A 107,576-nucleotide genomic window follows, 5' to 3' on the forward strand; every position below is an offset into this window, starting at 1 on the left:
TTTCACTCTCCTCTTTCACTTTCATCAAGAGACTTTTGAGTTCCTCTTCACTTCCTGCCATAAGGGTGGTATCATCTGCATATCTGAGGTTATTGATATTTCTCCCGGCAATCTTGATTCCAGCTTGTGCTTCTTCCAGCCCAGCGTTCCTCATAATTATATAGATAGCAAGGATGTTACTCCCAGATGATTATCTTGCCCAAGGTTATACAGCTACTTAGTGTCAGAACCAAGACTAGAACCCTTGTAAAACTCCCATTCTTTCCAAGGAACCACCCTGAATGCCATGCTGTCTCCTTTAACATAACCCCCTGCACGCACCAGACCCAGAATTGGCTAAAAATAATCACCAGCTGAGTGGGTGGCAAGAAGGCACAACATTCCTCTAAGCAGAGGGTAGTGGTTCATCGTTTATTAGCTCATGGAAGTTAGACAAGTTGCTTTACTTCTCAAGGCCTCACTCTCCTGCTCTGTTGAAGGAGGTGAAAATGCCTATTTTATAGAGTAGCTGAAAGAATTAAGTGAGATAATAGTATCTAATATGCCCAATAAATACAACGGCTGATTCCTGATAAACATTCCATTTTCATTTATTATTGCAATTATTATTGTCTGTGTGTGTGCTGTGTGCTCAGTCGTGTTTGACTCTCTATGACCCCACAGACTATAGCCCACCAGGCTCTTCTGTTCATAGGATTTCCCAGGCAAGAATACTGGAGTGGGTTGCCATTTCCTCCTCCAGGGGATCTTCCCAACCCAGGGATCGAACCCACATCTCTTCCGTTGGCAGGCAGATTCTTTACCACTAGCGCCACCTGGGAAGACCATTATCATCTAGTTTCTATAATGAAGAAATCAGTGACATTGGAGGGAATTCTGAAATTAGGAATTCCTGATTGTTTTAAAATTCAAAAAACATTTTTTTTTTAAAAAAGCTCGCTTCCTCACAGCTATAGGTAACTAATGAAGGAGAATGTAATGCTTTCTTTATGAACCAGTCAGTATAAAGAAAAGAGAAAAAGAGAACCTGCACCCATTTTTACAACTCGTAGGCAGTTCTCTGCTGATGGAAATAGTTACTCTGGGCTGAAGCCATTCAATCACAGATCAGCCTGTTTGTTGCCACCAGCTTCTTGCCAAGAGTAAAATCTATAAAAAGTGGCCAAACTGAAGAGTCAGATAAATGTAAAGTTAAATGAAGCTGGAGCTTATCAGAGCAGCCACCGCGAGGAAGGCGTATAGTATTCTAGGGGAAGAAGCTATTCTATTCTGGAGTTAAAGCGCTACATCCAAATCTCAAGCAAAACCAAATACCCAAAGAGACGAAGCAACTCATACACTGCATTAAGAAGCTCTGCAGTCATCATTTAGTTGATGGGAGAGAAGAGAAATCTATGTTGGTAGAGTCTCCTGAACAAAAGTCCAAATTCGGCCTATTTGGAGGGATGGTATTGAGGGAAGTTTTTAGGCACAGGCAAAAGGAATTGGTTATATCAATGGAAATCGGTTACTCATATTCACAGTAAGAGGTAATAGTTCTACCACACTCTGAAAATGTTCACTTCTGAAGGCTCTGTATTTTACAAAGATATTGACAGACTAACTGGAATAAATCCAGAAGAGAAGGCTGAAGAAAACGAGGGTCGAGAGTGCCTGTCACATCTATGGATGGGTGTCTGATATTTTATGAATTAATGCTCGTGGGAGGAGGAAAGAAGGGAGCAGGAAAAGCCAGACCACAAAGTCGGGAGGGAGAGCGGGGAAGGGGAGTTTACTGAGACTTCTGGAAGAAGTGACGGCTTGCTGTGAAATGTCAAGCACGTTCAGGGCTCTCAGGTGAAAGGAAAACGGTCCTGGTGTGTGTGATTTTAGAGCAAAGAACTAGGACTGGTGGGTCACCGTTGGATAGAGAAAGATTTTTAACCCGAAATAAGGAATGGTTTCCTAAAAATGAGAAACATTCTAAAAACAGACCGTGCTACCTTGCCAAGCAGTGAGAAGTGTTTCTCTAGAGGTTTTCCAGTTCTATCGGAATTAATGTGAAAATCAAGCATTTCCGACTTTGGCAGCAAAGTTGAATTAGATGCCTGGATTTTTCTCCCCCGTGTTTTGTAAATGAGGTTCATGGCCACAGTACTTGTTGGTGCCAGTGTCCAGGCAAGAACTGGGTCCCTTAACTCGCGTTCCGGTACTTTCTGCCACATGAAGATGATTGCTGACTTTATAGGGAAGCAGTCATCTTTACTAAGTGGGTAAATAAATGCATGGGCATCTCTTTTAAGATGTCCCACTGAACTAGGAAAGCCCCTTCTGGGAGCTTTAGTTAATATGTGTGTAGCACTGAGTTAGTCCTCCATTCTGACACTCTGCTCAGTGCATGCAGGTTACCCTATGAGACTGACATGAATATGTTTTATTCTAAAAGATTTTATCCTAAGCTAAAATAACTATTGAAAGGACTGATGTTGAAGCTGAAACTCCAATACTTTGGCCACCTGATGCGAAGAGCTGACTCATTTGAAAAGACCCTGATGCTGGGAAAGATTGAGGGCAGGAGGAGAAGGGGACGACAGAGGATGAGATGCTTGGATGGCATCACCGACTCAACAGACATGGGTTTGGATAGACTTCAGCAATTGGTGATGGACAGGGAGGCCTGGCATGCTGCGGTTCATGGGGTCACAAAGAGTTGGACATGACTGAGCGGCTGAACTGAACTGAAAATAACCATTGCTGTCATGGAGTTACATAGCTTTGTCTGTGAACATATTTAAGTGACTCTATTAGGAAATTCTTGAGATTGAAGGAATAGCAAGCTAGAATAAGTCCCTGGTAGCTCAGTCAGTGTGGAGAAGGCAATGGGAAGCCACTCCAGTACTCTTGCCTAGAAAATCCCATGGATGGAGGAGCCTGGTAGGCTGCAGTCCATGGGGTCGTTACGAGTCAGACACGACTGAGCGACTTCACTTTCCCTTTTCACTTTCACACATTGGAGAAGGAAATGGCAATCCACTCCAGTGTTCTTGCCTGGAGAATCCCAGGGACGGGGGAGCCTGGTGGGCTTCCGTCTATGGGGTCACACAGAGTCGGACACGACTGAAGTGACTTAGCAGCAGCAGCAGTTCAGTCAGTGAAGAATCTGCCTGCAGTACAGGAGACCCAGGTTCAATCCCTGGGTCGGGAAGATCCCCTGAAGAAGGAAATGAAAAACCACTCCAGTATCCTTGCCTGGAAGATCCCATAGACAGAGGAGCCTGGTGGGCTGCGGTCCATTGGGTCACAGAGAGTCCGGCACGACTGAGCGAATAACATTTAGGCTTATGAACATTTAGGTGAAAATCGGACTCCTCCTCAGTCAGAGGGAAGAGAGAACCGGGGAAAGCGTGTGTGTGTTGTAAGGTTTCCCCTTTGATTGTTAGCAGCTGCTACCTCATGCTGCGTGTCCTGGTGGACTTAAGAGCTCTATTTTAGTGAGACAGTGGACATGAAGAAAATAAACTGCTTCCATTTCCCCACAATTTCTAGCTTGTCTGGTGAAGAAACCAAGGAGACTTGCTATTTAAGAATCAGCTGCTTGGTGGCTATCCCAGAGATCTGTAATATAACACCTAACCCGAGTCCAGGATTAACATGGAAGAGTTGGCTGGTCCCTCGTGTTACAGCCGAGAAGGATTGCGAAGGATTGCGAAGGATTTCCCACCACGTGCTGCGCAGCTGAAGCTCTCAGCCCAGCCGGCGTCTTCTGACCTTTTCGCCCAGCCTGCTGCTGGCTGCAGTGGGGTGGTCTTTCCATTTTCAGCCCCCGGGCTGTTTAAAAGCCATGCAAATTAGTTGGTCAGACTTTCTTTTTCTAAAAAAAAAAAAAAAACCCTGTCTAACATTTCCTCCTTTGACTTTCCACATTTATCTAAATCCAACACCCGTTTTCACACAGTCAGACCGGGGAGCTTTTTCTGTCTCTTAAGTCTCTAGAGACTGAGTTGGGCCACAACTTGAGAAATAACTAGAAACAGCTAGAATCAAGTGAGGTCACTAGTGAAGTGCACGTGCTCACATAATCTTCCTGAAAACTGGGCTGCATCCAGTACCTTGCTAAATAGAACTCTGGAATGTTGCTCACCCCCACTGCTACTGCCCAGAGGTGGTACCTGTTAGCATTACTGAATTTATCTTTTCTCTTTTAAAGACTGGGAGGGAAAACACTGGGAGCCTTTTATAACTGCTTTAGCTGGGTTGGGAAGATCCCCTGGAGAAGAGAAAGGCTACCCACTCCAGTATTCTGGCCTGGAGAATTCCTTGGACTGTACAGTCCATGGGGTCACAAAGAGTCGGACACAACTGAGAGACTTTCACTTCTTCAGGCATGTATTCACTTTAAAATATTTCTTCTACTCTATTAAAAGTTACATGGCAGATAAGCATTCAAAAGACCTTGCTTGCATGAAGTTAAACTAAAAATTATTAAATGAAAATGAGTGAAGTAACCCAGCTTGCGAAAGAAATGACTCAGTGCTCCTCTGAAAGGCTGAGATTCAGTTTCACTGACTTCAGTCCCGTCTGCCCAGTTCATTTCCAACTTACCCGTTGGGCCAACATACGTCAGACACTGGCACCATATATGAAGCTAAAAATATTTTTATTTAGTTATCTAATAAAGTAAATCACTATGTTTTATGTTGATCTCCAGCAGTAGCTTCAGAATTCTTATATAGGCAAAGAAGAGGACAGCTGTCTTAATTGGAAGCAGAGACAGAGGGTGGGGACCACAGAGGAGGGCTTGAAGCATCTGTTGTTTAGCACTTTAAAGAAAATTGAGAAAACACACTGCAAAATGCTTTCTATTCTCCACTGAATAGAAATGACTAATCAATAAGATTAAGGATAGTGAGCCTTCTCTGGTGGTCATGGTTAAGACCTTTCCACTGCAGGGGACTGAGATAGTCTGGGAAATAAAACACCACATGCCATGAGACTAAAAAAAAAAAAGATTAAGGATGGTAATATTTCATAAAAGTGCTCATCTAACAGGATTCAAAACAATAGCTCCGGAAGAACTAGGAGAGACTTGTGATGCAATGCTGTTTAAAAAAATACGGGAGTCAGAGACTTATGTAATTTTCTTTATTTTGACATGGTATCTTGGCAGAGATAATCGGCTTAGCCATGCATGATGTATAGTTGTAATCATTTTATCTTCTGCCTTGTCTCATCTGTCAAATAGGTAATACTTCTCTCTTCTCTCCACACCCCCCCCACCACAGAGTTGTCTTGTTTTTATCCTCAGCCCAGTGTTTTGGGAGACAGTGTTGGGCTGATGATTGGATGTTGATTGGTTAATTAAGGTGACATCCCAGAAGGTGCTCAGAGTAACATGAGGTGCTTAAAATCAGTGTGTAAAATTCTGATGCCATCATAAATGTCAGGTGACCATCAAAAAAAGCCTTTTTTTTTTTTTCTCTTCACATGCAGCTCAGACTGCATTTCGCCTTTCTATGACTTCTTTTCCTCTTGCAGCCTGCTAGTGATGCTCAGTTTGATTTGACACCTGGATTAAAATGTTAAGGAAAAGGTATGATTTTCCTTTACCTTTTAGAAAAGGCTTTACACAGTGAAGTAGGAAGCAACTGTCACTAATACTTGAAACAAAGGGGGTGTGATAAGGCTTTCATTCGACAGGGAGGGATTCTGGACTGCTCCCACTATTGGTTGGTTTTTACAGCTTGAAAGAAGGAGAATATAATATAGTCTATCCATGTGACTCATAGATTGTCTCTTAGGATTAGCAGTACACATCTTTTGATGTTACCATGAATTTACTGAAATGCTGTGGGTGCTGTTTTTAAGGTTTTGGTTTTTTTTTTTTTTTGGATGTGGACCATTTTTAAAGTCTTTATTAAATTTGCTACAGTATTCTTTCTGTTTTAAGTTTTGATTTTTTGGGCCTGAGGCATGTGGGATCTTAACCCCTTGACCAGGGACCAAACCCACACCCCCTGCGTTGGAAGGCAAAGTCTTAACCACTGGACTTCCAGGGAAGTCCCTGTAGACAGACCATATAGAAATAGAATATAGATGTATAAATAGGTAGAAGACAAAGGTGTGATTATCGCTTAAAAATTAGAAATAAAATCTGGCCCATGTCTTTTACAAGAACCCATTAAAAGCTTTGCTTTGTTTCGGAAGGATAGCACTTGTACATGCAGAACAGCCAACCTGCCTCCCCTCTGGTCAGCACTTGATAACCAGAGCACATACAAACAGAATCTCCTTTCATCACTGCTGTTAATCGTGAAAGAGCTTCATTCTTCCCCATGTCCCCAAACACAGAAGCTGGTACGGTTCCAAGGTGTCCTGAATACAACTATCTGGCCTTGGGTTAAATCTCCAAGGAGTTTGGTATTCACTCACAACTTCCTGGGGAAATAGAAGTTGTAGTAATCATTGCAAATATCTTGCATCGCAGCCTTAGCAGCTTTCCTGGCTCCTCACATACCCAGTATTGAATCCCTGAATGGCTGTATTTTCTAACTGTGAGATTGACTCTTTTTCTGTATAGCAGATTTCATTTTATACACTTGGAATTAAGGCATGTTATTTAATAATATCTTTTAATGAGACCAGAATATTATAAAAGAAATAATGTTGGTTCAGTTTTCTTTCCTTATGCTTGGAGAGAAGGCGTAACTTGCAAAATGACTGGCAGGGGAACCTAATTAGGGCACTAATCCGATCATGAAGACCCACCCTCATCAGGTCATCAAAATCTAATTATCTCCCAAAGGCCCTGTCATTGGGGGGAGAGGCTTCAACATACAAATATGAGAGAAACTAACATTCAGTTCTTAACATGCAGACTGTGCCACTTGTTTTAATTAGTAATTTGAATAAAGGTGCCGGCATTTTAAAAGTGACTAAGCCCAAAGGGAAAATATTTGGAGTGTGGATAATCTTCAGAGTACGAGGTGGGGCTGAAAATGAAGATAAATTCAAAAGGGATAGAAGTCTAAATTCCATTCAAGTAAGAAAAATGAGTTGTGTAAGTATAGAATGGGTAAAGCTTGAATTTGATAGCAATTAACATGAAACATAATGGCAACCTACTCTAGTATTCTTGCCTTTAAAATCCCATGGACAGAGGAGCCTGGCGGGCTACAGTCCATAGAGTTGCAAAGAATCGGACACGACTGAGCATGCACACACGCAACTCGAGACGTACCTGGAAATGTTTGTTGACAGTGACTGGTGTGAGTGTGAATGCAGTCTTCTGATACTTTAATTGAAATACAGCATCCTGATCAGAAGGGGCTGCCCGTTTCTCTGCATTCTCCCCTCAGTAGGCCACTTTCAGAATTTTGTATTCAGATACAACAAATAGAAGGAAAAGTGATTTTATTTCTGTTTCCAAGGTGCAGATGCTGTCTAGGGTTTGTGGAGACAGGTAATTACTAACCTGCCTGTGAAATGTATGGTCATGTAACCAGTACACAGTTACACACTCACAGTATACACCGAGTTTGAGTTTCATCGAGTAGAACATGCAGTGAAATACTTGGTGCTGTGCTCAGTCACCTCAGCCGTGTCTGACACTTTGCGACCCCGTGCCTGCCCAGCTCCTCTGTCCGTGGAGATTCTCCAGGCAAGAATACTGGAGTGGGTTCCCGTCCTCCTGCAGGGGATCTTCCCGACCCAGGGATTGAACGCGCATCTCTTACATCTCCTGCATTGACAGGCAGGTCCTTTACCCCGAGCGCCACCTGGGAAGCCTTGATTATAATCAAAGCACCTTTCAAGAGCATGATCATTATAGCATGGAAAATTTTTAGTTGTGTTCAGTGAAAGCTTTAAAAAAAATCTATGATGATGTCCCCAAACCTCCTTTTATACCGTCTTAAAGAGTGGTGCAGTGCTTCAGGCAGAGTGAAAATGAAGGATGATGTAATATCGATGGGTGGTCTCTTAAGGGTCCCACCCCCAGGTGGGGTCCCTCCTGGCAGTAGGACATGGGGCGGGTGCAGGACATCACCCGGGTGACCCCAGCACTGCTCCGGAGGTGGGATGCTGGGGTGTGGGAGGGAATGATGGTGGGGCAGTGGACGTGGTCAGGTGGGCGGAGGTTAGCTGGCTCTGGGTTGAGGCTCTGTGATCAGGTAGAGACATTTCAGATGCTCTTTATTCTTCTCTGCAAATGCTACTTTCCTTATGGAATCATTTCCCACTAGATTGTTTCTCCTAAAGAACAACACCCTTCGCGCACCTTGGGGTGCAGTTCTGCTGCTACCGATTCTCTCACACATGTATATGAAAATGTTCCCTGTTTCCCTCTCATTTTTGAAGGCTATTCTGCTCCTCTCTCCTGCCACCCTGGGCCACCACTGATTTTGTGTCACACAGATAATTTTTTATTTTCTGGAATTTCATGTAAATGGAAGCTGTGTATGTTTTTTTTCAGTCTATCTTCTTTAATGTAATATCATAATTTTGAGATTCATCCACATGTGTTTGCATCAATAGTTCATTCCTTTATGTTGCAGAGTAGTATTTCATTGTAGGCTGTATCACCGTCTATTTATCCATTCATCCGCCTGCGTTTCCACATGCAGGACCCGGAGTGCAGCTGCGGACTTGGTACCCAGGCTCCGCGCTCATCCTTTGCTCAGAGTTCATCCTGGGTAACTAACGCTGCCCCAACTCTGTACTCCGGCTTACCTTTTCCTGACCCAGCGGGAACTCTGATTTGTTCTTCCAATACCATCTCATCCTTGTCTTTTTAGACTGCATCCTCAATAACTGTTCTGAAGAACCCAGAACCAAGAGGTAATTGTTCCCGGGTTTCTGACCTTCCCCGGTTGGCTTTACTTCTGTCTGTCGGAAAGGTCACCAGTGGCCCTGGCCACGAGCATCTCCCAGCTGAGTCGTGTCTCCGTGTGTTTGCTGCTCCTTCCTCTTCGTCTCGACGATGTCCTGGAATCCTTCAAAACTCAACAAAGCAGCAGCTCTTCCTGGAAGACTGTCTTTATAAGAGATTTAAGTGAAATCTAGTATTTTGCCTTTTGTTTCGGGTGTACAGTATAGTGATTTGGTATTTATATATATTGCAAACTGAACACCACAGTAAGTCTAGTTAACATGAACAGTTACCATTTTTTTCTTGTGATGATAACTTTTAAGATCTATTTTCTTAGCAACTTTCAAATATTCAGTACAGCATTGTTATTATTTTGTGAATTGGAGTGCAATTGCTTTACAGTGTTGTGTTAGCTTCTGTCGTGCAGCAGCGTGAATCAGCCATAGTGGGCTGCTGTTGGTTGCTCAGTCATGTCTGACTCTCTGCGACCAGTGGACTGTAGCCTGTCAGGCTCCTCTGTCCACGGGATTCTCCAGCAAGAATACTGGAGTGGGTTTTGCCATTTTCTTCTCTAGGGATCTTCCCCTTCCCAGGGCTCAAACCCATGTCTCCTACATTGCAGGGGGATTCTTTATCATCCGAGCCACCAGGGCAGCGCAGCCACCAGCCATAAGTATATACATCTCCCCTCCCCCCGGCTCCCCCAGCCACTCATCTAGGTCATCACAGAGCACTGAGCTGAGCCTCCTGTGCTATATGACGGCTCCCCACGAGCTGTCTATTTTATACACAGTGATGTCAATACAGTATTGTTAACTAGTCACCATTCTGTACATTGCATCGCTGGGACTTAATTTTTTTTTTAATAACTGAAAGTTTGTGCTTTTTAACCCCCTTCACCATTTCTCCCACCTCCCAGCCCCCATCTCTGGCAACCACCAATCTGTTCTCTGCATCTCAGTTTGGTTTTTTGATTTTGTTTCTTTCAGATTCCGTACATAGTGAGATCATATGGTATTTGCTTTTTCTCTGACTTATTTGTTCACCCAGCATCATGCCCTCAGAGTCCACCTAAGTTGTCACAAATGGCAGGGTTTTTCTTTTTTTTTTAAGCATGTTTATTTTTTTTTTAATTATTTATTTATTTGGCTGTGCTGGGTTTTTGTTGCTGTGCAGGCTTTTCCCTAGACATGGCGAGCGGGGGCGACTCTCTGGTTGCAGTGCGTGGGCTTCTCATTGCGCTGGCTTCTCTCGTTGCAGAGTGTGGGCTCTAGGGCACCTGGGCTTCAGTAGTTGTGGCTCCCTGGGCTCCAGAGCACAGGCTCAGTAGTTGTGGCCCATGGGTTTATTAGTTGCTTTGCAGCATGTGGGATCTTCCTGGACCAGAGATCAAACTCGTGTCTCCTGTCTTGGCAGGTGGATTCTTTACCACCAGGAAAACCCAGGACCTTTTCCCCTCCTTGGGAACAACCTTCTTTCCTTTTTTATTCATGTAATTATGAACAATATACTCAAGGACTTTTTTTATGGCTGGATAGTATGTCCTTTCTCATGGTTCTTACAGCGCATCTCTGTAAACCCTTCCTATCCTACTTAAGAAACTGACCCCTCATTACTGATGACTTGTCTGTTATCCTATGTGACGATAAGGGCCATGCCTCATTTGACTTCCTATGTCAGCATCTCACATGGTGCTGATACATGGTAATGTCCAGAAAATTGGTTAATAAATCAGGAAGTTAATGACTGAAAGAATTCACTCGTGTTTCTTTCATTCTGTTTTCTCTCCTATCTTCTCCTCCTATCTTTTCTTTTGTTTCTGTTTTCCTCCACTGTGACTGAATTTCTGAAAGATAATAGAAGTAATACAAGCCTTGTGACTTTTAGCATTGTATTAGATCTGCTGGCGTTGGAAGATGGATTTTGAACGCTAGCAAACAAACTGGGCAAGTTTAAACATTGTGGGTAGATGTGGCAATGGAGAAGAGTTCGTTGGTGTTTGTCATGAGGGTGGGTACATCAGCGAGGTTAACCTTCTTTGCTTAGGAATGAGAGGCCTCTAGACAGGTCTGCCCTATTTGGACAGCAGCACAAATAAAACCGTTTCACCTTGGGATGTTAGGTAACTGACCTTTCTCCAATCTGGAGGTCTCCCAGGATGTCCCTCATGGAAATCAAAGATAAAAACACTGTTTAAAATATTCCACAGTTAGTTTAGTTTAGATGTTTTTTTTTTTTTCTAACTTATCTATTTATATATTTTTGGCTGTGCTGGGTCTTCACTGCTGCGCGGGCTTGCCTCTAGTTGGGGCGAGCAGGGGCTGCTCTGGAGTCGTGGTGCATGGGCTTCTCACTGAGGCGTCTTCTCGTTGCAGAGCACGGGCTCCAGCCACAGAGCGCAGGCTCAGGTAGCTGTGGCTCACGGGCTCAGTTGCTCCACAGCATGTGGGATCTTCCCGGACCAGGGATCAAACCCATGTCTCCTGCGTTGGCAGGCGGACTCTTTACCACTGAGCCACCAGGGAAGCCCAGTTTAGTCTATATACTTTCCATAGAGATACTGTGAAATATTAAAGGTCCTAATTCACCGGTCAGCAAGTCGTGGGTGCTAATAAATGCTCGTCTTTCATCCCTATCCTCTTCCCCAAGCTGCCTGAGGTTCCCAGAGACCTACGTTTCCTTGAAATTCCCTCCGAATCAAAGTCATGAATGCGGGACAGACGCCGACAGTAAGTCCTGATCACCAACACGTGCACCTTCTTTTCTGATGCCAGCTGGCGACTCCGTTCTCCTCTTTGGCACTTAGATTTTCTTTGAGAATAAAATGCATTTGACTGCACGCCAGCTATTGATTATGGAGAATGTTCTGTGTGAACTTCCTGACAACCATCCAGGAAACTCACTTGCTGTCAGAGACCAGTCCACTCACCTGAAATCCTCGCCAGAGTTCCCTTTCCTAGGAACACTGTACAGTGTTCATCTCTTCCTACCTTTCCTAGAGGAGGTGCTCCAGACCTTAGTAGCAGGGGAAGGGAACACCTGAGCAGGTATTCTGAGCGGTGTGATGGCACTCCAGTGTGAAGAGGAGCCAGCAGCCAGTTTATCAGCCATTAGATGCTTAGCAGAAACTCTCCACTCCCACCCTGAACCCCCTAAGGTGGCGGTGATTAATTTGGGGTACCCCTGTGACACTATCTACTGTACTAGTAAATGGATGCTAATGTACTGAAAACGTTTTGAAAAACAAAACATAAAAACAATGGGAAAAATAGCCATAGGACCTAATTTCCTTCCTTGAAAAACGAGTTGTCTTTGTTGCTTTATGTTTAGCTTTGTGAAATACAGTTCAGCTGAATTTTTCTTTAATATTATGTTGTGTCCTGCGGGTGTAGACTCTCCCTGTGGCTTGCACACAGACATTATGTGCATCCTGCGGGTGTAGACTCTCCCTGTGGCTTGCACACAGACATTATGTGCATCCTGCGGGTGTAGACTGTCCCTGTGGCTTGCACACAGACATTATATTGCGTCCTACAGATGTAGACTCTCCCTGTGGCTTGCAAACAGACGTTACATGTGTCCTGCGGGTGTAGACGCTCCCTGTGGCTTGCACACAGCCATTTCACACATCCTGCAGGTGTACACTCTCTCTGTGGCTTGCCCACAGACATTACGTGCATCCTGCAGGTGTAGAATCTCCTTGTGGCTTGCACACAGACGTTACATGTGTCCTGCGGGTGTAGACTCTCCCTGTGGCTTGCACACAGATGTTACATGTGTCCTGTGGGTGTAGATTCTCCCTGTGGCTTGAACACAGACATTACGTGCATCCTGCGGGTGTACTCTTCCTGTGGCTTGCACACAGACATTTCACACATCCTGCAGGTGTACACTCTGTGGCTTGCACACAGACATTATGTCCGTCCTGCGGGTGTAGACTCTCCCTGTGGCTTGCACACAGACATTATCTGTGTCCTGTGGGTGTAGACTCTCCCTGTGGCTTGCGCACAGACGTTACATGTGTCCTGCGGGTGTAGACTCTCCCTGTGGCTTGCGCACAGACGTTACGTGCGTTCTGCGGGTGTAGATTCTCCCTGTGGCTTGCACACAGGTATTGTGTGTGTCCTGCGGGTGTAGACTTCCATGTGGTTTGCACACAGCCCAGGAACTGCAACGGTAGGAGTTGTTGGTGGAGAAGCTTCTACCTCTCTAAGCATCTTCAAGGGAAATCAGACGGTCAGTCACCCTTCAATGTTTGAAGGTTCCAAACTGTCCTCCAGGATTCCTCTTACCTAAGAAATGGAAAGAGAAACTGTTTCCTTCCCAGTCCTTACAGGCTGGTGATGATGAGGCCGCATCCCTGGTCCACCTCCCCTAAATCTCCGCAGTCAAAAGTCCCCGAGGCCAGGACCCTTGGAAATCCAGTCAACCGTGTGTTGTTGGCAGTGGTTCATTTTGAGAGATTCCAGAAACATCTGCTTAAATCATTTTTCCTTTGTCTTTTCAGGAGCATCTAAAGGCCTTTGATGATGAAGTCAATGCTTTTTTGGACAATATGTTTGGACCTCGGGGTGAGTGAGAACTTGAGAACTCAATGTGGAAGGAACACCGTCTAGTTAGAGAAGAGGATGGAGCCCTTGCCGGTGTCTTATGAACAGTCCGGCGCTGTCCCCTGAGAGACCGGCCCCCCCTCCCCCGGGGCCCCACCCCCTGCCCCTGCAGGGCCCCCGCCTCCTGCTCTCCAGCCTCTCCCAGGGGCAGGAACACAGCATGGTGCCATCCGTGCCTCTGGTCCCTTCGCGGCTGCCATGGCGCCAGCCTGCTGCTTCCTCTCCTCCCGTCCTCCACCCACCTCCCACCTCCTCCCACAGTCTCTCTGCCCCTCCCTGTCCGACAGACTCCCTCTAGACACGCTGGGCTTTCCCTGCCCGGACCCACGGTCTGGGCTCCTCAGCTCCCAGCCATCCTGAGGGTCCTGGTGGTTCCTCCATCACCACCCACTCAGAGCTCACAGGGCCTCCTGACGTGGCTGCCCTTCCTCCCTTCCTCGTTGTCTGCTCAGTGGCAGCTGCAATAAGACTTCAAAAGCCTAAGTCATACTGTGCAGCACTCTAGCTTAAAACCCATCAGGTCTCCCCTGCATCCTTAGGATAAAACCACACAGCCCTGTGCTGCCCGGCCCCAGCTATCCACACACCCCATGCTTTAGACATATTTTCCTTCCTCTGAGCGTAAAATGCGTCCCTAGGCTGCTGCTCCCCAGTGTGGTCAGCTCCTTCTCACACCACCGGGTGTCCGCTCAACTGTCCCCTCCTCAGATAGCCTTTCCCTCAGCAGGACGGCAGAGATCTGCCCTCGAAAGCAGCGACTCTCAAACCTCTCATTATGCTCTGTTTCAGCTTCTGTTTATCTCCTTCAGGTACTTGATTAATAGCTCTTTCTTCCATGAGGACAGGACCCATGACTGGTATCTCCAGGGTGTCTTAACAGCCCTAGGAACCTATTAGACACCATATATTTTGCAAATAAGTGAGGAAAGTCTCAAGAGCATGCTTTGTTTCCCTTGAGCCATGCTGGTTCACAAAGCTGGAGACTTTACAAGTTGTCTCCTCAGCATTAGGGGGTGGGAGGAGAGGGAAATGAGGTTTTCCAGTTTCTCAGAATCTTTAAATAGAATCATGCAGAGACACAGGCTGCGTAAACTATCCCGAGCGAGTGACTACTTATATAGTGTTAGTGAGATGATACTCTGATTGTAGAGAGCTTTAAAATATATACATCTGTGTGACTACTTATATAGTGTTAGTGAGATGATGCTCTGATTGTAGAGAGCTTTAAAATATATACATCTGTGTGACTACTTATATAGTGTTAGTGAGATGATACTCTGATTGTTGAGAGCTTTAAAATATATACATCTGTGTATTCACATTGTCTTTGGTCTTCGTTTTGTTTTCTGTTTTCTCCTTGTGATGATGCTGTGGGGCGGGCAGGGTGGGATACTGGTCGCTCGTAGCCTGCTTTGTGTGACGTGCCCTCTGTGGCACTGCTGTAGCAGGCAGTGTCGAGGGCATGACCCTCCAGCGGGCACGCAGGGCTTCGGGGTGACCAGCCGGCACGTGACGTCTGCACCAGAGGCTTAACAGGCAGTGTCTGAGCCAAGGTCACACTGAGCTTTGGCATCAGTAAGGTCACTGTCACCTGGAATTACCTGGACGGGGAGCAATTAAGGACAGGATTGCAGTTGTTCGCTCAGTTTTGGTCATTTTTATGGAAATTTCCTTTGCTGCGAGGAGACTGTGAGGTTGACAGCTGACCGCTGATCAGGTGATGTCTACAGTGGCCAGAGGCTGAGCCTCCCGGCCGGCAGGCATCCTCCTCTCCCTTGAGAAGTGGCTGGGCTGAAGTCGTGTGACAGGTCCCCTGGGGAACCTACAGGTGTCCCCAAGCCTTTTCCAACTGCACCCATGCCACGTTGGCACCACACAGAGAGATTGTTCTGGGCAAATACCTGACCCCGCTGCAGAGTTAACGTCTCAGGTCCCAAAGATGATGGATTTATAAGTGCTCGGTCCCGTGTTTTGGTTAGAGCAGTTGTGACCCTCCCTAACAACCGTGGCCAGTGTTGACAGGACTGTGACACAAGACAGTGATGGCCTCGAGCACTGTATCCCGTGCTTGACTTGACCTGTCGACGGGCATGCATTTAATGACTGTTGCCTTCACCTCCACACTAAGCAGCTATAAGTTATGAGTGAAACTGAGTAGAAATGCAAAGCAGTCTCACCTCTCGGAGTACGCACTGTGGCTGGAATGTGAAACCAGAACCTCTGAGACAGAAGGCGCGAAAGTCAGCCGTGTGTGTTAGTTTCCAGGGCTGTCGTAGCAAAAATCCCACAGACTGTGCAGCTTAAGACAATAGCAGTTTATTCTCTCCATGTTCTGGAAACACGGTGTCAGCAGAGCCTTGCCCGCCCTGCACTTCCGGGAGCGCTCTGTCCACACCTCCCACTCAGGGCTTTCCGGTGGCCGCCCAGGAGCTCCATCGCCCCTGTCTCTGCCTCCGTCTCCATGTGGCCTTCTCCTTCTGTGCCTCCCCTTCTTATCAGGACACAGGTCCCTGAGCAGGGCCCACCTCATCCAGTACAGCCTCATGTTAGCCGGTTTGTGTCTGCCAAGACCCTATTTCTCAGTAAGACTGCATCTGCAGAGACCAGGAGTTTGGACCTCAACACACCTTTCTGAGGGACACTGTTTAACCCATAATACCATGAGCAGAGGCAGGGTAGAGTTTAGTGCAAGTTATTTAACTGTTTTTACTCAGTTTTTCTGTATTGTAAACCGGAGATAATTCCACCTATAGGATGGATTTATCCATCACCTTCACTGTGGTGTTGGCAGCACAGGGGTTTGTATATGTCCAAACTCATTAGATTGTACACAGGAAAAGTGTGCAGGGTTTTCTGTATGTATCAGTGACACCTCTGTACAGCTGTTCAAAATAAGATCACCTTTATGATTAGATAGTTTTGAGAATTGTAAGGTAACACACATTAAAGGCTTTAGGACTGTGTGTGGCAAGAATCAGCGCTCAGCAAATGCTCATTATGATATCAACTATAGCCATACGGGCTTCCCTGGTGGCTCAGATGGTAAAGAATCTGCCTGCAATGCAGGGACCTGGGTTCAATCCCTGGGTCAAGAAGATCCCCTGGAGAAGGGAACCCACTCTAGTATTCTTGCCTGGGAAATCCCATGAACAAAGGATCCTGCCTGGCAAGCTACAGCCCACGGGGTCACGAAGAGTTGGACAGGACTGAGCGACTGGCACACACACTATCGCCATGATAACATGCAAACTGTTTTGTTACACTGAGGAGCTGTAGTTATGGAGGAGCAGTGGGAAGTGGCTTCCTTCAGAGGCCAGGCCCTTGATGTGGGCCTTGAAGGACACGCAGGCTTTAGATGTGGAGTTGGACATTAGGAAGTGGCATAGTGAGCAGACCTTAGGACAGATGGTTATGAGCCCCTTGTGTGAAAGGTAACACGTTAGTTGCATGAATGCTCCCCTTACCTTTTAGCTCTGTCACAAATGGGAGACGTTCACAGCATCAGTGATGAGACAGAGCTGAGAAGGCACTTGGCTCACAGAAACTGCGCTCTGAAGGACAGGGTGTGGAGAGCCCGGGGGTGGGTGGGGTGGTGGGGAGCAGAAGGGGAACTGGGGCTCTGGAAAGGGAGAATCCAGCTCCGACAGCTCTGTTTACAGAGATCAGAGTCAGCGTGCAGTTCTCATAATTCTGGGCCAAACCATTTTCTCTCTCTAGACAACAACAAAAAGGAGCAGAACAGAGAACAAAAATCACTTTGTGCCTCCAGTTATTTTCTAAGTGCTGACTGTATTATAGTTCTATTGTGTGTGTTTTCTTTAGGTTGTTTTCTTGTAGTGAAAACATATTTGGAATTAGCTAGCTGGACACAGTTTCAGTTCGGCTCAGTCGCTCAACCATGTCTGACTCTCTGCGACTCCAAGGACTGCAGCACGCCAAGCCTCCCTGTCCTTCACCAACTCCCGGAGCTTGCTCAAATTCACGTCCATCCAGTCAGTGATGCCATCCAACCATCTCATCTGATGTCGTCCCCTTCTCCTCCCACCGTCAGTCTTTCCCAGCATCAGGGTCTTTGTTCTTTGCATCAGGTGGCCAGAGAATTGGAGTTTCAGCTTCAGCATCAGTCCTTCCAATGATTTCTCAGGACTGATTTCCTTTAGGATGGACTGGTTGGATCTCCTTGCAGTCCACGGGACTCTCAAGAGTCTTCTGCAACACCACAGTTCAAAAGCATCAATTCTTCGCCACTCAGCTTTCTTTATTACCCAACTCTCAGTTTAGATGATCCCAGTTTTGTTGGCAATATCCAAGCATCATAGTCAGGAGCTGGTCGAACATATGCATTCTTCTCTCCGTCAGGCCTGATCAGGGTGTTGACCTTAGCCACATCAGCATCCTGGAGCTTCTTCACAGCCTGTTGAGTTGCGTGTTTGTTGGCCTTGACATCTGCAGTGGACACCTGTGTGGTGTGGTCTTCTGTCTTCTTCACGGCTGACTCGGTGGTGAGAGGGAGCTTAACGATGGCACAGTGGTCCAGTTTGTTTCTCTCGGGGTCGCTCTTCAAGGATGTTTGAGCTGCCTCCTGAGCCCCAGTGTTCTGGGCCGCTGGAAGGTGGGTGACGTCTGGGTCTTTGTTTGTGGCTGTGGACGCCTTTCAGCATAGCTTTCTTGGCCTCAAAGCCTTTGCTTTGGCTTCGGCTTTAGGAGGGGCCATGGCTTGCTTCTTCGCCTTCCGTGCCATCTTCGTGAAAAGCTTCTTCAGGTTTTTACATGTTCACTCTCCAGAGTAAGGGACACTTGCCTCCTGGCTGTGCGTACTCTTGGTCCACGGTCAGATTTGGGTCCTTGGTTTGTTTCCTGTTCTCCACTCCGAACCCTCAGCTCCAAGGCTCGTTCCAGCCTCTCGCCCTCCTGTAATCCTGCTGCCCCGTTTGGACCAGCTGGACTCTAACCACTCCTGCTTTCTATACAGTGATCCTAAGCTGATTCCAGGGGGTGCGGGTGTTAGGTGCTAGGGGACTTGTGCTCTGACCCGCCTCCCAGAGCTGCTCCGTGGAGGCAGCAGCAAGGTGCAGTGACCCAGGAGCTGGGTGTGGATTCACGTCCTGACTCAGCTGCTAACTTCCCGATGGCCTCCTGCAGGTGCTGGCACTTTCTGAGCCGTTTGTATGGGATGGCACAATATACACGCTTGCTGCTTACTGAGAGTAGACACAGAACTCTGCCGGTTAGACATCCAAGAACTGTTACTTCCCACCTCTCTTTGTCACTGTCACTCAGTGTTCGGCCTAAGCCCTGTTCGCTCCATGGAACCTTCCGTAACTATTTCGGCCCCACTGGTTTCTTCTTCCGAATGGAACCCGAATCCAGCTTGCTCACGCTGCGGCCCACGGTTCCCTGCTGTACCTGTGCGCCGCGCACAGCGCATGAGACGGCGTCTCCTCACTAAGCGCGCAGGGTGCTCCGTGGGACTCTCACCGTGTGTTTCTTTGCAGATCCTCGAGTCAGAGGGTGGTTCATGCTGGACTCCTACCTCCCCACCTTTTCCCTCACTGTCTTATACCTGCTGCTGATACGGCTGGGCAACCAGTGCATGAGGAACAGACCTGCTCTCTCCCTCAGGGGCATGCTCACCTTGTACAATCTTGGAATCACACTTCTCTCCGCATACATGCTGGCAGAGGTAAGTGTCCGCACGGCAGTTACGTCTGGCATTCCAGAACTTTCCACGGTTTCTGCCAGTACTGATCTTTAATATCTCAAGAAGTTGTTCCAGCGTCTGATATTATTCCTTCCAAATGGGTGGAAGTCTTTGTTTCTAACTTGAATTTTTCTTATTGTAATTTAGACCTATCTCTTTAGTCCTTAGTCTTTAGTTGTAATTTAAAGTCACAATTTAGATCTGAATGGGCTTAAAGATCATGGATTATTTTCTCCTTTTATAGATTATGATACTGAGGCTTAGAAAAGTTAAACTGATTTGCCTGAGGATAGACAGCTGTTGAGTAACAGTATTTTTTTAAATTAAACATCAAATACAGTTAGTTTGACTGAAATGCAAACATAACATCCCTTAAAGGATGCTCCTCGCATCTCTGGGCCCCTGTGTGTCCTGAGGACCAACTCCCGGAGGCGTGGGGTGACATCCCAGCTTGGCTCTAGTTGCCTGCATTGCATCATGTCTTCCCTATTCCTTTATAATCTGCCAGACCTGAGAATTTCACAAGAACAAGTAATGATGGCCCTGCCTATACAACCAAAGGCTATTTACTGTAATACAAGAGAAAATCTTAAAGTGTTAAATAAACCTCGAGAGAGAGAGAACTAAAGCATGACAGAATCTTTTTGGAGAAAAATTAGGATAAAATCATTCATATATATTATAAATGGCTAACAATGGCTCACATATAGCTGCCTTCCTGGGGTCCTTGGATTCTGAATGAAAATAAATTCTTGTCTAAAACATAGGCCCTCTCACCCATAGAGTTTTTAATCTGTGTTTAATTAGTCTAATATGCACCATCCTAATAATGGTTAATATCCATCATCTAAAATGACTGTTCTGAAATGCTAATTATGGGATTGGAGGCATCAGAGTGCAGGTGGCAGAATTTGGGATCAGGAAGGCCATCATCCTGACAGCTCTAAACTCATGCCACCTGAGTCTAAAAGGGGAACTTTTATTTTAATTTCCCTCCTGGGTCAATTTTAGTTCACTGGATGAGCTTGCAAGAGAGTAATTTACGGGCTTATTCCTCCCTGTGCAGCAGGGAGAGGCACTCTTCCCGGGGCGGGTCTCAGCGGCCATGCGTCTGCAGGGCCCGCATGGCGGGCTCACTCGGTCAGAGGTGCCAGCCCCGCTGGAGGCGCCAGCGCGGCAGAGGCGGGAGACCCGAGTGCAGTGGCGTCCCTCCGCGGCCTCTGCGGCTCTGGGGGGCTCACTCAGGCTGCTTAGCTGCAAGATGGAGACGCGACGTCCGTCCTGCCTCCCTCCCTCGTGAGCGTCAGGACATCAGTTCTGTTCAGCCGGCTCTCAGCGAGCACCCGCTCAGCGCGGCCCAGGGGCCACAGCGAGGTCAGAGGTGGTTTCTGTGAAGAGCTCTCAGACTCGCGCAAGTGCAGGAGACAGTCAGTCCTGTGAGTCAGGACGGGGTCCACGACAGGCACCGTGGGCAGGAACGAGAAGACAGTCCAGTGCTTGAACTGCCACACACACGTGCGGGAGAAACCCCCGCACAGAGCTCAGTCTCCACTGTGAGCGCCCACTGGTCTGCTGTTTCTCTTCTCATGCTTCTCCATCTCTCAGTTTAAAATCACTGCTGGTGGTTGAGTGCCTCCTAGTCTCCTGACTGTAACCTCTTTCGGGGCTTAAGATCTTCCCCCTTACACTACGGGCTCTATTTGTAGACTAGTCAAGGGGTAGCTTACCTTAACCTTGCTAACCTGTTACACCCAGGCCAGATGTGTGCTTAGGCCAGGAACCTGGCCTGAAATCACTGACACTGTTCCAGCAAACACACCCTGCAGGCCCTGCACGGTGTCAGGTCGAGTCCCAGACCCAAGTCCAAGAGGGAGCATTTGGCCAGGTGGGCCTGGGGAGGCCTCTCTGAGGAGGCGATAGCTGAGCTGCGCCCGGTGATGAGAGCAGGCCAGGCGGGTAAAGATGTGGGGAGGCCTCGAGGCCGCAGCAAGCTCAGGGTGGTATTCGAGGACCACGAGAAGCAGCAGTGTACCCAGGAGAGTGGACGGAAGACCAGTGATGCGAGGCAAGGTGGACGGGGGCAGGTTACCTAGGGCCTCGTCAGGGACTTGGCTGTTTTTTGGAAGAGCCATCGGAGGATGTTAATGGAGGAGTGATGGGATCTTCTACATGGAAATAGACTCAGCGAGTTGGGGCAAGCATGGAAGCAGAGGGTCTGCTTGGGAGACTAGATGGTGCTACAGTTACAGACACCAGTGGCGTGGACTCAGGCAGTGGAGGCGGGGAGTGGATTCTAATCGTATTCTGGAGCGAGTTGGCCCACACCTCCTTAAGGCTGACAGCCCTGTTTGTAAGCCTGGTTTCCTCCTCTTCAACATGCAGATTGGGTGCTTCCTGCAAACCAGTGCACCCAGGGCCTCAGGAGGGGCCTGGGGTGAGGTTCTCCGAGCCTCCCAGACGAGGATATGGAAGATTCACGAAGGTTCTGAAACATTCTCAGTGTTCTTCGAGTTTCTCTCTTTTTCTTGGTGTTCAGTTCATTAACATCCCTCCCTCCCTGCTCTAATAGTCGGTACCTTTATATCTTTTTGATAAGCTACAGAAAATTATAGGCTTTCACATATAATATCGTATGTAAATCAAAGCCAAAGACCGTATAGTCTAGAATTTTAAGTTTCTTAGTAACAGTGGGAAAGAAGGCAGAAAACTCTTATAGAATTTCCCACAACGAAAGTTCATTTCCTTAAGCTGTAGAAGGAACACTAGACAAGGAATTACAAGACCTGAATCCAGTTGTCATTCTGCTACTTACAGTCGTGTGATCACAAGCAAATAGTCACTGAGGACGTTCTCTGTGCCAGGCATTGGACAAGGAATTGTACTTGCAAAAAATGAGCAAAGGAGGCGGCATAGACTTTATGGAGCTTTGTGTTTTGAGCATAAGGGGGAAAACAGATGTACATCAGTTATAATCGCACAAATGACTGATTACTACATGGCATAAATACAATGAAGAAAATGATTTAAGAATGTCTCTGAGCCCCGGCTTTCTCATGGAAAATGGTAATAAATACATAGTTCATAACACTGGGATGATCAAATGACAAATATTTACTAAAATTTTAGTGTCGTTTCTTCATATCTGTTTACATTTAATTTTATGTTTGTAGAGCATATGATTAGATAATTACGGAAAATATTTTGTTACTCAAATGATAGCTAAATTCTGTTTTTGGTGGCTGTGAAGGTTAGAAGTAAATCCTATATTAACCAAGGATTTTAACCACTGATACCAGTTCAGCAGCAAGAAATGAGGTCCTTGGATGTGTGTTTGGGAACAGGATTGAGTAAGGCTCATACTGGGAAGAACTCAAACCTTGAATAGATGCTGATCAGAAACAGGAATAGGAAGTTCAGTCTTCGTCCAAATTTTTGCACTGATTTTTTCCTCTTTGTTTCTTTGGCAGCTTATTCTCTCCAGTTGGGAAGGAGGCTACAACTTACAGTGTCAGGATCTGACCAGTGCAGGGGAGGCCGACATCCGGGTGAGTCAGCTGTCTGTAGCTGTTTCTCACTGAAAAGGAGAGAAAGCTTTCTCCTCCCCGAGACGAGGATGGAGGCCAGGCTTAGATGAGAAGGGGTCTCCGTCCCAGTGGAAGTGCTCACTCGGGGGACAGACGGAACGAACCACGGCACGTCCCTGCAGCAGATCCCTTTGCAAAATGGAATGACGGTGACCTCTGTCCTGATACAGAATCACGTCCAGGATGGAGCTCAGTGAAAACAGCAACACAGACCGTGCTTACAGTACAGGGCCTCATGTGCAGGAAATGATAGGAATGTGTGTGTCTTAGCTTTTAGTTTATTCTGCCATTGTTTCTTTTTAAAACCATAAGCAAACACGATGGTTTCCTTTTAGGGGAGGGACCAGGGCAGAGTAGATAGAGGTGGAAATTGGACTTCTCTCAATGTCCCTTGTCTAATTTTCAGAAACAGTAGGTGTTTTCACATAATTATAAAGCAAATTTAAAAAGAATGCAAGGCAGCCTCTCACTCCACATCTTGGAAGTAAAATAATTATCCGTATATTAAGTTGCTGACATAACCGCACCGGGAATTCTTTCACATGTCTTTAAACAGTGTTTTGACTGCACACCCTGAGCGAGATGACCTCAATGGCATTTGGAAGGGGGGCTGCTCTTATTAATAAAAATATTGGTATTGCTTTTTGTGGGACTATTATAGGTATGCTTAAGATAAAGTACATAATAATGTTAATATCATTACAACTAATATTCAAAACATAGAAAAGAGAAACCAAGACTCAGTAATCATAGATTTAAATTGGAAATATCAAAATGAACATTATTCTTTCTAAAATGTGCTTTTTAGCTCTGTTCACAGGAAAGGCTCTAGTTAGTCTCTGAGAAACCATCAGTGATACCCAGATCATGCTCTCTAAATATAATCCACAAGGAGGGTTTAGTGTTCTTAAAAGAGTTGACCGATTCCTGTTTGTTGGGGGCGGGGGGGCGGAATACATATATGAGAAGAATATAAGACATCATGTGACAGAGCCAGGAAGCTGGGGTCACAACAAGAAGATGTAAGAGCCAGCTTAAAGGGACTCCCACAGCTAAAGTGGGACAGTTTGAGTATCAAAAGGAATATTGACATACTAAATTTATAAAAAATGAGTTTAAAATGACACTAGGAAAAAAACCTCTTTGTTACCTTTTGAAGGTTACTAGGACACCAAGTAATTCTAGAAAAAAAAATTGAAAAGAATCAAACATCTGTCCTGCCATTCACATATAAGTTTCCAAACAGCCAAAGAGGAAGAGCTTCCCTGGTGGCTCAAACAATAAAGAAACTGCCTGCAATGTGGGAGACCCAGGTTTGATCCCCTGGGTCAGGAAGATCCCCTGGAGAAGGGCGTGGCAACCCACTCCAGTATTCTTGCCTGGGAGGTCCCATGGACAGAGGAGCCTGGAGGGCTGTGGTCTATGGGGTCACAGAGTTGGACACGACTGAGTGACTAACATCTCAGCTGCTATGTAAGTTTCCAAATAACTAAAGAGGAAGAGCTATGTCTATAAAGACAAGGACGTGCACCGAAGTTTAAAGAGAATTTGAAAAGCACCATTTTGCAGCTTCTGGTGAAGGCCCAGACAGCAGTCATCTGTAAATGCTGAAACTACTGGGTGAAAGCTGAGTGGAAGCTTCACGATGATTAGGTCAGGCTGTTAACACCTGAACTCTGTTGATTTTAGTGTCAGTGGGACAACCAGAAGTTGGGTACCTCTTGATATGATTCCATAGGAAGTACACAGACCCACACCTGAAGTACAGTTGACCACTAAACCACATGGGTTTAGTGAATCCCATGGGTCCACTTAATACAGACTCTTTTCAGTCTAAAGTGCTGTACAGCCCGACACGGAGGAACCACGCTATGGAGGGCTGGCTATAAGTTATACACAGACTCTGGACTGTGCAGGGGGTCAGTGCCGTGACCATCCCTGCCCCAGTGTTCAAGGGTCAACTGTAATCTTACCCCCAACCTTAAACCTGAATCCAGCTAAGCCTCTGTCATTGCTCTTTACAGAAAATGTGGAGGATAGAGAAATAAGTTTAAACAATAGGAAAAATAAGTCACCCAAATCCATACTATGAGGAATTCTATACAATTGATCAAGTTTAAGAAAAGATAGGAAAGAAAACAGTGGAGCACAGAAAGGGAACAGACGTTTTGGTTCCCCACCCCCCAATATTTTGGAAAGATACAATAATTCCTTCGCTAGAGATGGGACTGGATTGCTGGGAATAAGGAATAGCTGGCAGCAGAGAGGCCAGGTAAGATGGTTCTCGCTGCTCTGGGAGCCGGGCAGGTGAGCCGGTGAAGCATGGCCTGGTGCCCGCGGGGCAGGCGGCCCCAGGTGGCGTCATGGCTCACCCTGTCTCCCCCCACTGTGTTTGCCTTCTCGTACAGGTCGCCAGGGTGTTGTGGTGGTACTACTTCTCCAAATTAATAGAGTTCCTGGACACAATTTTCTTTGTGCTGCGGAAAAAAACCAGCCAGATCACCTTTCTTCATGTCTACCATCACGCCTCCATGTTTAACATCTGGTGGTGCGTCTTGAACTGGATCCCTTGTGGGCAAAGTAAGTATACGTTTGTCAGTTCTGTGTAATGGGTCTCCTGCCCATCACACGGGGAAGCATACATTTGCTGGTGGCCACTTCCTGTCTCATCTTTGATCCTGGCAAAATCTTTGAGTATTAGGATAAATTTTAAAAGTGTCTTCTTTTCCATGCACCATACGTCTGATGGCAGAAGCATGTGCCCCAGCTGGAGCAGGTTAGCCCACGCCCGGGGACGGTAGACACACAGCGCCTTCCAGTCACGACCCCTTGGTTGTGGTACTGCTGCTGCTGCTAAGTTGCTTCGGTCGTGTCCGACTCTGTGCGACCCCATAGACGGCAGCCCACCAGGCTCCCCTGTCCCTGGGAGTCTCCAGGCAAGAACACTGGAGTGGGTTGCCATTTCCTTCTCCAGTGCATGCGAGTGAAAAGTGAAAGTGAAGTCACTTAGTCGTGTCCAGCGACCCCATGGACTGCAGCCCACCAGGCTCCTCCGCCCATGGGATTTTCCACGCAAGAGTGGTACGGATTGAGTCGTTTCAATATCGGGGGCTTGTTTATCCATTCTGTAAAAATCACGTCCCTCTGACTCACCAGAGCAGTGGCTGTCAATTTTTTTTTTCCTGAGACATCAATAAGTATTACATTATATCGCAACCCAGGGCACTCATTGAATGAAACAAATTTCATGAAACAATATTTAGCCTGGCTCTGTGTGATTCACTTTAAAAAAAAAAATTGACCTCACTTTTTCAAAAAGCTAATAACTCTCACTGCACTGACTTTCACAGTTGATGTGTCAGTTCTGTCCTGCAATTTGAGACACACAGCGCTCAAGAGAGAACAGTACTTTTCTATTGGATATTTATTGTTTTATATCCAAGAATTCAAAAGTATTCTATGAAAAATCAGGTAAAACTCAGGTCAGAATGATTTTGTCCTAGGATATAGGAACTTGTAGAGATGATATTAAAAAAAAAAATACAAACCAACCCCCCCGGGGGTATCTGCAGCACATTGATTATGAAGATGTAAACTGAAACTCCAGTGTGCCCTGACCTTGCTGGAGGTGGAGTGGAGAGAAGAGGCCCTTCTCCACCTCTCCTAGACTGATAGACTCTGGTTTGAGTTATTAAGAATATAGCAGACTGATAACGTAACAATACATAGACTAAAATCAATACCAAAGGACAGTTGTCAAGGCTTAGTATCTTTTGTGATTATCAAGTTTCATTTATAAATCGCTAAAGCATCTAAAAGTCAATCTTAAATAACCACTGTGTAAAGACATTGTATTTCCTTCACAGGAATTCTGTGTGTGTGATGGTTTCTGTTTAATCTAGAATACAATGAAAATTATAAGCAGCAACTACTTTTTTAAATTAATTGATGGAAATGAAAACTCAGGTTGGTTAAAAAAAAAAATCACTAATATTGTGCTGCCTGGTACTCTGAAACTATATTTGTACTTTCCTATAAATCCAGTGCCCTGACAAGTTATTCCAGCCAGTGTATGTAAGGACTTGCTAGATTCCTGGTGCTGTTCCTCTTGTCATCTTCACTGATTTGTACTGATCTATCCAGACTGCTAATCCAGGATTGGGAAACCCGGGAGGAGAATTTAAATTAATTAACCCACATATGCACAGTGCCTTTTAGTTTATATAGTATTATCGCATTTAACCCCATCACAGCCTTAAGCGGTAATTACTTATACCAATTTTCCAGATGAGAAACAAAATTTACAAAGTAATGTATCCAAGGGGACAAAGCTATTTGGTGGTCCTCCAGCTACACAGCCCGGCTCCTCTCCCCGGGGCTGGCAGCTCACAGACCAGCCGCGTGGATCCCAAACCGACCCATCGCGCTCACCTGTGCTGCGCCCCGTCCGGAGCCCTTCACGTACCCTGGCATTGTTCTCACACCCTGCTTCCCACTCCTGAGCTTGTGCAGTTCCTCGCCTCTTGCAGCTCAATCCTTTGACCCTTAGTTGACCCAACACAGAACTTAGCCCTCGCTCCTTAGTTTCCTGAAACATGACTCACCCACCTGGGTGACAGCACCTGTCTTGAAGGTGACGGCAGGGGACGGCGGGGTGCCCCAGCACAGCTCAGCAGATACCCAAAAGTGTTAGACACTCCTTGTCCCAGAAGTCCAGGAGGCTTCCCGGCCACTGGGAAAGTCCCCAGCCCACCTCAGCCTCTTCTCATCCTGCAGGACCTTCCCCAATTCACCTTCTGCAGCATCTCCTGGTTCTAGGTCCCTTCCAGGGAGATTCCATTTACCAAACTATGAAGGGCAGTACACTTCCCCTGACTCTCGAGCGCCCTGTTCAGCCATGTACGAAGACTACAATCATAGTCTGTCTACAATCCAAATGGCTGGAAGTTTTAGCGAAAGCAAACACATGCTCTCTCTCAAATTCTGCCTCCTGGTTAGATGGCAGTCATGACAGACTGCATAGCCCTGGCAAAATGGGGAGTAACGTGTACGGTTTTCAGGGTCCCAGCCAGTCCCAGGTGCGTCCCTCTCTAGGTGTCTGGTTGAATCCTGCGATGATGGCGCAGGAATCGGCGTGCGCTCTCTTAGCGCCGTGTTGCTCGTGCCCAGTTATGACGGACAGGAGGGGCAGGGCTTGACCGAAAAGGGCCGGTCCCGCCTCCAGAAGAACGGTAACGCCTCCTGTGCTCTCCTAGGTTTCTTTGGCCCCACCCTCAACAGCTTCATCCACATCCTCATGTACTCCTACTACGGGCTGTCTGTGTTCCCGTCCATGCACAAGTACCTCTGGTGGAAGAAGTACCTGACGCAGGCCCAGCTGGTACGTGCGCCCCCGCCGGCCCTTCTCCGGGGCCACTGCTGTGTGCTCGGGCCCAGCCCCGGAGGCTTTCCTGTGGGGGATGAGGCTGCCTGTCTCTCTCTAAAAAGGGGCTTTTAAGAGTGAAACCCTGTTAAAATGTCTTTCGAGTACGGAATGCATCCCATGCATATGGAATATGCAGCTAGCTCACTCCTTGCTGTGAAATGTAGACGAATACTTTTGAAGTTATTGTCTGCTGAAGCGTTTCTAGCTAAATGGCCTGAGCTGTTTCCCAGAGAAAATTAATGATGGTCAATTTTACACACTTCCTAACTTTCGACCAAATTCGCGGAGAGGAGAGTGGGCCCCTGGGGCGCCTTCGGGTCTGTCTGGCCCCGGAGCTGGCCTGCAGCTGCCTGAGCGCAGAGCGGCCGCCCTTGCCGCCCACAGGTGCAGTTCCTGCTCACCATCACCCACACCATGAGCGCCGTGGTCAGGCCCTGCGGCTTCCCCTTCGGCTGCCTGCTCTTCCAGTCTTCCTACATGATGACGCTGGTCATCCTCTTCTTAAACTTCTACATTCAGGTACGTTTAAGCGCAGTCAACAGCAAAACATGGGACTGAGCCCCTCTGCGTTCGGTTTTCCATTGCACCAGTTAAACGGTACAGGAGCGCAGGCTTGTTGATCAGATAACAGAGGTGCACAGAAGTCCACCCTGGAGCCTGCCTAACTCATCTCCCTGCACCCTCCTCCACAGGATAACTAACCCCTGTTACTGGTCTGGCGGGCATTCTGCCAAATGTTTTTCAGTGCATGCCATGCCTATGAAGTTTTATCAAAAATACTATGCATTTGAATCTTGTATTTGCACCAGGCTGCCAAAGTCTGACCTCTGAAAGTTAAACACTGTATATAGTAACACAGATCCAGGAAATCTCTATGAATGGAGGAAAACATGGACTAAATGAACCTAACAGTGAAAACCTGTTTCCATTAGCTACTGCACGGTTGTAGACTTACTGTTTATTTGAAAACATGCTTTTGAGGTGAACCAGGATGAGAAGGTCACATTGACTTTTCCTTAAGTGTCATTTTCTTTTTAACAATGTAAGTGGAAGGGATTTTCAAAATGCAATTTCAGAGCAACTCTGTTCTAAAGAACTGGTGGCAGTGGTAACAGCACAGGCCTCAGGTGGTGGTCGATTTTAAATTGGTCTCCTCTGTGGGCTGCAGAAATAGAAAGCTTCGTAAGAAAAACGAGAATATACAGTTTATTCAAAACAGTACTTCTGAAATTGTATTGACTGTATTTTCTTCTACAGACAAACAAGTGCTCACTGACTTTAGTTTGGGTTGACTTTGAGCAAATGCATGGTGGTCTTATACAAAATACAGCTGTGGGAACAGAACTTCTGATAGCTTTTCAGCTCTTGTGTTTTGGAAATTGGACTGGCGAGGCTTTGTCTTCTGTGAGATAAACGTTTCCTTTGAGAATTTCTAAAGAAGCAACCATTGATAGAACCAAACAAAGCCACCCCTCTCCTAAAAAAAAAAAAGAACATTGCTGGCAGACCAAGGGAATCCTCTTGGTGTTGAAACTTGAAGGAATCCATAGTCCAGCAGTGGGGAGCAACAGTGCTCAAAGCTATAGTCAAGGTCAGTCCTGACCCTGAGTTGATACTATCACTTTTTTTTAACAAAGTGAGATCATATATTTTGTCTGAATAGGAAGGCTGTGCCAAGACACAAATCAAGCCAAAATCTCAGGTATCAGTACTTTTGAAATAAAGCACTTTTTCACTTGAATTGTATTTTTTAAAATACTTACATCCTTAAGTCATAGTACATACTTGAAAGCTGCTAAGAGACTAGATCTTAAAAGTTCTCATCATAAGAAAAAATTCTTGGGGGATGGTAAATATGGTAAATCCTATATATGGGATGGTAAACTACACAGTGTGACAATTTAACAAGCATTAAATCATTTACAAGCATTAAATCATGTTATACACCTAAACTAATGCACTGAATTTCACTTATACTTTGATTTTTTAAAAAGACTTCAAAAAAAATCATTCCCTCCATGTAAGCAACTAATGCAGAATTTGAAAGGCTAATCCCATAAAACAATATATCAAAGACAGCTTTTCATTAGAATTCATGCATTTGTCTTGTTTTTAATCAGAAGCTTAACAATCGTCATTTAACAAATAAGCATTCTTGCTAGCAAGTCAGTACCCAATGAAATCATGCATTGTTTTAGACCCTAAGTCACATTACAGACAAGGTTCTATTAAATAATCCCTTTCTCCTTTTCTCTTCAACATGTACACATCCCAACAGACATACCGGAAAAAGCCAATGAAGAAAGCCTTGGAAGAGGCAGGGAAAGAAGTCAAGAATGGTTTTTCCAAAGCCTACTTCAGTGCAGCGAATGGAGTAATAAGCAAGAAGGGACAATAAGTGTCGCGTCTGAAAGACAAAGCATATATAATAGCCTAACAGATCCGCTTGTTTTAAAGCAAAGACTGAATTGAAAGTTATATATGTTTTAGCATAAACTAATTTCTTTTGAGTTTATAAATCATTTGTACCTGGAACATATTAATATATTGCTGTTGGGTTGATCTGTTAGCCGAATGCTTTCATCAGCAGTGAGGCGAGAACTCCGCAGAACTCAGAACCGGCGCGCCTTCTCTCCTCCCCCCATTGACCTAGCCCCCCGCCGATCTGGCCTCCTGCCGAGACGCAGTCCCCACCACGCCTTACGCACCTGCGGAGCCAGGACACGGCACTGTTTCTCACAGCAAGTCTGCAAATAAGTTAGTTTTGTTCAGATTAAAATGTTTAAAACAAAATGTTATTATCTTCTAAATACAGGGTATGCACTAATCTATATTCAGCAATAATTGTCAGTACACAGTCGGTCCATTTGTTCCTTTAGGAATCAACCCCAGAAAATATTAAAATGATCACATAGACAGAAAACCCAGCAACCACTTTTCTCTCTCAAGTCTGTCTGTCTCCAGAATCTCAAATTCCCACAATTACTCCTAATTCTCAACTTGGTGACATGGTAATAGTTTTTTATTCCTTTTCTTATTATTATTTTGAAGAAAAATCTTCTCCCAAACCCTCATAGCACAGGGGCTCTGCATAGGCCTAGTTCTTCTGTTTTAACTGGGTTTCCTTATTCATGTATTCCCATCTACATCCTATGTTAAGGTACCCTGGGTTAGGATAACAGACAGTGCTCAGTCTTAAAAGTAGGATCCGAATTTGGTTGCCTATCTCCTCTTTGAACAAGGACTCGAGCCCAGTGATCTGTATCACTGGGCCCTTAGAATGATCTGTCACTGGACTACCTGTAAGTTAGAATTAATAGAGCATCAAGGGCAAAATAGATACTGACCTTGTCAACAATTTCTTATGAGCCTACTTGTGAATATTATCCCCTATTAGCTGCTGTTTGTCTTTACAGGTTAGGTCTTTGAAAATAGGAAGAAAGAGAGGGCTATGGAAAGGTTCCATCCAGCCCTGCCCTGCGGCCTGGGAAGGGCCCGCAGTAAAAAGCACTAGTTTGGCAAACCCAGCACACCCTTGCCCTGCGGGGTAACCCGAGCCCCACAGAGAAGCACACAGAGGAAGGTGAGAGAGAGGGACCACTCCTTTCTCGCCAAGGGCAGGGCGGTCATCCACCATTAAATAGTCCCAAGAATGGAGACAGGGTATTTTCTGAAGATCTGATACAGATTTACACCCTATAATTCCTACCCTGTAAAAACGAGATTTGCCCACTTTGACACTCTATCTGCTTTCTTACCTTACTTTAAGAAGTTTTTAGGTCGTACCGTTGACATCAGAGGCTTAAATGCCCCAACACGTTACAGCACAAAAGGACTTTGTCCTTTAGGGACCATCTCTGTTTTCTGAGCTTCCGTTTGATAAAGAATTTGTTTAATGGGAAAACAAGAACACCCCGACTTTGGTACTGACACGTACACTGACACCATGCTGACACTTCCAGCTTCTGTTTCCTGCAGACGCCTCTCGGGGTTCCGCTGCCCTGAAAGGCAACTGACCCTTTCAGCCTTCACGGCGAGGGCATCGTGCCCTCCAGCCCCTCCTCTGCCAGCGGACCCATTTCTCCGGAACAGACATCTTCCGACGATGCCCACTTTCTCTTGGGTCTTTCTAGTCTCCTAAAGCTGACTTGTTCTAGGGTGCTCAACCCCCTCCTTCCATCACATCATGCCTGCACAGCTATAAGTACCGTGCCCTCCCAGAAACTCACTTTAAAACAAGGGCTCGCTTTGAGTATGACTCTTCCTGCTCCCATAACAAAGTCCATGACGGACTCGGGAGGAAGCCCCTTGGAGGAGCTAGACTCTGGTGCAGTTTTAGGTCTCAGACGGGAGCTAAAATGTTATCAAAACGCACTCACCGCAGGTAAAAATGAGGCTCAGAAGGCAGAGGTCACAGGTCAGCTGTTGTCTCCAGCTTCCCCTCAGTCATCAGGCCCCAGCTCTGCACTCAGCCTTGCAGCTGCAGTTCCGGACGCTCCGGTGGGCTCCATCCCCACCCGGCAAGGACAGAGGCATCCTTCAGCTGAGGCAGACCGCCCAGACAGCTGGAAACCGCTGATCAAAGGGGAAGCTCGGTTAGTTTACACTCTCCAGCTCGATTTGGATAGAGGCTTCAGGATGCTTATTTCCGACTTGATCTGTAATCCTAGGGAAGTTTCATGAAACACTTTATAGCCTTAAACCATACAAGGGCTGATTTAAAAAAATACAGAGTTATGAAGTCTTAGTCACAAAAACTGAATCAGGTAACTATCTTCACCTGTTATTAAGTGTTATAATTTTAAACAAAATGTTTACTTTTAATGTAATTTTCCTAAAGCAAAGCTGTTAAAAAAAAAAAAGATCTGTATAATTTGTTAGAAAAAAAAGGGAAATGTTTTTCCCCCAAATAAATTTCTCCTCATTCATAGGAATGAAAACAGTTATATGAATACGGTAAACATATGTTTATTCCAATTTTTCAAAAAAGAATGTTCAGTTACTGGAATTAAATACAGAAATCTCAACACATCAAAATTACATACTGTTTAAGACATATTGAGGAGAATGCCCCCCCTACACTGGAGAAGTATTTTTAAGGCAAAAGGTTACTGTGATGGTCAGAACTTCACTTTTGTGTAAGAAACCAGTCCAGTTCTTTCCAGTATTTCCATATCATTTTATCTTTCTGGGGACTGCCTTATTTGGAAAATAAGGATAGCATTTTTTTATTTTCCTTGGAAAACACATATCTTAAGAACATAGTATCATGACTGAGGTGGCCAGGGAGGCAGGAAAAGCCATTTTTTCTTTGTAGATAAAAAGCATCTGTATGATTGTTGTATAATAAATTGATTTTTACACTAAACTATATCATGATTCCTTTTATTCGGTTCAAGGAAGTTAAAATGTGTTCTGCATGCTATTCCAAATGACCTATTACTCAGGAATTTTTTTTTTTAACAACAAAGTGATATTTTAGCGATTAATTTTGGAGGTGTAATTCATTTCAGTAAGCAGTGGACTTTTATATAACAATGTCACCTTTATGCAGTATTCATATACTGAGTTAGACTTTCAGAAAATGGTCATAAGGAAAAGTTAAGACTAGCAGAGAGGATATGGTGGTGTCAGTGGTAAAGAGTCCACCTGCCAATGCAGAAGACGTAAGAGATACAGGTTCCACCCCTGGGTCAGGAAGATCCCCTGGAGAAGAGCATGGCAACCCGCTCCAGTACTCTTGCCTGGAAAATTTCACGGACAGAGGAACCTGGTGGGCTCCAGTCACGGGTCACAAAGAGTCGGACACGACTGAAGCAACTTAGCGTACTGCAGAGCGTGCAGAGGATAGAAAAGTTATAACAAAAACAGCTGTACAGAGTGACCCAGGGAGAGCGCAAGACTGGCTGAAGAGTCTGGGCACAGGACAGTGGCCACGCGCTGCGCCCTGGGCCCCCTCGGCAGAGTCAGGTAGGCAGGGGCCGCTGCGGCAGCTCAGGAGTGCGTCTGTGAGCTGAGACTTGAGCACGGTGAAGCCTGAGGCAGACTTAAGGTCGTGGGGTGGATCACGGACCGGCACAGTGTCGATGCAGAGGGTAGAGGTTTAAGGTGATGCTGACAGCAAAACACAGGATCGTACGAGAGCGAGCTCCAAGTCTGCTTAGGAAGCGGCCTAAACTTCTGGGCGGCGACCAGGATGGGGCAGCATATCCTGAAGAGCAGGAGGGCGAGAGAGTGGGAGGTGGCCCTGGAGAGAGGAAACTTCGCCTCCCCTCCCCGAACGGGGGGCCAGAGACCTCCCCATCACCTCCTGGGGTTTCCTTATCTTAAACAGTGGGTGCAACCAGTTCATTAGAGCCTAATAACTTGTTGCAAATTAAAAACTGCTGGTACATGATAAATGTTCACCTAAATAAGTTTCAGTTTCTCAATATAAAGAAAAATTCAATGTGTTTTTATTATTCAATTTATTATTACCACTTAAATTTATTATTTAGGATTTCTTCAAAATCAAATTATATTCACATTAAAGAAGAATTCTAAAAATAAAAAATAAAGGCTCTACTCCAGGGCAAGTTAAAATAATAATCACTCTTAAACCTAAACGACACTCACCTAAAATATCCCTTGACCTTTGGTAACACATGACTTTCAGTCATGGCGGAGGGGGGAGGAGCAAAGCTATCGATCTGTAGGTCACTTTTCTGTCTTGAGAGGCAGCACTGAGGAAACACCAGGATGATGCCAGGAGGACAGTAAGTGTGAAAGTCACACCCTCATTAAGCACTTCGTAAATCATTCAGTTTGGCTCTAAGAAGCAACCCACTGGGAGCCCATTACAACCCTGTGTGTGTGTCCTCAGCTGCTAAGTCACGTCCAACCCTTTGCAACCCCACGGACTGCAGCCCGCCAGGCTCCCCTGTCCATGGGATTCTCCAGGCAAGAATACCACAGTGGGTTGCATTTCCTCCTGCAGGGGATCGAACCCACATCTGCATTGGCAGGCAGCTTCTTTACTCCTGAGCCACCTGGGAAGCCCCATTATGACCCCATCTGAAGCCAAAAACCATCTGACAGTCCAGCCAGGGTGCGGCAGGCACAGCCACCCTCAAGCGCTGGCACCTACCTTGGCATCTGCACACACCAGTCTGACTCTGAGTCGAGGGCTGTGCTCGTGTGTGACCAGTTACCACCACTCATCCTTTAACACCCGGCTTGTTAACCCAGCTGACCCCCAAAGGCATCAGAATTTGTGACACCTGAGCACTGAAGAACAAAAAGAAAAATTCTTCTGCATAGTTTTGCCTAGACTGAGTTCACACATTTCAAGGGAAATGAACTTCACTTTCTTGTTGACTGTGACCCTAATGATAAATATCACAAGTTGCAAATTTCTCTGAAAGATGTAGGCCCTGTCCCAAAGATGGTCCGTGTACAGAGCTAGCCTTTATTTTTTAAGTCCAGTTTAATCCTATGAGCCTTGATAAACTCTGGAAATAGTCATATTCAATTGCAAAACTCATCAAATCTACCTTCCCAGTGCTGTATGTTATTATGGTGATACAGAAGTGACCCAGAAAAAATATTTGCCCTTCCAAGTTCATAGTCTTGTAAAGCAGATGGAGAAACGTTTAAATATAAAATAATAGAAATATGGAAAACCACTTACCAAGAAAATTTTTCCAAAGGAGACAGTGTCTGGGCTTAGTTTTGGTGGGTGAGGAATTTTCCAACAAGACAGGGAGGGAACTTTGTCCGAGCAAATCCCAGAGGTTAAACACCTAGGATTCTACCAGGACTCACCATCCTTCCACAATGATGAGGCACTTCTCCAGTGCCCCCCACCATGGCTGGCATCATACCGGGGCTTTGGAATAAAATAGTAAAGAGATCAAACAGGGTCTCTGCTCAAAGAGCTCAGGTTCAGGGTGGAAGATGGGAGGTTGAAGAGAGAGGGGGGATATGTATACATCTATGGCAGATTCATGCATGTACGGCAGAAACCAATATTGTAAAGCAATTATCCTTCAATTAAAAAAAGAAAGAAAAAAGAGCTCACAACCAGTGAGTACCTCCTAGAGGAAAACCAGGGTTACCGCAAAACAGCAAGAACATGCTGTTGATGCTGTTAAAGGTGTCAGGATTCGGTCTCCCCCCGTCCCGTGGGGAACCAAAGACGAATGCTGAGGCCACTGTTTGTACCTGATTCACCTCCCAACACCATTCTGCGACTCCTGGCTCGAGAAGAGCAACCCAGACAGCTGAAAGGCCATCACCGCATGTGAAGAAGCACACTTTGGGAGTCTATTTGAAGTTTTCCCTTCTTTTGATAACAACTGCACTGTGTATTCGGGTGCAAGCTGAGAAGCAGAACCGCTAGGTGACAGCCACGTGAATCCCCCAGAAGCTGACCTCACAGTGGGAGTGAAGGTGGTGGCTTGGGAAGGCGGCTGTCGGCAGGCGTGATGCGGGGACTGGGTGTGCACACTGCAGACATTCGGGAAGAGAAGATGGACGTGGGGTGGGGAAGACCGAGAATGAGCCTGAGCTGTAGCCCACGCAGACAGTCAGGGGCCTCTGACCTTGGGGGTGACGGCGACCTTGGAAGCCCAGGCCTGTGTCCCAGATCCCTGCACACACTTGGCCCAGGAGGAGGAGCTGACAGTCAGCCGGGGAAGCGGAACAGCTGCAGGGCTAGCACGAGCCTCGGGGAGCCCGCCGACGGGCCACGAGGCGGGCGCACAAAGCAGCAAGCCCAGTCCTCTGCTCACAAGCCTCCCCCTGGACCTCCGCTGTGGCCACTCTCACCAGAAAGGTACAGGGACACAAGTCACCCTGCCCAAGTCAACAGGTCGCAAAGCCACCACGTCCTGTGGTGACAATCGAAAATGCCCGTGCATGTAGAGAAAGACCCAGCGGCCCCAGCCTAGCTTACCTGAATTCCCAGGAAGAGAGGTTTCAGTCAACAGTGGCCAGTCCTCCAGATCCCAGACGGTGTCTGCTTCTGCTTCTCTATTATCTGGTCAGTAGTAACAACCATACCATAAACGGGAGAATCAAACCATTCAAGGACCAGAAACGTAAGCACTCGGCCAAGTACAGCTGGGCCTCGGCCTCAACAGATCCCAGTTCATGTGGAAACAAGTTTCTCTAGCTTTCCTTGACCCAAGGCAAAGCTGAGGCTTTTTGTTTTGTTTTTTTATCTTAATTAGCATACTCATTTTCTAAAAGCATCAGAATGCAGAACTGACACCTATTGTCCATATGCTCTAACCACTCTGACCCCCTTCCACTTTCCTGCCACACACAGACACATTCACAAACAGACATACACACACACATTTCATTCCATAGGCTCCTGGGAGAGGTCTCAACGACACTGGATTGGAGACCTTCTGTATTAGTCAGGATTCTCCAGAGAAAGACAACCAACAGGATACAGATATAACTATCTTGATATACAACTTATATGTGTATACAACATATAAACATATATAACATACACACATATAAATCGTATATAAAGAGAGGGAGGGAGATAGCATTCAACAATCGGCCCCCAAAATTGTGGGAGCTGGCCAGTGTGAAATCTGCAGGGCTGGCTATCAGACGGGAAACTCAGGCAGGGTAATCTTGAAACAGAATCGCTTCTTTCAGCAACCTCAGTCTTGACTCTTAAGGTCTTCAACTGATTAGGCGAGGCCCACCTACTTTATGGCGGGTAATTCACTTTACTCAAAGTCTACTGATTTAAATGTTAAGTGAAAGTGAAGTTGCTCAGTCATGTCAGACTCTTTGTGGCCCCATGGACTGTAGCCCATCAGACTCCTCCATCCATGAAATTTTCCAGGCAAGAGTACTGGAGTGGGTTGCCATTTCCTTCTCCAGGGGATCTTCCTGATCCAGGGATTGAACCCAGGTCTCCCGCCATGCAGGCAGATGCTTTACTGTCTGAACCACCAGGGAAGCCTTTAATTTAAATGTTAATTATATCTTTAAAAAAGAAGCTATTAAATAAATGATCTGATACTCTTATAGCTTCAGTTCAGTTCAGTTCAGTTGCTCAGTCGTGTCCGACTCTTTGCGACCCCATGAATCACAGCATGCCAGGCCTCCCTGTCCATCACCAACTCCTGGAGTTCACTCAAACTCATGTCCATCGAGTCGGTGATGCCATCCAGCCATCTCATTCTCTGTCGTCCCTGTCTCCTCCCACCCCCAATCCCTCCCAGCATCAGACTCTTTTCCAGTGAGTCAACTTGTCGCATGAGGTGGCCAAAGTATTGGGGTTTCAGCTTTAGCATCAGTCCTTCCAATGAACACACAGGATTGATCTCCTTTAGAATGGACTGGTTGGATCTCCTTGCAGTCCAAGGGACTCTCAAGAGTCTTCTCCAGCACCACAGTTCAAAAGCATCGATTCTTCGGCGATCAGCTTTCTTCACAGTCCAACTCTCACATCCATACATGCCCACGGGGAAAACCATAGCCTTGACTAGACGGACCGTGGTTGGCAAAGTAATGTCTCTGCTTTTTAATATGCTATCTAGGTTGGTCATAACTTTCCTTCCAAGGAGTAAGCGTCTTTTAATTTCCTGGATGCAATCAGCATCTGCAGTGATTTTGGAGCCCCCAAAAATAAAGTCTGACACTATTTCCACTGTTTCCCCATCTATTTCCCATGAAGTGATGGGACCAGATGCCATTCTTATAGGTTACAATATACTAAAACATAGCTCATTAAAAAATTAAAGAAAAATGACAAATTGGGGTTATAAAGATTGCTTTAGGCATATTAAACTGTTGATGGACAGGGAGGCCTGGCATGCTGTGATTCATGGGGTCGCAAAGAGTCGGACACGACTGAGTGACTGAACTGAACTGAAAGCTATATTATATAACAATTATACAATGTATAATCTGACCTTCAGTGTACAGTCTTGAACTGCAATAATCCAATCATGTACTTTATAAATGGGCTTAACTTATGTAGGTTTCATTTTTCTAAAATAAACCCAGTTAGCTCTATATACAACTCCATGCATCAGACTTTATTAGAGCATTTAGTAATTATCAAAAATGAATATTTCTCCTCTGCTAAAGCTGGAAGTTTTGTTAAAGTTCCAGAGAAACCAGAATATCTGCCAAACAGAAGAATAATTATTTCAAAATACAACACCATTTTCATCTGAGCTATTTTCATCCCAAAGTAAGCTCTCCCTTAAAGAGACACGCTAAGTAGTATATATATACAGATGCTGAGGTTTCTCTTCTCCAAATAACTTGACACTTCTCAAATAAAAATCAATTTTACTTTTAAAAATTAAAAAAAAAAAGGCAACATCACTCCAAGTTGCTAAACATCCTGAACTTATTTTCTGACCAAATTTAAATACAAAAGGTAAACCTTTGTGAACAAACGGACAAACAACCAATATATTACAGTCTGTCCCGACTTGGCAGGTCTCAGGAATTTCGTTTGCTGTGAATGGGCTCAGAGCACTAAGGCACCGCCCGTGTGGCCGGAGGCTGCTTTATCTCCTTCCCATGGCTCAGGCTGGTGGAAAGGGAACAGGAGAACAGCGGTTAGTGAAGCCTGAACTACCCCCTTCCCAGTCCCTAGAATTCAGGGAGCCAACGTGAATGTCACTCCCTGTCATCGGCTACCTCCCTAACTCAGATAATAACTTAGCTCCACTGGGAGCTAAGGTCACTGCACTGGAGGGAACTGCCCAGGGTCAAAATCACTCTCAAAAATCTCTTAAACATGTGCTGCTTTCAAGACACATTCAAGATTTTTTTTTCCTTTGGTGTTGGAGAAAAGACAGCTATTTCTTGAGGGGAGGACCAGTTAAAGTGGCTGGTCTGGCTTTTGGGGAAATGCCTATTGTTAATAAGCAGGCTGAGTCCAGTTGGAGGCTCACAAAACAAGAGGTGGGTAGGGACCAGATTCTCCCATCCTAAAGTGAACACTAGGGCGCGTGCTCACTGAGAAGAATAGGCAGAATCACCTCTGTGATTTATTTCTCACTATTCTCCTGCATTCAGCACATACAATTTAATTCGGGCATGACAGACATTGCTGGTTACCTACCCAACATCTACACTCCCCTTTCTCCTTATTAACAGAAACCCACTTTGCAGGAAGGAGGACAGTAACAAGCTCAGTTTAAACCTGCAGCCCCAGATTCCCTCTTAACTAACAAGCTTCATGCGATTCGGTTCTGGCCAGTAAGATGGAGACAAAAGCCTACTGATTCGGCTTCCATGAAAACTATTTCCCCAATTTTTAAAAAAGAAGGTAGATTCTACTGGCACACATCTTTTACCAAATCCTTCACCATCTGCCCCTCCCTGCCTGGAGAGCAGATGTGCTTGGGGGTAGAGCTGCTGTTCTGTGACCATGAAGCCCAAAGCCAAAGGAAAGATAACAGAGCAGGAAGCGAAAAGAACCTGTGTCCCTAACTAGCACTTAAAGCTGCCATACCAGCCTTGGATGGTTTCCCGGATGACTCAGCCAGTGAAGAATCTGCCTGCAAGGCAGGAGACACAGGAGATCCAGGTTTGATCCCTGGGTTGGGAAGATCCCCTGGAGAAGGAAACGGCAACCCACTCCAGTATTCTTGCCCTGGAGAATCCCATGGACAGAGGAGCCTGGAGGGCTATAGTCCATGCGGGTCTCAAAGAGGCAGACATGACAGCTCAGCACCAGCCTTGGACAAAACCCCTTGGGGTTACTGCTCACAGGGTTCAAACAAAACCTCTATTTGGTTCAGCTGCTCGAGTCTGATTTCTCTTATACAAGACTGATCGTAACACATACATTTAATTCACAGTAGATGCAATTCCCCACTAGGGCTGGAATTCTAATATACTTAGCCCAGGTTAGGCTTTTATCCATATCCTCTTTCAGTACTATTTTGACTTGGAGATTTTATTATTTTTCTTTTCTCCAAACAAAACAGTAATGTTTCCCTGATACTGAAAGTCATTCAAGATACAGTTACAAGGGTATTCACTAAGATTTATTTGTGATAATTTAAAATAATCTGAATGCTCATCAACAGGAAATCAAATGTGAAAGTATAATAGATCCATAAGCTAGAATAGTTACAGTCATTTTAAAAATTAGCAGATCCTTATTACTGACTTGGAAAGAAATCCTACTTCTGTTACTGAGAGAGCAAAGGAAGAACAATGCACTTAGTATATCATTTATGTTACTTAAAATATACACACTGAAACTTATCAAGACATTTGCGTATATTCTTATGTAAACATAGAAACATAACTGAGCACCGAAGAGTTGATGCTTTTGAACTGTGGTGTTGGAGAAGACTCTTGAGAGTCCCTTGGACTGCAAGGAGATCCAACCAGTCCATTCTAAAGGAGATCAGCCCTGGGTGTTCATTGGAAAGACTGATGCTGAAGCTGAAGCTCCAATACTTTGGCCACCTGATGTGAAGAACTGACTCATTGGAAAAGACCCTGATGCTGGGAAAGATTGAAGGCGGGGGGAAAGGGGACAACAGAGGATGAGATGGTTGGATGGCATCACCGACTTGATGGATGTGAGTTTGAGCAAGTTCTAGGAGTTGGTGATGGACAGGGAAGCCTGGCGTGCTGCAGTTCATGGGTTCACAAAGAGTTAGACACAACTGAGCGACTGAACTGAAACAGAAAAAAATCAAGAAGAATATATACTAAACAGTAAAGAGATAGTTCTCTCTGGATCATCATAAAAGACGGAAGGTTAGGGAGAGAGGAAAATTCACTTACTTGATAAATGTTATGTTGTTTATTACACAAGAGTCATTTATGAAAGTGAAAGTGTTAGTAGCTCAGTTGTGTCCAACTCTTTGCGACCCTATGGACTACAGTCCGCCAGACTACTCCATGGAATTCTCCAGGAAAAAGTACTGGAGTGGGTTGCCATTCCCTGCTCCAGGGGATCTTCCTGACCCAGGGATCAAACCCAGGTCTCCTGCACTGCAGGTGGACTTCTTATCATCTTAGCCACCAGGGAAGCCCAAAGTCGTTTATATCTCGCATTAAATCTAAAAAAGACAGAACAAAAAATAAATAAATAAATAAAAATAAAAAAGAACAGCCTAAGTTAGAAGAGTCAAGCCACCTCAAATGTCACCACACAGAAATAACCCTGGCTGACACTTTGATGAGAATCTCCTGGAATCCAGAGCTCTCGCTGCGTACGAACGTGCACACATCTTCTCATCCTCTGCAACAGCACCCGCTCCGTGCACAGACCTCGTGCCCTCCTCTGCTGGCTGTCTCTCCCTGACCAAGCGTCAGCTCCCGGAGCATCCCGAGAATTCTGTCCTGGAACAACTTCTCCCGGTGACTGGTCCCTAAGTCAACTTCGGTCTTGAATATCTGGTTACACACTTGACAGCTCCATTCAGATGCTGAAACCACAATCTAACGTAAGTCTCACATTCAGCCTTTAAGACCCAGCCACACGCTTCTCCTTCTCCCTCCACCAATAAAAGCAGAACTTTCCCAGTCTATACACACACACACACCCACACACACACACCCCCACACACGCACACAGCACTACCAGCAGTTCCCAAAGTGTGAGCCTTTGGGATGTCTAAGTTTTCAAAGATTTGTGAGGTCAAAACTATTCTGGTAATAGTGATGAAGACTAGCACAAAACTTGCTTCCTTCATTCCTACTCTCTCTACAAACACACAGCAGAGTTTTTCAGAGGCTACCTGATGTGTGGTGTCACGATGGATAGAATTCAGAAGCAGATATAAAGTCCCTTATTAAGGTAGACTGTGTGGATCACAACAAATTGTGGATAATTCTTAAAGAGATGGGAATACCAGACCACCCGACTTGCCTCCTGAGAAATCTGTACACAGATCAAGAAGCAACAGTTAGAACTGGACATGGAACAACAGACTGGTTCCAAATAGGAAAAGGAATACATCAAGACTGTATATTGTCACCCTGCTTATTTAACTTATATGCAGAGTACATCATGAGAAACACTGGGCTGGAGGAAGCAGAAGCTGGAATCAAGATTGCCGGGAGAAATATCAATAACCTCAGATATGCAGATGACACCACCCTTATGGCAGAAAGTGAAGAGGAACTCAAAGGCCTCTTGATGAAAGGGAAAAAGGAGAGTGAAAAAGTGGGCTTAAAGCTCAACATTCAGAAAACTAAGATCATGGCCTCTGGTCCCATCACTTCGTGGCAAATAGATGGGGAAGCAATGGAAACAGTGAGAGACTTTATTTTGGGGGCTCCAAAATCACTGCAGATGACGACTGATGAAATTAAAAGATGTCTGCTCCTTGGAAGAGAAGTTATGACCAACCTAGACAGCATACTAAACAGCAGAGACATTACTTTGCCAACAAGGTCTGTCTAGTCAAGACTATGGTTTTTCCAGTAGTCACATATGGATGTGAGAGTTGGACTATAAAGAAGGCTGAGTGCCGAAGAATTGATGCTTTTGAACTGTGATGTTGAAGAAGACTCTTGAGAGTCCCTTGGACTGCAAGGAGATCCTACCAGTCCATCCTAAAGGAAATCAGCCCTGAATATTCATTGGAAGGACTGATGCTGAAGCTCAAGCTCCAATACTTTGGCCACCTGATGTGAAGAACTGACTCACTGGAAAAGACCCTGATACTGGGAAAGACTGAAAGCAGGAGAAGAAGGGACGACAGAGGATGAGGTGTCTGGATGGCATCACCGACTCAGTGGACATGAGTTTGAGTGAACTCTGGGAATTGGTGATGGACAGGGAGGCCTGGTGTGCTGCTTCCAGTCTATGGGGTTGCAAAGAGTTGGACACGACTGAGCGACTGAACTGATTAAGCCAGACATTAGAGAGATCTGCAAAAGCACAAAACAACACTAATCTTCTCATAGTTCTTGTTTTGAAAAGTCTGGTTATTTTTCATAAAAATATGTTATGTATATCAATATGTAAACATTTATTACTGTTCTTTTAATTTTTTAAGTCTACTTATTTTTAATTGAAGGAAAACTGCTTTACCGTATTGTACTGGTTTCTGCCATATATCAACAATTACTGTTCTTTTTAAATAAACACATTTCAAAAACTGTCTCAGAATATTTCCTACATGACAATAAATATACTATTTTAAAATAAAAAAAAACTCAGCCTCAATTTTTAATGTGGAACATATTCACAGACAGAACTTATAAAGCCAAAGCTTTCTGGGGATCCTCAATAAATTTGAAAAGTGTTTTAAGAGGTCTTAATTCCAACCAGCTTGAGAACCATTCTTAACAACCTTGGGCATTTAGTGAAGAGATTTTAAATGGATATCTACTATCATCATGTATAATGAATGGTACAGGGAGTGAGACATGTGTTTGAAAGAACTTTGAAAATCTAGAGGCTATACTGTCAATGTTATCCCTTATATTAACTGAGAAAACAGTAGGATGGCTAATTCAAACATTGACAGTTTTTGTTCTGATTTGAAATACATGGTATGATCAGAATAATATCCCTTTTGAAACCATATGACAGATTTCTGTGATAAAAGCTGATTCTTAGATGATAGAGAAGGCTTTAGTTAGTATAAATTTACATAGGGATCCCTTTTGATTTGAGAAAGAAAAAACACTAGAATTCCTCCCAGGGCACAAGCACCAGAGTATAGGACTTCACGATCCATTTGCCCGCTTCCTCCCCTCTAGAAAGAGGAAACTATTCCAAATGGATAGAAGCAGCAGCCTCAGAATGGACACGGGCTAACCACAGTGAGAGGAACATGCAACAAGATAAACCTACATGTTGTTTTAAAATGGACACATACATGTTTAAAAATGGGCTTTCCTGGTGGTCCAGTGGGTTAAGAATCCGCCTGCCAAGGCAGGGGATGCAGGTTCGATCCCTGGTCCTGGAAGATCCCACATACCTCGGGGGCATCTGAGTCCATGCACCGCAACGACTGAGCCTACACATGACAACTATGGAGGCCCACACGCCCAGAGCCCCTGCTCTGCAACGAGAAAGCCGTTGCAGTGAGCAGCCTGCACGCCACAACAAAGAGTGGCCTTCCCTCACCACAACCAGAGAAATGGTGCAGCAACAAAGACTCAGCACAGCCAAAAATAAACTACGTAAGTAAAATTAAAAAACAAAAAAGTGTATACGTATACTACATATATAAGGTGTGTCGAATATATTCTATCAAGTACACAGTTCAACTGAAAATCAACTGTTCACTCAGAAACCTTGATTTCTTTTTCAAAATCTATTTTCATTTTAAAAAATCTTGCTTAAAAAGAAAGCAATGTGTATCCCCCCCAAAAAATAAAGTTTGGATGATCCTGTTTATGCTTTTCAAAATGTATACATCTTGATCAGTATCATAAGCCATGCTCTATGCCCAGGGAGTCCCACAGAAGCAGCTGGTTAGAAAAGATGCAGCTAATTAGCTCCCTAAGTAAGGTTTTACCAGCATCAACCACTCATACTTTAGCTAAATACCTCCTACTTCAACGAAGATACTTCTAGAAAAGATACTTGTTTAAAAAAAAACCAAAATACCTCTGGAACTGCAGTTCACAGAATGATTTCAGGTCAGCTGACTGCTTCCCCCAAAATTCCTAAAATTGAACAAGAGGTGGGTTGGTTGAAGCAGTTGACAGTTTTTCTATACCAGAACACATCCTCTTAAGTCACAGAGAATGTTCCAAACAAAAAGAACTTACCAGAACATCATCCTCAAGGTGTTGAAGAACCTCAAAATCCTTGTCAAGATTGCTCAGCTCTTGAAGAACAAAACCGTGAAACTGTTCTAGTTTATTCAGTCTGCGAAAAAAACAAGAGCAACAAACTTCACCGGACTGCTGGATGTGACAAAGACATCTCTAATCTTATTGCAAGGCGATCCAACCAGTCCATCCTAAAGGAAATCAGTCCTGGATGTTCATTGGAAGGACTGATGCTGAAGCTGAAAGTCCAATACTTTGGCCATCTGATGTGAAGAACTGACTCATTGGAAAAGACCCTGATGTTGGAAGGAATTGGGGGCAGGAGGAGAAAGGGACGACAGAGAATGAGATGGCTGGATGGCATCACCGACTCGATGGACATGAGTTTGGGTAAACTCCGGGAGTTGGTGATGGACAGGGAGGCCTGGCGTGCTGCGATTCATGGGGTCGCAAAGAGTCATACACGACTGAGCAACTGAACTGAACTGAATCTTATTGCAGAGATACTCCATATTTTCCTCTAGATGTTTCCTGTCTTAAGAATATACATCTCCTTTCTCTTCTTTCCCCTTGGAAATATTGTTTTGAAGAATCACATTTCCATAAACTTGCGTTGAAACCCAACACTTACCTGTGATGATGTATCTGGTTTAAAAGTTCTATCAGGCAATCTGGTACTTCCTTTGCATTTTTTGAATAAAGCGGGCTCCTTCTGTACCTAAGCTAAACCATAACAACAACAAAATGAGCACATCTGGGTTAAACAGAACTACACAAATTGGATGTAAGCTTCGTATTAAAAAGATGCCGCCCACAGGTAATATTCACTGCAAACATCATCACTAAGCACTGTGCATTTCATGTATTATTATTACCTCAGGTTTGATATCAATAAAGGACAATAAGCTAAAATAGGAAAACTTATATTCATGGCATTGATATACATACTGAATATCACGAACAAATTTCCATTATAAACCAGCTTACATTAGTATTGCAGAAAATAAGACTGGATATCTTTCAAGTTAGTTCAATGAATATACGTGAGGGTGAGACCATAAGTACTTTTCTCAAATGTGCTAACAAAGAATTCCTTAGGGATTTATAAACAGTAGGGAGATGGAGGGGACGCAAATGGTTTCAAAGGCGTCTTGCAGACAAGGTTCTGTGACGGCCTGCGCGTGTGGTCTCTCGCAGATTTGCCCTCGTCAGCTGACCACCCACACCCAGCCCACCTTCCTCTCCGTCCCAGACGCCTCTCTCATCCACGCGGTCCCCGGCCCTCCCTTGTCTATCACTGTGACCAAATCATTGCTTCCCGCTTGTCCCGTTTTCTGAGACTGCAATCAACGAAAACCAAAGCCTTTCCATACAGGTCCATCTGGTCCCATGATAGCAAATGGACAAGGAATAGCTGAGCTGGTTTAAGCTGGAGTTTTGTTTTTGGGTTTTTTTGGGGGAGCCACACAGTGCAGCATGTGGGATCTTAGTTCCCCGACCACGGATCGAACCCATGCCCCCTGCAGCGGAACTTGGATTCTTAACCACTGGACCACCAGGGATGTCCCCAGAACAGATGTCTTATAAATACAAACCACAATTCACAAAGACACTAAATTGAGCAAACACAGCTAGGACAAATGTACCTCCCCAGAGACTCGGGCGCACCTTCACACAGGTAGGACAACAGTGGTATTAATGAATGTGAACCTGTTACTTCAAATGCACAGTGAGCTAGCTTTTCATTTTTACTGGGCCATTACCTCATAGTTTCTTTTCAGTTCTCTAGTGAAGTTTTCAAAAGCAGTGATCATCACAGAACCTTTGAAGTTCTCTGGCGTAACGTTTAAGGATGAAGTTGAAATGCCTTCTGCACAAGAAGAATACAACATTAAGTAAAACTAACAAAGGGCTCAAAGTAGGTGTGCTCAGCCTGCCTGCTGCCCAGAGCATGGAAAGTCCTTTAGAAACTCAGGCATGACCCAGAAAAGACCCGCTGGCTTCTGTGGGTCACGGACTTCATGACCCACAGAAGTTCGTGGCGGCAGCAAGATTGACTCCGACCGTGACTGACCAGACCAACTTAAGCCAAGAGTCCTCAGCCAATGCTTCACACGGCTTCCCACCAAAACTCACTGTCTGGCAAGTGCCCATTTCAACAAACTTTCCCAGCACCTTAAATCAGAGCAACTGATTGCACCTTAAATCAGAGTACGTCTAAGAAGCAGGCTGAGGTGTTGTAAGAGGTCTCCAGGATAACGTGATAGGTAATTCTGCTGCTGCTGCTAAGTCACTTCAGTCGTGTCCAACTCTGTGTGACCCCATAGACAGCAGCCCACCAGGCTCCCCCGTCCCTGGGATTCTCCAGGCAAGAACACTGGAGTGGGTTGCCATTTCCTTCTCCAATGCGTGAAAGTGAAAAGTGAAAGTGAGGTCGCTCAGTCGTGTCCGACTGAGTGACCCCATGGACTGCAGCCTACCAGGCTCCTCCATCCATGGGAGTTTCTAGGCAAGAGTACTGGGGACTGGCATTTAACAGCTTCAGGGTGCCAAGAGGCTTTACAAGGGCTCATGAAGGGTCTGGCACTGTGTGGACCAACTCATTTAATTCTCACAAAATCCAAGTGAAGCAGGCACTGTTCACGTCCACTTTTCATACAGATCACACAACTGGTACGAGCTCACACTGACAGCTCTAGGATCGGAACGCAGGGCTGCCTGGCTCTTACTACCTGCTTCGAGTACCTGGGGGCCTCCAAATTGGCCTTCTTAGAGCCTTTTGTTTCAAAGGATAGGCGTGTCGCTCATCCAGAAGGCCAACCCCACGTACGCAGACATTTCAGATCATTCTCCTTCATCTGTGGAGTGGATATTTCTAACACAAACATTTGGGTTTACTAAAGCAGATATCTGTAAGCTTAAGAACACTTGGGGCCTGGAAATTGCCACAAAGACTTAAGAGGCCGAAATAGAAATGCCAGGAGGAGATAGTGCTTGCTTTTATCTACAGTTTGTGCAACAATTTACTTATGTCTGAAGACAAAGCGCTTCATTTTTACTGCAGCTATGATGATCTGAAAACTCTAGCTGCCTTGTAGTGCACATTGGGACACTCAGTGCTCACACATCTGAAACATTTGGGTGCCCAGCGTTACCTGACAACTCAGCTTCTTCTGCCACCGAGGAAAGGGCCCCTGGTTCACCACCGTCTTCCAACCGTGGCTGTTTCCACTCAGTGACGTGACGGTCGGCTCTGTCTGAAGGCAAGCGGAACACACTGATAATCACACACACATGTCTCCTTGTTCCCAGGTTTATCTTGCTCTCTTTTTGCCAGTGAATATCTAGCCGTGATGAGCAGCAAGTGAAACGTGTTCCCGCCTTGTTACAAATTGCTTATCATTTGGCACGTTGACCAAGGACACGTCTCAAAGCATGAGGTGTGCTGATGCCTGAAAGAGGGCCCGAGCACCCTTTGATGAGCTCAGGGACGTGCAGGAGCACTCTCCTTACAAGAATACGGGCTGGCTTAGATGGAAAGCAGTCATGGTTGGCATCAACCAGGGCTCCCGGCTAAAGGGGCAAGGTAGCAAGGTTTCCAGGCAGACTGGCCCTTGGAAGCTGATCGGATCAGCTCAAGGAGGGCGCCACCTGCTGGTGACATGGAGCCTCAGCACCGGACTGAGGGTTGTCTCAACGAGGGCCTCACTAGTGTAGGTGATCACATTCTCACGCGGAACCTGAAAGAGCTCACATCCAGCTTCTCTCGTCTAAAAAAAAAAAAAACTGAAAAGCATAAGCAATACTCTCAACCTGGAGAGGTACAACTATCTCTTTTCACTGCTTTAAGATTCAGGTGTGTTCCTTTGTTTGAAAAGTATCAGTTCAGTTCAGTTGCTCAGTTGTATCCGACTCCTTGGGACCGCACAGACTGCAGGACACCAGGCTTCCCTGTCCATCACCAATTCCCAGAGCTTGCTCAAACTCACGTCCTTCGAGTCGGATGGGTATTTGCTAGGGAGTTGCATTGTTTCAAGGCTAAATGATCTTTTAAAATCCAGGAAAGAATCCAGACACAACCCAGGCCTCTTCCAGCCTCAGAACAAACAGCACTCAGGCTTAAATCTCACATGGTGCCTACACCCTGGTCAAGACCCAAAGAAACCACTTAGAAAGAATTCTAGCTAGCCCCAGTTAGGTACTCATGAATAACTACTATGTTTCTTTACATTTTTCTCCTTTCTGCCCCTTTTGCCTCTTCTGGGTTTTTTTTCCCCCTCTCCTGACATTTGTAGCAATAGCTCAAAGCATGGCCTTGAATGTTCATGCCCCACCCATGGATAAACAAAGCATCTACTGGCATAGATGATATAATAGTTACCTCCAATGGAGAGAGGAATCCAGGAACACTGTGTAAATAACGTGATGGTTCCCTGAACAAGCTGCTTGGAATCTGTGAACCTACTAAATGGGGATCATCCCAGACGGCCCACTTCAGCAACATGGAAATAATCTGGTACAGAAAACCCTTTGGAAGGGGCCATCTTGTAAATTACTTTACCTGAAATAGAGGAGCGACTCTCCAGAGAGAACAAGCCTCCTCTAGGGAAACCAGCGCACTCCTTAAAGCAGGTCCTAAGTGATGCAGCTGACTCAGCTTTGTTTCCATGGCAACTGCTGCTGCTGCTAAGTCACTTCAGTCGTGTCCGACTCTGTGAGACCCCATAGACGGAAGCCCACCAGGCTCCCCCGTCCCTGGGATTCTCCAGGCAAGAACACCGGAGTGGGTTGCCATTTCCTTCTCCAATGTGTGAAAGTGAAAAGTGAAAGTGAAGTCGCTCAGTCGTGTCTGACCCTCAGCGACCCCACGGACTGCAGCCCACCAGGCTCCTCCATCCATGGGATTTTCTAGGCAAGAGTACTGGAGTGGCTTGCCATTGCCTTCTCCGATGGCAACTGCATGCCTCTTTAAACCAAGACTTTTGGACATTCTCATAAAGGGGCTAAAACTATGTACACGCAACACTTAAAAAATGAACACAGGCAGTAAACACACGGTGGCCGAAACTAAGGTGATCTCGAATGAATGCTGGTTCTCGGTGGCTGCTAAAGAAGTGGCCACTTGCTTTCGGACACAGGTGCCTTCATCGCTGTGAAAGGTGAGGGCTTTTGCAATCTGAGGAGCTTCCGAACTTATTTTGGGCACAGGTTGTATGTAGTGAATAATTTGGTGTCCATATTGCATTTATTTACTCATATTTCTGATGAAAACAATTTTTAGTGCCACACAGAACCCTATGATGAATAGCCAAGTTCTCCCAAGTTGAGGCATTAAAAAAAATCTTACTCTGAAGGGACACCATGTGGCCATAAATGATAAAGGTCAAGAGCCTTCACTGGGACAAGAAAAGTCTTTTTTATCAAAATGCCCTTCCTATGGAGGTACCTTCCTAATGCCAATTCCTCTGTTTATTCTACCAGTGTGTACTAGGCTAAGAATCTGAAAAGTTAAAGACAATCTTTATTGTTGAATTTATCAGTGTGATGGAGACCATTGAAAAATCTTTTGTCTGGATTAATGCATTTCACTTGCCAATGCAGGAGACTCAAGAGATGCAGGTTTGATCCCTGGGTTGGGAAGATCCCCTGCAGGAGGACATGGCAACCCACTCCAGTACTCTTGCCTGGGAAATCCCGCGGACAGAGGAACCTGGTGGGCTGTAGTCCATGAGGTCGCAAAGAGTCAGACACAACTGAGAACACACACACAAACCAATTAATAAGAAACACTGATTTGTGAGTATGTATAGATGATTATTCAAACACGGAATTCTGCAGAGGTTCATCACTACGTGATAGCATTTTCTAAGTTTCTTATTCATTTTCGAAATTTCTTATTCTTATTTTCTAAGTTGTGTTGTTGCTGTTTAGTCGCTAAGTTGTGCGTGACTCTTTGTGACCTCATGGACTGTAGCCTGCCAGGCTCCTCTGTCCATGTGATTTTCCAGGCAAGAATACTGGAATGGGTTGCTATTTTCTTCTCCAGGGGATCTTCCCGACGCAGGGATCAAACCCGGGTCTCCCACATTGCAGACAGTTTCTTCACTACTGAGCCCCCGGAAGCCCCTTTCAAAGAAAGTACACGATGAGGGCAGAATGCAGAATCATCAGTGATTAGTCATCCTGTCTGTCCACAGCTCTGGGAGCCCAGCACATTCAAAGTTCCAGGGCAAAGATTAAAACAGCAGCCCACGAGCAAAAGAGCCAAACAGCGGTTTCCTACTGTCTTCCCCAAAGGACACCAGGTTTTGAAAATCACCTGACAAAAGGGACTTTGTGGAAGTCTGAGAGTCCAGTGTGAAGACCTGCACATTGTTGGACAAGGAAAAATATCTGACTGGACGCATCCGAGAGGATAACAAGGACCGTCTCACTTGAGCCACATCAGCGCATGCTCAGGGCAGCCCAGCTCAGGCCCAAGAGAAACCCTCTGAGCTCAAGCTTTCTCCCTCAGGGGAAGGCAAGAGCGTCTGGGTGAGTGCTCAGTTACCCCAGGCAAAGAAGACAATTTCTTTCTTGCTCCATCCAGAATCCTGAGGTACATTACATGGCCTGGGGTGGGGAGGGGCTTGGAGAACAGCATCCAGGGTTCTCAGGGAGCATTGAAGGGACGCAGATCCTACTACCTGCCTCGGGGGCCCCATAAGGAAGCCTTCAGTCACCCCATAAGGAAGCTTTTTCAAGAGCTGCTGGGCACGCATCACCTGCGGGATCATCCCGCAGCTGGTCCATGGACACCACAAACAATCTGGATGCCTCGCCCACACACAAGCCCACCCTGGAGCTGGCTCATTTTGCACACTCCCAAGAGCCCTCCAGGATTCCTGGAGGGGACGACCGAGGATGAGATGGCTGGATGGCACCACCGACTCTGTGGACTTGAGTTTGAGTGAACTCCGGGAGTTGGTGCTGGACAGGGAGGCCTGGCGTGCTGTGATTCATGGGGTTGCGGAGAGTCGGACACGACTGAGCGACTGAACTGAACTGATGTCATACACTTGAAATTAACATGCTACCTGTCAATGATAACCCAATTTTTTAAAAAAGGAAACAATCTATACTTTTTCGGAGCCCCAGAGGGAGCAAAGAGGGAAAAGGAGCAGAAAGCTATTTAAGAAAATAATGTCAGGCTTCCTGGGTGGCTCAGTTGGTAAAGAGTCTGCCTGCCAACGCAGGAGACGTGGATTCGATCTCTGGCCTAGGAAGATCCCACATGCTGCAGAGCAACCAAGCCCGTGCGCTGCAACTACTGAGCCTGTGCTTCAGAGCCTGGGAACCACAACTACTGAACCCACGTGCCTCAACTACAAAAGCCTGCGCACCCCAGCGAGAGAAGCCACCACAATGTGTACTGTGTACTGCAACGAAAAGCAACCCCTGTGTACTGCAACGAAAAGCAACCCCTGTGTACTGCAACGAAAAGCAACCCCTGTGTACTGCAACGAAAAGCAACCCCTGTGTACTGCAACGAAGAGCAACCCCTGTGTACTGCAACGAAGAGCAACCCCTGTGTACGCAACCCCTGTGTACTGCAACGAAAAGCAACCCCTGTGTACTGCAGCGAAAAGCAACCCCTGTGTACTGCAACGAAAAGCAACCCCTGCTCACCGCAACTCCAGAAAAGCCCATGCGGCAGCGAAGACCCAGGTACAGCCAAAAATAAACAAATAAAATTTAAGAAAATAATAATGGCTGAGAACTTGCAAAATCTGGTGAGATATTTGGACATCCCAGTTCAGGAAGTTCATAAACTCCCCAAAGATTCCCTCACAAAGATCTTCTCTAAGATACACTATAACAAAACTGTCTAAAATCAAACACACAGAGAGAATTTCAAAAGCAGTGGAAAAGAATTCCTCATATACCAGGGGACCCTTAGTTTAGTTCCTAAGTCATGTCTGACTCTTTGTGACCCCCTGTAGCCCACCAGGCTCCTCTGTCCATGGGATTCTCCAGGCACGTATACTGGAGTGAGTTGCCATTTCCTTCTTCAGGGGATCTTCCCTGCCCAGGGATCAAACCTGGCTCTCCTGCACTGCAGGTGGATTCTTTACCAACTGAGCCACCAGGGGAGCCCCGTCCACTTGCATAGAATACCCTTTTCCATTCTTTCACTTTGAGCCTTTGTGCATCCTTAAAGCTGAGTCTCTGCAGGCAGCATATAGCTGGGTCTTATTATTTTTATCCATGAAGCCACTCTCTGTCATTTGATTGGACAGTTTAATCTCTTTACACTTAAAGTAGTCACTGATTTTTAAGGACTCACTAACGCCTCTGTGTCACTTGCTTTTGTGGTCCCTCTCTTGCTGTTTCCTTTTGCCATCCATTTTCTACAGCAGTATGTTTTGTTTCTCTTTCCTTTATTTTTTATGTATCTACTGTAGATTATCAGAAAAATGGACTTTAGGTTAAAAAAAGTAACGCGAAAAGAGGGTCATTACATAACGACAAATGGATCGATTCATACAAAGAAGGTAAAAACTGTAAATATATAGGCACCCGATATCGCAGTACCTATTTTACGCAAACGTTAACAGATCTGAAGCGAGAAAGCAACAATGCTCTAACAGTGCAGGACTTCAATACCTCCCCTGGGGGCAGAGAGGAGGCCTGCTCAGTGACAGGACTCGGATCCCAGGCCATGTGCTTCCTGACACAGACCTCCCTGTTTCAGGAGTGAAACCCCTGCTCCTCCCGTACCAGCTTACCACTCAGAGCAGGGAAGCAGACTCACAGCCCTCTCCAAGGTCTGGCAACTGTCACTCTGTATAGTGATTATATCTGCCTCAATTTGAGTAACAGCCCTATCAGCCAAATTCAGATTAATTTTGCTTAATTCCACAGAAAATAAAAAAGTTTAGAATTCTCTCACCTCTGTCTTCCATGTTTTGCAGTTTATGTTTGAAACTAGTACTTTTCATCAATGACTCTGGGGCCACAGTCTTAAAAAAAAAATAAAGAGGTGGTCAGAAATACATGTATTTATGTCAAAATAAGCAATTCACGGTATTACATCATCCCTTAGGAAGGAATAAGCCAGTACATTAAGTATAATATCAATTCTGGAAAGCCAGATAAATAACCAACAATTAAACAGTACCTTAGATACATTTTCTTCAACACCTGAGCGCTCCAAGGAAGAGAAATCACTCAGTGGGCTGGGACTGTGAAGTTCTGAGTATTGGAGAGAATGAATAGTTATAAGAGAATAAACACACGAAGAAGCAAATGAGGAAATCTGCTTCTATCTATAAATTAAATTTATATCTATCAATCTATAAATTAAATTTCAACATACCCTGCCCCCTGTAAGGGATACAGTTATAAAAAAAGAAAAAGAAAAAAACTCAAACCAAAAAACACTTTGTATCTTTCAGAGTATACATGGGTATTAGGTTTACAGGTTTGTAGATGAAATGAATAGCCAGTTACCTCCAATAGGTCAGCACCTTTAGTAGCTGCCCATGTGGCTCCAAATACACGGCAAGAATTCTGTGACCTCACTGCTGTAGTTCTCTTTCCTCTCTCAGATCTGTCCCTTTACTCCCCTTGCTCTCTAATGCTGCATTTCCCTCCTTCCTATTTTTCTTTCCCTACTTCTTTTCTTCCAGCGGCAGCCAAATTAAGAGGCTGGCACTCGTGCCTGCTAAGTGCCTGCCAATGTGCTAAGCTGTAGGGTGATAAAGGTGAAGAAAACAATATCCTGACACTCACCAATTTAAAAGATGTCAATTGTTTCAATAAAATACAGTGGGGGCTGAGATAAACCTTATAAGTCAAGGGTCGGCACACCCTGGCCCCTCAGGTCAAATCCTGTCTGCCACTTAGTTTTATAAATAAAGTTTTATGGAAACACAGATACAGCCATTAGTTTACATCTTGTCTGTGACTGATTTGGGACTACGAACGCAGAGTTGAATAGTTGCAACAGAAACTCTAGGGCCAAAAAAGCAAAAAATAAATACTACCTGTTGCTCTACAGAAAAAGTTTCCCAAACCCTGCAATCAACCACCATTTGCATTTGTTGCTATTTTAAAAGCAGATGAACACCAGCAATTCTTACACACAAGGTGATCTCAAATGTTAAATGGAATTAAAACACAAAGTCCTCTGTCTTTTGTTAATCAGGACAAGAAAGAGAAGATTAATCAATCATACCTTCACACTTTCTTCAACAGATATTAAGAGAAACATATTATGCTTTTTTAAACTACCATTTCCAAAATATAATTTTTTCTATGTAAATCAACAGAAAATCACATACCTGTTTTCTGGGCAGAATCTTCAGGAGTTAAAAAGGCAGAACTACTCTGAAATTCGGTTCCAGAAATTTTGGGAGGTGTGACATTATTTTGCTTGGAGGAATCTTTCAATAAGGGTGTTAGAATTTTAACCTAAAACATAGTACTTTTTATAAAGTGCTAACAGTCAAAATCACTCAAAGCAAGTTATCAAAACATTCCAAGACACTTCCAATATCCTTTTTAAATGTTTAAGAATTGGACATGATCTATTTGAAAAAAGAAACAGTAAGACCATAAGATCCCAGGGCGAGAAGCACATTAGGTCATGAATCAATAAACTAACTCAAAGCTGACTAAGTTCTCGAAGTGTGGTCCCAGACCACAGCCTCAGCGGCACCTGAGAACTTGATGGAAATGCAAATTCTTAAGCCCCACTGACAACACACTCAGTTGAAAATTCTGGGGACAGGACCCAGTGATCTGCATTTCTGGTGACCATTCTGGTCATCCTAATGATCACCAAAGTCTGAGAACCACTGCTCTAAACCAGGAGTCAACAAATTACTACAGCTCAATGGGAATGAAGTTTTCATAAATAAAGTTTAATTGGAACACAACACGTCCATGCACTTGAGTACTGCACATGTGGTTGCCCACATGCTACAATGGCAGAGCTGAACAGCTGCCCCAGAAACCACCCGCCCGAAGAGACCAAAATATTTACTACCTGACCCTCCACAGGAAAGGTTTGCCAACCCTTGCTCTAAGTTATTCTCTTAAACTCCAGCACAGAGACGTCAGTGTCAGCTTCCAATGTCTCTATAAAGTCAGCAGTGCCCTCACTGAGACTCACCACAGACTTCCTGGCAGCTGCATATATTAAATTTGCAGATTCTCAAAGCTTTGATGTTTTTTGGCACCTAATTTTTTTTAAAGCTGTATATTGTTAAAAACTGTTCTTTGAGCCTTTTTTTTAAGATTTTTTGATGTGGACTATTTTTTAAGTCTTTATTGAATTTGTTACATATTGCTTCTGTTTTATGTTTTGGTTTTTTGGCTCAGAAATATATGGGATCTTCAACCAGGGATCAAACCTGCACCCTTCGCCCTGGGAAGTCAAGTCTCAATCACTGGACCACCAGGAAGTCCTTCTGTGGTCTGTTTCTGATAACTCCTTATCTCAGGTTGAACTACTCAACAAATATTTAGGTACTTGCTCTGGCTTATAGTTTGAGCTATAAACACTCCCTGTCATTGTAGAACGTAGGAGTCCCCCTGGTCAGATGGAAGAAGGCTGGTAGGGGGAGGGCAGATAACGAGCTATGATTGGAGCGCTGTGCTGTGCTAAGTTGCTTCGGTTGTGTCCGACTCTGTGTGACCCCATGGACTGTGGCCCGCCAGGCTCCTCTGTCCATGGATTTCCCCAGCAAGAATCCTGGAGTGGGTTGCCATTTCCTTCTCCAGGGGATCTTCCCAACCCAGGGATCGAACCCACAGCTTCTGCATTGGCAGGTGGGTTCTTTACCACCAGCACCACGGCCAGATCCCATTAGAGCACTAAACATATTGTATTTGTGTACAGGTGAGCAGGGTGCTGTTGATGTCCTCAGAATCCCAGCGCTGCCTGTAGAAAATCCTTAAACACTTCACACTATATTCTGTAGTATATCTGTGATTTCGTGTGTATATACACATATATATATAATATATATATTTATATATAAGTGTATGTATTCTATATGAATGTACAAATTATAATATACATCACATACTATATACATGTGATTATATATCACATTATATACCATATATAAAATATATTTCATATATACATGATTATATGTTTTATAGTGAAAGTAAAAAGTACAACTAGAAAATTCTTAAACACTCTGCACTAATTCTGTAGTGTATGTGTTTTTGTGTGTCTGCATATACACACACACATATAAAATATGTGTTACATATATACATGATTATATATTATATGTAACAATACATAATCATGTATATATGTATATGTTTTATATGTGGTATATAATCATATACATATAGAATATGATATTTATATACATGATATATAAATATAATCATATACACACACATACTATACTATATACACTACATCTCATTTCATTCAACAAAGGACAAAAGCCAACTGCTGAGAGAGGTAATTCAGCTAAAAACATGGTAAATTAATCTCTGAACTGGTCTGGAGGACACTCATGTCCATGTTCTTAACTACTTTCCTATAAAACAAGTATAACTGAAGGGATTTAAGAAAACTTCGGGGTTCATTCAATATTTATGTAAGCCTGAAGGCATTTCAACCTCTGGCAACATAATTTAAATAATTAAAATCTTTGTGAATAACATGTCCACAAACTGAAAACTAAGAGGAGAATTAAATCAAGAAGTTTAAAATACGAATTCAAAAGAACACATATTTGCAGGAAATCAGAAAAGTCCAGATTTCAAGCATACTTCGTGATAAACATCTTTCAATAAATTTTCAACCAAAAAACAAAACAAAAAGATCCTAAATCTTTGCCCAAGATTCATACTAAATGATTGGAACTCCTTGAAGTGTCTACTGAAAGTGGTTTGTTATTTTTCCATTCCGGAAAGGAGCTGTTTTTAAAATAAAGGTAGTTCAAACCTAAACAGATCAACTTGTTTCAAACTGACACCATAAAGGGCACATGGCAGCACAGAAACAATTTACTTACTTGATCTTTCTCAAGGTCACTGCCACTGCTGGGAGGAAACAGAGGCAAAACTAGAAGGAAAGCAAACAGGAGCCCAATGGGTAAGCTCACTTATGAGAAACACAAAATGCGCTCCAGAAGCAGTCCCCACTCCCACAGCTTGCTGGAATGTCCAGCTCCCTAATCACTCGGCTTTGTTCCTCTCTGGCCAGCGTGAACCTTTGCTCCAGAGGCTGTTTCTGGACGCCCTGCTTATGTTCTTGATGTTGTTCAGTCGCTCAGTCGGGTCCGACTCTTTGCGACCCCCGGACTGCAGCACGCCGGGCTTCCCGTCCTTCACTCTCTCTCGGGGTTTGCTCAAACGCGTGTCCGTCGAGTTGGTGATGCCACCTAACCATCTCGTCCTCTGCCACCCTCCTCCCTTTGGGCTGCCATCTTGCCCAGTGGACCGGCCCAGGTTCTTCTAGTTTTACCTAACCAGAATGCTTTCTCTTCTCCATACGTCTTCAAGTCCTATTCTTTTCCCAAGGATTAGCTGAGGTCCCACCCAGCCTTCCTTGAAGCTTTTCCTGAAGATTTCAGCTTATGTCAGCTTACATCAAACTCCTCTTATCTGAACTCTTTACTCCATTTATCTGTAGTTCATATTTCACAATTATTGGTCGATTCCATATTCTTTAGTACTGTTTCACATATGAACATTTTCCCTCTCCCGTGTAACGGTAGCAGGATCACGTGATCATACCCCTTCCCATCACATCCCGCAAAAAGTAACACCTACTGATTCATTTGAAAAGTGACTGGAAAGAAAACACATACTAGACCCACTTCTTATGTTGCTTCTTCTGGTTCTTGTCTTTTTCCTACTAGGATACGACTTCAAGGATTTCCTTTTTCGGTTACCGGCCCAAGACAGCTCACTGCCACTACTACTTGAATCTTGATTACTCTCCGAGAAAAGGTGCTTCCTATAATCAAACTTTTACAAACACAGGTGACACATGAGAACTGCTGAAAGGATCCCAGTAGCATTTACGGACAATTAAACGCATGACCGTGAAGTTAGGCAAAAGAGAAGTAACTCCTTGTAGAAGACTAGGCTGTCTTACATAATAAAAGGGCACAGGAGCACAAAGAAGGGAGAAAAAGAAGATGATGATATGCTTAGATAGCTGCTGTTGTAGAAGATAACAAAATCCTCTAATCATAATTGTAGAGATTGCAGGTAACTTTCCAAAAGCTGGTGCACCAGCTTTTGTGCTACCACCAACTTCAAAATGCTAGCCCACAGGACTGAGAACTACAGCTAAAAGAAAGCCAGAAGGAACTTTGCTTGTTTGAAATCCATGATCTCAATTTTAGGAACAGAAATCCCATTTATTGTTCACATACAGATTTCTTTTTAATGCAGTGATAATAGATTTAAAGCACTCTGCTTCCAAAGGAAGAGCCACAGAGAGACGGAAGTGGACAGTGTAGGAACAAAACATCACTGACTTAGAGCAGAAAGTTTCTTTTCAATTCATTAACACTTCTGATTCTATTCAGAGTAAATCAGCTGCTAGAAAGTCTTTAACACTTCTCTTTTACTTCACAATCTTTTAAATTTACTTTTCATTTGAAGGATAATTGCTTCACAATGTGGTATTGGTTTCTGCCATACAACAACATGAATCAGCCTTAAGTATACAGATGTCTTTTTTAACAAAGCAAGGACAGACTTTTGGCTCAAAGCCTAATACAAGGAAAAGTATTACAGTTCGATATAACTTTGCTATTCTCCATTGTACTTACTTGGGGGCTTTACCAACTATTTGTTAGAAAAGGCTGATTTTCCACTTGAAAGTGAAATACTTCCTTTTAAAAAGACCTTAAGATAAATTAAACTGAGAAACGTAAAGACGCAGAGCCAAGGCAAAGTTTGAAGATGGTATGCAAATAACTAAAACGGGAAGGACTGCCCAAAACAATGAAAGTGATTCCATTACCGACATCCTTGTTTCTTGCTTTCTATTATCCTCAGAAGCAGAATCTTTCCTGAAAGCAAAATATGTTGAATTAACGGAACTGCGGCACCAACACCTTTGCCCTTCTTTTTTCTGCCATGGGGCCTTTGTCTACTGTGAGCCCAGCACACGGAAAGTACCCCATTCTGTGGCAAACTCCTTGTCTTGCAATCCATTTCCATACACCTTCTGCCTGCCAACAATTCACTATTTAAAACAAAACCTTTGTTGAGCCCATCTCTGTGAGGCATATAAAGACAAGGATGGCAGGACAAAACCAGCAAGGCAGCAGCGCTTCCTCCCCGGTTCTTAGACTCAGCTGGGCGCTACAAAAGCCTTTCTGGATGATTAGTGACGTCGAGCATCTTCTCACACACTTCTTGGCCATTTGTATATCTCCTCGGGAGAAATGTCTGTTGAAAGCCTTTCCCCTCTTTTTTTAATCAGATTTTTTTTTTTTTTTTTTGCTATTGAATGTAGGCATTCCTTATATATTTTGGATATTAACCCCTTTTCAGATAACATGGTTTGCTATTATCTATTTGCTAGCACACAAAAAGAAATTTGATTTTTGTATACTAATCTTTAAGGTTTTTAAAATAACATTCATTTCTTAAAAGTTAACACATGCATAATAGGAAACCAAAAAACACAAGGAGCAAAAACAAAGTGACTCATAATCACAAGTCGTTTACCATTTGGTGTGTCCTTCTAGGTCTCCTGTATCTTTCAATTTTGTTAAATTGGGGAGTTGTTTAATGGGGACAGCATTTCAGACAGGGAAGATGGAAAACGTTCAGGAGATGGACAGAGATGATGACTGTATAACGTGAGCGTACTTAATGCCACGGAACATATACTTACAATGGTGAAGATGGGAAAGTACGTAATGTATATTTTGTCACAATTTTTAAAAAAGTCAGCCCTATGCTAAATGTGATTGTGCACGTGTGTATAGTCTGAAGAGGGCTAGAATAGGATAATCAAAGAGCCAGTTTAAAATCCCACTTGGAGACTACAGGTAGAGGGGGAACTTTAAGGAACTTTGGGAGACCAACGTAAGTTAATGATCACCCCAGAAAGCAACTGGAAAATCATGAAGCAAAGCAGGCTTGCTTAACAATGAAACTAACAACAAAAATAGCCATGAAGTCAATGATGTTTGCATCCTGCCAGTTGAGGTCACTAGGTTAATGATCCCTAGGACATGCTCCTCTGGATACATTGAAAACAAAAATAGAGGGGAAAGGTGACATTCCAAAGTGGAAAACTCTCATCATACTGATTGCTGTTGTTTAGTCACTAAGTTGTGTCCAACTCTTGACGACCCCGTGGACTGTAACTGCCAGGCTCCTCTGTCCACGGAATTCTCCAGGTGAGAATACTGGAGGGGGTTGCCATCTCCTTCTCCAGGCGGATCTTCCCGACCCAGGGATTGAACCCACGTCTCCTGCACTGGCAGGCAGATTCTTTACTGACTGATCCCCTGGGAAGCCCCATTATACTGATACCTGACATGATTTACCATAGTCTAGCACTCATAGCCATTCTTCTGCTGATTTGAATGGTGCCATGATGGTCCCAGTCTGACCATGTAGGGACAAGAAAATTTCCCAGCCTGACATGGAGGAGAAGCCGATGATGGATGCTTAATTCAAAAATAAGGAATATGGTGGTCTTCTCCCTGCTGTTCCTTTGATTATAAAAATGTAACCTGTGAAGCGCTCAAAGCCCTCTCATCTGCCTGCAACTCACACCTTTTTAGCAAGAGCATGCTCAGACGTTTCTGACTGTTTGGGACCCCCCAGACTGTAGCCCTCTATCCATGGAATTTTCCAGGCAAGAACTAATAAACTCTTTCCTTACCTGCCACTCTGCTTCTCACTGAGTTCCTTATGCATTGAGACAGAAAAACCTGTGCTCGTCTGAGCCCTGAATTGCCTTCTGTGGTCTCAGTCTGAATGTAAAAGCAGTTGTACGTGCTGTTTTACTTATTTCAACATGAAAGAGCTAAAAGACTCTGAGCAGTACCCAAGATTGCTTTGCTGTAAAGGCATCTGCCTGCAATGTAGGAGACACCGGTTCGATTCCTGGGTTGGGAAGATCCCCTGGAGCAGGAAACAGCAACCCATGGCAGTATTCATGCCTGGAGAATCCCACGGACAGAGGAGCCTGGCAGGCTATAGTCCATGGGGTTGCAAAGAGTCAGACATGACTGAGCACAAATGCAGATCCTAGAGCTGCATATGTAATTTACAACTTGGAATTTACATGTGTAAATAGTAAACCCTTAAAACAGATACACAACACAGGAAGATATCTAATAATTCAAAGAAGAAGAATGGTGTTTGGGAAGTGGAGCCATAACAATACATAAAAATTAATAAAGTAAATAAAGAAAATTATCACACACTGTGGGACTGTGTGGTTCTGGTAGAAAGATGAAGAAGCAGCCCACATCAGTACTGGATCTGTTCATTTATTCCTTAGTTCATCCATCAATGAAATTATATTACTGAACCTACTGATGAGAAAGTCTAGCAACCAGAACCCTCAAAGACTGACTGTTGGTGGTAACGTAGAATGCTCTAAAGACACTGGAAAACATCTTGGCAGTTTTTTAAAAAGCTAAATATACACCAATTATGATCCAGCTATCCCACTCCTATATATTCACCCAAGAGAAAAGAATACATAAATCTCCATACAGAGGCATTTCCCAGGTGGCTCAGTGGTAAAGAGTCTGCCTGCAGTGCAGGAGACTGGGGTTCAATTCCTGGGTCGGGAAGATCCCCTGGAAAAGGAAACGGCAATCCACTCCAGTATTCTTGCCTGGAGAATCCCATGGACAGAGGAGGCTGGTGGGCTACAGTTCATGAAGCTGCAAAGAGTCAGACATGATTTAGCAGCTAAACCACCTCCACCTCCACACAGAGACTTATATATGAAGCCCAAGGGTTTTACTTGTAACAACAAAAAACCTGGAAATTCAAATGTCCATCAACAGGAGAATGGATAGACAAGTTGTGGTATATCCATACAATGGATCCACTATTCTCCATACCACTCAATAACATAAAAGAACGAACTGCTGATACAACGTGAAGAATATCAAAATACTGGGTTGGCCAAAAGTTTGTTCAGATTTTTCTATAAGTGATGAAAAAACTGAACAAACTTCCTGGCCAATCCCAATAATTACAATGAAGGAAAGATGCTAGGGGAAAAAAAAAGAGTGCCTCCAGTTTGATTCCATTTAAGTAAGATTTTTAAAACTACAAACTCATCTATAGTGGCAAAGCAGATCAGTGACTGCCAAGGGTAGGGTTGGGCATGGAAAAAGAGGGAGGGATTTTCAAGGGGCAGGAAGAAATTCTTGGAGATGATGGATATGGTCCTTATCTTGAGTGCGGTGATGGCTCCTGGATGTAGATATATGTCAAAACTCCAACTGTACACTTTACGTAGGTATATGTTATTTCAATTATATTTCAACAAAGCTGTTAAAAAAAAAGCACATGTATGACCCATTCTTCAGAGGCCTACATAGAAAAGTGGCAAATAAATTAGTGCCAAGTGATACGAATTTTCTGTCTAGGAGTATCCAGTGTTCGCTAGGGAAAACTACATCACCAAAGAGAACACTGGGGCTACAATTTCCTCCCCCAGTGGACCACGCTTTGTCAGAAGTCTCTACCATGACCCGTCTGTCTTGGGGGGCCCTGTACAGCATAGATCATAGCTTCATTGAGTTATGCAGATCCCTTGGCCACGACAAGGCTGTGATCCATGAAAGTGGGGGTAGAAACCCGTAGGACAGAGAACACTCCGGCCCTGCTGAAATTATTCACAGAAAACTGCACACAATGCTCTCTCCTTGTGTGGAGCATGGCCAGATGCAGGAAAGGGGAAAACCCAGACAGTCAAACTGCAATTAACGAGTCACATTAATAACAATCTACGTGGTTTATGACTTCTGAAAATCACTTACCTAGATGCATCACTTAATGTAGGAAACTGAATTGTTGCTGATGATTCTTGTAAATCTACAGAATACTCGAGTTCTGAAGTAACTTTTAAGCATAAAAATGGGAAACAAAAATTGTTAAGCATCTGAAGTATACATTGAAATATACAAGTCTTAAGATAGAAAAAAAATCTGACCTTTTTGGGTATCATCCAGTTTTGATTTTTTGAGTGAGTTATCAGCTGTATTTGTTTGCTGCAGGAAAATGCATATATAAACATCTGCGTAAGTAGGGTGCCTTTGAGACTTTTTGGAATCATTCTACACCTCCAAAGAAAATCATTTGAATACTAAGATATCAGGCTCTTTCTTCATTAAATTTGGCTCCAAGTGACTACTGGATACTTAAAAAAACAAGAAAAAAAGATACCTACCCACAGGAGAAGGTTTACCACATCAAAGATAATCAAGAGTGTCTCACAGTTACTAAGGGAAACATCAAAGGAAGACTTACAAAAATGTCAACAGCATCATAACTTGAGATGTTCAAGTTCAAAGACAATCTATCTGTAGAAATAATCTTTGGTGTATATTTGTTTAAAAAATATGACACTAAATCATCTCACTTCTCTAGAGTCTGTCCATGTGATCACACATAAGAAAATGGAGTGAACATCGATACATGCCAAGCCTTGTATTAGGTGCTTTACATATATTGTGTCTTTAGTCCTAAGAGGGCCACACTATAAACCAGGTATTGCTTTCTTTAGTCACTTAAGTCATGTCCAACTCTTTACGACCCCATGGACTGCAGCCTGCCGGCTCCCCTGCTCACGGGACTCTCCAGGCAAGAATACCAGAGTGGGTTGCCATGTCCCTCTTCATGGGGTCTTCCAGATCCACTGATTGAACCTGCGTCTCCTGCACTGGCAGGTGGATTCTTTATCACTGAGCCACCAGGGAAGCCCAAACCAGCTTTGTTCCACAGATAAGAAGCTCAGTCCCAGTGATGTTACATCATTTCCTCAAGTTCCCACCGTCAGTAACTAAATGACAGGTCTGATTCCAGAAATGATGCCGCTTCTCACAAGCTCAGTCTCCAAATCCCAAATGAGGGAATGAGGCAAAGCCAGCCAAGTCACACATTCCACTGGAGAGCCAAGTTGAGGGAAAGGCAAGGAAAAATAACTACAACTGATGAACCTAATTTAAAGGAGGGGATAGTCAAGAAAAGGCAGCGATGGCTGGCCAGGAGAGACTGGAGAACCAGCCGGGAGACACAGCTTCCACCTGCCAGCACCCCTTGGACACGGTCAGAATTCTGCCCCAAGGTCCTTATACTTACAGCAGGCTCAGACTGGTTAGTTAACGGGAGAGTTATCAGGCAGCGGTCATCTTCAGCCCTGGTCAACTCTGCTGGCTCGGTAGAGTCCTTTGCTTGGTCTATACCCATGAAGAAAAGAGCAATAAAAAAAATGGTAACAATAACCATACAAAATGCTGCATACACCCTGCAAATGCTGTCATGGGATCAACACTGCTGGTACAGCGCCATCTTCTGGTAAGAGCTGGTAATTAGGACCTGCCTCAAACCAAAAACCTAGAGGCCTTTGGGTCTAACTCGCAAGAACTATTTCACCTGTGCCGGGCCAGCTCTGTGGGCAGACAGGCCCCTACCCGCCCCTAGCACTTGCCCCCAGCCACCCCATCATTATCTATCCTTTTTCATTTCCAACTGACCCCCAGGGAGACTGTATCAGGTGGACAAAATAATTCAAGGTTTAATTTGCAACTTTTTGCTCCAAAGGTGTAACACATTAATTACTCTTATATGACCACAGGTTTTCAGTAACCTCTTTCAAGTAACATTTTATCACTGCTTCTACAGCGAATCCAGGTACGAAATTTTGCTGTTTCCCAATATACCTGTCTCTATTTTGTGGCTGCTAGGAATCTCAGCATCTTCTTTCTCTAATTCACCAGAAACGGCTGAGATTTTTGTCTGGTCAGGCATCACCTGAAATGCACACCAAAACCACATGGTTTTTAAAAGCAGTAACTCTTTCATAAATTTAACATTAACATGTATAGAGAGAAATAGACAGCAATATGACAATAGTAAGGGACTTTAAATGGGGGCTTCCCAGGTAGAGCCAGGGGTAAAGAATCCACCTGCCAAGGCAGGAGATGCAAGAGACGTGGGTTCCATCCCTGGGTCGGGAAGATCCCCTGGAGAAGGGAATGGCTACCCACTCCAGTGTTCTTGCCTGGAAAATTCCATGGGCAGAGGAGCCTGGAGGGCTACAGTACATGGGACTGCAAAGAGTCGGATATGACTGAGTGACTGAACACACACAAGCGACTTTAAAACCCCACTTACATCAATGGATACATCATTTAGATGGAAAATTAATGTGAAGACATCAGCCTTAATGTTACATCTTAATGTTAGATCAGATGGACTTGACATACACATAACGTTCTACCCAAAAACAACAGAATACACATTCTTTCAACACACATAGAATCCAGGAAACACTTATATATTAGGTCACAAAACAAGTCTTAATAAATTTAAGACTGAAATCATATTAAGCATCCTTACCGACCACAATGATCTGAAACCAGAAATCAATTACAAGAGAAAAACTGGGAAATTCATGAATATGTGGTGACTAAATGACACACTTCTGAAAAACCAATGGGTCAATGAGAAAAGCAAAAGAGAGTTTAAAAATACCTTTTGGCAAATGAAAATGGAAATAAAACATACCAAACTTATGAGATGCAGCAAAAGCCATTCTAAGAGGAAAATTATAGTGATAAATGTCCACATCAAAAAATAAAGAAGAAAGATCTCAAACAAACAACATATCTTTACACTTCAAGGAACTAGAAAATGAAAATAAATGAATCCAGTTAGTACAATGAAGAAAAAAGAATGGAAATAAACAAAGTAGAGGGGGAAAAAAAAAACAACCCAGAAAAGATCAATGAAACTAAGAGCTATTTCTTTGAAAATATAAACAAAACTGACAAATATTTCTCTGGAGTCACATACGTATTTTATTTAGAATATTATACAGCCATTAAAAAGAAGAAAATTTGCCATTTGCAACAATATGGATGGACTGTGAGGGCCTTATGCAAACTGAGGTAAGTCAGATAGAGAAGGACAAATTCCATATTATCTCACTTGTATGTGCAATCTTAAAAATGACAACAACAAAAATAAGCTCACAGATGCAAACAGCAGATTGGTGATTCCAGAGGAGGGGCTTGAGGGTAAAGGAAATGAGTGAAGGGGGTCAAAAGGTACAAATTTCCTGTTATAAAATGAGTATGTCAAGGGGATTTAATGTACAGCATTGTGACTATAGTTAATACTATATTTGAAGTTGCTAAGAGAGTAAAAGTTTTTGCAAGAAGAAAAAGCTTCTAACAATGGTGATGACTATCAACTAGTCTCCTTATGGCAATTATTTCACAATATATACAAAATGGAATCATTATGATTTATATCTGAAACAAATGTTTTATGTCAATTATATTTCAATTTATAAAACCCAAATATGGAAATGAAACAAACTAAAATACATTCAAATAGTAAAGAAGAATTAAATGTGTCACCTGTTTGTCTTCTCCTAAAGCTTTAATGGAAGCTTGTGATATGTTGAACTGCAATTCAAAATGGATTTCTATTTTCATCACTTCTTTGCTTCTGATAGTAATAGGCTTCTTCAGGTAAATTTTGAGCATCTTCATCTCAGTTTCTAGCAAAAAATAAAGTCAATGTAGATCAACAAACTGAAAGGGGTTGTGTTTTTAAATTTTATAATTTTAAATGACTGGGATATTTGCTCACTGTCCAGACTTTTCTGCAATGAGAAGTTGAAAAGACATTATTTAAATAAAGTTACTCTGAAATTATTTTTATCAAATGCACATGTGTCTTTATATACAAACATTATGTTTAAGTACTTAATCCTGCAGAAACAGAAGTAATTTAGCAGCATAGCAACTGAGATTGGTGTTCTAAAATTCAATCCATTTTTTTAAAGAACATTTGTGAATACAAAGCTATCATCTCTGATGGGTATTTTACTTCTCAATATATTAAGCACAACTTTCATTCTCATTCTTTCTCTTAGATCCCACCCATTTCCACAATTCAAAATAAAATCCACTGTTTCCAATATACAAAGAGAAATAATCCACACTCATCTCAACAGGCTCCACTTAAAGAGAAATGGAAACATCCTCGGAGAGGCCTGCTTCTCAGACAATAGTCTCCTTGAGGATCTCTGATCAGGATACCAGCTCTTTACTGACAAATAGTAGTTGGTTTTTAATAGAGGAACTAGTTCAGACCACAATTTACAGCAAGGCCAAGCGTAAGCCGCAGTGAGTACAAGCTGCATTGGAAGCAGCAGGAACAAACACCCATGGGAGCCAGCAAAGCTCTTTCACAAACTGATGAGAATGGAAAAAGGAAAAAAAGACACGCCCGGGTCCAGATCTGTGGCCCCCGATACTCGAAATACAGCTAGCACAACACGAGATGCATTACCAGCACAAAACCACAGCTGATAAAGCCTAGCTCCAGAGAGAAGGCACAGGATTTCACTAACTGTTCATACTGACTCCATGGTAAACTGTGACTATTTTGGACATCTATGCTGTAGCATGAGCCAGAATTTCCTTTTATTTAAAGGTAAATAACAGTTCACTGTGTGTACAGATTGCATCTCCTTTATCCATTCAATGAACACTTGGGGGTCTTCCATCTCTTGGCTATTGTGAATAAGGCTGCCATGAACATTGGCATGTAGATCTGTTAAGTCCAACTTTCAATTCTTTTGGATATAAATCCAGAAGTGGAACTGCTGGATCCCATGGTGACTCTATTTTCAATTTGTTCCAGAGTTATAGTGATTTTTTACGGTGAGAAAATCAGGCAAGTCACTGAACCCCAAAGTTACAGACTGGGGGAGTCACCAGTCCTTCTCCTGAGCACAGCCCGGCTTCCACCACACTCACCAGCTCCCTCCACCTCAAGTGCAAGCAAAGTTCGCCCTGAATTAACTATGCATACACAGCAACTGTAAACAGAAATAACACTCGGCAGTAAAATGTGGAGTAGTTTAGAATGAACATCTTACCTAGTATGCTGAAATTCATCACTGCTTCCTTCGAAAGTCTTACTGAGTCCCACAGATCACTCTTGGGAAAAAAGAATAAGTGAAATTCGTGAGCACTTAACACACACTTGGATATCAACATTCTCTAAGCACTGAGGTCTAAACAGGAATCAAACATGATTACCTCAGGATTGTTTATATAAAAAGTTACACTCTGACTCCCTAGGTTGAAATCGATCCAAAATTTCTCTAATTTTTCATCTGCAGGTTTTCTCATCTGTAAGATATAATTTCAGCATTAATATGTGAGTCAAATGAAAATTCCACTAAAAACAGAACTTCTTTGCCTAGAACAATCCTACTTTAAGATTACAGGGTCTCCTATTGTCTCTCACTTCTGCAAAACAGGAAGACGGTTTCAATTGTAATAGCTTACCTATTTCTGAAAAAAACTATATACTTATAAAAACACATATAAACTTATAAAAACTCTATACTTAGCAATAGATGTTTAAATGTGTCAGATAACTATCCACACCATCTTTTTTCTAGTGCAAGTCACAGAGGAAACAGTTCTGTATGAAAGCAGTAACAATCCACATGGCATATGGATAGAGACTTCTAGCAAGAAGATACTGTGATCAAATAAAAATGGTGGTTGGCTAACTTGCCACATGTTGGAAGAAGGTTAAGACCTGAAGATTTCACATTATCCTCATTTTCATTGATTACAGTCACTCCTCCGTATCCATGGGTTCATTCAGACAAATGTGGATTGATTCAGAAAGTTCTAAAAAGCAAACCGTGATTTTTGCCACATGCTGGCAATTATTTACATAACATATTGCATTAATATTTACAACTATTTGCATAGCATTTGCATTGTGTTAGGCATTGTAAGTAATCTAGAGATGATTTAAAGTATGTGGGAGAGTGTGTGTTCATTGTATGCAAATACTACGCTATTTTAGATAAGGGACTTGCAGATCCACAGATTCTGGCATCCACAAGGCGTCCTGGGCCTGGCCCCCACTAGGTGCCAAGAAATGATTGTATTACAAAATAAATACATGCTCTTAAAGAAAGGAGGAAGAAGGAAAGAAAGATCGATTAAAACAGCATGGTGCTTATGTGTGTGAATGTGTGTGTCTGGTGCTTATAGAAAGAGTAAATATCTCCTTGTTTGTCCCCCAACTTCACAGAGCTCCCTTTTCACGGGAACCATTAACAATGCCTTTGTTTCTTCCCAGATATGTCAGACACACTCAGCAAGCATATATAAAGTTTCTATTCCTCAGCAAGTGGGACAAACACTAGACTGACTATTCTCCCATTTGCTTCCTCAATAAACAGTATTTCTTGGCCACCATTCCATCAGGCATGTCCACTTATTAGTAATGGCAGCTACAGAGTTGAGCAAAGGTGTCAACACATGTCTGTGGTGTGGAAAGCCAATGGACGGACCCCCTACTGAAGCTGATGGAAATTCAGAAGTCCTAGAAAGAAGCAAGCAAGCAGGGATTGGAGTCCTCAGACAACCAGAAGGAAAAACAGACAGACCTGAGACGCAGGACTCGAAATACCAAAATCAGTTCGCGAGAGGAAGAATTTATCATGTGGTCATGATCTAACAGTTCAGCTCACAGAGGCCAAGAAGGGCACGCTAGACCCAAAACAAAGCAAGGGTTAACTAGGACATTCCAGAGACACGATCCAAGAAACCTCAGCGAAGTCCAGGTTCAGAGACTTTTGAAAATTTTACCCCCCAAAAAACTGAGATGGTACAGGTTGGAGCACTTTTACATGAAGGATCTTGTTCCTCTAGAAGCCAAAGAAGAGGTTGAAAAGAGACCTCACAATTTTGGACTATGAAGTACAAGCTAGAATGATCTAGAGAAAGGCGAGTGATCCCAGTGGCTGCGGACAGAGTGGGAGGCACCTACTGGAAGGAAAGAAGCAAGGGACCTGCCCTGTTCCCTCCAATCCAGGTGTGAACAATGTTGCCCAACAACAGGATAAAGTAAGGCAAGGTTCCTATAACTGACCTTGGGAACAAAGTATATAAACTCAAAAATTCATCTATCAAGCAGTAACAGCAGGGGTCTTAAATAATAAGATTCAGAGTTGAGGCCTCTAAGAAGAAAAGCAAGATTTCTTTAAAAAAAAAAAAATCCTTCTGTGTAGCGAGAGCAGTTTGGCCTGATGTACATATATCTAAGGATCTCACTATATAGCACCCAACTTCACAGCCCCAAAGACAGACATACCTCATGCTCACCAGCAAAAGCAGCAATGCATGGAAATGAATAGACCCTGCAAAACATCTCACAATTAACAAGTGAAATAAAATATGGACATTCTACAAACAAGCATGGATAACTAGGTGTGCTGTTAAGTCCCCTGGTACAAAGTATGGAAGAGGCTCTCAAAGCTGCAAATGGAGATCTGTTACCATGGGCAGAATTCAAATCCCACCTGGCAGGTTACAAGCCAGGTTTTCCAGTACTATATACACCTCAACCCAGCTGCCTGGCAAAATTCCTAATGAAAGGAGTAAATGTAGCCAATATTTTCTCAAAGACTTGACTGTCCATAATACGTCTTTCCCTAGTTATCCTCAGACCTACAGGAAATCATTCTTCATAAAATCTGTCTGGAGGATATGTTACAACTGCTCTAAATCACAAATAAATATGTTACAGACTGAATGAAACCATTTTACACACACACTAATGAATTGCTAGGCACAATGAGTCTTCTCTCCTGAGCGTTCTACTCAGTGGATAACCCAGTGATGCCCAGTAAATTCTGTATTCTCCCCTAAAATAAAACAGATTCTAGATTTCTTAAAAAAACATCAGACATTCAGCGATTTCTCTGGTAGTACAGGGGATAAGAATCTGCCTGCCAATGCAGGAGACACAGGTTTGCTCCCTAGCCTGGGGAAGATCCTACATGCTGCGGAAGAGCTATGCCCGTGAACCACAACTACTGAAACCCATGCACCCCACAGCCTGCGCTCTGCAGCAAGAGAAACCTCCCCAAGAGAAGCCCGTGCACCGCAAGGAAGCGGCGCCCCTGCTTGCCCCAACTATAGAGAAAGCCCGCGTGCAGAAACAAAGACAGCGCAACCAAAAATCAAATAAATGTTTAAAAAGACATTCAGAATAGAACTAGTCAATAAAGTAAAGCTCAGAGAAATGGCTTACCTTCTTTGGTCACCAAGTCTGTCATTTAGGTGATTGACAAACCGTCTACAATCCTTCAAAGTAAATAATGCAAACTTTTTGTTAAACCAAGATATTCAATTTAAGTCCTACCCTTTGCAGCGTAACAGAGACCAGTGTTTGCTTCTACATTTTCAGGATCCAGTGACATCCAGACTCCATAAGAACTCATTATTAACCATCCACTGCCAATTTTCCTTATCAGCAGTTCTCTCTCCTGCTCCCTCCTGGAATCTCTCTCCTGCTATAGGGTCTAAGAATAAAGAACATGTCTAGAGTTCTCCTAATCAAAAACCATTAGGGAGGCAAACTTGTTACCCCCCAAACTCTAAAACTAGAGAAATAGTGATCCAGGTTTTTTGCCTCTTGTTGGCGGGGGCTGTCTGCTGTGGTTAACAGTACTCACGCTCCACGTCTGCATTCAGCACTAAATGGACACAGAGGTGAGCCTTCCCCTAAAAGCAATTCCACTAAGAAACTGACGGCTCTGACCGAAAATGATTTGAGAAACAAGACAGTTACTTTTGTTTTGCAAAACTGAAAGTGAAAAGTGAAAGTCGCTCAGTCATGTCTGACTCTTTGTGACCCCATGGATTATACAGTGCATGGAATTCCCCAGGCCAGAACACTGGAGTGGGTAGCCTATTCATTCTCCCGTGGATCTTCCTGACCCAGGAATCGAACCGGGGTCTCCTGCAGTGCAAGTAGATTCTTTACCAACTGGGCTACCAGGGAAGCAGGTTGCATGAAAGACAGCAAAAATTATTGGCTTTCCTTGTGGCTCAGCTGGTAAAGAATCCACCTGCAATGTGGAAGACCTGGGTTTGAACTATGGGTTGGGACGATCCCCTGGCGAAGGGAAAGGCTACCCATTCCAGTATTCTGGCCTGGAAAATTCCATGGACTATATAGACCATGGGGTCGCATAGAGTTGGACACGACTGAGCGGCTTTCACTTCACTTCAAACTGCAGAGGCTGGAGAGTTCACGTCATAACCACCCCATAATACTCCCCTGCCACCAGAGCACCCAGGCCACCTTCAGCCTCCACCATCACCCCAGGAGCTCTCTGCAAGGCACATTCTTTTCTTCTCTGACTCTCCCTACCCTTCAAGGTTTGCTGAAAGTCACTTCCCACTCCATGACATGGTCTCTGACTGGATCCATCAAATTCACACAGTTCTGTCTCCAGGCTATTTCCCATAAAGGTGGTATTTGGTCCACACATACTCTCTTTCTATTGTCCTCAAGTTATTTTCACATAAATGGGAAACAGGAAGCTTCAAAATGGCAACACAATCACACTCGAGGTAAAAACCCTCCCCTAAGCCCAACATAGGAGAAGGAAATGGCAACCCACTCCAGTGTTCTTGCCTGGAGAATCCCAGGGACAGGGGAGCCTGATGGGCTTCCGTCTATGGGGTCACACAGAGTCGGACACGACTGAAGTGACTTAGCAGCAGCAGCAGCAGCAAGCCCAACATACACGAAGGCTCTGAGAAGATGCTTCATGAGTGTTGTTTAAATGGAATTTTCATGACCATGGATCTCACCGTCTCAAATTCTCGGTCGTTAATTTCTTTGAAAGCCTTAGCAATGGTGTCGTCTTCAAACCACTGAGGGACAAAGTCCTCCCTGGATTTTCTCGTCGTCAATCTACACAATGCTTCACAAAGAGCCACCTGCTGGTCATAATCTAGAGATTAAAAACATGACAGACAGGGACAATTCTGGGCACAAAGCAAAAGAAGAAACGAGTTCCACAGGTCAGCATCTGCTCTAAGAAGTTCCAGCTTAGAAGACTAGCATGTTGCTTCTAGTTTTAAGCAGCAAGCTATATCCCGGGGCAATTATAATCTTTTAAAGTGTGAAAGTGTTAGTTGCTCAGTCATGCCTGACCCTTTGCAACCCCATGGACTGCAGCCCGCCAGGCTCCTCTGTCTATGCAATTCTCCACGCAAGAATACAAGAGTGGGTTGCCATTCCCTTCTCTGGAGGATCTTCCCGACCTAGGGTTCAAACCCAGGTCTCCTGCATTGCAGGCAGATTCTTTACAATCTGAGCCACCAGGGAAGCCCCAATAATCATTTAAATTCATCTATAAGAAATATTAGGAGAAAAATCCAAATAATAGGCCAACAATGCAACAATTTCTAAAAAAAATTAATTGTTACTTCTGCATTCTATATTTCAGATATATTAAAACATTCAAAACCAACTATGTCTAAGACTTGCAGACACAGAGAACAAATTAGTGGTTACCAGTGGGAAGAGGGAAGGGGAAGAGGGCAAGATAGGAGTTAGGAAGTAGGAGGTACAAAGTGCTGGGAATAAAATTAGCTATAAGGACACACTGCACAGCATGGGGAATACAGGAAGACTTTTACAGTAACTATAAAGCTTTAAAACTAGCCTTTAAAAGCATAACCTTTAAAAATTGTGAATTACTATACTGCATACCTGTAACTTACATAATATTATACATCAACTAGACCTCAATTTAAAAAAAAAAGATTTTTTTCCCCAGCCTTAAGAAATATTTCTACTATAACAAAATCTCAAGATAAACTGTGGTTTTTCAGAGCAGATAAAACAAAGTTACATATCCCAACATGTTTAGATTTTAAACAATCTTAAAGGTAAAAACCAAATGGCAACTGGATATGCAAACTTAAATTTGCAAAATAACAGTGTATGTTGCTTCTGAACATATGTATTAAAGATATTCTTGAAAATGGAAAACAAGTCCAAGTCAAGGATTATCTCTACAGATAAAGAGGGGAATGGGATGGGAATTTGGACACGGGGCTTCACCTGTCCAAATAATAGAGTTTAAGTAACTCTGATTTACTTAAAAAAGAATTTGAAGCAAATGTGGAAAAATGATCAAATTTAACTCACCTCATTGGAGAGTAAAGGAATATTAATTAACTATTCTTTATGGTTTCAGCATGCTTAATGCTTCAATCATAAATTAAAATTCTATTTCCTGCTTTCAATTTGACCATACTTTATTCCCCATAGTCCCAAGATGCTCATTAAACCCCCCATGTCCAGTATTTAATATTCTCATATTTAAAATTCTAAATGCTTCTTACCACCCACAGTCAAGATTGTCCTTGCAAGGTCTTTCCTGAAATATTTAGATAAATTTCATTTTACTGGGATGAACATAAATAAGTAAAACTTTACTACATTGGCATTAAAATTTTAAACTGAGATGTATATTTTTTTAAGTATTTCAAACTCATTATCAGAATATCCTCAGTGTCAAGAACATATTTTTATGGGAAAAGTTGCAAATTTATATATTGACTTAAATATACTTTTTTAAAGAGAGACTAGAACTACTACACATTCTGAGGTTCTAGTTCTTCTGTAAATGAGTTTGATCCTCTCCAAAGAATTCATCAGATGCTAAGATTCTGGAATTCTACAATCACCTCACCAGCCTGTGAAGATATATATTATTATTATTATTACATAGCTTGACCCTGGAAGAAACGATACAGTAGTTGCCGTGGGTCTTTCCTATCACCGTTTGGAATCAATTTTTAAAATTGATAAAGTTACAGATGTATGGGTTTAAGTTATCACATGACTGTAACCACCAGAGATTCCGAAACTTCATGTTCATTTAAGAATTTCAATTAAATGCTGACAAGTGTGATGCTGATCTTTTTTAATGTCATAACTCCAAAGCTAAAGAATGGATTTTAGACATCTTGTAATAGTTCAGTTTCTCATAATAAATGGATGGATTTGTCACAATTTAATAGAAGTCTTAGAATGGTCTTATCAAGAGTTCCACTTAATTTCATGTTTGCAGGTTTTACATTTGACTAGAAATGCAGAACATTCCAGATGAGAACACTCAAATGTTAAGACAGGACCATTGGATTAGTCGGAAAACTGAGCGGAGACCGTCAGGTCGACTTCTCTCCAGATCTAAACACATGACTAAGGGTAATAAACTAACATATTCAAAGAAACTTAGCAGAAAAAATTCAGAGGAAACTCTATCCTGCAAAGAGTTGAACGGACAAACACGGTGAGCTCCACAGTCACCAAGCACCCCTTTCAGGTCTGTGCTGTGCTGAGTTGCTCAGTAGTGTCCAACTCTTTGTGACCCCATGGACTGCGGCCCGCCAGGCTCCTCTGTCCATGGGGATTCTCCAGGCAAGAATACTGGAGTGGGTTGCCATGCCCTCCTCCAGGGGATCTTCCCGACTCAGGGATCAAACCCATGTCTCCTGCATTGCAGGTGGATCCTTTACCATCTGAGCCACCAGGGAAGCCACATTGTGATAAACTGGATCCCCTTCTCTTGCAGGCATGGCTGCATGTCACTTGAACAATGGAGGGCCATAATGATGTCTCCGATGCTGACTGGTGCTCAGCACACAGGTTCAGGCTCAAATCTCAAAACAAGGTACTAGTATTGCCTCCCACGGTCAACACGACCACCTTACCTCCAAACTTCAATGTCCCAGGAACTATGTGAGTGGGTGACCAAAACCCCCAAAATCCATCCCGTGGAAAGCAATACATGCTGTACTGGGACAGCTAACAGCTGGTAACCTGTGAGTATCTGCTCTCTACCAGGTGATATGCTAATCACTTCCAATGGATTGCCTGATTTGACCTGTACTCTGTCGACCAGGTATTAATGTTGGTTCCATTTTACAGGTGAGCAGACTGAGGTGTAGTGAGTTAAGACTGTGCTTTAGAGGAAAAACCAGCGTAAGTGGCAAAGCCAGGATTGGAAGGCTGAAGCCTGAAGCCTGACACCAGGTCTGTATTCTTAACATTCTCCCACGAGTTGGTAATTCAGTTCACATTCACAGTGATAAATAATCTAAAGCCTGAGAAAGTATTTCACCTCACAAATGTGATAGAACCAAAAAAAAAAAACCAAAACCCACCACCACAAACACCTAAACAGAACAAGGACTGTCTCTGCGTTAGCTGCCCAGTGTGTCTGGCTCTTTGTGACCCCATGGACTGTAGCCCATCAGGCTCCTCTGTCCATGGGATTCTCTAGAAGAGAATCCTGGAGTGGGTTGACATGCCTTTCTCCAGGGGATCTTCCAGACCCAGGGATCCAACCCAGGTCTCCTGCATTGCAGGTGGATTCTTTACCATCTGAGCCACCAGGGAAGCACAACAGATTGGGGTAGTACGCTCCAGAGAGATTTTGCCCTTATATCACCACCAAATCAGGTCAAGGTCACGTACATAAGACGACAGGGGCCTTCCAACAAGAGGAGCCGTTTTCTCTCTTCCCGAGGTACAGCTTGCAGAATGCCGTTCAAGGTCCTCATTGCCTGTTGGGAGTTGGGAAAGGTTTTCAGAGGAAGCAGCAAAAGAGAGGACTAGGCACGGACTTCTACACGGGGCCCAGGGCAACTGCTGTCAGCAACTCACCTCCCGTTGGATCAAAGGATTTACAGTTGCTTCTGTCACTAGAAATCCCAAGTTAAATATGAAGGAATTCAACATCTGGATTTTCCCTGAAAGCAGAATTTTCAAAGAATCACACTGATGCTAAAAAAAAAAAAGAAAAAGGAAATAGAGGCAAAGCCTGAAAAGCCGTGGCAGCAAATGTTTCCGAAACTATCTAGGCTGGCTAAGGGACACGTGATAGCCTACTAGCCAACTAGATAGCCCTCACTAGCCTACTGCAAGTTCTAGAAACCTCCAGGCCACAATAGATTTGCAGGGCCTCTGTTGCTGTTCAGTCGCTAAGTCGTGTCAGACTCTCTGCGACCCCAGGAACTGCAGCACGCCAGGCTTCCTTGTCCTGCACGACCTAGATGCCCACGGAGAGAAACAGCAGCAGCACATGCACAGTCTGACTGTGAAGATCGCGTCTCAGGCAAAGCTACTCTGGTATCCAGAGTGAGCAACGTGCAAGGGCGGCTCCTGCACACAGGTTCCCACTGTTTCTATGCATTTCTCACATTTGTGTATTTTACAAAAGCAAACATTTTACAAAGGTCTTAGGCGGCTTCCCTGGTGGCTCAGACGGTAAAGAATCTGCCTGCAATGTGGAAGACCCAGCCAGGTTCGATCCCTGGATCAGGAAGATCCCCTGGAGATGGGAATGGCAACTGACTCCAGGATTCTTGCCTGGAGAATTCCATGGACAGAGGAGCCTGGCAGACCATAATCCATGGGGTCGCAAAGAATCAGACACAACTGAGCGACTAAGCACAGCACATTCACTGTAGAATGTAGCGTGAATTTAATAGTAGCTTTTCAAAAGAATAAAAAAGACGGAAAATAGGGAGAGGACATTAAAATGGCCCCGATGTCTATCCATCTTTGCTTTACTTTTACTTGGAGGGTAACTGCTTTGCAATGTGATGTTGGTTTCCACCATACAGCATCATGGCTTAGCCGTAAGTATACACGGCACAAATCAGGTACAAATTAGCCCCTCCACTTTACCTCCCTGACCCCACCCCACTCCACCACTCTGTGCATCTTTGAATGCATGGTTTCATAATTCAAAATGTGAAATTACCTTTAATGTGCGCTAAGCTGAACAATATCATCCTAACATCTAAATTATCCACCTTCTGTGCTCTTGAAAGACAGAGAGAGGCATGGAATTGATCTCAAGTTAAATCAGTAGTGGGTAATTTTGCAGGTTTGGATGATAAAAGTGGCTCTCCATCCCCGATCAGAACTGAATGACCAAATGGTGGTAGAAGCAGCGAAATAAAGATGCACCAAGGTAAATGAGACACATTTTATAGCAAACTTCACTGCAGCACCACAGTCTGACCACCATAAGACGGCCCGTCAACCCAAACACAAACCCGCATCACTTTCACGCATCATTTAGACAAATATTCTTCTCTATTCAAGAACATTCTAGTAATGAGAGGTCAATGGCCAATTAGTAGTAAATAATACACTTACCTTGACTACTACTTCTGGAAATAGTCTAATGAAAAGAAAAACTTCTATTATTTTTTAAAAGCACTAGCAACTATAACATTAGTAGTTATAACATTTATATATTATATATATAATAATAATAATATATATATTATATAACATATAATATCAGTATTAATGCTGATAATTCTCTAACAGGCAGAAGTTGACTTTAACTACCATAGAAAAAAATTATAGAGTAATCCTGTTTGAACTTCAATCCACTTTATTAAAATCAGCCTATTAACCTCCAATCAGGTGAACAATATATTTGAAAATAAATCACCTTAGTTTTCTATAACATTGGTTACACATATTATTTGTTACTATTTCATATAACATTTCTAATAATAAAATATGAGTCTTTTAGTAAAATCAACCTCTTAGAAAAACACAAGCTTTATAAACAACCTGAAGATTCCTGCAAACTACCAATGGTATCTGCTCAGTAAAGCACCCACCCCAATCCTTACCAAGGCTGTGTCAAAAAAGTCCTCTGTCACGTTCTTCAGAGATGTGTCTGAGGCTAGGTCTGCTATGGTCAGAAATCCCACTGTTCTTTCCAACCAGGCAACCAGGTACACAAGAAAAGAAATACTTATACAACCTCTAGGACTAAATCACTACTCCCCATTCGATAACATTTCACAACTCTATCATTTTAAAGACCTCTTTCCATTCGATTAGGTCTGGTCCTGCAGTCTTCATCTAGACAACTCCAGAATGGACTCAGACCACTACAGAGTTGCAATAAGTTCTGATATCAGCAAGAACTGGAGACTTTGCCAGGATCATCCACACCAGAAAGCCTTATAAAAGGGCTAGTGAGTGGTCAAGAGAACGCAGGAGAAATTCCTCATTCCTGTAACCTCGGAGGTTACAGAAAACAAGCCATCCAATATCAAAGGACAGCAGATTCCAGACAGCTCTCCAGAAGTGGGCCAGTGCAGGACACAGGCCCGGCCACCTTGCTTCCTTCCTTCTGCCAGAAGTTTCCAGCTAATTGGAGATTCCGCACCCCACCCCACCCTACCCCACCCCCACCCCATAGGAACATCTATCCAAGTTCGTATTATGGTGCTAGGATTGGTCTGATTTAAAATTAACTTACATATGCCTCCCTGTACTGTGTGTGCTCAGAAGCTCAGTCGTCTCCAATTCTTTGCGACCCCACAGACTGCAGCACGCCGGGCTCCTCTGTCCATGGGATTCTCCAGGCAGGAATATACTGGAGTGGGTTGCCATTCCCTCCTCCAGGAGATCTTCCCAACCCAGGGATCAAACCCATGTCTCCTGCATAGGCAGGCAGATTCTTTACCACTGAGCCACCTGGGAAGCCCAGGAACCTCTCTAGAACATATTTATTCAATAAAGCGAAGGCCATCTTTGGATGTTTTTTGCAGAGACTAGACACTCTTATTAAAAAAAAAAAAAGAAAGAAAATCCTGGCATGCACAGTCAGAAATCATCAGTTGAACAAGAGGTTGGTGACATGAGTTTGTGATGAGGAACTCTTACAGGAGTGGGGCCTTGGAAACTGTCCTCTTTAGAGTCAAGAACCCGAGGTACCATCCGAAGGCCACAGACGAACCCATCAGCTCTCAATCTTGGCTGCACATTAGGAAATCCTGAGGAGCTTCAAAATACCCTCATGAGTGAGACCACTGCAGACCCAGTAAATCAGAATCTCTGGCAATGGGACCCTCACATGATGTCTCGAAGCTCTCTAGGTGTCTAAGGTACAGCAAGATTTGGAAGCTCCATTAGGTTCCAGGTGATTTTCTTTTATCTAAAATCAAGCAAATATTTGCATTTGATTGAATCACCCACCTCCTGAAGCAAACGTTTCTCCAACAGTCCACGGAAGAAATGCCCCAGAGGTCAGTGGGGCAGGGGATAAATTGAGACTGATTTATACACAGCACTATTAATATATATATAACAGATAAATAATAACTTGTTGTATAGTACAGGGAACTCTACTCAACACTCAAATGGCCTACATGGGGTAAGAAATCTTAACAAGTGGATATACATATAACCAACTCACTTGGCTATATACCTGAAACTAACACGACATTGTAAATCAGGTATTCTCTAATAAAAAATTTTTTTAATGTTCCTCTACAAGCAGAACTCACTGCTAAGGCACTTTTTTCTCCCTCCCTGTACTCATGCTCAAAATTCTATGCTTTTAAACACATTTCTGTCACTATTCCATTTATGCCCCCAAATCCTGTCCCCCTGTCCCAGCCCATCAAAATCCACTGAGTATAGATTTAGACAGGTGGGCAAAATGCCACATTATTTGATCAAAACCTGGACTAGGAATTCACTCTGAAGGTATCTCTGTGCAAAGATTATGCATAATAACTGTTATACCAGCTGCCCCTACAGCTGTGTCATTACCAGAAACCAGACAGATAATTATTGACGGATGCAGTAGCTGTTACTCGTGATGCATATGGCAAAGGAGAAGTCACTCTGTCCCCCTGAATCTTCAAATACCTGGCCAAACTTGCTCCTCTCTGTAGGAAATTCTTCTTCTATGGAGAAGCACCTCCCAGCACACTTTATGTTGAGCCTGTGAGCCCAGTGGGCTTTAGAAGTAAAAAATCTGGTTCCCCCTTCCACTCTGATAACATCAACCTAGTCTCCTTGAACAATACCTACACGAATTAACCCTACATGCTTTACAAGGTGTTGAAATTATGGCTATGGCATTTCCATCACCAGCTAGAATTCCAACAGAATGTGGAAATCCCTATTTGGTTTCAAAACTCCAGTGGAGACCTGATCTGACACTTTTCAACCCTTGGGAAGGCATTCTGAAGTCTATATATAGATTTCAGTTCAGAGCAGATCCCAATTCATCCCCCCAAATCAGCTTCAGCTTCCAAGGTGCCCTTGGGACACCCTGCTCCATTCCTTTGGAGTTTGGGCTCTTTGTTCCTGCTTCATATTACCTGCATAAGTAAGTATACCAGGGAGCTGTTGCTGAGTTGCTCAGTCATGTCCACCTCTTTTTGACCCCATGGACTGTAGGCCTCCAGGCTCCTCTGGCCATGGGTTGCCCAGGCAAGAATACTGGAGTAGGTTGCCAGTTCCTTCTCCAGGGGATCAGAGAATTGAGTGGGGCTAAAATCAATATGAAATACACACGTGTTAATATTTGTTTTTCTTTCTGGTTTACACACACCCACATATACTACCATGTGTAAATTGATAGCTAGTGGGAAGCTGCTGTGTAGCAGAGAGCTCAGCTCAGGGCTCCGTGAAGACCTGGATGGGTGGGGTGAAGGGTGAGGGGAGGACGGTCTGGGAGGGAGGAGATATGTGTATACATATAGTTGATCAGTCCTGAGTGTTCACTGGAAGGACTGATGTTGAAGCTGAAACTCCAATACTTTGGCCACCTGATGGCAAGAACCGACTCACTGGAAAAGACCCTGATGCTGGGAAAGATTGAAGGTGGGAGGAGAAGGGGACAACAGAGGATGAGATGGTTGGATGGCATCACCAACTCAATGGACATGAGTTTGCGTAAACTCCGGGAGTTGGTGATGGACAGGGAGGCCTAGCGTGCTGTAGTCCACGGGGTCGCAAAGAGTCAGACACAACTGAGCAACTGAATTGAACTGATAGCTGATTTACTTTGCTATACAGCAGAAACTAACAACACTATAAACAATTATACCCCAATAAAAAAATGAATTACACAACTTGGATTAAGTACCTCCCTTAGATTTCCACTCCCTCCCGCCCGCCTCCCCCTATCCCCCAGCTGCTAACACTTCTGAAGTCCCTGAGAGAAGTTAGGAAAACCCAGAGTTTACTCTCTCTCCCCCATGGAGGGGCAGCCCCATGATTAGTTATTTTAAAGTGAAAAAGGACAGACACATCTGCATGGCCCAAGCTGATCTTGATAGACTTGAGATGCAAGTACCTGAAGGGGGTAAACAGAGATGTTATTCAGCTCGGCCACCCTTCTGTGCCCTACCTGCCCTCAAATCCTCACCAAAGATCAAGCTCAGGGCTGCAAATCTTATCATGAAAAAAAAAAAAAAGTGCAGCAAGAGACTAGGAAAACTCTGCTTTGCTTCCAGATGCCATTATCAAAGGCACACACAATGTTACCTTCTGATTGAAAAACAGAACTGTGTAATTTGGGTGACCTAGAATAAGCAAAAGATACTTTTGCCATGTGTTATTTCAGATTCAGCTAGGCTTTTGGGAAGTTGGAGAAGCGGCCCGTGGCGAAGGATAAACTGATCATTTATTTAGGTCCAGTCGTGTTATTGGAAAAGACCCTGATGCTGGAAAGACTGAGGATAGGAGGAGAAGGGGACTGACAGAGGATGAGGGTTGGATGGCATCACCGACTCGATGGAGAAACTCTGGGAGAAGGCGAAGGACAGGGAAGTGTGGAGTGCGCAGTCCATGGGGTTGCGAAGAGTTGGACGTGACTGAGTAAATGAACAACACAACAATCTGTTAATAAAGGCTATTGAAATAGTTATAAAGTTTTTGCGGGAGAGGTGTAATAGTCCACTCTCTTCATTCTATATTGAAGCTAAATTCACTGAAACAATAAAATCATACTATTACTGCATTGACTTGTCAAGGGGAGAGGGGCTGTGTCTGACTTATTCCTGTACACTCCCCAAGTGTCCTGTCCACCCCATACAATAGGAAACACGTATAACTTAAGTTTTGATTGGATATAGGCCATAAGCACTGGCATCAATTTCAAATCTGACTTCAAAGGAATATAAAATACCAAACTGGGCAACTGAATCCTCTCTTGTTCTTTAAATTATTCAAATCTGCACAAAATTAAAAGATGACACTTATCTTTGGGATCAGACCCTGCTTAATCAGTAAAGGCTCATCTTCTTTGAGGCCATCAATGAAGAATCGCTGGATACATTTCAGCAACAGAGAAACATGCTGGAATTCATTTTTATCCAGTTCCTTGGGATGAGACCACACCAAGTTAAAAACCTTACACAGTTACACATCGGTACTCTGATTACAAAACAAACAAAACTCACTTGCCTTATTTATTGATCTGTCGAGATGGCGTAATAAAAGATTGTTATATTTTTGAGGAACATGGCGCTGTCCCTGAAAATATTCTTTGATTTTCTGAAATCCTTCATCATGGAATGCATTAGTAATAAGCGACTGAAGCTGGAATGTTGACAGTTTGAAAATTACTCTTTTTCCCCAAGGATACTTATTTCATAGTGATATTTCTAACAATTGTTATCAATAACAATTCACTGCAGAAAAATTCAGTGACAAAAAAGAAGGTAAGAATAGAGAGTAAAATCTTGAACAGTAACCATGCAGGCAATGATTTTGGGGGCTTAAGACAGTAGTTTGCAAAACCACCACCAGTACAGCATGGACGTCACCAGGGCATGTGTTAGGAGTCAGAAACTCTGGGAGCAGGGCCCTTCAGGTGATCCTCATCATGTTAAAAGTCTGAGAACCGCTGACTTACGGAAAACCACACCTGAATTACAGATATCTGTGGGCAGAGACTTTATCCTCAGTGATGTTAGAAACTCTACAATGCTACAAAATGCAAGCCTATTATCACTCATTAAGTTACATAAATGACTTTAACAGGAGAAAATGAATTCAACACAAATACTTACACACAAAATGCTATGATGAATGAAACTGAACTTTTCTGCCTGAAAGTTAGTCAAGACCTATCTCCATATGGGTGTCTCTGTATGTGTGCTTGAATAATATATATTCTTAAATATGTACTATAAAAGATATGATTTGTTCTTTAATCAAGAAAACCCAGTCCAATCCTATTGGCTAACTTACAGTATGTTAATGAATCATTTTACGGTATCTAGCCTGAAATTCCACCTATTCCTAGTATTGATTTAAATGAGGAGAGAGCATTTGAAATTAAACATTTAAACAGAATTTAAGTTACCATATATTAATAGTAAGCTTTTTTGAACCAAGGGGGTTAGGTGTTCTGCAGATATTCTAATTTACTCCTCACCACTGGTCTAGGTGTCCCACTCTTTATCTGGGGATAATAATACAAGGCTGGGAAAGGTTAAGAACGTGTATGAGATCACCCAGCTGGGATTCACGTTCAGATTCTCTGACTCAGCAGTTCAGGCTTCTTCCTATTTGCGGCTTCTCTATACTCAGAACAAATCCAAACCCTTTGCCTCGGGCTGTAGGGCTCTGCATGATTTGATCTGTCAGCATATCCTGTCTCACTTCCCTTCTGAGTCCCAGAATAAGTCAAGCTCTTCCTGGCCTCAGGGCCTTTGCACTGGCTATGCTATGCCTGGACTGCGTCTCCCCACCACTTCACATCCTGGCTCCTCGTCATCCCTCAGTTCTCAGCTTTAGTATCGCCTTTTCAGGAAGGTCTTCTGGACCTTATCTAAAGTTGCATGCATGTGTGTGCACGCTCAGTTGCTCAGTGGTGTCCAACTCTTTTCGACCCCATGGACTGTAGCCCACCAGGCTCCTCTGTCCATGGAATTCTCAAGACAAGAATATTGGAGTGTGTTGCCATTTTCTACTCCAGAGGATTTTCCCGACCCAGGGATTGAACCCAAGTCTCTTGCCTCTCCTGCTTTGGCAGGCGGAATCTTTACCACTGCACCACCTAGGAAGCCCCTATCTAAAGTCAGTCAAGTGCAATCATTCTCCATCACAACACCTGTTCCATTTTCTTCCTCCCATTTACTTTTGTTCTTAACCTGTCTCTTTGGCTCTCTGCCAGGCTGAAAGTTCTAGGACAGCCAGCATTGTGTCTATTTTGTTCGATACTGTCCACCTCCACCTAGAATAGTGCAACGGAATAGCCTAGATTAGGATATTAGTAGGGTAATCAAAGAGATGGTGATAAATTGATGCAGATTAGAAAAGTAGAAAAGGATTTCTCAGGCTTGAATAACTGGAGGAAGGAAACACAGAACAACACAGCACACACACAGAACACAGACTTGATCTTTACAGAGAAAGCATCCTGGGGCATTCCGCGCTCATCCTTTCCCTGAATGGACTGCAAAGGACCTTCGTTCTCCTGTGTACAAAAAACATAAAAAAAATTTTTTTATTTCAAAGAAATGCACCAAGTTCTAAAAAGAAATCAGGTTCATATTATTTTCCTGAACAAACTTTCTTCATTCACACCACTGACTATAGGTCTGAGATCACTATGACTTAGAAGAAAGCCCAAAAGCTTTATCCAGCCTTCAACACTTACGACAAATACAAACTACCACAAGAAACAGAGTAAATATCACTGTAATAAATGACCACATAAAGTAAATTTAAACTCTATAGCAGCAACTATAATAAAAAAAAAAAAAGAAAAGGCTTTGAATTAATGAAACATTTTCAGAATGGGAGCTTGTAAAATAAGGTTGGTGATGGACAGGGAGGCCTGGCGTGCTGTGACTCACCGGGTCCCAAAGAGTCGGACACGACTGAGCGACTGAACTGAACTGAAAACGAGTTTCAAGCCCAGTCAGGAGCTTAAGCTTTATATTTCTGACTTGCATGAATTTTATTTTTATTTTATTTTATTTATTTTTTGTTTGTTTTTGCATGAATTTTAAATGTGACTCTAGGACTTAAAACTGAAACTTCAAGGATCAAAACAGCAAGAAAACTTACTAAACATTGAGTTGTTGCCATTTTCTTCAAGAAGTGAGTCCTGGATTACCAACCTAGTTTTCACAAACACGCTAAACAATGGCATCTCACCTCCTCCCAACAATTAAAGAATAACTTAAAAAATTTTTTTAATCTCTCTCCCAAAGAGGCTGCTTTTTTTTTTTTTTAAATCTAGCTGGGGCTAACAGTCCTTTGTGTACTGGACAAAGTCCTTAAACGTCAGCATATTTTACAATATTATTTATAAATGGGGGGAGTGAATTCAAAGACTCAAATCCAGGCTTGTTTTTTCCACCAACGGTGTATTCAAAAAAAGGAATGAGGGAAAATACCAACCCACCTTGCCCCCTCCAAACCCTGGGCGGCGAGGCTAACAGAAGCCCCAGAATCTTGGGCCGTAGATCTGGGACCTGGGTAGGTTTGCCTCCTTGCATTTTCCACGAAACCAGTGAAAAAACGGGTTGGGAAAACATCCCGAGCAACTCGAAAAGAACCACATCATTGCCTTTAGACATTAATTCTCCAATTCCCCCTTCCCCAAACGCTTTACTAGTGAGGGACCAGAAGTTTCTATTCTACCTTACGGTCTCCCTGAAAGCGACCAATAAACTCCCAACAAACCTAAGAACTGCGGAGCGCCCTAGCGCCCCTGCGAAGGGCCGGGGGGCACGCCTGGCTTCCCAGGTGGCGCGGTGGTAAAGAATCCGCCTGCCAATGCCGGAGACACGGGTTCGATCCTTGTGTCGGGAAGATCCCCCGAGAAGGAACTGGTAACCCTCTCCAGTATTCTTGCCTGGAGAATCCCAGACCTGGCTACAGTCGCAGAGTCGGTCACGACTGAGCAACCGGAGCATTCTGGGCGAGCACACCAGGCTCGGAGCCCAGAGCCCAACGGACGTGCGCCCCCCTGGAACGGTGGAGAGAGGGCCGGGGTTCTACGGTGCAAAGGTCCCCCCGAGATCACTCACCTCCCCCATCCGGAGGCTCAGGCAGGGCGCCACGTTCCCGAACCAGGGCGCACTCCGGGAGCCGGACACGCCGCGCCGCGCTCGGCCTCCTGGGTTCCGCCGGCCAGGGCTGGGGTAGCCCGCGGCTCCCGGATGCCAAGCTCCGCCCCAAACTCTAATTAATCATCCGGCCCCTGAAAACCTAGGAGAGTCCCGTGATTGACAAGCGTGTGTGAGAAACGCTGGCGTGTTAACTAGGAATCAAGGTAAGGGCACCTGGGCGCACGCAAGCGCACCTTAAGAAAAAGCGATTTCTCGAGGGATGAAAACATGTCAATTAACAGACTTTAAAAGCGAAGTTCTAAACTGATAGGCGCACCCTGTGCTGAAGCCGGCAGTTTTCTCTCCACCTTTAACAGACAGCAGAGCTGGTTTCGATCCATTGATATTAACAGACTGAAACCGAACTTTCCCCATAGGAACCAGATTTGTACCCGAAACTGTGACTTTATTCCTGACATTACAGAAGAAAGGGTTTTAAAATATACACACCTCGCTGTGCTCAGTCAAAATAAACATTTTCTTCCACTCTGCTTGTTTTCCGCCCACTTACTTTAGCCCCGCAAGAATGTGTACCAGGTTTAGGCTGATTGGTTGTCTGATATGGAAACACGGTGACAAAAATAAGTTAAACTGGAATTTTCTTTAAAAAAGAAAAAAAAAAAAAAAGCAAGCAGACAAAAGGACCTCTCAGATCCAAAGATTCCTTGTAAAAAGTTAACTTGTATGATAATCCGGTGCTGTGGGTACTTTGTGTCAAGATGTTTACAGAAAATATTTGTTTGCATCAAAGGGAAACAATATAACCAGAATCTCTTCAAGTCAGCCCTGAACTCTGCCTTGTGTTATCTCCAGTCCATTCAATACAGTACTTGTTTCAAAGTTCATCATCATCAAATAAGTAATTTACTTATTTTAATCTAAACCAAACTTTTAGATTCCTTTGCTTTTGAATTAATAAACTTACGATTTCAAAATCAGCTGTGAATATAGTGCTCTGAATCAATGTAAGTATTACTTTAATGCAGGAAAAATTTTAAGGTTGATAATAATCAAATACAGTTTAGAGGCACTTTATTTTAGAGAATAAAATAGGTAATACAATAAGAATATAATGTATGACATTTAAATCTTCTTGATATTAGTTTAAAAGTTTTCATCAATTATTTTCAGGCTGTGGGGAAAATATAACAGCCTTTTAAACTACATGGTTGTTAATGCATTCAAAAATTCAAAATATTCCAAAATTACAAAGAAAAGGAATAGTATAACAGTGGTTACAATAAGACCAGAAATTGGTTTCTACATATTTTCAGAAGTGATTTTAAATTCATTTTTGAAGTTATATTAAAAATATTTTGTTGTTATTGTTCAGTCGCTAAGTCATGTCTGACTCTTTATGACCCGGTGGACTGCATTATGCCAGGCTTCCCTGTCCTTCACCAATTCCGGGAGCTTGCTCAAAGTCATGTCCTCTGAGTTGGTGATGCCATCCAAACATCTCATCCTTTGTCGACTCCTTCTCTTCCTGCCTTCGATCTTTCCCAGCATCAGGGTCTTTTCCAATGAGTTGGCTGTCTTCACATCAGATGATCCAAGTATTGGAGCTTCAGCTTCAGCATCAGTCCTTCCAATGAATATTCAGGACTGATTTCCGTTAGGATTGACTGGCTTGATCTCCTTTAAAAATGTTTTTAAAACATTTTAAAACATTATCTTAAACTTGACAAAGGAATGTCGATTTGTAATAAATAAATAAATGAAAAAAGAAGGGTCAGTAATTTTAACCGTGGAAAAAGAAAACAACCCAAAAAGCAACTGAATGATAGGAGTTGCCAGGAGGTTCAGTGCGCGGTTGATACACTGAAAGTCTGTGGAGGAAACTAGTGGGTGAACAGTGAACACGTTTCTCCGTTTCCTCCCAGACTTTTGCGGCAACTCTGTAAATGATTTTAATCAGAAACGCTGACCCACAAGAACATAGAAACTTTAGGGGCAGAGTGATCGCGGTAGGGAGGCTGGGGAATGAACTTGTCACTTTCTGGTACAAGAACTTTGCGCCTCTGCCTGGGGGGGAGGGGGGAGTTTCGGGGAGGGTGGGAGGAGAGAATCCCAGCTTAAAACTAGAGAAAGAAGAAAATTCGTATCATTACCCAAATCTGGCTTTTGCCCACTTGGGAATTCTCTGCCCCTGGGCCGTCAACGGCAGCGGCTCTGAGTCGAACTTCACTGTTGGTTTGAGTTGCCCTCCACCAGGCAACTGAAGAGGACTGGGGGCGTGGCCGAGATTCGCTTCCTGCGGTTGTAAATGCGCATCGCTTTCCTCACCTTTCGCCAAAGGAAGAGGCTGTAATCCTGCAAGAGGCGCTGGACTGGGCGTCCTTCCCTCCGGGTGCCACGCTGCATCCGCGTGCGCGCTCAGCGATGCCAAATTCTAGGCACGCGGGGGTGAGGATTTAGCGGGATGCAGGTTCCAAGCGTCCTCCTTCGGAGTGAACGTCTTTAGAAGCCGGCTTCCGTCTGGCTGCCTAAAGAATCTGCCTGCAGTGCAGGAGACCCAGGTTCGATCCCTGGGTCGGGAAGGTCATCTGGAGAAGGAAATGGCAACCCACTCCAGCATCCTTGCCTGGAAATCCCATAGACAGCGGAGGCTGGTGGGCTGCAGTCCATGGGGTCGCAAAGAGTTGGGCAGAACTGAGCAACTAGCACGTCACTTGTGTCTGGCTATGCTGGTAGCAGGAGCGTGCCATCCCCAAGAACAAAGGCGCAGGGGATGAATTCTGAAAACCCACCCTCCCTCGCTGACCGTAGCGGCCAAAGAGCAACTGAAACCCCTTCCATTGGTTTCTTGTATTGGGCCCTTCCAATCACCCTAAGGAAGTGGGTGCACAGCTAAAGAAAGCTTGGTCTCAGCCCTGGGAAGCCCACAGCGCCCTACGCGCTCACCCGGTTCTTCCAATCTCCAGAGCCTCCGCAGACGGAATGGGTGTAAACACGATTTTGTTGTGATATTTCCACGACGATTTCCACGAGGTTCGGGAGGGGGAAAAAAACCACTATTTTTTTAAAGGGTCGTTTCATGTGGATGGCGACTGAGAAATCCCCGAGCCTCAGATCCTTTCCCTAGCAGAAAGAAAACAGGCTCAGAAGTAGCCAAGGCGAAAAACACAGAGAAAATACAGGTTTGGGGGCGCTTGGGGGCCGCAGAGTTCCCCCCTCCTTCCCCTTACCCCTTCGTACCTAATGCGAAGAACTGACTCATTAGAAAAGACTGAGAGGCCGAAGAAGAAGGGGACGACAAAGGACGAGATGGCTGGATGGCATCACCGGCTCAGTGGACCTGTTTGAGCAAGCTCCGGGAGATGGCGGAAGACAGGGAAGCCTGGCGTGCTGCAGTCCATGGAGTCTCAGGGAGTCGGACACGACTGAGCGAGTGAACAACATCAGCCGAAACAAAATCCCCGAAAAGGACGCGCCCCAAAGCTAGTAGGCGTGCGCGCATCTCGGACAACGGCGGGCGGCCGCCCAGGCGTTTAGAGGTCGTTCCCGAACTGCCTGGGGACTGAGTATTGCCTCTCGGGGACTTTGCTGGAAAGGTTCTATCTCAAAAGCCTCTCCTTAGATCCAGTCGGAAACCCCAGAGGCGGGGCGCAGTTAGGAAAATAAACATGATTTTCAACTTCAACTACACATTCCAACCTCCCCCGACTCTGGCCCGTCTAGGCTTCAGTTTCCCGTCACCTCGAGGCTCAGGTCCACCTCCCCTCCATCCCTCGCCCTGCCTGGGAGTGTGGGACCAGCCCTGGAGGGTGGGAGCGGGCGGGGAGCGAGGGAAGGCGGAGCACTGCGCGCGGGGCCGCGGGCGGGGGCACCTTTATAAACGTGCGGGCAGCTGCCTGGCGCCCGCGCGGCGCTGCAGGTGGAGACTTTCAGCACCGCGACCAAGAACAGGGCTCCACCCGAGCCGCCCTGAACCCTTGTCCGCCGCTTCTGCATTTCTAAATCGGACTGTCTGTCTCTCTCCACTTGCTTTTAAAACAGGGTGAACAGAACCTTGGGCAGCTCTAGGTTTTTTCTTTTTCTCGTGTCTTTCAGGACTCTTGGCGCGGAGCGCCCGCGAGGAGCTCCGGGTGCCGGCGGCGGAGGCGCAGCTGGCGGACTGCGCGTGGTCCCACGGGATGAAGCTCAGCTGGGACATCAACGACCCGCAGATGCCGCAGGTGCGTGAAACCCGCTGCCCCTCCATCCAAAGAGGAGGGATGTCTTGGCAGAGACTGCGGACAGGCCGCCTACCACCCCCTCCCCACAAAAAACATATCCCTGAGAGCCCGCCAGTGTTCAGGGACTCCACCGATGGCAGAGCTGGGGTTAGAGACGTGTGTTCTCCCACCTGTTTCCTCGAACTGTTTTGAAAACAACCGAAAGCAGCGGGAACGGTCAATTAGGCTCCACGTTTCAGGTCGTCTGGCCAGCGGGAGCCTGACACCTCGTCTCTCACTTTCTTTTAACCGAGGTAGAAATCCGCTGACTCCATTCTCCGACATCCGCTAGAAAAGTGGAGGGGCATCTTGGTGAATGTAGATACCACTACTTCTCACGCAGCAGAACTGTGAGATAGGACCATAAATTGCAGCGACCCAATCTTAAACAGCAGGACTTGGGACATTTATCCCGGCTGCCAGGATGAAGTGTGGCTCTTGGGGGGCTTTGTAGTCATGCTAACCCGGTCACAGGTGCCCAGACAGCCTCTGGAATCCAGGTTTTGGACACAACTTCTGAACTTAACTTCTCTAGTGAGGAGGAAATCGGTGTCATCTGTTTAGGGCGAATTTAGAGTGGATTTGTTTTAGTTTTTACCAGAAGGAAGGAGTCTCAGGACATGTCCCCAGAATAGGCTGGGCAGTTATGCTTGGTCATGGAGGTTGGAAGCAAAAACTGGGGGAGTGACTTTAAAGTCCTGGGTGTAGGTGGAAGGAGAATTAGGAGTGACCTGGAAGCATTTGCAGAGGTGGACTTCTGGCAATGCCCTGGCACAAGGGGTGAGAGAGACTTGACCTTTATTCACCATCTATTATGTGCCATGCATGTGCTCAGGTGGACAGCAATTCATTAGCAATATTGTGTAGCCTCTCAAAGAGATAAGTACTTTTGGGGTACACATTCATGGAAATCTACTTGTTTGTTTTCACGCCTGCCTACTTTAGGGTCACACTGTGCCATTCTGTGAAAGTGGACCACAGTACAGCAAGGGCATCTCCTTCTCACTGACTTCTGTCCATGTAAACCCCCACGGGGTGGGGTGGGGGTGGGAATCTGTTCTTGTATTTTAGAAAAGAGCCATATCCAAATAAGGGAAGGATGGGTTCTCTCACAAGCATTTTGTAGACTTCCCATGTAAATGTGAAGAACTTATCTTCTGGGAGATTAATTCTTAAACAGAGGGTGAGCGTGCCATCTCTAGAGGCAGGTGCTCTGGGCTGGAGAGAGAGGATCCTGCTCCGGCTCACCCAAGGAGGAAGGGCGACACTTGCGGTGTGACCTTGAGACAGTTCCTGAATTTGCCTTAGTCTTGGGTCATTCACTTGTCATCAAGCAGTGGAATTAGATAACAATCTTAAACTGTCATCCTGTGTGTGTTCTGTGCACTATTGTGTGAAAACAGACCTTTCGTAGACAAACGTACACGGCCGTGTTCTAATACAACTTTGTTATGGATAGAAAAATTTGAATTTCATGTGATTTTTCATGTGTCACCACATGTAATTCTTTTGATTTGTCCCCTCAACCATTAAAACATGTCAAAATCACTCCTGGTTTGAGGGCTGTACTAAAACAAGTGGGAGGCTGAATTAGGCACGTGGTCCCTAGTTTGCAGACCCCTGCCCTGAAGAGTACCTGGTGAACAGTAAGTGTGCCAGAAAGGGTAATCTTATATTAGACTTAAAACAAGAAAGACATCACAGCATAAATAGTGCATAATATGGACAAGGACCACCAAACACGAATAGGAAAGCGGGGCTCAGTCTTTTATAGATCCCATTATTTCAGCCAGGCAGCTCTTTGTGTAGGAGAATGACAATCCATATGGCTCTGGAGAGAGGCCCAGGACTTGCAGGCTCCACCAAGTGCTCAGGTTTACCTTATAGCCAGGCTGTCATCGCAACATCCTTGTAAACCTGGAAGGCTGGGCTTCCCAGGTGGCACTAGTGGTAAAGAACCTGCCTGCCAGTGCAGGAGACATGAGAGAGACCTGGGTTCAATCCCTGGGTCGGGAAGATCCCCTGGAGGAGGGCATGGCCATCCACTCCAGTATTCTTGCCTGAAGAATCCCATGGACAGAGAAGCCTGGGGGCTACAGTCCGTGGGGTCACACAGAGTTGGACACAACTGAAGTGACTTAGCACGTATGCATGCAAACCTGGAAGGCTACTTTGGGAAGCTGTTCTTGTCTCTCTCATGTTGTCCTGGGTATCAAGCCAAGAGCTCTGGAAGAAAAACCACTGGATGGAAGGAAAGATACAGGCTCAAGCGTATATCAGTGAAGAACTTTCTAACCACTTTCTGCCCTGGCACTTTAATACTTACCTTAAAAATATTTGTAACATGTAAATACACCAAGAAGTGGTATAACCTGGTGGTAAGGAGGACAGGCTTTGGAGTCAAACTGCATGGGCTTAAATCCTACAGCCAGATCTTACTAGCTGTGTGACTTTGGGCAAGTCGATGAAGCTCTCTGGTCTCCATTTACTATTCAGTTAAATAGGGATAATACTAGTGCCTATTGTCTGTGGGCAGTATGAAAGCTAGAGCTAGTACCTGTACCATGTTTGTCGGAAGCGCTATAGAAGCATCAGTTTATAGCCAGTTGTCAGAAGAGTACACACACACGATGAGTGACATTTCATAAGAGCACAGATTCTGGGTTTTACGGTATTTCTGGAATGAAAAAGCCTCAGTTCTCATCCTGATATGCTTGGAGAAGATGAAAAGCTTGCTGCATAGGTTTTGGGGTGGGTAAACTTGATTGCTGTCCTTGGACGCCTTTGCAGAAGCCAGCTCACTTTGACCGCTTCTGCGAGTGGCCGGACGGCTACGTGCGCTTCATCTACAGCAGTGACGAGAAGAAGGCGCAGCGCCACCTGAGCGGCTGGGCCATGCGCAACACCAACAACCACAACGGCCACATCCTCAAGAAGTCGTGCCTGGGCGTGGTGGTGTGCGCGCAGGACTGCGCCCTGCCCGACGGCTCGCGGCTGCAGCTGCGGCCGGCCATCTGCGACAAGGCGCGGCTGAAGCAGCAGAGTGAGCCGTGGGGCCGGGTGGGGGTGGCCCTGCAGGCGTGAGTTCCCCTTCCCAGTGAGTGTGTTCCCCTTCCTTCCTTCCGGGGGGCCGGGAATTATTGATATCTATCAATTAATTTTTGTTAACATTAATATAATTAATATTAATTATTAATATTTCCCACCTCTGTCTTTGCAGAGAAGCCTTGTCCCAACTGTCACTCTGCTTTGGAATTGATCCCCTGTCGAGGGCACAGCGGTTACCCTGTAACCAACTTCTGGCGACTGGATGGCAATGCAATCTTTTTTCAGGTAGGTGAAGGAACCCCACAGTTTGTGATGGACATTCTCATCATATACAGGGACCAGGCCACCTGCTAGGTGTCTAAGAAAATCTCGTTTCTGGTTTAATTCCTAAGCTCTGTCCGACTTTTTGCAATCCCATGGACTGTAGCCCGCCAGGCTTCTCTGTCTGTGAAATTCTCCAGGCAGGAATACTGGAGTGGGTTGCCATTCCCTTCTCTAGGGGATCTTCCCGACCCAGGGATCAAACCCCTGTCTTCTGTGTTGGCAGGCAGATTCTTTACCATCTAAGCCACCAGGGAAGCCCCTTAGAAAATCTGGGCCAAAACAAATATAGCTCAACTGGCCAGAAATAGGTGTTTTGGCTTCTAGCCTAGCCTTACTAGGCTCCTAGAAGTTGGTTCACCTACTGTGTGCGCTCTCAGCGTGAACTTAGTTATGGTTCTTTTCATATTTAAAAGGACTATTAGGTCATCATTTAAGATGTCTATTATTAGTGCAGCTTTATTTGTTTAAGACTTTTTTCCCCTGTTTCTTTCAAAAAACAACAACTTGGGACGTTGGGAAAGGCATGTGTAATTCTTGCCCAGCTTCGCCACAGAGGAACACATGTGATTCATTTAATGCAGGCCAAGGGAGTTCATGATCACCCAAGACCAGAGAGTAAATCAGAGACAGAAGCTAGGAGAAGTGCAGTCAAGAGACAAATGGCTTCTTTTTACCAACCACAGAAAAAGAGAATTCGAGAACCTGAGGTAATGGGGAGCTGACGTTACACTTGTGGTCTGTGTTTGTCGTCATCACAAAATACACTGAGAATTACATAAAACGGGAATGTCATATCTTAATTTAAAAGGTTTGGTTTTATGTGAAAATTCTGTCTCCAGCAAAATGTCACTGAATCAAATTTTTGAATAGGGTTTCTAATCCCTGATTCTTCTTGGGAAAAAAAAAAAAAGCAGAGTATCTCTACAGTTAATGATAGAGTGGGGATGTGAACTGACATTCTAATACAAGGGCAATTTTCCAGCGGGCATATGGGAAAACATAGGTGCGTCCCAGTGAGTTAACAGTACAGCTTTGAGAGGGTCCTTTGCATTATTAACGTAGAACAGATAGAAGTTCTTTGTGCAACTTGAATCAGTTTGGCTTCTCTACCAAAGTATGCCAAGCAGGCAGAATATTTGCCTGAAGATAAGAGACACTGGTCCCGTCTGAGCACTTTCTATGTGCCAGTGTGTACAGGCTAAGAGATTTCCACTTCTTAAGATCACAAAAGCCTTAAGAAGACAGTACGGTTATTGAAAAGACTCTAATGCTGGGAAAGGTTGGGGGCGGGAGGAGAAGGGGACGACGGAGAATGAGATGGCTGGATGGCATCACCGACTCTGTGGACATGAGTTTGAGTGTACTCCGGGAGTTGGTGATGGACAGGGAGGCCTGGCGTGCTGTGATTCATGGGGTCGCGGAGAGTCGGACACGACTGAGCGACTGAACTGACTGACTGACTGACGGTTATTGAGCCCCCTGTCTAAGTGAGGAACCTGAGGCGCAGAGAGATAAGTAACTTGTCCAATTCCTGAGGGACAGGCAGGATTTGAACCCTGGTCTGCGCAGGCTCCTAAGCCTCTGCTCCCCTGCCCTTAGTGTGCGGAAGACAGGACTGTCCACCACTCAGACCCACCCTCCTGGGCGACCCTGGACCCTCTGAGGTCAGGAGCGTGGAATTCAAGCCTGAGCTCAAGTCATGAAATTCCTGGACCGGGTGCCCAGATCATATTTCTGTGCTCATAACACAGTCACCAATTGGAAGCTTGTTATTTGCTTGGTTGGTGACTGTTGACAGGTGAGGGTGTCCATGTAATTTACATCTCTATTTACAAATAAAAACTTTGGGTCGTTTCTTTAGGCAGGAGAGAGTCAAGATCACAGCAGACATTTCAACAACATCCCTTCCCTGGAGAACACAGAGGGCTTGGATGTGATTCCTGATGCCGGCTTCCCTGTTCCGGGCCAGCCCTGCCTTTCCTTTCCAAACTCGGATGCTTACAAAGCTACCTGCGACCTCACCACCTTCCAGGGAGACATAGTACCACCCTTTCAGAAATATTCGAACCCAAGAATCTATGTGCCCCAGCCCCCCTGCAGCTATGAATTGGCAGGTCCTGGGTGTGCAAATTCGAGCCCGTATCCCACCTTTTATAAAGATGCCGGCAGTATCCCTAAGGGCTCAGACTGGATTCATCTGAATGCACTGCAGTACAACGTCAACACCTACAGCAGCTTTGAGAGGAGCTTTGATTTCACCAGTAAACAGCACGGCTGGAAACCAGCCCTTGGAAAAGCTGGCCCCGGGGAGAGGATGGACCAAGGACAGTTCCAGGCCAAGGCCGCTCACCCTCAGTACACCCCACAGCCTCCCTGCAGGTACCTCACGACCGCCCCACCCACCACTCCAGCTCTTCAGACGGTGATCACCACCACCACCAAAGTCTCCTACCAGGCCTACCAGCCCCCCGCCCTGAAATGCTGTGACAACGTACGGGACGTAAAGAGCCTCTCCAGCTGTGACTATGCTTCTGAAAACACCCAGATGTCCATCTACCCAGAAGCCTTGGACCTTCCTGCTCCGGTTGTCACGGCAACCTCTCCAACAGCATCGCTTCCTCTGAAGATTCCCAGAGATTGCTGGACCGTCAGACAACACTCTCTGCCTTATCCTCTAGGAGCAGCGCCCTCCCGGACAGATGGAGTGGAAGCCTGGGAATTGTGTCCCTCCAGACTGGGCTCTGCAGTCAATTATTCAGATCGAATCAGTCCATTCTTTAGCTGTGACAATGAGAACTTTTGAACAACAGTCCTGGGCACAGCATAATACTGGTCTTCATGCGTGCAGTGGAAGATGACATGGAAGCTCTCTCTTAAATTGGGAGATTCATTTAGCATGCAAAGAAATATATATTATATCAATGATATTTATGTACATATATATGATGGTAAAACCAATGATCAGAGTAAATTATAGGCTGAAAATGTTTAGTTACTATAGGGAAATTTTGCACAGCAAAGCCTACTATAGTACATAGAATCAGGTCTGGAATGTGACTTCCAAATGAACAGATAAGCATGAAAGTTGGGCCTCCCAGGTGGAGCAGTGGTAAAGAATCTGTCTGCCAATGCAGGAGACACAGGAAGTGAGGGTTTGATCCCTGGGTCAGGAAGATCTCCTGGAGGAGGAAATAGCAACCCACTCCAGTATTCCTGCCTGGAGAATCCCATGGACAAAGGAGCCTGGTGAGCTGCAGTCCATGGGATCACAAAGAGTTGGACACAACTGAGCACAGCACACACGCACATACACACACACACGAGAACAAAAGTTAATGAGCTAAGTCCATTTAGTTTGTTAGTTGGAGTAGAAATCAAGAATCTTGGGTCTCACTCAAAGCCTCCCCCTTTGGATCATATTAGGGAATTTCACAAATCTTTATTTGGCTTTCAGTTCAGTTCAGTTCAGTTGCTCAGTCGTGTCCGACTCTTTGTGACCCCATGAATCACAGCATGCCAGGCCTCCCTGTCCATCACCAACTCCCGGAGTTCACTCAAACTCATGTCCATTGAGTCGGTGATGCCGTCCAGCCATCTCATTCTCTGTCATCCCCTTCTCCTTCTGCTCCCAATCCCTCCCAGCTCTTAGGGATTGTCAAAATGGGTTTGGAAAGATATCTTTACAATCTCACCTCCTGAGTCATTTCCTAAGACTTTTATTTCACATTTCAGTTCAGTTCAGTTCAGTTCAGTCGCTCAGTCGTGTCCGACTCTCCGCGACCCCATGAATCACAGCACGCCAGGCCTCCCTGTCCATCACCAACTCCCGGAGTACACTCAAACTCATGTCCACAGAGTCGGTGATGCCATCCAGCCATCTCATTCTCCGTCGTCCCCTTCTCCTCCCGCCCCCAACCTTTCCCAGCATCAGAGTCTTTTCCAGTGAGTCAACTCGTCTCATGAGGTGGCCAAAGTATTGGAGTTTCAGCTTTAGCATCAGTCCCTCCAATGAACATCCAGTGTTAAAATACTTCAAGAAGTAATTTGCATAATTTTATCTCTAAAGTATGTATCTATAGCTTTTAAGGAAATCTACCATGAAACAGTGATAAAGTGCAGTTGTTTTTAAGTGAATTTTGGTTTCCAGTATCAGTTGAATATCTTCTCTCAACACTGAAGAATGTTTTCCTAACAGAGACATCCTAACACTGATGATGTGCATTTAATGGATTTTTACTGTACTAAAGCATATTTTTTGACTAGGTTTCAAGATTAGAATTGAGATGTTTTATTCAAATTTAGCTTTACTATTTGTAAAGCTCATAAATGTACACCTCATAAATGTAATTGATAATGTTATTGATTAAACATAATAAATAACATTTTAAAATAATGTAGCTGAATCTTCAGTTACTTCCTAACAAAAATAGAAAAAAAAGCGGTTCATAGTATGACCTATGAAACGCTTGTTTTAATAAACATGCTAGTTTAAGTTTTGTTTATTTAAGAAAAAACAATTTGCTATCTAATAATAGAAATTCTCTGCAAAATACTGTGCATGGGACTTCCCTGGTGGTCCAATGGCTAGGACTCTGAGCTCCCAATGCAGAGGGCCCAGGTTTGAACCCTGGTCAGGGAACTAGATCTTACATGCCACAACTGAAGATTCCACAGGCCACACTAAGACGCCGTGCAGTCAAATAAATAAATATTACCCAAAAGACAGGACTTCCCCAGTGGCTGAGCTGGGGAAGACCCCATCTGCCAGTGCAGAAGACGCAAGAGATGTAGTTTTGATCCCTGGGTCTGGAAGATCCCCTGGAGAAGGAAGTGGCCACCCACTCCAGTATTCTTACCTGGGAAATCCCATGGACAGAAGAGCCTGGCCGGCTGCAGTCCGTGGGGTCACAAAGTGTCAGGCACCACTTAGAGACTGAACAGCAACAGCAACACACCCAAAGGGAAAAGCAGAGCAGTGTGCACACACGCACACAAACACACGCTTCTGCACCGCTCCAAGTGCTTAATGGAAATATCCAATTTGCAAATAAGAACAAACTATAGAGACAAAGTTTCGAGAATTGAGGGGCAGGAGGATGGTCCACAAATGTGATTACAGAACTCAATTTGCATAACTAAATTGCAGTCAGTCATATGCCATTTTAAATCATTGAGCGCTGTATATTTATTGCTATTGCTCACCTGATTCATGAAGCCCTCATACACTGCTGTAATGAATGCATGCATTACTGGCCACGAGATTAAAAAAGTATCAGTACACTCCTGTTCCATGACCAACTTTTTCTCAAAGGAAAGATGCCTAATACATTCATGGACTACTTTTTATCTTTAGATTTGCATTGCCAGAACTCACAGCTTCTAATCATATCTAGCAATCACACAGCACTTATGTGGGCCAGACACTGTTCTAAACCCTGAAGTGAAGTGAAGTCACTCAGTCGTGTCCTACTCTGCGACCCCGTGGACTGTAGCCCACTAGGCTCCTCCATCCGTGGGATTCTCCAGCAAGAGTACTGGAGTGGGTTGCCATTTCCTTCTCCAGAGATCTTCCCAACCCAGGGATCGAACCTGGGTCTCCCGCATTGGAGACAGACGCTTTAACCTCTGAGCCACCAGGGAAGCAAGTATTAATTTATTTGATTTTCATAGAGTCCTCTGAGCTACCTGAGAGAGGCCAAGTGATTTTCACAGTGAGTGGCAGGGCTGGAATTTGAATTCATCTCCAGAGTCCCCACTTTTAACCACATCACATTAGCTTTGATTATAGTTATTTATCAACAAAATCCCACTTGTACTTAGCAAGCGTTATGCTTGGCACAGAGTAGCGAGTTTTATTACTGCTAAGTATTTATCTCCTAACATTGGACCCAAAGGGTCTGCACAGGATGGTAGACAGGGGAGGGGTGGGAGTGAACAGACAGACCCCAGGCAAAGCCCTGAGGTGAGCATTTCCCAAAGTGTGCTACAAGGGTGCTCTGGGTGACAGGGTGATTCTAGATGGTCCACGAGTATTGTATGTTGATAGTTAGGACTTATTTTAATGTGTAATAGGGAAAGAACAACACATCCAAGCTATGATTTCAGGATATTTCTGCTGAGACAGAGCAAAGCCACGAGGCAATTTAAGGCAAAATATTAAGCAAATGATAGTACAGATGTTATAAGAAATGCCAAAAAATCATCAAAATTGTCCAAAGCCACTGAGTAAGAAGACACGCAGTAACAGAGAAGAACAAACCTGATTCTGCATTACATCCACTCCTTTAGCATTAAGCCTTGTGCTCTGTCACGCTGTGTTCTTCATAAAAGAACATTGCCTAGAGCCTGAAATATGCATGAGAGCCCACCATCAAGGCTCTGCCTCTAAGTTTCTAAAGTAGGAAATGGCAACCCACTCCAGTACTCTAGCCTGAAAAATCCCACGGACAGAGGAGCCCTGCAGGCTACAGTCCATGGGGTTGCAAATGAGTTGGACATGACTTAGCAACTAAACAGCAGCATTCAACAATTAGGCTGAAAAATCAATAAGGATAAAGAAGATTTGAGCAATACAATAAGCTAAGGAAACCTAACAGGCATCAAAGAACACTCAACAACAACAGATATACAGTATTCCAAAGTGTGCATGGAATGTTCTCTGAAACAGAACATATGTTAGAGCACAAAACAAGCCTCTGTAGATTAAAAAGATAAAAGTCCTACAAAGTATGTGCTCCTACCGCAGTGGAATAGAAATCAATAATAGAAGTAATCTTGGAAATTCACAAATATGTAGAACTTAAACAACATACTTCTAAATAATCAGAAAATCAAAGAAGAAATTGCAAGGAAAAGTAGAAACTATTTTGAGATTAATGAAAGCAAAAGACAACACACTGAAACTTATGGGATTCAGTTGATTGGATCTGGCAATGTGGAAAGCATTGGTGACCATGATCATAATTTTTTCCATGATGTGATGGGCGCTATGCGCTGAGAACCAGACAAAGCAGCTGGTGACAAGATGATTAAGCTCAGCTGGTAAAGGATCATCCTGCACTGCAGGAGACCCCGGTTAGATTCCTGGGTTGGGAAGATCCCATGGAGAAGGGAAAGACTATCCACTCCAGTATTCTGGCCTGGAGAATTCCATGGACTGTATAGTCTGTGGGGTCGCAGAGAGTCGGACACAACTGAGTGAATTTCACTTTCACATTCAATGTAGATTTTGGACTGTAGAGAAAAGTCTATGTGTTCAGTTAAAAACTACACTGAGAGCTTCAGATTCCTTCCAGTGAAGTTTGTTTTAGTGATGGGGTTGCCAGAGTTAGCAAAAATTTAGAGGGTTCCCTATTCGATTTGAATTAAGATAAACAATAAGTACTTTTTGAGTGTAAGTATATCCCAAATAGGGCTTCCTTGGTGGCTCAGACCATAAAGAATCTTCCTGCAATGCAGGAAATCCAGGTTTAATCCCCAGGTTGGGAAGATTATTGCATGGACATACAAAAAGTATTGCTTATCTAAAATTCAGGTTTAACTGTGTGTTCTGTATTTTATCTGGCCTTCCTTCTTGGGGAGAATGTTAAAATGTAGTTTCAATCCTGGTCAAAATGTGGTAAATGACATTTGATAAACTAAGAGGTTAAAAATATCATTACCTAGAACAATTCAGTTGCTGAACTTTTGTGTGGGAATAACATATTTTTACGAGTTGTTTACTTAATGGGAGAGAATATATTTGTATCACTCTTTAGAATGTAAAAATCATGGTGTGTGAATCTCCATTAAAGTTATTTTTGTGTTTCATTTTTAAAAAACATAGTTTGACATTATTTCTAACACCTATACATTTTTATGCTTATATCACTTTAATAATGATATTGCTGTTTCTACTTGATTCTTCCCTCTCCTTTCCAAATCTAAAACTACTGCTTCATGAAAGAAAAATATACTCTCATATTTTCTTCAAAAAAAGTAAAAAAAAAAAATCAGAGATAATAAAGATTTTAAAAAGCCAAGCACCACTCTTTACCATTTATATTTACCAACCTCGCAGGTCGGACAAGCAGAGTTCTACCACCTACCCCTTCAGCTGATGGTCACCCTGTTTATTTCTATTTCTATACCGCCTGGTTAAAGCAAAGAGTGCTCTGCACCAATAATGGATTTTCCATTAATCAGCCCTTCTGATTCTCTCTCAGGCAGCTGAGCTACCCACATCACATTGTGTCTTACGGCTCATCTGATGAGTCTTCTTTGAACATGAGGCAGTCCGAGCCACATTGTCGGGGGAAGAGAGTGGCTAAGCCTTTCCGTGCCCTCAGCCACCTGTGCTGCTCCCCGCTAATGAATCAGAAAGGCACTGCTGAGTAAAAATGCCACCTGGCTACCTATGGAGGCCTCCACCTGCAGAAAATAAGCATTCTCTTTTTTAATGTTTCTTAAGGGCAAGATTTTAAAAAAATAACAACAACAATGAAAAAGCCTTCTGCCTGGGAACGTTCTCTCCAAATAGACCACATTCCTGACCCAGGTTTCCATAAACCACCTGAACTCCTTCTCTTAACCACCCTAAGCACTATGCTTTTAAAGACCTTTTCTAACTGTTGCCAAGATGTAGCAAAAAAAAAAAAAAAACAACTACCCCACCTTAATTCACCTGCACAGGGCATTCCAGAGAGGGGATGTACAGGTGACTCCAGCCTCTATGTTCAGGCATCCGTGCCCTTGGGTATAGGTTATAGTGAAGAGTATAGTTTAATGCCCTAATTTTCCCCATCTCTGCTAGTCAATGCTCCCTGTCTTTCCCCCCAAAAGGCCTATTTTAATAAACTGAATCTGTTTAAATAAATATCCCACCTCCTGCATCCCACCTTTGACAGCGGACTCCTACATACAAAGGAACCATACAACAGAGCCTTTGAAAAGAAGGACAAAAACAGCCTTCTCTGTGTTGCTCTGTGTTCTTCTCATCCAAAACCTCACGTCCTGCTTATGTTCTATCGAAAGGCTTTTTCTAGTATAGGATTTTGATCCAACTGGTGCTGGGACCAAATTTTTGTTGTTGTTCAGCTGCTAAGTCATGTGGACCAAATTTAGTAAGAACCAATATAATATACCTCTAGATGAGAATATGTCTATATCCTTATCTATATCTAGGGCTTCCCAGGTGGCTCGGTGGGTAAAAGAATCCACCTGCAATGCAGGAGACGAAAGTAGATGATAGTTCAGTCCCTGGGTTGGGAAGATCTCCTGGAGAGGGGCATGGCAACCCACTCCAGTATTCTTGCCTGAAGAATCTCATGGACAGAGGAACCTGCTGGGCTGCAGTCCATAGGGTCACAGAGTGCCTGACGTGACTGAAGCAACTGAATATACACATACATATCTATCTACCTACCCTTGATGAAAGTGAAAGAGGAGAGTGAAAAGGTTGGCTTGAAGCTCAACATTCAGAAAACAAAGATCATGGCATCTGGTCCCATCACTTCATGGGAAATAGATGGGGAAACAGTGGAAACAGTGTCAGACTTTATTTTGGGGGGCTCCAAAATCACTGTGGATGCTGATTGCAGCCATGAAATTAAAAGACGCTTACTCCTTGGAAGGAAAGTTATGACCAACCTAGTTAGTGTATTAAAAAGCAGAGATATTATTTTGCCAACAAAGGTCCATCTAGTCAAGGCTATGGTTTTTCCAGTGGTCATGTATGGATGTGAGAGTTATACTTTGAAGAAGGCTGACTGCCGAAGAATTGATGCTTTTGAACTGTGGTGTTGGAGAAGACTCTTGAGAGTCCCTTGAACCGCAAGGAGATCCAACCAGTCCTTTCTAAAGGAGATCAATCCTGGGTGTTCATTGGAAGGACTGATGCTAAAGCTGAAACTGCAATACTTTGGCCACCTGATGCGACGAGTTGACTCACTGGAAAAGACTCTGATGCTGGGAAAGGTTGGGGGCGGGAGGAGAAGGGGATGACCGAGAATGAGATGGCTGGATGGTATCACTGACTCTGTGGACATGAGTTTGAGTGAACTCAGGGAGTTGGTGATGGATAGGGAGGCCTGGCGTGCTGTGATTCATGGGGTCGCGGAGAGTCGGACACGACTGAGCGACTGAATTGAACTGAACTGAACCTACCTATCTATCTGTATATGAAATTGGCTCACAACTTTCAGATCTGACCACTCAGAAATCGGTAAGGCAAGTCCACAGGCTATAAATTCTGGCAAGAGTTGATGTTACAGTCCTGAGTCTAAATTCCACAGGGCAGCAGCCTGGAAATTCAGGCAGGATTTCGGGCTCCTGTCTTGAGGCAAGATTGCTTCTTTTTCAGGCAACCTCTGTCTTTCCTCTTAAGACTTTAAACTGATCCAGTGAGGCCCAGGCACACAGTGGAGGGCTATGCGCTTTATGGGAAGTCTACCAATCTAAATGTGAATCACGTCAGTACACACCTTCACAGAAACACCTAGAATAAGGTTTAGCTGAACAATTTAGCCCAGTATCCTTGTATAACTACCCAACTTACTTGATAAAGGTGGATTAAAGGGACCAGGGATATACAGCTAGAAAAAGAGACTCAGATGGGATGTGATAAAATCTAGTTAAGCATTTGCAGTCATCTCCAGTACAGATGGGCTATCCCGTGGCTCAGCAGTAAAGAATCTGCCTGTAATTCAGGAGCCTCAGGATACATGCCTTCCATCCCTGGGTCGGGAAGATCCCCTGGAGGAGCACGCAGCAACCCATACAGTTGGACAGAGGAGCCTGGTGGGCTACAGTCCCTGGGGTTGCAAGTCAGACATAACTGAGGTGACTTGGCACATATGCACAGAGGGCGTTGTAGTACTGGGTGGGGCTTTTAGGAACATGGGCTTCAGACGAAAACTGAAAATAGCAGAGGAAAGGTTTTGCTCACAGATGTGAGTGGGAGCTGAGATTGGGCCCCGCCCTTCCTGCCACTGTGAACACCGGGAAGGCTGTTCCTTTTGTGGGACAACTTGAGGGCTGTAGTTCCTTCCTGTCAGTTCCGTTCAGTCGCTCAGTCGTGTCCGACTC

The 107,576-nt window shown here is 44.3% G+C and overlaps 3 protein-coding genes, 1 long non-coding RNA gene and 1 pseudogene across 4 annotated transcripts; 2 read left to right on the forward strand and 3 right to left on the reverse strand.

Annotated features, from left to right (window-relative positions):
• Positions 1-17,732: 17,732 nt before the first annotated feature.
• On the reverse strand, positions 17,733-18,196 carry LOC129543394 (large ribosomal subunit protein uL23 pseudogene; annotated as a pseudogene).
• Positions 18,197-18,731: 535 nt separating this feature from the next.
• ELOVL2 (ELOVL fatty acid elongase 2) lies at positions 18,732-31,139 on the forward strand. The gene is made up of 6 exons (XM_055406472.2): positions 18,732-19,138; positions 22,624-22,701; positions 25,149-25,320; positions 27,996-28,120; positions 28,550-28,684; positions 30,444-31,139. The coding sequence occupies exons 1-6, from the start codon at positions 18,974-18,976 to the stop codon at positions 30,561-30,563; spliced, it is 795 nt and encodes a 264-aa protein (XP_055262447.2). The 5' UTR covers positions 18,732-18,973; the 3' UTR covers positions 30,564-31,139.
• A 1,620-nt stretch (positions 31,140-32,759) lies between these two features.
• On the reverse strand, positions 32,760-36,066 carry LOC148774213 (uncharacterized). The gene is made up of 3 exons (XR_016036052.1): positions 35,835-36,066; positions 35,292-35,431; positions 32,760-32,831 (listed from the first exon to the last, which is right to left on the reverse strand). It is a non-coding gene; the product is annotated as an uncharacterized LOC148774213 (long non-coding RNA).
• Positions 36,067-39,667: 3,601 nt separating this feature from the next.
• On the reverse strand, positions 39,668-92,383 carry SYCP2L (synaptonemal complex protein 2 like). The gene is made up of 35 exons (XM_088831265.1): positions 92,324-92,383; positions 91,828-92,004; positions 91,035-91,315; positions 90,856-90,948; positions 89,201-89,335; positions 88,843-88,996; positions 85,259-85,393; positions 85,055-85,174; positions 80,674-80,778; positions 80,183-80,207; positions 78,680-78,765; positions 78,491-78,579; positions 76,351-76,385; positions 74,806-74,948; positions 73,235-73,287; positions 72,293-72,338; positions 70,210-70,302; positions 70,047-70,107; positions 68,515-68,657; positions 66,811-66,901; positions 66,230-66,327; positions 65,082-65,139; positions 64,909-64,990; positions 60,900-60,948; positions 59,740-59,890; positions 58,933-58,982; positions 56,227-56,356; positions 55,062-55,135; positions 54,834-54,903; positions 49,057-49,158; positions 47,665-47,768; positions 46,533-46,624; positions 45,899-45,998; positions 45,735-45,793; positions 39,668-39,722 (listed from the first exon to the last, which is right to left on the reverse strand). The coding sequence occupies exons 1-35, from the start codon at positions 92,381-92,383 to the stop codon at positions 39,668-39,670; spliced, it is 3,399 nt and encodes a 1,132-aa protein (XP_088687391.1).
• A 166-nt stretch (positions 92,384-92,549) lies between these two features.
• On the forward strand, positions 92,550-99,315 carry GCM2 (GCM transcription factor 2). The gene is made up of 6 exons (XM_055405947.2): positions 92,550-92,763; positions 92,977-93,101; positions 95,931-96,183; positions 96,361-96,473; positions 97,094-97,219; positions 98,374-99,315. The coding sequence occupies exons 1-6, from the start codon at positions 92,550-92,552 to the stop codon at positions 99,313-99,315; spliced, it is 1,773 nt and encodes a 590-aa protein (XP_055261922.2).
• The last annotated feature ends 8,261 nt before the right edge of the window (positions 99,316-107,576 follow it).

Source organism: Moschus berezovskii, chromosome 23 (genome assembly GCF_049115385.1).
Source record: "Moschus berezovskii isolate FMDL1 chromosome 23, NW_MosBer_1.0, whole genome shotgun sequence".
NCBI classification, from domain to species: Eukaryota; Metazoa; Chordata; class Mammalia; order Artiodactyla; family Moschidae; genus Moschus; species Moschus berezovskii.

Coding starts and splice junctions, on each gene's coding strand:
- SYCP2L (XM_088831265.1), bottom strand. CDS start 92,383: ATGCGCGCACGCCTACTAGCTTTGGGGCGCGTCCTTTTCGGGGATTTT. Junction 73,288..74,805: donor ACGACCGAGAATTTGAGACG/GTGAGATCCATG, acceptor TTTACTTTGAAG/GATTGTAGACGGTTTGTCAA. Junction 66,902..68,514: donor CTTTAGGAGAAGACAAACAG/GTGACACATTTA, acceptor TGTGCATTTCAG/GTGATGCCTGACCAGACAAA.
- GCM2 (XM_055405947.2), top strand. CDS start 92,550: ATGATTTTCAACTTCAACTACACATTCCAACCTCCCCCGACTCTGGCC. Junction 96,184..96,360: donor GGCGCGGCTGAAGCAGCAGA/GTGAGCCGTGGG, acceptor CTGTCTTTGCAG/AGAAGCCTTGTCCCAACTGT. Junction 97,220..98,373: donor AGAGAATTCGAGAACCTGAG/GTAATGGGGAGC, acceptor TCGTTTCTTTAG/GCAGGAGAGAGTCAAGATCA.
- ELOVL2 (XM_055406472.2), top strand. CDS start 18,974: ATGCTGGACTCCTACCTCCCCACCTTTTCCCTCACTGTCTTATACCTG. Junction 19,139..22,623: donor CCGCATACATGCTGGCAGAG/GTAAGTGTCCGC, acceptor TTTCTTTGGCAG/CTTATTCTCTCCAGTTGGGA. Junction 22,702..25,148: donor CAGGGGAGGCCGACATCCGG/GTGAGTCAGCTG, acceptor CTTCTCGTACAG/GTCGCCAGGGTGTTGTGGTG.